At 29.9% G+C, this 139,395-nt stretch overlaps 17 protein-coding genes, 1 long non-coding RNA gene and 1 pseudogene across 24 annotated transcripts; 11 read left to right on the plus strand and 8 right to left on the minus strand.

The window, feature by feature from the left end:
- Window positions 1–5,135: 5,135 nt before the first annotated feature.
- On the minus strand, window positions 5,136–5,961 carry LOC126673264 (pathogenesis-related thaumatin-like protein 3.5). Its single transcript, XM_056104804.1, has one exon. The coding sequence runs from the start codon at window positions 5,667–5,669 to the stop codon at window positions 5,136–5,138; it is 534 nt and encodes a 177-aa protein (XP_055960779.1). The 5' UTR covers window positions 5,670–5,961.
- A 12,049-nt stretch (window positions 5,962–18,010) lies between these two features.
- On the minus strand, window positions 18,011–21,040 carry LOC126673274 (sulfated surface glycoprotein 185-like). Its single transcript, XM_050367359.1, has 2 exons — window positions 20,918–21,040; window positions 18,011–18,388 (listed from the first exon to the last, which is right to left on the minus strand). Exons 1-2 carry the CDS (start codon window positions 21,038–21,040, stop codon window positions 18,011–18,013), a joined length of 501 nt encoding a protein of 166 aa, XP_050223316.1.
- A 663-nt stretch (window positions 21,041–21,703) lies between these two features.
- Window positions 21,704–26,327, plus strand: LOC126677593 (auxin transporter-like protein 3). The gene is made up of 8 exons (XM_050372285.2): window positions 21,704–21,983; window positions 22,072–22,257; window positions 22,635–22,747; window positions 22,875–23,058; window positions 23,907–24,004; window positions 24,699–24,906; window positions 24,999–25,256; window positions 25,880–26,327. The coding sequence occupies exons 1-8, from the start codon at window positions 21,828–21,830 to the stop codon at window positions 26,072–26,074; spliced, it is 1,398 nt and encodes a 465-aa protein (XP_050228242.1). The 5' UTR covers window positions 21,704–21,827; the 3' UTR covers window positions 26,075–26,327.
- A 5,977-nt stretch (window positions 26,328–32,304) lies between these two features.
- On the minus strand, window positions 32,305–33,256 carry LOC126677609 (glycine-rich protein 2-like). Its single transcript, XM_050372309.2, has one exon. It carries the CDS (start codon window positions 33,017–33,019, stop codon window positions 32,438–32,440), a length of 582 nt encoding a protein of 193 aa, XP_050228266.1. The 5' UTR covers window positions 33,020–33,256; the 3' UTR covers window positions 32,305–32,437.
- A 7,344-nt stretch (window positions 33,257–40,600) lies between these two features.
- LOC126664763 (uncharacterized) lies at window positions 40,601–41,482 on the plus strand. The gene is made up of 2 exons (XR_007637463.2): window positions 40,601–41,065; window positions 41,169–41,482. It is a non-coding gene; the product is annotated as an uncharacterized LOC126664763 (long non-coding RNA).
- Window positions 41,483–41,760: 278 nt separating this feature from the next.
- On the plus strand, window positions 41,761–47,011 carry LOC126663566 (fluoride export protein 1-like). 2 transcript variants are annotated; one of them, XM_050356435.2, is made up of 7 exons: window positions 41,761–41,975; window positions 43,113–43,614; window positions 43,775–43,858; window positions 44,544–44,642; window positions 45,633–45,825; window positions 45,959–46,371; window positions 46,475–47,011. In XM_050356435.2, the coding sequence occupies exons 2-7, from the start codon at window positions 43,207–43,209 to the stop codon at window positions 46,691–46,693; spliced, it is 1,416 nt and encodes a 471-aa protein (XP_050212392.1). In that variant the 5' UTR covers window positions 41,761–41,975; window positions 43,113–43,206; the 3' UTR covers window positions 46,694–47,011. The 2 variants fall into 2 exon arrangements, with proteins under 2 accessions (XP_050212392.1, XP_050212391.1); XM_050356434.2 differs by having other exon boundaries at window positions 43,136–43,614.
- Window positions 47,012–47,164: 153 nt separating this feature from the next.
- On the minus strand, window positions 47,165–49,276 carry LOC126673283 (flavonol synthase/flavanone 3-hydroxylase-like; annotated as a pseudogene).
- Window positions 49,277–53,115: 3,839 nt separating this feature from the next.
- On the plus strand, window positions 53,116–56,631 carry LOC126665086 (uncharacterized). Its single transcript, XM_050357786.2, has 6 exons — window positions 53,116–53,430; window positions 53,603–53,695; window positions 54,582–54,680; window positions 54,806–54,998; window positions 55,840–56,243; window positions 56,332–56,631. Exons 1-6 carry the CDS (start codon window positions 53,218–53,220, stop codon window positions 56,539–56,541), a joined length of 1,212 nt encoding a protein of 403 aa, XP_050213743.1. The 5' UTR covers window positions 53,116–53,217; the 3' UTR covers window positions 56,542–56,631.
- On the minus strand, window positions 56,600–59,364 carry LOC126665087 (flavonol synthase/flavanone 3-hydroxylase-like). Its single transcript, XM_050357787.2, has 3 exons — window positions 58,740–59,364; window positions 58,086–58,413; window positions 56,600–56,916 (listed from the first exon to the last, which is right to left on the minus strand). The coding sequence occupies exons 1-3, from the start codon at window positions 59,192–59,194 to the stop codon at window positions 56,704–56,706; spliced, it is 996 nt and encodes a 331-aa protein (XP_050213744.1). The 5' UTR covers window positions 59,195–59,364; the 3' UTR covers window positions 56,600–56,703.
- Window positions 59,365–66,201: 6,837 nt separating this feature from the next.
- LOC126672799 (uncharacterized) lies at window positions 66,202–67,842 on the minus strand. Its single transcript, XM_050366753.2, has 4 exons — window positions 67,707–67,842; window positions 66,823–66,926; window positions 66,576–66,720; window positions 66,202–66,481 (listed from the first exon to the last, which is right to left on the minus strand). The coding sequence occupies exons 1-4, from the start codon at window positions 67,723–67,725 to the stop codon at window positions 66,447–66,449; spliced, it is 303 nt and encodes a 100-aa protein (XP_050222710.1). The 5' UTR covers window positions 67,726–67,842; the 3' UTR covers window positions 66,202–66,446.
- A 666-nt stretch (window positions 67,843–68,508) lies between these two features.
- On the plus strand, window positions 68,509–71,649 carry LOC126664801 (flavonol synthase 1-like). The gene is made up of 3 exons (XM_050357356.1): window positions 68,509–69,002; window positions 70,746–71,073; window positions 71,332–71,649. Exons 1-3 carry the CDS (start codon window positions 68,551–68,553, stop codon window positions 71,542–71,544), a joined length of 993 nt encoding a protein of 330 aa, XP_050213313.1. The 5' UTR covers window positions 68,509–68,550; the 3' UTR covers window positions 71,545–71,649.
- Window positions 71,650–71,844: 195 nt separating this feature from the next.
- LOC126673293 (G-type lectin S-receptor-like serine/threonine-protein kinase At5g35370) lies at window positions 71,845–72,747 on the minus strand. Its single transcript, XM_050367382.1, has one exon. It carries the CDS (start codon window positions 72,745–72,747, stop codon window positions 71,845–71,847), a length of 903 nt encoding a protein of 300 aa, XP_050223339.1.
- A 2,439-nt stretch (window positions 72,748–75,186) lies between these two features.
- Window positions 75,187–77,898, plus strand: LOC126661516 (uncharacterized). The gene is made up of 7 exons (XM_050355369.2): window positions 75,187–75,501; window positions 75,572–75,710; window positions 75,785–75,886; window positions 75,996–76,120; window positions 76,538–76,824; window positions 76,909–76,999; window positions 77,431–77,898. The coding sequence occupies exons 1-7, from the start codon at window positions 75,388–75,390 to the stop codon at window positions 77,860–77,862; spliced, it is 1,290 nt and encodes a 429-aa protein (XP_050211326.1). The 5' UTR covers window positions 75,187–75,387; the 3' UTR covers window positions 77,863–77,898.
- On the minus strand, window positions 77,887–79,491 carry LOC126661544 (uncharacterized). Of its 3 annotated transcripts, none has more exons than XM_050355407.2 (3): window positions 79,388–79,491; window positions 79,208–79,311; window positions 77,887–78,251 (listed from the first exon to the last, which is right to left on the minus strand). In XM_050355407.2, the coding sequence occupies exons 2-3, from the start codon at window positions 79,255–79,257 to the stop codon at window positions 78,026–78,028; spliced, it is 276 nt and encodes a 91-aa protein (XP_050211364.1). In that variant the 5' UTR covers window positions 79,258–79,311; window positions 79,388–79,491; the 3' UTR covers window positions 77,887–78,025. The 3 variants fall into 3 exon arrangements, with proteins under 3 accessions (XP_050211364.1, XP_050211356.1, XP_050211368.1); XM_050355399.2 differs by having other exon boundaries at window positions 79,208–79,304; window positions 79,388–79,483; XM_050355411.2 differs by having other exon boundaries at window positions 79,208–79,281; window positions 79,388–79,482.
- An 81-nt stretch (window positions 79,492–79,572) lies between these two features.
- LOC126661524 (uncharacterized) lies at window positions 79,573–81,333 on the plus strand. Of its 4 annotated transcripts, none has more exons than XM_056104034.1 (4): window positions 79,573–79,792; window positions 80,197–80,265; window positions 80,391–80,606; window positions 81,156–81,333. In XM_056104034.1, the coding sequence occupies exons 1-3, from the start codon at window positions 79,634–79,636 to the stop codon at window positions 80,583–80,585; spliced, it is 423 nt and encodes a 140-aa protein (XP_055960009.1). In that variant the 5' UTR covers window positions 79,573–79,633; the 3' UTR covers window positions 80,586–80,606; window positions 81,156–81,333. The 4 variants fall into 4 exon arrangements, with proteins under 4 accessions (XP_055960009.1, XP_050211345.1, XP_050211339.1 ...); XM_050355388.2 differs by lacking the exon at window positions 81,156–81,333 and adding an exon at window positions 80,749–81,043; XM_050355382.2 differs by having other exon boundaries at window positions 79,574–79,792; window positions 81,188–81,333.
- Window positions 81,334–99,647: 18,314 nt separating this feature from the next.
- On the plus strand, window positions 99,648–101,164 carry LOC126664930 (protein NODULATION SIGNALING PATHWAY 2). The gene has a single exon (XM_050357563.1). It carries the CDS (start codon window positions 99,659–99,661, stop codon window positions 101,147–101,149), a length of 1,491 nt encoding a protein of 496 aa, XP_050213520.1. The 5' UTR covers window positions 99,648–99,658; the 3' UTR covers window positions 101,150–101,164.
- Window positions 101,165–109,932: 8,768 nt separating this feature from the next.
- On the plus strand, window positions 109,933–113,506 carry LOC126664885 (uncharacterized). Its single transcript, XM_050357496.2, has 2 exons — window positions 109,933–110,273; window positions 111,976–113,506. Exons 1-2 carry the CDS (start codon window positions 110,034–110,036, stop codon window positions 113,125–113,127), a joined length of 1,392 nt encoding a protein of 463 aa, XP_050213453.1. The 5' UTR covers window positions 109,933–110,033; the 3' UTR covers window positions 113,128–113,506.
- A 925-nt stretch (window positions 113,507–114,431) lies between these two features.
- On the plus strand, window positions 114,432–115,859 carry LOC126665152 (probable inorganic phosphate transporter 1-5). The gene is given in 4 exon segments (XM_056104913.1): window positions 114,432–114,695; window positions 114,697–114,810; window positions 114,812–114,977; window positions 114,980–115,859. Coding segments are annotated over 4 exon segments (855 nt in total). The 5' UTR covers window positions 114,432–114,521; the 3' UTR covers window positions 115,381–115,859.
- A 13,758-nt stretch (window positions 115,860–129,617) lies between these two features.
- Window positions 129,618–132,153, plus strand: LOC126665341 (uncharacterized). The gene is made up of 3 exons (XM_050358110.2): window positions 129,618–130,767; window positions 131,476–131,704; window positions 131,794–132,153. The coding sequence occupies exons 1-3, from the start codon at window positions 129,842–129,844 to the stop codon at window positions 131,956–131,958; spliced, it is 1,320 nt and encodes a 439-aa protein (XP_050214067.1). The 5' UTR covers window positions 129,618–129,841; the 3' UTR covers window positions 131,959–132,153.
- The last annotated feature ends 7,242 nt before the right edge of the window (window positions 132,154–139,395 follow it).

Below are 139,395 nucleotides of genomic sequence, written 5' to 3' on the forward strand. Positions count from 1 at the left end.
ATTGCCTTTAATTCTTTCAATTTCATACATATTCTTCCTTTTAGTTGGGTTCTTGTTTAGCTCAATTATGGCATTGTAATTTTTTAACACATGTAGCTTTAGAAAAATTCTTGAAAAATTAAGCTCTATACAGATCTGTTTCCGTTGAGAACTGAGACAAACCGTTGTCTCTGTTGAGAGATCGAACCCAGATGGGTTCGTCTCACAAAGGAGACGATTCAACGGTTTTCGGAGGTGGTTGGTCGGTTTTGGGCAGTTGTTGATCGGTTTTGGATGGTGGACAGTGGAGGGGAAGGAAGAGGGACGGTGGTTGGTCGGTTCCGGCTGTTGAAGAGAAAGAAAAAAAAATTGAGATTTTTTTGAAAAAGCTTTAAAAAGATCCATGTAAATTTAATTAGAATTAATTAGTATTTAAATGTAATTAATTAAAGTTAATTATGATTTTTCTAAATCTCACTCTCCAATTAAGTGTCACGTCAGCACAAGGGGGGGTTTTTGAGCCGGTTTTGCCAAGTTCAGGGTAAAAGTGATCCGATTTTCTCAATTTGGACGTTTTTGATACTTTATGCCAAGTTCAGGGGGTAAAGTGATCCTCCGTTCAATTGTTTTTAACAAAGTTATTGCTTGATCACAAGAAATTTATCATTTTTTTGTTTTACATTATGCTTTTCCGACATAACTTAATGTTGCGAATATCTTGTTCGCCGGAAGGTTCACGACAAAAGTTAACTTTCTGTCAAGAAATAGATTTTCCGACTGAAAAATCCATTAAAAATTCATTTTAGTATTACTTATCTATATCTATATATCTATACCTACTATATATATATATATATATATATATTATATTATATTTTTTAGCTCTAAAAAAACTTTCACCACAAATTCACCAAGTGTCCATCCATATATCAACCAAATGTACTACTATCTGAAATCTATTTTGACTCTTATTTACATAATTTAATTAATTTTAAACACACTCAATAAATTTATGTAATTTATGTAATATAACTTATAAAATTTGAAGGGTTTTATTAATTTAATTTTTCTACAAATTATGACATAAAAATAAATTTATAAATTAGAAAATAAAACATTTTAAAGTGTACATAAAATATATTAATAAATTAGAAAATACAACATTATTTAAAATAAATTACAATGTAACTCTATTATGTGTAAATTGATAGGTTTTTTTTTATAAATTTGATTGTTATAAAATTTTAAGAGTTTTAGTATATCAACAATTTTTATAAGTTATTGAATGTAAGTCTTTTTATATTTAATAGTTAAATTTTACTTAGAAGTTGTAGAAATAATTTTAAGCTAATATAAGTTATCGAAAGACGTAATTTTTTAAGACAAACCAATATATTTGATTTGATTTTATATTTAGTTCAATTATATTAAATAAATAAATTCAATTGAAAAAATTCTTCTTTTATCATCTAATTCAATTATTATATTGTATAAGATTTCAAAGAACAAATTTAAAATAATATTACATAAATTAAAACTGTTAAATTAAAAAGATAATTATACAGATATTAATTTCACCAGCGGAACGCGTGGGCATTGACCCTATATATAGATATAGAATTAAAATAGCAAATCTTATCAATAAATATATAATTGATTTATAGCATTGTTAATAATTCAGTGATAAAAAATGACTAAAAACACTCATATAATATATTTTAAACAATTAAAATACTGATTTTAAAAATAAATATTCAAGTATTAAAATAGCATATTTTATCCCTCAACTCAAGAGTAAGTACATATATTGTCATTAGTCATAACATTAAAAAATGAGTTAAATTAAGAGGAAATTATATGACACACGTGATTTTGAAAAATATTCCCAAAATCACGTGGTCCTCTTATTTTTTGCATCTAAAATAAAATGCTTTGATAAACACGTAACAGTCATGTTTTATTTGCATCTAACACGTATTTTTGTTTCATTTAATTTTGCAAATAAATATGTCTACAGATCTTTAGTCTTTTCTGCCATCTCCTTGGCTTTGGTCGTCTTCTTCAATCTTTTCTCTTTTCCGCTATCACTGCCGGTTCAAGCAATAAATAATTTTTGCTCCTCTTCTCTTCTCCCGTTGTTATTGCTTGATGTAGTTATTGTCACCGCAAAGACGTATGCCCAACTGTTGCTTTTAGGCGGTACCGACGAAGAAGGAGGCGGCGAAAGTGGAGGAAACAGTGGTGCTTCGGGAAAGGATAAGGAGACGGAGAGAATAACAGATAGAAGAAGAAGAAGATAATGATATTGACTCTTGGATATAGATTTCAAATGTTCCTGAGAATGAAATAAATGGTTTTTTTTAAAAATAAATAAATGGGTTTATTTAGTTTTTTTTTTTGTAATATGCATGTCTCATTTTTAGTAGCTTTGGCACGTGGAGTATAAATGATGATCTATACAAATGAGGTGTCATTTTGGTTCATGGAGTTGAAGTATATACTAAATTTTAGAGATCACACACTAAATGTCCAACTTTATATAACAATAAATATACATAAAATATAAAGATGCTATACTAAAAATATACAAGATTGTATGAGAAGTGTAGTACTCTATATTAAAATATTAAAAAAATATAAAAAATATAAAAAATATAAAAAAATATAAAAAAAAATATATGTAAGTTCAGTCGCAAAATATAACATGCATAAAATATACATCTAATATACAAATATGAATTTTAAGAATGAGCATACTTAAATTTAGTATTTTTTATTAATTGCACTAATGAAATGAAATATTAGCTGAATGTTACTGATGTATGAATTATATATAGAAAGTATACATAATGTATACATAAAGTATACAGATATAATGAAACCAGGAACTATAAAACTAAAACGAATATGCAGAATAGACATAAAGTATACATAAGGTATATCAAACATTATGAGTAGTAATAATTATATTAATTTAACAATTAAAAGAATTCTGATAGTATGTCCAACGTTTTTTGATCGTTTATTGGATACATTTTTAACTTATGACATATTTTGGGTTTTGATTTGATAAAAACTGTTTAAATGATTTTTTTAGGTTTATTATATGTTATGTACTAACTGTATGAAATTTTTATTAACAATCATATCACATTATTTTATTACTGTTTTCTTTTTATATACATGTATATTTACCCCTTTTTTAAAAATTCGTACATTTTATGTGTTATATAATACACCTCTATTGTTCTTTGTGCTTATGTGTTTCTTTTATTATTTTTAAATAGTGATGGTGGAGTGTTTGCCATTGCTTTTGCTGAATTCTTGATGGTAAAAATTGTGATTCTATAGTCTCTTTCTATTAAAGATTACAGGCATCACATATCGTTTCAGCTTTACTCATATGGAATGATGAAAAATACTAAAAAGGTAGAAAGCAGAAAAAAATGATTAAAAGGTTAATTATAAGGAATATTTCAAAAGCGAAAAACTACTAAAGCTCGCAGTATCATTATGGTCACTATTTTTCTGAATATTTATTTATGTTTTGTTTTTAAAATGTTTAACTGTTCTTTTTATGTAAAACAAATTACTTTTATAATGAAATTTGTACTTTTGTTTTTAACATGTTTTAATTTTCTATATTAAATGTGTACATAAAATATATAGATGGTATACATAAATTATATGAAATGTATAAATTTAGAATTCATAAAATATACACTTGGTATACTAAAAAAAGACATGAATTATATATTTGTTATAGTAAAATTGTACAAAAATATGTATCTGTGTGTCTTATAAGTTCTAATTTTATTCTAAAAGTATAAAATTAGAATACATAAATTATTCAATTGGTACACATAAAATAGACATCTAGTATACTAAATATTAATTCTAAAAATGAGAATATTTTTATTTAATATTTTTCATTAATTACACAAGTAAAAGAAAATAGAAAAATAAAAGGTATAATAAAAACATACATAAAGTATATATATGACAATACCAAATATTGAAAAAATATACAAAAGGTAATGTCAAATACTAATAATAAATGATGTTGTCATTTTTGAAACATTAAAAAACAGTAAGTATATATATGTATAAAGTATACATAACTTGATTAGCATAAACATTGTAATTATTTAAAAAAATCAGTACATATAACAAATGTACAGTATATATAAAACATTCAAAAGGTATACCAAACCATTGTAATTTTTAAAAATAAACTAAACAATACATATAAAAAACTGAGGAACATACGAATAATATTGTCGATATAATATAAAAATTAATTAATTTGGATACACTTTATCATTTTAATCTTTAAATTGTGTTAACATATAAAAAGAAATAATTTACTAAAACTATGTGAGGGTATACTAAAAGTATACAAAAAGTACACTAAGAAAATAACAACATCAGCAGCTGTAGAAAACAACAACAGCAGTAAAAGAAAACAGATTGCAACAACAGTAGCAATATAAAATAAAAATAACAGCAGTAGCAACATGAAATAAAAACAAAAGCAGCATCACAATAAAACTAAAAAATTCTATAAAGCTAAAATAGATTGAAATCGATTTCTAGCTGAAATCGTTTGAAATCGGTTTCTAACTGATTTATCTACCCTCGATGCTTCTTAATTTTGCCTTTTCCGATCTGCTAATTCTTAGGCTTCCTTTTCTGATATGCTTGCTCCTCTCTATCAGAAAACTTCTGATGGAAAACCATTCGTCGAACTCCTCCAAGAAAACGGCGTAGTTCCCGACATCAAAATCGACAAAGGAACTGTCGAATTAGCCGGCACTGACGGAGAAACAACAACTCAAAGCTTTGGCTCGCTCGCCACTCGTGGCCAGCAGTATTACAAGGCCGACGCTCGATTCTCCAAGTATCATGCAATTATGAAGATTGGTGCGATGGAGCCGTCGGAGTTAGTGATTCAGTAGTGAAAAGAAGAAAAGAAAGAAGACGAAGGTTTTGGTTGTTTTTGGAAATCAAGTGCTATGTGCAAATGTTTAGAATAATCACGTGCTAAAGTAATTAATTAACATTAGAAAGTGCTAACCCTAATTAATTTGAAACTTCCGTAACTTTCTAATTATTTTCTTTTATTTCTATATTTTTCAACTTTTCCCTTAAATTAATTAGCACCAAAAGGTGACAACATAATGAGGAGCAGAGCAAGTAAAAATGCGAGAAGGATCATCATATGGATAACTATAAGCAGTAGGGCATGCCTTCTTAAATTTCTTTGAATAATACGTAGGTTGGCATACTATAGGATTACCATAGACTCCTCTACAACAATATTCATCGGTATTGAACACGTCACAAGCACTCCGGCAACCGATAACCTTCCCCTTTGACTTGACGGCCAGATCCGATGGACAGCTACGCCTCATGTCAGAAACACAACCAGCGACGCTACAATTTCCGTTACCGTTGATTGGTGTAACAACTACCGGCAAATTGAACCCGTCAACGAGGCTGACGTCATAGAAATCCAGTTCGGCAAGGGTGAATTCAGCTATTGATACTGGGGTTTGACCGGAATCGGAACACTTTAAGGATGAACCGCAGGCTCCGGTTTGGCATGTTCCGTTGCCTTTTTTTTCGAAGTTGCAACCGCTTCGAGCCCATATACGGCCACTCCATCCGACAGGGGCAGTGAACGCCATGGATTGGCCTGGTTTTAGTGCAAATCCACCTCCGTTGAAATTCTCACCTGGAGTAATTGCAGGCCATATCGTCTCTTTGCAATAGTTTCATAAGGTAAAATTTCTTACACATTCTGTTACTTTTATCCCTGTCAATTCAGCCATTATCAAAAATCAAAGTCTAAAAAATACATCGATTATTTAAATTAGTAATCGAGTCGATTTTAGAATTATGGGGTTTCAAATGAATGTCAATTAAATCGGGTTTTTTCCAAATAATTCCTACAGAAAAAACTTATTCCCAAATGGTGCCTGCTGCTTGAATCCGCAAGTCATACTTGCGGATTCAAGCAGCAATCCCCTTAATTAATATTAAGGGGATAATTAACTGATTCCCCATGTGGGAATTAGTTTGACCCCTGACGAGTCAGGGGTCAAACTGATTCCCACATGGGAATCAGTTATGATTCCCGCATGGGAATCAGACATGTCTGATTCCCATGCGAGAATCAATTCTGATTCCCATGCGGGAATCAGACATGTCTGATTCCCACATGGGAATCAGACTAAATGTATCTGCAAGTATGACTTGCGGATACATTTAGATATATTTAGCACCCGGGTGTGCATTTTCAGCACACCCGGATGCCACACTCTTCTTTAAAAAAAAAAAAACCCTTTCAATTCATTTTTTTTTTGAAAATCCTTTCAATTTTTCGATTTAAATTTACAATCCTATAATTTACAAATATCGGAGCTAGGCGTTAACGACGGACAGCGTATCGGAGCTAGGCGTTAACAACGGATAGTGTATTATTGCTTGTGGACTACAAGAGGTTAGTAAATATTTTATTTATTTTAATTTATTTTAATTTAAATATAAATTGTTAATTAGATGTTAATAATTAATTTTGGTTTGATATTTTTAGAGTATTTATTATAACTGTGAATATTTAATTTAGAAATTAGTCAAATAAAAAAAAATTAAATTTTTTAGTATGTTAGTTTAATGTTTAAAAAATTAGAAAATACTAATTGTGAAAATTATTGATTTATTATATAGAATTTGTAATGTAAAATGGTAAGTATTATCATTATTAAATAAAATTCTAGAATCAAGTATAATTTAAAAAAATGGTATGATTTAAAGAAATTAGTATAATGGATAATAATAAAAATTAATTACATTTTAGTAAAATGTTAGGGATTAGTAATTTTTAGAAAAATATTTGTATTTTATTTAACTTTTAAAAATATTAAAAAATTATAATTGTTAAAAGTGAAATTATTTTTATATTGTTAGTAAAGTATTAGAAATAATTGTTATAATTATTTAGTGCTAGTAAAATGTGATTAAAAGATGCTTTGTATTTGAAATGGTTATCATAATTTATGGACAAATATTAATTATAGATAATTAATTTTTTGTTAAAAAATGTGTAGTAATGTCGACACTCAATGTATCCTTTCTAATATGGTTCGATGGGCAAATTGTAAACTCCCCCCGTGGAGTAGAATATCACGGTGGTTGTCGAGTGGAGATGCCACTCAGTGAACGAATGAATTTCGATGAATTGGTTAACATTTGTAAAAGAGCAGTTTGTAGCGGACCGAACTCTACTAACTCAGAAGTGGAGATTACACAAATTTTATTCAGACTGCCTAAATTTGTAAGGGGTGAAGTAGATTCGTACGCACTCTTTTTAGTGCAGGACAATAACCATTTATTTGGAATACTAACCGAATCTATGAGATGTCCGAATCTACGAATTATGGAGTTCTACGTTGAGTACCGGATTTTGGGTGGAACTGAAATTTCGCTGGATAATTTGGAGTTAAGCGATTCGAGCGAGTCAGAGTGGGACAGTGAGTCAGTAAGGAGCAGTGACGAAGATGAAGACGAACACTTTTATGAGAGCGACGAAGATGATGCAGGAGACATCGACGAAGATGATGCATTCACCCATGAATCCGCAAGTCTGACTTGCGGATTCAAGCCACAGGCACCATTTGGGAATAAGTTTTTTCTGTAGGAATTATTTGGGAAAAAACCCCAATTAAATCCCACTAACAGAAAAAAAAAAATAAAAAGATAATGCAATTAAATTCATGAATTGTCATATATTTTGTAACCTTAATATGATTTTTTGACTTTTATAATTTAAAATCTTAGCTTTCATATTTTTACTATTTCTATCACCGATTAGAAATTCATTAAATCATTATGGATGCTTAGAGCATCTCCAGTGCAATGCTAAAATGAAGTGCTAATGCTATAATTTAGCATTTAATTTTAAAATGCATCTCCAATGCAGTGCTATAATTTGTGCTAAATTTAGTATATGCTATATCACATGCTAAATTTAGCACAGACTATAGCATATGCTAAAATTCAACAACCAATAGCAATTCACTATTAATTACAATTTTACCACGGTTATTTTTTGCATTTATTATTTTAACCTACTTTTTTTATTTTTTTTACTTTTTTCATTTTAATTTTTGTGCTTCTATTTAATTTTACAACATCGATTTGATTTTTTAATAGTAGACCAAACATCAATATAATAAAAAAAATAAATAATTTATTTTTATATAATTCATCGATTCTTTTAATTATATCTTTTGAAAAGTTCATTATAAATTAAAAAAATATTACATAAATTTTAGTTTAAAATATTTAATTAAAAAAATTATTAAAAAATTAGCAATTAATAAAATTAAGAGATAATTATCTTAATAAATAATTATAACATTTCTTTTTAACTTTGTGCATTGGAGTAAAATTTGAAATGCTATGCTATCTATAGCATTTTATCACTTTTTCATGCTAAATTTAGCATAAAAAGTAGCATCCCATTGGAGATGCTCTTACATTGAGTATTTTTGTTTTGTTTTGTTTTTGATTTAGTTTTCTACATCGGCAAAAATTAATCAAATGTTAAATCGGTAATTCTAATTACGAAAAATTAAAAAATTACGATTTAAAGATAAAAAGTTTATTTAAATAACAAACATACTAGAGTTTATAATTTTACTTATTTAAGTCAAAGAACGAAAACAAAGGAACAGTAAGGAAACGTAGTGCGTTATTTAGAAAAGACCCTAAGGAATTACCTGATGAAATTATGAGTATAATGAGCAGAAGTGGAAAATGAAAGTTGAAACTCGCCATCTGTGATAATATTTGTCTCACTAATTTGAAAGAAAAATGGAGCTAATGTGTAAAGCAAGGTGAAGAAAAAGAATACGTGTGAAGGGAGAGAGTATAAATTAATACTTAACCATCAACAATGATTCCTTCCTTAATCCTTTCATCCAAGTTTATTCAGGTTCTATCATTCTCTTCTTTTCCTTTTTCTACAGGTTTTAATAGACGAATCCCAAATAAGCTTAGGAGATTTCAGACCTTTAGTGGCGGAATAATAACTTTTTTTTCACCTCGGGTTTAATTTCTACTTTACCTATAACTTTTTGGCAATTTGAGCTTAACCTTTATTAATTATGAATTTACTCTTATTTTTTCCAAAAAATTTGGTCACAGCCGAAGTTGGAGCATATCCTAACCTTAGGATAGTTACACCCATGGGCGGAATCAGGGCAATTTGCTCCCTCAATTTGTAAGGTAATGGTCTTCTAAATTGGTAATTTGTCCCTTTAATTTATAAATTAATTTGTCAAAATGAGCTAATTGCTCATAATTACCAAGTTCGTGTATTTTTTTTTATAATTACCAAGCTCGTTTTTGATAATAGTTTAAATCTCACCTAGGGGTGAACACGGTTCGGGAAAATTTGGGGATTGACAAATCTCCGGAACCAAACCAAAAATTGGGGATATAAAAAATTGGATCTCCGGATCCGTACCAATAATCGGTCGGTTTGGTTCGAAAATTTTATTTTTCGGTACGGTTTGGTACGGGGATTCGGTCCTAATGGTTCGGTACGGTTCGGTACGGGTATCACTAGAACCACGAATAGTGTTTATTTAAAATATGATCTCTACTATATTATAACATTTTATTTTGACTTTTAAAATTAATTAGCTACGCATTCATTCATTTTTTTATATTTTGAACTATCACAAATAAATAAGCATCAATAAAATAAAAAGGCGCAATATATATATTATCGTTCGATTTAATATTAAATTTTATTTGATAAGGGTACTTTTTATCTATTTTTAAGTTTAAAATTATATCATTTTTGTTTTGTTTTTCTGAGAGAAAAAATGATTATATTAAATCAAATCATAAGCAATTACATTTGTGAGAAACTCAGGGAAGTGACAAGACCACTCCTGATGGCCTGAATTGGATCTGGCATTCTGCGCAAGAACAGGCACTCACGAACAAAAAAATTAATATCATTAAACTGCTTCGCTAAATTAGCACAATCTTCAACTAACATGTCAGGATCCGGAGAGTCCGGAGTCCGAATATCCAAAATTACGTCCATAGCATCCGACTCAATAACGAGCTTGTTTTTACACTTCAACCAATTAAGGGCCTCTCTACTTCCCATAATTTCCGCCATCCTAGCCGAGTAAGAACCAAACCAACTACACTGTCAAGTTAGAACCAAAGAACCTAAAAAATTCCTCACCACTATCCCTATACTGATCCCCTGCATGCCAGAAAAAACAGCAGCATTGGTATTAACTTTCAGCCGACCTGCCGAAGGAGCTTGCCAAGAAACGCTTCCATCTGCTTTGAAGACTGCTGCATGACGAAGGTGAATGTCGAGCTAGAAATTCTTTTAATGATTATTAAAAATTTGACAAATTCATATAATTTTCATTGAAATATATAAATATTTTTGTTTTTATATAAATTGATAATTTATATATATATATATATACATATATACTAATTTTTTAATATATATTATTTAATTTAATAAAGCAATTTTCATGTTTAGTAATTCAAAGCTAATACGAATATAATAATCAAATTAAAATTAGAATAATATATAATATATATAATTTCGGTTCTTCGGGTATAAGTTCTGTAGTTTGGTTCGGTACGGTTCGGTTTTCGGTACAGTTATTTATAAAAGATCCAAAACCGTACCAATAAAATTTTTGGTACGGTTCGGTTCGGGGAAAGTCAATGGTCAACGGATATTTTTCGGTTCTGGATATTTTCGGTCCGATTTTCGGTTCTGTTTTGAAAATATCCAGGATCCGTGCACACACTTAATCTCAGCCATGATGTCTTACTACTGCCCCATAAAAACCGCTTTAAAATAATTTATATCTTTATTTATAATGTACCCAAGAATAATGCATTTTAAAGATCTAAACACTTGCAGGTACAACCATTAACAATTTGGAAAAGAATCTGATTTAAATATCAAAACATCATTAGGCATATTAAATTTAAAATATTTAAACTTACTATTTTACTTATTTTTTAAAAAAAAACCTTACTATTTTACCTGTGCATAAGTTCACCTACTAGACACGTCGAGTTTTTAACTTATATGGAATTTCATACATATTACTCAATTAGTTGGGTTCTTTTTTTTTGAATCTAATTTGTTGGGTTCTTGTTTACCTCAATTATGGTATTAACTATTAACACATGCAACTCTAGAAGGTTTCTTCAAAAGTTGAGCTTTATACAAATTCCTTAATCTATTAGTTCGATTTTTATATCCATAAATCTTTGATCAGAATTAACAGACAATAGGTTTTTTTTTTTTTTAATCAAAGACAATATGGAGGTTCGCTCTTACTTTTAGTTATTTTTTACATTTTCCGATATAATAATTTTTAAGATAGTTTTTCAAAACTATCCTAATCTTAAAAAATAATAATAAAAATATGTTTCATGATTTTCTAATTACATTTAGTATCTGCTTTGGAAAGTAATTTTAAAAATAATTTTTTTCATTAAGAGCTTCATTCACACAAATAATACAAATTTCTATTTTTTTATCAACAGTTGCCGCCTCTTTTTTCCTGTCAAATCTCTTCTTTCCTCCCAAATCTCAAGTCTCTATTTTTTTTTCAATTCATAGCGTCTACAAACACACGGAAGCCTAACGTTTACATCGCAAAAAAAAAAACTAACATCGATCGCATCAGAGAACAAAACGGCGTCGATTGTATTAGAGAACGAAAATTTCATCGTCTTCGTCTTTGTTCCGGTGGTGTTTGTTAAAGATTTTTTTTTTCATGATCGTTTAGATTTTTCCGTAAGATTGTATTCTAATTATTTATATCTCATGTTAATATGTTTAATTGTTCTCTTATTCACATAAATCTACAATTTTATATTCCAATTCATTTTGATGCTACTTGTCTTTTACTTAACGAATTGATTTATCAGTTTTTTAAGAAAAATGTAGCGTACATAGCTGGTGTATTTACACTAATAATATAAAAATACATCATAAAAACACTAAAAATACATCATAGAAACACTATTAAAAATAATGTTGGTCATTTACCGCAAGTGCACGGTATCGCAACGCGTAATAGAGTAGACTATAAATCAGGGTATCGAATCCTAGGAGAATGAGAGATTTGACGAGAATGAAAATCGACTTTGAAATACAATCGTTTAGCACGCAAGCATTCAAATGTGATTAAACAACTATCAGAACTAAACTAAGCAAATTAACAATTTAAATACTAAGCAAACAATTATCGAAGTAAAGTAATCAACTATTAAACGGGTTTAAATAAATAGGTAAAGAGATCTTGAAATTGCTAAAATGAATCCTAGATAATTAAGCCTCAAACCGCTCTCGCATGATTAAGCCCCAAGGTTGTGTTTAACTAGGTCCGTTTAATTAAATAACTCTCGTTCAATTAATTAAACACAAAACATAGATTAAAAGATCACTTTAATCTAAGCACTAAGTCCAATAAACACAACAAACTCTAATTACTTAATCAACAAGCATGATAATCATTAACAACCCCTAAACAAGAGGATTTAGCTAATCATAACTAACCTAACATCATTAACTAAACAAAAATGAAGAGAGAACATACTGTAGAGATTAGTTACCTTGAAATAATAAATGGAACCCACAAACATTAAATAAGTAGAGAGATAATAGGATGACAAAAGAAATAGTAATCTTCAATAATAATAAAAAAAATTCAACTAATAATCATAATCCACAATAAAAACTATAAATGTCATTAAGATCAAAAAGAATAAAATCAGAAAATAAAAATTATGGTGACTACAAATTTTTTAAAGTGAGTGTCAACCCTAAAATGGGAACAAAATGATCCTTATATAAGTTAAGGACATAAAAGGAGTAAAAATACATCCTAGTACAAGTCTAAATCGAGCCACCACTGAGAATGGACAAAAGAGTTGTCCACATGTGCCATTTCAGCTTTTTATCACGTATCTTCATTAATGAGGTGTTTCCTTTAAAATGGGGAGTTTCTTTTAAAAAGGCTCAACAAAAACTGCTTCTGCTTGCCGAGACCTTGTCTCGATTGAGACTAGCCATTTCTGGGTGTGTCTCGATCGGGACACGCCCTGTCTCGGACGAGACAGGCTTCTTGCCAACTGCCACTGCTTTCAGCACTGCTTTTTTTCTGTTTTTCTTCGATTTGCACTTAAAACACTTTGATATGAAACTAAGTAACATGTGACTCAAAATACAACCAAAATCGCTATAAAACGCTACAAATAGACTCGTGAAATAGGGGTAATTCTACACCTATCGAATACCATAAAATACACCATACAAACACCACAAAAAAATACAAAAATAAAAAAAATGATGAAAGAAAGACGTTAAACATAGAAAGTAAAAAAGGTATTTTTGTAATTAAAAAATTAAAAAATGTTATTTTGGTAAATAAAAAAATTATGAGATGTAAAAATGAGTTACCGCTGTAGTTAGATTACAAAATAAGGTATCCTAGGGAATCATTTTTTAATTGTTTCAACTTTATTTATTTTAAATATACAGAAATGGATAGGGATGGCAATGGGAATTTGTCTTTCCCCATGCTTGAGATAACCCCATCATTTATCCCCTGGGACACGGGGATGGGCAGAGGACGAGAAATATAGTCTCCACTCAATGAGAATCCCTATCCCTCTCTCCATGGTAACCCGATTTATATTTATATATATTTTATAATTTTTATTATATTATTGATTTTAAATAATTTAACTTATTTTTTTATTAATATATATTTAATTATAAATATAAAATATCACTACAAGAAATATAATAATGGCGATAATAATTTTGCAGCTATTTTTTTTTTCTAAAAGACATTTGACAACAATAATTTTAAAAATTACTGCCATTGGTTAGTGATAAACAGCATTTTACAGCAAATTTTATTGTCAATTATTTAAGACAATATTTTATTAGCAGCAACATGACACAATTTTTTTTCTATATGTTAATAGTAACAATTTTAGCACTATATATATTAAAATTCTAGTATTCCTTGTATTGTATCATAAAGATAATAGTATTTTCTATAATTAATTTTTTAAAAATATTTTGTAAAAATAATAAAATTATTCATAACTCTATATTAAATTATACGAGGAAATAAGGAATTTCATGGGGATAAGAAATCCATGAAAATAGAGACGGATAATTTTATCACATTAATTAATTTAATGGGAGCAGAGATGAGAATTCTCCATTGATACGGAGATGGATAGACCCATCCCCATCTCCATCCCCACCCTACCTCATTGCCATGGATCATATTTGGGCTTCTGTAATTGGGACAAGGAACCTAACCTAGCCCAATAAATGGTATGGGTTCAGCTTAGCAATCAAATCACCACAAAGCGAGTAATGATCAGAAAATCTAAAATGAACCTACCAGGAATTTGGAGTTGGTTTGCACCCCGGCTGATAAATCGGTCATAGTTTTTAAAAGGAAAAAAGAAAAACGTTTATCTCTATCATTCACCATAATCGAATGGAACATTCTAAATTTAAAGAAACAAGGCTTTCTCATATGAAGATAGAAATGACATCATTTTCATATCTTTCATATTTACATGATATTATTAAATCTAATTCAATACCAATATTTTCTAGAAAAAATTATTATTATGTAAATTATTAGATAATTAATCATTTGGGTAATGAGTAAATCATAACTCATTATAGGGGAAAAGGAAAACAAGAACAAGATTTTAGACTCATATCTTATAAGTAAACCACATTATGATACAAGTCTTCCACCATGCAAATAAAAACCCTTAAAAACAAACGGAACCTTGAGATCACATGCAATCTTGATGTCCAAATAAGGTGGCGTTTGATAAAATTAAAAATTAAGTACTGAAAATTAAATGCTGAATTTTAAGTGCTGAAAATAATAATTGCTAAATTTTGTAAGTCCTGAACTAAATAAGTCTATTTGATAACTGCAAGTCTGCAATTACTGAATATTAGTATTACATTTTAACCTTTAAAGATTAACTATTTTAAAAATAAAATTATTAAATATAAATTATATGTTATTTAAATTTTTAAAATATAAATAAATAATATTTAGAAAAACATTATAAATATTACATATATCATAAATAAAAATTATACATTTTAGTCGCGTATGCTGATAATTAATCCTTAAAGATTATAATGATGCCCCCTTTAATTTGAAAGTAATCCTTAAAATAAAATATTAATTTTTAAACCTCTTTAAAAACCGTTTAAATCTAATATTTAATATTGTGTGTTACAAACGAAAATTCAAATAATGTTTAAGAGCGGAAATATTAAATAAATGACATATAAACTATAAAAAGAAAAGTAAAGATAAAAAATAAAATATTTATAGTGAAAATATAGTAATTTGCAAGTTTAAGTGTTGATCTTTGTAATATTAAAATAAAATATGAGATAAAATATTTTTATTCATGAGTAATAAATGCAAATAATAAGGATATAAAGTTTATTTAATGAGAAAACTAATATTTAATAATTTCATGTTTTCAGTAAAAAAAAATAAGTCAAAATTTTTGACTTATTATTTTAAGTGGTTTTTGACTAGACTGAATAAGTTAAGTTGAACTTTTTTGAATTATCAAACCAACTTAAAACAATTAAGTGCTTAATACATTAATTTAAGTAATAAATTGTGTTATCAAACACCCCCTAAGTTGTTTATAGGGCTATGCAAATCGTATCGAAACTACTAACCGGACTAAAACTCGAAAATTTAATTCAATTCAATTGGAACATATATATATGCATATATATTAAGTTTGATTTGTTTTATTGGTAAAAAGGTTCATGTTCGATTGTTTCAAATTTGGGATAATGTCATAAAAATTCACAAACTTTATACGTTTTTTCAATTTAAGCAAGCCTTCTAAAACTTGTCATAAAGATACACCAATTTTTTTCAAATTCATACACGGTGCTGGATTCGTTGGTGTATTTTGTTGAGGTGGAAGTTATTTAACCAATGAATGAGTGTTACGTCGACACTGTGTATGAATTTAGAAAAAAAATAAAAGTTTGTGTATTTTTATGACAAGTTTTAAAAGACATGATTAAATTGAAAAAACGTATAAAGTTGGTGAATTTTTATAACATTAATCTTTCAATTAATTTTTTTATAAAATCAATTCGGTTTGATTTTAAAAAATAAAAATTTCAAACGATTAGATTTGAATTGAATGTAAACGTCCTATAATAGTAATCGGAGTCAAAGTGGGGCTTTTGATTATTTCTTTTCATCTTGAGATAGCTCCATGGTCCCGTTTCTTGTACTCACACACACTAAGTAGAGAAAAGAAAAGGTTTTATTAATGTTCATTCATTCACATGTAGGGTGGGTCAAAAACACACACATATAGATAGGTAAGTATCAGTATGCATGCATCTTATCAATTGCAAATCTGATGATATTGGCCTACTAACGAAAAATAAAAGGTGACAGTAACGATCTGATTCATGATTAATTACAATTTGAGTGTCAAATATATGCCCATCATTGAATTGTAGATATCAAGAATCTTAAAGATTGCTACTGTGTTTTAGTCAGTGTCCTAGAAAAAGAGAACAATAATTTGTAATTTGTATAGGTTAAACCAGCTCAATCATGGGGTCACTTATGGAACATCATACACAACAGTATTAACAAATCCACAATCTGATGTTAAAATGACATGCTAATTTTATAATATCTCGTTGAGTTTTAAAATCAAATCTAATACTATTTAGTGCTAAAATTAGCATATATTATATCCTTTGTTAAATTTAGGCATTAACTATAGCATATGCTAAATTTTTACATCCAATTAAAATTTATTAGTACTAATTATAATTTTCCCACTATTTATTTCATTATTTATGTTGTATATTCTTTTTCATTCTAAATTTTATGCTCCTTTTTTTTTTTTTACAATCTCATTTGTTTAATCTTTTTTATTAACAGACAACATCCTAACATATTAAAATAAATTATTTTAAATATAATCCATTGATTCTTCTAACAATTTTTGTTAAAAAGAGCTCATAACTATATCAAATAAAAAATAAAATTTATATCAAAAGATTATAATTCACATGATTGAACAAAATGAAATAAGATAATAAAAAATTTAATATATATTTATCACAGTAAGTAATTATAACACTTCAATCTAACATTTTGCACTGAAAATAAAATTACAATTCTATTAAATATAATATTTTATTACTTTTTTCATACTAAATTTTGCATAAAAAATAATGCTATATTATATGCAGGCTCTTAGTTGTTCATTTGTGAGTTAAAATTTGAATTATATTGTGATTTACTATTAGACTTTATTTGGTTGGGAGTAAGTAAAATAAAATAATAAAACTTCAAGAAAAATAGAAATCTTAATTTGCTTGGTTAATAATTCTAATAATTAATAAATTTTTAATTCACCATATATATTAATTATTAGAGGATCGACTGTATTGGACATATATTTATCCATTGATTTTTTTTGATAATAATAAAAAGAACTACTTATGAGAAGAATTGAATTATAGTTTAATAAATTTATATCCAACATTTGTACCATTTAAACCATAATTTGTTGGTATTTATTTATCCTTTTAACTAGGGATATTGTAATTCAGGAAATGAGCCAAACTTACAACCTAAAAACTCGTTGGTATTTGTTCATTGAATTAGAGGAAATTAGATCAGCCACCAGCAAATCCATATTTAATCTCAGTAATACAGACGCGCTTATCCTCTTGCCAAAATACACCAGTCTTCTTCCTCCCTTCTTCTTTACGTTTTTTCTTGATTTTTTTACGCTCAAAATATTGAAAAGTACAGAAATCTCATAACCAACAATAACAAAGGTATTTTATATCGTAAAGCTGCCGCTAAAACGGTGACGAGTTGTGGATCTATGGGTTTGCTGGCGATGGCGGCGACGATGGGTTGTCGATTGATGGGTTCGACGGCGGCAACGATGGGTTGTCGATTGATGGGTTCGACGGCGGCGGCGATGGGTTGTCGATTGATGGGTTCGACGGCGGCGGCGATGGGTTGTCGATTGATGGGTTCGACGGCGGCGGCGATGGGTTGTCGATTGATGGGTTCGACGGTGGTGGCGATGGGTTCAACGACGGCAGCGATGGGTTGTCGATTGCTGGGCCGGCAATGGGTTGCCGATTGTTGGATTTTCTGGTGGAGGTGCTGAGAGCGGTGAGAAATCTGGCAACAAGAGGAGCGACAACCACAATAATGAGGTTGGATCCGGCTGAGATTATGATTAAAGCTAGCTGGAACAGAATTGTTAATTAAAAATCTTAAGACAAAATGACTTTCTGTTTATTATGTACTTAATTTTTTACATTATTTTCTATTTATAAATGTAGGAGTCTGATTTATTTTTTAGTAAAACGTTAGGAAACTGTTAGTAAACAATTAGTAAATTAACTTACCCTTTAGTAAACTATTAGTAAACGGTTAGTAAACTGCTAGTTAAAACAATATTTAGTGAACCGTTAGTAAACTGTTAGAAACCGAAATCGTATTATTGCAAATAAAAAAAGTACTTTTATAAAAAAAATTGGTCAAACTGTAAATTTCAACTAGTTGTGGTCAAAAGGTATTTTTGAGAATAAGTATGTGTTTGGTAGGTATTTGTCTAAAAATCCCAATATCATGCTACTAACATGAGAGAAAAAATAGTAGTAGTAAAATTAAGAGAAATTATTATAACACTCCTCACATTTGATATAATTTACAGTTCAGTCTCTCTTGTTTAAAAATTAAATTATATAGCCTTTCATTCTTTTTATCAACAATTTAGTTTTTTTGTCCATTTTAGATGTTAGTCAACAAAGTCAACAAAATTATATGATCCCCCATTTTTATTTTCTCAATGATTTCACCCCTCACTTTTGTTTTTGTCAACGATTTCTTCCCTCGGACTTGATAATTAATTTACCCATAAGTTCTTTGACTTCGTTGACTAACACTAAAAATGAATGTAGGCACTAAAATATTAACAGAAGTAAAAGTGAGAGTCCACATAATTTAGTTTTCAAATAGGAGAAAATAAAGTGTGAGTTATATCAAATGTTGTTATACTAATTTGCTCCGAAATTAAAGATAAGTGGCTAATATTCCATTATAGTTGGGCTTACAAATTGGAACCAAATTGAGGAAATTAGACTCAGCACTTGATTATCAAAAATAATTCCAAAAATACTTGAGCATCTTTTTTTTTCATGTCAACACTTGATTCCACCTTTTTATTTCATCTAGCACTTGATTCCACCTTTTTATTTCATCCAGCACTTGATTTCACCTTTTTATTTCATCTAACACTTAACCCAACCTTTTTATTTCGTCCAACATTTAACTTCATTTTTTTATCTATCCAACATTTAACTCCATTTTTTTAAGATTTAGAATTTAGATTTTAAGATTTTAGGGGTTTAGGGTTTATGATTTTAGGGTTAGGGTTTAGCATGATTTAGGGTTTAGGGTTTAAGATTTAGGATATAGGATTTAGCATGATTTAGGGTTTAGGGTTTAGCATGATTTAGGATTTAGGGTTTAAGATTTAAAATTTAGGGTTTATGGTTTAGTATGTTTTAGGGTTTAGAGTTTGGAGTTTAGGGTTTAGGGTTTAGGCTTTAGCATGATTTAGGATTTAGGGTTTAGAGAAATAAGATTTTAAGTGTTAGGTTTAATGTTTTTATTAAATCAAGTGCTAGGTGCAATTTATTTTCTTTTGTAAGTATTGTCCGCAAATAAAAACGAATATAAGTATTTTTGAGATTATTTTAACAAAATCAAGTATTTTTCAATTTTTCCCAAGCAAATTTCTTTTTTTTTTGCCAAAGCAAGCAAATTTCATTGAGATGGTCCAAATGAACAACGTAAATTGATAAGATATGGCCCATTTTAGCTTTGACATAACCTCCAAATGGCCCAAATGTTTGACGAACGATGGATACACTTGTAAATATTTTTTTATTCTGATAGTATATGATGTAATTTTATCATTTTAATTAGAATTATATTTGAAATCAATGCTATTATCTATACCGCAATAAATATGCTAATGATACTTTAAATTTTTTATATAATTTTTATTAATAATGTAATATTTGATAGAAAGCTTACACATATTAGATAATTATATTGTCATCCTGATATAAGAATTTGAGGTAGTTTTTTCAATTGAAAAATTGAGCCTGCCCTTTAGTGACTTCTTGGAGACATTTATTCAGTTTCATGATTGGGTTGCCTAATGAAGTACCCAAAAGAAGAGAAATATAAAATAAAGTTTTTCTTCTTTCCTTTCAGTCTCAAGAACCGAAAAAGATAAAGAAATAAAAAGTGCTAAAATATTTTGGAAATCCAGTTGGCACACGTGTGATACTAATCATGTTTAGCACTAAAGCTCCATCCCTAAGTAATCATTCTCCCCCATCTCAATACTACTCTCATCATCCCCTAAACACACTTTTCCAATCTTCTTTCTTTCAAAAAGAGAAAACTTCTCTTAAAAATACATTATTTATTTCAAGATTTTAATCAAAAAGAATTACTATATTTATATTAAACTAATAAATACAAAGTTCGAATTTCTTATTCTATGTTTTAATAATAATAAAAACATATAACTATGCCAGTAAATTATAACTCAAATGAATATTATATTATATCCTGATTTTAATTATTTTCACAAATAATTTCCTCCCAGATGATAAAAGATGTATATATCAACGTACAAGTGCAATCAGTATACATGGGCTGTTTATAAATTTTGTGGCTTATGGTGGGCCAGCCACTCGTGCGATGCATGAGAGCTTTGGGTCCACTATTCTCCTTTTTAGCCCATGGGATGGAGGAGATAAAAGCACATTCAACTGAGTTTGTGACATGTAGGTGACATTGCCAAGTTCACCCGCCATCGAACTATGGGTATATTTAATAGAAAAAAAAAACTATGGGTAATATTTTTTAACATTAAAATTGAAAAAGATATTCTTGGATTTAAATATAATATTTTTATTAATTCAATGAAATTTAAATAACTCTATTTACTGTTAATAATAATAATAATAATTTATAAATTTATCTAAATAATTTTTAAGGAATGATTTTAGACACTCATTTTAATATCTATTTTTTCATCCTTAATTTAATCATTTATTGTTTTCCCCTTCATCCCTTCACTGGTTTTTTACCTAACCATGAACCTTTACGGTAGCCGGTTTACAATTCAACCAGTTAAATAAAAATATTCATATAATCCACATAATATATAAAATTTATACAATTCATTTTAAAAATAAATCTACATATATCAAATTTAAATACTTATAGAAAATTATAATTAATAAATTAAATAAATCAGTAAATTGATCACACTTAAACCAATAAAAAAGAGTCAGTCAATTTTACAATTTGACGGATTTAATGATTTTTAGTTTTTATAATTATTTCGGTTCAAATTAAACTGAAAAATGATGTTTAGAAAAGAATTGAATCGATCCGACCTCTTATTCGCGGTCTAGTTCGGCTCAAAGGTGGCTCAAATTTACTTTATAAAAGATGAGAGGAAGAATAGGAAATAAAGAAGGCTAACTTGTACAAAGCAAAGCAAAGTAAAAAAAAAAAGACATCAACACTTTATTTTATCTATTTAAATACACTCTAAATAAGTCCTTTCCCATTAATTCTTAGTCAAGTGTCAACATGGCTTCAGAGAAAGTTGAAACTGTTGTAGCAGGGAATTATGTAGAAATGGAGAGAGAAGAGGGCAACTCAAGTTCTACTAAGTCCAAATTTTCACAGTTTCTTTGGAATGGTGGCTCAGTTTATGATGCTTGGTTTAGTTGTTCTTCTAACCAGGTAATTCATACTTATTAATTACCACTAATTAAGTGTTACTATAACATATGTATTAAAGCTTAATTATGTTTTGATGTGAAATTTGCAGGTTGCGCAAGTTCTTCTGACATTGCCATACTCATTTTCACAACTTGGAATGTTATCTGGAATTCTTTTTCAACTTTTCTATGGTTTGATGGGAAGTTGGACTGCTTATCTTATTAGTGTTCTGTACGTTGAGTATAGGACTAGAAAAGAAAGAGAAAAAGTTGATTTCAGGAATCATGTTATTCAGGTATCTATCCTTTTTATTTCATACAAACTTTCAATCTATATAGCACCGAAACGCCGGAACGATAAACATGCTGAGACAGAAAACAAAGAAACAATATTATTTCATATGAACCAAAGAGCTATAGAACAAGTGCTGGATTTCAATATGCTAGATCGTGGGTTCAATTCCTCCCACAAGCGCTTTCCCTCCCTAATTATCAAAAAATAAATTATTCCATGTGAATAAATTGTAAATTTCAAATTTCAATTTTTTTGAGGAGATAAACAAGACATTGAAACGTATGATTCGACAAATTTTCATGCAATTCAACTTCTAATTAAATTGAAAAATATATATAATTCTCTTATTCGGATTGTTTATAAATAAACATTTTGTAGTGGTTCGAAGTTCTTGATGGATTGCTGGGTAAACATTGGAGAAATGCAGGCCTCTTTTTCAATTGCACCTTTCTTTTATTTGGATCTGTAATTCAGTTGATTGCTTGCGCAAGGTATATAGTTCCTGACAAATGAATCCTTAAATCATTATAGAAAAAATGCTTAATACACAAACTATTGTTTAATTATATTATTTGATTCTAATAACTATATTCATTATTAAAATTTATTTGTTTGCAGCAACATCTATTATATAAATGACAATCTAGACAAAAGAACATGGACCTACATCTTTGGAGCATGTTGTGCTACCACAGTCTTTATTCCTTCATTCCATAATTACAGGATTTGGTCATTTTTAGGTCTAATTATGACTACTTATACTGCATGGTATCTTACAACTGCATCCCTAATTCATGGACAGGTAAATCTACCTACTTTATCTGTTAATTTGAAGCAAACGATTATCTCGGCTTTTAAATTTATAGGACGAATTTATGTAAATTAAACTTGATCAATTTTAATATTTTAGTTTACAACTCTCTAAAATAAAGCCAATTACGCTCATCTTTGTATTAATATCTTTATGATTGTTTTTTTACTGGTTTTAAAATATATATAGTATTTATTTTGAAGAATTGTGAGGTAAATTGTCAAAGGCTTAATCGCCAAAAACCCTCCGACCTTTTAGCCCCTTTTCACTTGCACCTTGACGTTGCAATTTTGTCTATATCACCCTAATTCGCACCTTTCGTTTCCAATTACACCCTAAAAAACTAAATTAACCTTTTTTTCACTAGAAAAATTGTCAATTTGATCCTTCATTTTTAATTTATTTTCTGAAAAGTATTTAATATAGTAAAATTGAAGGATCAAATTGACATTTTATACAAAAAGTGAAGGATCAAATTGGCTTTTTTCTAGTGAAAAATGGTCAATTCAATTTTTAAGGTGCAATTGGAAACGAAAGGTGTGAATTAGGGTGATATAGACAAAATTGCAACGTCAGAGTGCAAGTGAGAAGGGGTAAAAAGGTAGAGGTCTTTTTGGTGATTAAACCATTATGAAAATAAACAAAGTTTGACTTATATGAGTGTAGTTTATAAGTTCTTTAATCTAATTCTTCTGAATCTGATAATTTGTTTGAATTTTTAATGTAGCATTGTAAAGCTTAAAAGTCTAATTTTGGCATTATTTTCTTTCCATAATCCATGTATTATGGAGTTATTAATTTATTGATTTATCTTAAACTTTTTTGTGTTTGGTTTGAAGGTTGAAGGAGTAAAACATTCTGGTCCAACCAAAATGGTTCTCTACTTTACTGGGGCTACCAACATTCTTTACACCTTTGGTGGGCATGCTGTCACAGTGTGAGCGCTCTCTATATATAATTATCATAAATTAATTATATGAAAATGATATTATGAATTGTGACAATTTGCACATGCAATGTGTTTTATTATAAAGAAACGTCTTTTAATAATATAGTTCTATAATATTATTATTGTTTCATTTCAAACTTGATAATATAAAAATTTGCACCACGTTCAGGTTCATTTATCAATAGCATAATTAATGGAAAGAGTTACCAACTAAGGGAACAGCTTTTCATTAGAAGCTGGCAATCAACTTTCTATTTATTTATTCTCTCCACTTCGATTGCCTAGATTAGAGGTTTACACTATGTTTCATATCCAAGCGAGCCAAATTAAATAATTTTTAAAACTAACAAAATAATTTTGTAATTGTGAGAATTATATCCAGAATGTGTCTTGTCCAACGTGAATTTACTAGATTAGTCTTGTTAGAAAAGAGAATTCTTTTAATAATTTTAATTAAACTGAAATTTGGATATTTTTATTTCAACTCGCCAAATTAAATTGTCCAACTTTTAAGTATATATGTATCAAAAGAGTCAAAGTTATGGATATATAAAATTATTTTATCTTCTAAATCAAACCGAATGAATTTTCTTTATGCTTCAATCCGAACCAAATTAATCGGATTTGGTTGTTTGTTTAGTTAGATTTGTAGTAATCATTAAAAATCCTTCACTAATTGCAGGGAAATAATGCATGCGATGTGGAAGCCACAGAAATTCAAGCTAATATACTTGTTGGCAACATTATATGTGTTAACCCTAACACTACCATCAGCTTCTGCTGTTTATTGGGCATTTGGTGACTTGTTACTCACTCATTCAAATGCTTTCTCTTTGCTTCCAAAGACCAGATATAGAGATGTCGCTGTCATACTTATGCTCATTCACCAGGTTAATTAATTAACTAGTACTAATTAATTAATATTAATTTTCACAAAAGGGTAATTATTAATTATTTTACTCTTCTATGTATGTGGGTGCAGTTTATTACCTTTGGATTTGCATGCACACCTTTATACTTTGTTTGGGAGAAATTCATTAGGGTTCATGAGACTAAGAGTTTGTTCAAAAGGGCATTGGTTAGACTGCCTGTGGTGATACCAATATGGTTTTTGGCTATTATTTTCCCATTCTTTGGCCCTATCAATTCAACGGTTGGATCTCTTCTTGTCAGCTTCACTGTCTACATAATTCCTTCATTAGCTCACATGATTACTTTTTCTTCTGCATCAGCAAGAGAGGTTAGTCATCTTATATTTGTTCATTATTTATGTTTTTTGTTTTTGAGAGAATTCATTAATTGTATTTAGAAGCTTAAAATCACCTATGTAGCACGAAAACGAATTTTTTTAATAGGAAATGCGGAAACATGATACAAACAAAACGATATTTATTAGGATTAATTGAAAAAAAGAAATCATAAAGTGTGTTTTATAATCTTAATACGAACTTACAACTTGGCCAATTTAAAACACAAACTACTAATATTTTGCAATTTAAAGCATCAAACAATTTTCTGATACCTTTTCAATTTGTACACTATAATATTTACTGTTTATGGCCAACAAGTCATTATTTTTCATCAAATAGTGTTCTGAATTTTAAAAATCTGACAGTTCGTGCTTTAAATTGTCAATTTTCAAAGTTTGTGTTAAAATTGTAAAGTGCAATAAAATTTACAGTTTGGTCTGCGTTTTTAAGAATAAATTATAAATATTGAATTTCCACAATTCAGAGTTATTTCCGAATTTAAAAAGAAAAAAGAAATCTGAGATATGGATGCAAAAAAATTTCCGTACAACATAAAAAATCAATATTTAAAATACTAATTTGATTTGATTTTTTCATATTTGGATTTGAACAGAATGCAGTAGAGAGGCCACCATCAATTTTAGGAGGATGGGTTGGAATATTTTGTGTGAACATATTTGTAGTAGTATGGGTATTTATTGTAGGATTTGGGTTTGGAGGATGGGCAAGTATGCTCAATTTCATACATCAAATTGCTTCATTTGGTGTATTCACTAAATGCTATCAATGTCCTCCTCACAAGGCTTGACCAACTTACTGATCAAAGGACAACAAGTTTTAATAATTTTATGATACTTAAGAACAAAGTGTGTAAAGAGATTGGCATTTGTAACTTTTTTTTTCTTTCTTGCAAGAGTTTTATTGTTGAGGGTTGTCAAAAAGGTGTGATGGCAATCTTGGCCACCCCCCATTATACAGACCTATAGTTGTAAACTTGTAACTTTGTGTGTTGATTAATCTTTTTAATTGAGAAGGCATTCCTTGTTTTCTTTTTTGTGGAATATACTCTTTTTATTACGACGGAATACTGTTAAGTTAAATTTGATTCATCGTAATAAAATATAAGATAATGTTATCACATATATGACTATAATATAAATGAATAAATTTTATTACGATAAACTAAATATGGTTTTAATTTTTACATACATCGGCAAAAAATAATAATTATATCTATCGCTGCATATAATTGAGATTTTTCCGGGGTCTCGAAGGTATTATTATTAATTAACAAGTATAAATTAAACATACAACAAGAAGCGTTATCATAATCAGAATATGTTAGGTAAAAGTATTGCTTATATCAGTCATGTTCAAGTCAAGATCAAGATGAGATGGTCATGAAGATTTGGATAGTTGAGAAAGGTCCACACTCCACAAGGAATTAAAGGGACTTTAGAATAGCTTTTACACACATTGTGTTAGGTTGGCTTTCACTTGTTCTGCTTCTTATTGAGTGTCAAAAAGCTGCACGTACCACCAATGGGAGTTGGTCCAAGTGGTAAGCGGCTTGGTATCGCTTAAGCAAGGTCTCGGGTTCGAGTCCTTGTGAATGCAGAAAATTCCCACTGGAAGACTCCCCCACCATGCCAGGTGCGCGACACGGGTCGGATCCGGATTAGTCAGGGCGAAGCCTTGAAAACCGGATGGGCTTACCAAAAAAAAAAAAAGCTGCACGTACCACTGTAAGGGCAAGGCTGCTGCTAGTAGGAGTGAAAATCAAATTAAATCAACAAACTCAGTTTGATACAATAAAAATATATAAAAAAAATTGGTACAGTTGTATACATAAAAGAATTACATAAGTTTAATTTATTATAGGCCAAACAAAATGGTTTGATTTAATTTTTTTTATAAATTTAGTTGGGTTAAATTTTTAAAATATAAAACTGTAATTCAATTGAGTTAGAAACAAATTTACATCCCTAGCAATAAGGAGAAAAGGACCAAATTGACAACTATTAAGGAGTTATGGTAGCCATTGTCAAGTGCCCAATTTGCATTTGGTGTTCTTCATCTATCACTTGAATATGGTAGATATTTTTCACTTTTGCTAAGGGTCCTTTTGACCTATCTAATTGGAAGTATGCAAAATTTGGTGTCATCTATTTGTACACAATTGTTAAAAACAAATGCAAAATTGTCTGTAAAACTTGTCAATTAATTTAGTGATTGTTTGAACTTTGAAGCAGTCAAATTTTATCCCATAATAATTAATAATTAAGGTAATATGTTTGTTCCGTAGCTCAATTGCAAAAAGTAACACTCTTTCTTAAGAAGGTTTGAAGCATAAAATACATACTAAAATATATGATTTTTTCCCCTTTAATGTGATCTTTTTCAAAATAATGATAAAATTATTTTAATCAAAATTTCCAGCTCTGTTTTATTGAGCAAGAAAAGTATTGGACTTTTTACAAAAATAATTTTTTGTCGAATTGTTTGCAAAAGTACATTTCTTTTCTTTTTATTTTTACAAAAATATGCAAATTTTTTTATTTACTTATAAAAATTCACTTTTGCTAGTTATTGGTAGATTTTTACTAGACCATTGATATTGTAATCAATACTTTTAGAAAAAATATTATTTTTCCAAACAAAAAATTTAAAAGCATATAGAGTATAATTTCATGAATGGATTTTAACTTGGGGAAAATCATTTGACTTATAAGGAAATGGTGAAGGCATAAAGTGGGGATAGTACACATGATGAGTTCCTATAAGCGGGACCTTTAACAATTTTCTAACAACTTTCCAAGACAAAGACTGTCTCGTCATTTTCATGGAATGTTTCAATCATTTTTCTTTCTTCTTCATTGGAAAATGAAGTAAAATATTAGTAACATTTTTATTTTTGGTCGACCAATAAAAGAAATTAGTTTTATGATTCTCACAATTTCTTTGTTCATTTTATGATTCCATCACTAGTTGTGAAAGTTATACGATAACGTTAAAAATTTTACTATCTTTCTACTCGCTCAGTTTTGATGTTCAAAAATTTGCACATAAACAAAAAATTATATTGTTAGTGATATTTGTGCAAGCGATCTTTTCTTAGAGATTTGCCTCAATCCAATATGGAAATCCCATTATAAATGAATAATTAAACTTTTATTTTTATATCAATGAGAAATTATTATAGTAATTTTATTCATCAAAACAATAATTTCTGGATAACTTTGTTGATATAAAAATGAAAATTCTAAACTAAAATGTAATAAATTGAATGATAATTAATAACTATTATGTAAAAATGTATAGCTTAGTAATGTTTTCGCCTTAGAAACATAAGTTTAATTAATATATTTATCAGTCAGCTATAATTTAAACAACAAATTTACCGAATTCTCCCTAATTAGACTTGAAAATGTAATGGTAGCAAACAAAGAGAAGTAAGATGCATTTTTGTTGTAAAGAATAGACATTTGGCAGCTTCGACATATAATTCGGATGTTTGAACAAAATAGAGAAGCAAACAATCAACAATGAGGCAAAACACCAGAACCTAGAGACAAGCACTGTGTGTTGTATTCATCTTCTTGTAATTGTATGGAAACAGAGCATCAAATCTTGATCAGAGCCGTCCAAAACCAAGTCAATAATATGCGGATAATATTGTAGACGTGTGTGGGTCCTGAATTCTGATCCCCATTTCTTAGCAATCCAGTGCAATGTCATCTGACACTGACACAGACACACATGGTGGAATTCTTCTGCTACCATAATTTGCTTTTCGACTGACAGGTTTAGGAAACAATTAAATGGTTTCTAGCTGGACATATTTTACAACTTAAATGGTGAGCCTAGCAATTTTTTGTAAGAACCTCCAACTTGCCAAAGTCTTGCCACTTTCTGGCTTCTGTCTGAAAAGGATAATAACAGAAAAAGAATGGATGGGGTTGATGCTCAACACTGATTAGACTCCAGTTGGAGATTTCTGTAAGAATATTTTTAGGTAGCCACTAAGTTCACCCCTACACTACCCACTAAGCTCAATGAGTCATGAGTTCCAGTTGTTAGGGGAATAAACGAACGAGCATGAGCCGATCTCAAATTATGCTAATAGAAGCTTCAGTTCAATTGATTTTCAATTACACGAACTAGATCCCAATTAGTCAGAGTTCATTAAAAAACTAATCATTAGAAAATTATCATAAGTGATATATTTTCCATCTTAAGATATGATATACAATCTATTAAGATGATGTCAATCTAAATTTAAAGTTATAAAGGTTTAATAATATAATTGTGGTTAAGAAACTCGTTTGGATTCATGAGTTTTTTCATGTGTTATTCGAGCTTGGCTCGAGATTAAATTTGAATAGCTCGAGTTCAATTTGAATTTTTCAAGTCGGCTTTAAATTTTTAAATTCGATCTCGATTATCGAGTAACTTATCTACCGTCCTGCTACTCACTAACATGTAAACTTAGGATGAGGTTGTAGCCAATCCAACTTCTACTCCTTAGCCTTGCACAATACGGAAGGTCCAGTGGGCTACTCAGCTAATAGTCCTGTTATCTCTTCTTCTATTGTAAAGCAATAATTCCAGCTTAAGAAAATGGCAACATTACACTTTCTCTTAAAAGCTATTCTAAACACAGCACTGACAGGAGAATAGGAAAAAACAAATCATTTTTATATCTTCTCAGGTACTGCATAAACTGCGGTGCCTGCTTTGCATTGGAATCCTGAGATTCTTAATTTGTGACATTGTAAAGTTTGCGTAACTGCTCGTGTAGTTTTAAAATTGTTCCTCGCCAACGATATAAGGTTGGAGCATGTTGACGTTAAATCTAAAGGATCTATTGTTGGATACAACCAATGACTATTCGTGATTTCATAATTGAATCAATTATGTACTAGACTAGTTTAAAACTCAAAGATTGTACTGATCCACATTAACTTAAGTGAACTCAATAGACTATAGCAGCCATGCATGTTTTATTCTATCTACTGAAAAGTACAGACTAATTCTAGAAAATGCATGCTGGAACATTATAAATGCGCTAAAATTTATTAAATCTTACGTTTTGATATTTTGGTTATGTTTCTAAAGACGATTCTAGAACTCCAATACTCTAATTTATAACCTATTTTAATAAAACATATAATTTCTCAATTTTTCGTTTCAGCATTTTAACTCGATCGGTTAGCCTTCTCATCTCCGACTAATAACTTTGCGAATGATCACAACCCCTTCTTTTAGAGATAATCACAATCCATTCATTTCCTATCATGAGTAGCCAGAAATTGATCAAATAAGGGAAGAAAAGAAGAATGTGGACCATAAAAGAGTGATTAGATGATGTAGCCCGAAAAGGACCGGATAAGGGGCTTGAGGGAATGGATGATCAAGCCTAAGTGGTAGAGGTGGCAAATAGATGCCTAACCCAAGCACCCAACCCAACCCGCCCAAAGAAATACAACCCATTTGCACCCAAAAAAAGTTTGGGTAATTTTTGACCCAACCCATTTTAGCTCAAAATTTTTTGGGCTAAAATGGGTTTATAAGAATGACCCAATGGGTGAAATTAAGTCCAAACAAATTTTAATATGAAGAGTATTTGAGTTTTTAAAATAATATTTATAAGTTGTATAATTTATTTTTCAAAATAATTTTTTCCAGAAATTTCTTTTTCCGGAATTGTTTTTTTCCAGAAAATTTTTTTTTTTCAGAAATTTATTTTTTTCCAGAAATTTATTTTTTTTTTGGAAAATTTATTTTTTTCCAGAAAATTATTTTTTTAGAAAAATTTATTTTTTTCAGAAATTTATTTGTTTTCCAGAAAATTATTTTTTTTTCAGAAATTTATTTTTTTCCAGAAATTTATTTTTTTTTCGGAAAATTTATTTTTTTCCAGAAAATTATTTTTTTAGAAAAATTTATTTTTTTTCAGAAATTTATTTTTTTTCCAGAAAATTATTTTTTTTTCGAAAAATTTATTTTTTTTCAGAAATTTATTTTTTTCCAGAAATTTATTTTTTTTCGGAAAATTTATTTTTTTCGAAAAATTTATTTTTTTCCCGGAAAATTAATTTTTTCCAGAAAATTATTTTTTCGGGAGAATTATTTTTTTCCCGGAAAATATTTGTTTCTGAAAATTAATATTTTGAAAAGTAATTTCTTTGAAAAAAATTTAATTTGGTATTTTTTATTTTGAACTTTTTATCTCAAATATAGATTTCAAGTATTTCACTTTATATTTTGGGTAATTTTGGGTTTTCATGACCCAACCCAACCCAAAATTACCCAACCCAAAACTGCCCAAAAATATTGTGACCCAAAATTACCCAACCCAAAAATGCCCAAACCCAAAGAAACCCACCCAAACCCGCCCAAGAACACCCATTTGCCACCTCTACTAAGTGGTGACTTCAATCCCATCCAATTTCTGACCTTTCGTAGACTTGGATAAGATTTATCAAAACAGCACTAGCCACCCCACTTGATTCATATTTTTCCATTCAAAAACAGATATACTTTATTTATGTAAACGTTTATTGCCATTCCACAACTAATTATACCAACACTGCAAAAGATAAACAGGATTAAAATTTACTACTATTATTTTCATGAAATCATGCAAAGCTTTGCTATTATTTTCAATTTGTAATAATATTACTTTTTAACTTTTATTTAGTTCCGTTTCTCTCTAAAAAAAATAATGTAAGTCATTTAATAATTCATGAAATAAAATAATTCAATGAAACTTAAAACACATAATTATATTTATTAATTAACAAATTTTATACTAGAATTTATTTGAAACTAGACGCTCAAGTAATGTGCCTATATTCTGACAATTACCAATGCAATTTATAATTTTGCAAATACCAAGCAGCTCTATATACACTAATTAAAGCATATTATTTTATTGACAAACACATCAATTTTTCACATAGAACATGTAAAGTGGGATTAATATGTTCAAACAAAAATAACCCGAGGAAATAAAATTATAATTACCCAAAATAAAATAAAAAAAGGAAGAAACAGGCAGTAAATCTGTTACTTCCATCTCTTGTAAAAGAAAAACATTCACAAACCTTGAAAAATGCATCAAATCGATAAAGAATATTAATTAATTGATGAAAATCACCCAGTTATCTCAGTTTTGATCAGTATTACTGCAATCTCTTGCGAAATGCCCTTCCTCTCCACAGTTATAACACGCCCCGCCACCTCTCCCGGTGCCACCGCCTCCACCACGACCATATCTTCTACCTCCATCCCCTCGGCCGCCTCCACCTTGATAACAATCTCTCGCTAAATGACCGAATCTTCCACAATTGTAACACGCGCCACCACCACTTCCTCCGGATGTTTCACCATCACGAACCCCGTCACCTCCTGATCGGCCTCCCCTTCCTCCTCCTCCTCTACCATAACCACCACCGTCACCACGACCACTACTATATCCTCTTCCACTCCCCCTACCACGGGCCCCGCCTCGACGGCCACCCCGGAGATATCTAGGGATGACGTCTACGGCCTTAAAGCGGCCGTCGTCTGCGAAATCAACGGAGAACTCAACGCGCTGGCCTTCGGATAGTGTTCTGAAGCCTTCGGATTGAATGGATGTTTGGTGAACAAACAAATCCTCCTCGCCGTCTTCCGGCGATATGAAACCGAAACCTTTCTGCGCACTGAACCATTTCACGGTACCCATGGATCTCTTTCCTTCTGCCATGGGGGAAGCTTCTAGAAGAATCTAGAAGATGTTGAGTGACAGCAGCAGCAGTGAGGTTTCGTTGAGGAGTTCAGTCAGTATTTGGATGTTCAGAGTTTTTAGTTTATGATGAGTTAGTTAGCGTGGGGACCAAACAAGCGGAGATCTGACGATTATTATGGGTTTTGATCTTTAATCGCACGGCTCATATGTGGTTGAAGGTTTATCCAGATGAATGTTTGACTGATCTCTGCCAAATATGGTTTTAGTCTTTATTCTGACATGCATAAAGATTAAAAAAATAACGGTATTTTCCTCTTTCTATTTTAGGTGAAACAGTCTTACTATTTGAGCTGCCCCGTCTAGTCTTAAATTTGTTTATTTATGGATATGAAAGTGGAAATAAACTGTTTCTTTTCTGAATAAATAATTTTGTTATTACCATTATCATTCAAATTTATAGTTAATGCTAAAAAATGTTAGGACTTTGTTATATCCACCTACTTTTATTTATTTTTCAATAATTAAAAAAAAAACTTTTGAAAAGTTAAAAGACATAATTGACATATGTTCAACAGATCTATATGAATGTTTACTATTTTAACAAAAACATATTTTTTTTAATTTTATAGTTGCAATTTTTACAGAAATTTTTAATGGTTAAAGTTAACTTATTAACAAGAAACATATAAAAAATATTTTAAAATATTTACCATATAAAATAAATTGTTACATATTAATTATTCAAATATATCACTAATATATTATTTATATATATATATATATATATATATATATATATATATATATAAACAGCTAAGTTATTTTTGTTTTTAAATTGTCATATAAAATATAGAAAAAAAGATCATTTATGTCCTTAAAATTTGACTCCAGTATTAAATAAGCTTCAACATCTGAAAAGGTTTAAATATGCCTCTAAAATTATAAAAAATGAACAATCAGACCCCCTTCCCCCCCCCCCCCCCCCCCTCCCTCCTCCCAAAAAAAAAATTGGCAACTAAAGCTTCAATGTCTCATATATGCGTCAAAATTGGGGCCTATTTTTTCATTTTTTAAAACGTTAGGTGCATTAACTAAAACTTTTCAGACGTTGAACGCTTATTTAATCCTGAGCCAAGTCTTAGAGGCATAAATGACCCTTTTCTTAAAAATAAATGGAATTGCTAAGTTTTTTTTTAGGAAGAAACTGATCAGTTAATAATTGAATTGCGGGTGTGCCAGAAAGCAGATCCAATCGTGTGTGTGTGATTTTGACTTCGAACAAGCGTTTTGTGAGATTGGTTAACCTTATAATAAGTATTCAAATTTATGCCAAAGAAGTTGAAATTAAATGCTAAGAGTAAGTTGAATTCAAACTCGTAAATTGTTTACAAGTGTAAAAATAAAAAGATATAAGTGTCTTGCGCGTTTTATACTATTGGAGCTGTTTTTTCAATTTTCTTTAGGGCTCTCTATTGTGATTGTTAATATGATCTTCTATTTATAATAACTATAAAGGCGGTTAAAACTTCACAAAATGTCTGATGGTTGCCTCACAAACATTAGGATAAAGTTTACAGCCACTAAAATCTTAATCTCACACGTTTTGCTGCATTTTCAGAGAGATTGTAATTCCTCGACTCATGAAAACACATGTTGATCTAGTTGCCTAAACTGATGAACTTGACCCAATAGATTTATAAGAAGCAACAGAGTAACAAGTGAAAGCAGGTCCAATTAATGGAAAAGTGTAATCATCATCAGTGGAAGCAGATCTAGTGCTAGCAGATCGAGGAATTAAAATGTCCAAATTCATATTAAAAGTCATATAAATGTGGTCGAGCGGAAAAACCCCAAGGGCTCTCCGCGTGGGGACCACCTACACAGGCATACAGCTGCGCACCAGGCGGGTTAATAAAAAAAGAGCGCATATACACAACATAACAAAGCTTAACCTTCGTCTATTGAGACGGAACTAAGGCAGTTCAACGTTGCATGAGTTCATTTGTAATTGTGTCAAAACGGGTTATTATACGATTCATCTAACCCATAAATTTTGCGAATCCGAGTTGAGACTTAGTGGGTTCGTGTTGAAAACGTATCAACCAATTTATGACACGAAATAAATGTGTTGTGTCACAGGTTGACTCGCCAACCCATCTAATCTCTTTACAATTATAAATAAAATAGTTTTAATTTTATAAAATTTAAAATGAAATTATCAATAAATTAAAGGCGTAACCTTTTTTTAAATCCGAACATGTGTGTTTTTTTATCAATTCAGTGACGGACGCAGACTATTTTTTCAGGGGGGGTCCAAATTAGGCATATAATATAGGTAATAAATATCATAACCCTTCTTTTTTTTTAAATCGTTTTTAAATCTAAAAATCATATAAATAAATATAAGAAAAAATATTTATTACTCTAGTTTAATATTCTTCTTTCAATTTCAAATGAAATAAAATGTATATTTAATTGTAAAAACTAAATAAATAATACTAATTAAAATAATAGAGAATACATAGTTTTGTTGCTTCTGATGATATTTTTTGGACTTAGTAAAAAATATGAAAAGTGAAAAAAGTAATAAAACCAAATAAAACTTAAAATAAATAAATTAGAAGCAAATGATAAAGGTGAGAACTGAAAAATAATTAATTTTTAAGTCACAACAATTAAAATTAATTTAGATATACTAAATATGGATGAATTACATGACTCTTATTATTGTAATATATTATAAATAAATTTATTTGCCGCCAGCTAATAATTTGTTGAAAATTATACAAGTTAGATCTATATATATTATATACTAATTATTTTGAAGAAATATTATTGCATTGGTTTTTACAAGAGAAAATTATACCATATCACCCAAATTTTAAAATCTTTATATTAGTGACTCATAAATTATTTTTTTGCAAAAATCTCTCATTTTTTGAAAAGTGTTTGCATGGCCTACCTCAATATAATTTTAGACCCAATTTACCCCCAACTACCCACCCACTTCATACCAAGCTGTTCAACTTACTAGTGAATGACGCAGAATTGTTCTTTTCTTCTTCAAAAGATCTCTTGCTCAAATAATTTATTTTTTTGAAATTGCCACTGAGATCTTTAACTTTTATAGATAATTTCAGAGATTGACGGAGCCGTGGATGGCAAAGTCGATGCTGCTACTATGGAAGAAAGACACGGCGAAGAAGAAACGGAGGTGCTGAGGTGTTTTTTATGACAGATCTGTTGCCGTTGAAAACAATATTCAGCCGGACAGCCCCCGGACTTTTCTTGAACTGAACAACCGTATTTGTTATAAAAGCCAAAATAAAAGTTTTACAAGGTAAATTATTTAATTTTTTTGGGTGATTATGAAGTTTAGGTATCAATCTGAGACAATATTACTGTTAGCACTTAGAATTGAGGAGGAATTGGGAAAATTGTTAAAAAGCGTGCAAAATTCTAGCGGAGGAGTTTTGCCCAATATTAATCTAATTCTTTTGCCAAAGAAAGGTCCTACATCTACTGCTAGTGAATCTAAATCTTCTAAGAAGGTTTAGATAATTATTATGATGATATTAGGTTCAATAATGGAATTTTTTTAGAATTTCAGTAGTTAGGTCTTTGTTTCTTGTTTTTAAATTAAAAATATTAAGCTACTTTGACTATTTAATGGAAGTTTATTTGTTTTTGGTATTTGAATTTTGTCTTAATCTTATTGGCATTTTCATTTTGTATTAATAAATAATAAAAGTGAAAGTATGCATAATTTATAATTTTCGCAACAAATTTTTATGTTTATGTATTTTATAGTGAATTCAACAAAACATGTTACAAATATTTCAGTTTAAGTGAAATGTATTTGACGGTTTATAAAACCAAAAATCAACCTGATGTTAACCGGATGTGATTTATATCAATTGAACTATTTTAATTTAATTTTTAATAAAATTTGTCTTGCTGTTTTTTACTATCTTAAATGATATTTTATATATAGAGAATTTTAAGATTTAGTGCAATATACAAATTGAATATCTCTTTTAAGTGAAATGTATTTGACAATCTATAAAACCGAAAATCAACCTGATGTGAACCTAATTAATTGAACTACTTTAATTCAATTTTTAATAAAATGTGTATTACTGCCTTTACAATTTTAAATGACATTTTATATAGAAAATTTTGAGTATTTATGTAATCACAAATTGAATATCTCTTTTAAGTGAAATATATTTGACAGTCTATAAAACCAAAAATCAACCTGATGTGAACCAGATGTGAACCTATATCAATTGAACTATATTTATTCAATTTTTAATAAAATTTGTCTTTCTGCTCTTTACAATTTTAAATGACATTTTATATAGAGAGAATTTTGAAATTTAGTGTAATCACAAATTGAATATGTCTTTTAAGAGAAATATATTTGACAGTCTATAAAACTGAAAATCAACCTGATGTGAACCGGATGTGAACCTTTATCAACTAAACTAACTTAATTCAATTTTTAATAAAATTTATCTGACTATTATTTACAATTTTAAATGACATTTTATATAGAGAGAATTCTGAGATTTAGTGAGATATACAAATTGAATATCTTTTTTAAGTGAAATATATTTGAGTATTTATAAAACCAAAAAACAACCTGATGTAAATCGGATATGAACCTAATTTATTTACAATTTACACTATCAAAAATCAACCTAATTTATTTAATATCTACACTATCAAAAATAAATTTATAGAGTGACAAATAAACTATAGTAATTTTGAAAGTAATTTTCATTATGTTGATTAAATATATTTTTTTAAACTATAAAATAAAGAGATAGCAAATTAAATTGAGAATATCACAAAAATGGCTTAACATTTCATACATTGTCACCTAACTCCATTATTTATCATTCCTACCACAAAAGCACAAAAGTTTACAACAAACACCATTCCATTAAAAAGGTGACACATGGCAAACATGACATTATCTTAATAAAAAGGAATAAAAACAGCTAGCCCATGTGATTGGCGTGTCAGAGGGTGTCAGCGCGCGTCATAGCGCGTCAGCGCGTCAGAGCGTCAGCCAATAGCACGCAAGCATCAACTAATTATAGACACAGTTTTGTAATATCATCTGATACATCTCCGATACATCTCTGATACATCTCCGAGATATCATTGATACATTCTCCAAAAAAATAAAATTGACAGTTTTTTATTTATCTTTTAAAAATATATTATGATTATATATCGTATTTTATTATTCCTGTATATTTATAAATATAAAAAAATCCACAAAATTATTTAAAGTAATATTTACAAAAATTAGAAAGTTTAATTAACTATAATAAATAATTATGTATCAATGATGTATCAAACAAATATATGTAAAAAATATATAGTGTGTAAATTTAATAAAAATGTATAAATTTAGTAAAAATGTATCTATCATGTATCTATTTAAATACATTTAAAAATATATCTATCGTGTATAAATTATGTATCAGCGATGTATCTATTAAATACATTTAAAAAAATGTGTCTATCATGTTTATATATATATTTTTTTATAGAATTTGATGATGATTTATTTGAATATATCAGATATGTATCCACGCTATAAATAATACTCCAACGATGGCAATCCTTAAAACTATAGAACTTGACAAATCAGAAATGTATCAGTAATGTATTAAATATGTATCATATATGTATCGGCGATATATTAAATTATATGTTTGATAATTTTTCAATTTTCAACGTAATTTGACAATAGTCTTTTTAAATACGTATAAATTATGTATCAGATATGTATCCGAGATGTACCAAATATTTATCAAATATTTTGTATTTCTATTCATTTTTTTCCTTTCTTCCACCTTAAGCTTCCGGTCAAACCATGAAATCAAACCGATCGAATATAAACAAAACAATAAATATAAATTATTTCATTTTAATTAGTATTATTACATATATGTTTATAAGCTTTTTAAAACCTAAAAACGAACCAATCAAATTATGTATCATGTTTAATATTTTTTTATAAATATCACGTATAAATTATGTATCGAAAATGTATCACGTATGTATCCGAGATGCATTAAATATATATCGGAGATGTATCAAATATTTATCGAATATTTTGCTCTTATACTCTTTTTTTCCTTTCTTCCACCTTGGGCTTCTAGTCAAACCATGAAAACAAACCGATCAAATATATATAAAAAACAATAAATATAATAATACTAATTATAAGTTTTTTTATATATAAAAACGAACCAATCGAATTAGTCAGTTAATTCAATTAATGTGTCAAATATGTATCTATCATGTATAAATTGTGTATTAAAGATGTATTGAAAATATATTCAAATTAAAATTAAATATAGTCGATTAGAAATCAATAAGCACTAGAAAAATTCATTTTAATTAGTATTATTATATATATGTTTATAAGCTTTTCTCAATATAAAAACGAAGCAATCGAATTAGTCAGTTAATATAATTAATGTAATAAAACTAAAAAAGGAAATATATAAAAAAAATGAGTTGTATCAAATATGTATCTATCATGTATAAACTGTGTATCAAAAATGTATCAAAAATATTGAAATTCTAATAAATTTGAGTTGTGTGTATAATTTAATAATAAGCTAACCAATAAACATTACATAATTTACTAATTATTTATATAAGTATAATTTTAAAATTAATTGATTACAAAATTAAAACATATAAAAATAAATATGCACGAATATATTTTTCTTAGTCATTGTCATTGTAGTCTTCACCTGCAAATCCCACCCAACAAAAGAATCCCATTAAAAATAAAGACAAACTCTTCAATTCAAACCGTATAATTAAACTAAATATGACTTAAAAGTAAGCTTACCGAACAAGTGGTGTCGGGCGTGCGTTCTGACTGGTGAGGAGCCATAACGGATACAATTTTCTTGAAAATTGATTTCTTGCATTTGGGTACTGAAGAAAACGACAATGAAGATGAAGAATAAGTAGAGAGAGACAGATCCTTATGTGCACAAACAAATTGAATAAAAGTCCAATCTTTATTACAAATAAGCAAAGTCCATAAAATAATTCAATCCTCCTATAGCTTAAAACGGATAATAGAAAAAGAAACAAGATAAGAACAATTTTTAAATTACATTTTTAGTGATAAAAGATGAAGAAGGAGAAATAACAGTGGAGGAAGCCATGATTAAGGTATATGAAAAAAATAGTTGTGTTTATTTATAGCTTTGTAACAGTAATGGACGCTTATTAGGTTAGAAAGACAAACAAATTTATTGGACACATGTAAGCTTGAAACAAAGTGGTGGTGGTTGAAAAGAAATAAGAAAAAGTGGTATTTAAGAAAGAAAATTGGTAACAAAGTAAACAATTTTATTAAAATTGCATTGTGTGAAATGTGAAGCCTTTTTTCTTGCTTTCTTGTTATTTTCTCAATTAAATTTATTAAAAATAAATTAAGCGTAAAATTATGATGACCAAATATAAACGAGTGTAAACTAAATATAAACCGAACTAATGATCTTTATTGATAATACAATTTAATTACAAATTATAGGTCTTTTTATAAAATTGTTAATCAAAATAAGATTACATTTTTGTCAATTTTCTTAATTGATTAAATTCATTATATTTAAAGATATAATAATAATTTAACTAAACAATTACAGCATGGAAAGTTCTTTAAATCACAAGAAACTAAACCTACCACCTACCACTTACCACTGCTACTCAATTTTGATTCACGCGCAACACAGCAACCACATGCTTTTCAAACCATTTTCTCTCCCACTCCTACACAAACTTCAAAACCAAAACCCCAACAAATCGTCACTAGAAAGAAAAATGATGGCTGTCCTCTCAAATTCACTAACTGGTCCTTCGCCACCGTATATTATGCATCGTACTTTTCAAGTTTTCGCCGATCATGCCTGCACTCGTCGAAACTCAGTCTCTTCCTCACTTATTCCTCCGCCATTTCAATTCTCAACTCCGCATCTCTTCTCGCAAGCTTTCTAGACACGTTTGTTGCTATGGCCGGTACCGGAAAGATGCGTTCTAAATATCTTTAGCAGTTGTTTCTTCAAATTGAATTAACAGTTTCTTTTCTAAATTTTATTGTTTCTGTTTGCTTTGTTTGCAGTTCTTTGTTGGAAAAAATTGAAAGTGGTTAAGTAACTGTCGCCGTACAAGCGGTGGTCGGTGGCCGGAGACAATGTGGCAATAGTTGGTAGTCGGGGCAAAGCGAAGTAATAGATTGAGAGTAGAAATTTGTAGATCTAATGTTGACATGTGTAAGGGTATAGTGGTCTTATTTCTTATAAATTTATCTTGATTTGGGATATTGGGGGATTTGTGAAAATTGTTCTTTTTTTTTGAGTGATTTCCGCACATTTTTATTTTATGAGGTAAAAATAATAGAAAGAGACTATTTTAGAGGATTTGTGTAGATTACCCTTTTTACAAGTTTAATGGCCCACCTATACTAAAATCATGCTAATTCCTTAGAGAATTACTAATGTAGTGCTAAGTCAGTAACACTTAGTATCAATTTTTCTTTTGATTTCAGGGGGTCCACTGACCCCCTTGTACCCAATACAGATCCGTCACTGTATCAATTACTGCATTCTTATTCATCTCAATTTATTTAGAGAATGAAAGTTCTTTTGATAAAAATTTAGATTATTTTCAATTACATTTATATAAAAGAAAAACAACAATAATTAACAGAAGACAATAAAAAGTCAGACCCGAGCACCACCACATGAAGTGAACCCCGTGATTATCCGCTTGAAGATACAATACATCCGCCATTACTGTCGTGTTCACACATCTGTTGATTTATTTCCCTCTTAAAATCAGAGCCTTGGAATTATTGAAATATCGTTTCATTTCTTTTGGTTTTCATTCTAAATCACTTAAATCAGCAAACCCAATTCACAATCTCACGGTATTTCCCTCGCTTGTTTTTGCTTTTGTATGTGTTATTTGTAATGGAGTTTACGGTTTTGTTGTTTTTTGATTCATTATTGCGTAAAGTCTTTAGCTTTGGCACAATGACCATTATTTATTATGAGTTTTTGGTTCAAGATTGGATTTTGAATGTTGGGTTATGTTTGTTTTAGTTTGCTATGTAAACTCAATAGGGATTTATGATTTTATGTTTGTGAGTGAGGGGTTTAGTTTAGTGATTTTTTCTGCTTATGCAATACTGTGATTTAAGACCATGCCTTGTTGGAGATGCTATGTGTATGAGTTGGTTCAGTTTAAAAGTTTCCTCAAGTACCCTTTTTAGCTGCTTTTTTGTTTGTTTAATCATTAGAAACTATAAAATGAAAAAGTTTGCTGTTTTTATATGATTTATGTTCGGAGTAATTTTTTTAAGCACCCATTTACATGACATGTAATCCAATTAAATTGAAAAAGTGAGGTTTTATTTTCTCTGTCTTGTTCCCTTGTTTTTGCATTGATGGTGGAGCACACATCTTTGGAACTGTAGAAAACTAAACTTCAACATAAATACAATTAAATATGCCTTAATTTTTTCTGTTTGAGCTTTTGCTTTTAGAATTTATACTTTTTAGTTACTTCTGATTCCTGGGATCCACTTGGTTTGTGTTGAAATACTGTTCAATAACTATAGGACAATGGTTGTTGTGTTATCATTTTTTAGTGCGTTTAAGATTTGATGCTTACTTAACCTAATAAATTTATTAGCGCAAAATTTCTATATACTAATTTTTATTTGTAGGTGACCTTTAGTTGAGACAAAACTTGTGATACTCAAATCTAGTGTAGCTGTATGTCTATTTAGAAGTTAGTAATGAAGGAGGAATTCAATTATTTATTTAATCAGTCATGATATATTAGTTTAGGCACCATTGACCTCATGATTTTGGCTCTTGGTCTTTTGCTTTCCACAATTTAAAATTTGCATCATTGTGATTGTTTCATCAACTAATTCTCATACTTTGTGAACAAAGAGCCCTTAATGAACTTCAATCTATGTCAGGAAACCAAAAGGCAATTACAATTTACAACAAAGATTTTCTTTTACTTCCCATAGAAACTAACATATTATAAACAGCTTGTTATGTCTTCTTGTTTCAGAATGCATTGATGTCACTTCTGCTTCTGAGGATATATCATAATAAACGAAATCTTGTAATCTGGCTCAAGGTATGGAGCATGGGATCGTTAATACTGTTACACATCAGACTGAATCATTTGATAGAACAAGCAGTGCGGATTCTTCTCTTAGGAGGCGTTCTTTAAGTTTGTCACATACCCTTCCCTTTCACATAGTTGATGATATTGAAAGTGAAAATGTTTCGGAGGCAGGTGATATTGGGGATAGGGCACTTAGTAGCAAAAGACATAGTGAGAGTGGCAGCATCCGAGTGTCTATTGATAGTGCTCTAGAGAAAGGAGCGGTGTTTCCCATTCATGACGACAATTTATTAGAATCACATGTATTCAAGTTTCATGATTCCACTGCTTCGAATACATTCCCAGGACCACCATTGCCAGAAGAAATCATAAATCCTCTTTCCACGGATGCAGTAGTGTCCTCTATGGACGAACAGCAAGTGAGCTTTCTATTAACGGTTCATTTTGATTTCTTTCTTGGTTATTAGGATTTTTTTTGTTATGGCCTTAACTCTATGAGCTTTACTTCATTATGTTTGCTTATGGCATCATGTCAATCAAACAAATACGACTTTAATTTTTGTTTACTTCTCTATGCAGGATAAAAAGGTTGCAATAGTATTGCCACCTACATTGGAGTATATATCATGTCTCCTTTATCTATCTGTTTTTGGAATTTTTGGGGTAATATTATAGCATTTTACATTTTACATTTTGTAACATGTTTATTTCCATAGCGAATAGTTTAACCAAGAACTATGTTGGACTATTTAAAACTTATTTAATTATGAATTATTTTCCAGTAGGCTATGAGTAACTACAGGGGTAGATGCCATGAAAATGAGCATAGTGAATGAAACTTAACTAATAATGAGAGGGCTCTGATGAGTTTACTGAATAAGTTTGTTTAATTTTTTCAAAATTATAAGTGTTTTATTGAGTTTATATTAGTCATTGTCTATTTCGGCTACAATTTTTTCTTTTTCTTACAAGTATTCTTTTGTCGTCTCTCTCTGACGAGGTTTGATTTTCACTCTAATTTGGTTTCTGGACAAGACATAGTGTTATTTTCTAGTAGGCAAGCTGACTTTAAATTCACGTTTTAGTACTGAAACAGAAAATAATTTATTGATGGTGCATAATATAAAATATAAAATCTCTTGTTTAGTCTCTGATTAGTTTCTACAGCTCAATGCTTAAATACTTGATAATTAATCATAATCTTTTTCATTCTAAATGTAGAGAGTGAATGCCCTTAATTACGGGTTTGTTTGTTGTTCTACATGAATTTTTAATTTGGGGAATAAATGCCCTTGATTTAGCTACAGCCTGATCTATTAAATACTTACCTCAGGTGTTCATGATGCAGGTTTTAACAAGATATGTACTACAGAAACTTTTTGGGCCTAGTGTTGCTGGTGTGACGAGTGACCATTACCCTTTATACCTTGACCTTCCCTCTAACATGGTCGGTCAGTCTCTCTCTCTCTTTCCTTCTATCGCATGCTGCCATGTGAATACCCTCAAACATTTCCTTGTCTTCATTTCTTACATTTTTAATGTGTTCCGATCCCTATCTAAATTTATTTCACCAGATTAGCCAATTTTTTTCTTTTTTAGAACAGATGTCTTGGTGACTTTTGATAACAAATATCCTTGTTGGCCTAACTGCTTATGCTTGTAGCCTTGTAATGCACATTCATGCTTATTTAGGACGCGCGGGTGAAGTTTTGATTGGTTGAATGTTGAACAGTCTGAAAACTGTTTGCTGATGAAATTTATTGGAATGTGCAATTGGGCATCCATACATGGATAGTTGGATGTACTTAGTTGTAAAAAAGTTTCCATTTTAATAATTGTACTGAGGAGTTATTCCTCACATTGAATTTAACTGGTTTTAAGTAGGAAAAATATAGTTACAGTGTTATTTGATTTCGATCAGTAGCAATTGCATAAGGATCAAATTTTTTAAGATTCAATTAACAATTTCTGAATTTGTTATGAAGTTAGCAATTGGAGTTTCTTCAGACGCCCATCCCTAAATACATCTAGCTGCTGCCACCAACATAACAAAAACAAAAATCAAATGAATAAATAAATAAATGGTGCTTTAACTTTCTTCAGATCTTTGAAATTTTAGATATGGTTGAATGCAATTGCTACGGTAGTCATAAGATGGACCATAAGATTGTGTAATAACTGTAACTAACTGCAGTTCCAATGGGGTGGAACTTGGAAGTATATTAAAGGGTCAAACACAAGAATTTCAATTGCTATATCCCATGGTGTCTGTGTTCTTTACATATAACCTCATTTGGAACTTGGAATTTACATAAATGTGTGTATGAATGGTGCTCCATGATGAAATTCTTCTTGCCACCTCATGTAGGAATTTTTTTTCAAGTACCAGTATTTAGAAATGTATCTCTTACATGTATTTTCAATATTTATTCTTTAGGTTGGGTCTTTCTTGATGGGATGGTGTGGTGTTGTCTTCAAAAACAATATAGCCAGAATGTCCGATCATCTAGCCATTGGAATAACGACTGGTTACTTGGGAAGTCTGACAACTTTCAGCGGATGGAATCAAAAAATGCTTGATCTTCTAGTCGATGGCCACTGGGTGTTTGCGGTGGTTGGTTTTCTTGTAGGTAAAACGGCCCTTCATAAAATTCACTTGACATTTGTTGATTGCCATTTGAAAACCTGGTTTTCTGCTATTCTGTGTTCCTTTTGCGCTGTGCCTATCGAATTTTAACCAGATTTTGCGCTGCATATATGTAGGCTTATTCCTCGCAGCATATTCCATCAAATTTGGCATTGGGACTGCCAAGTGTTTTAAGTCACTGCTCAAAATATCAAATAAAAGTGAAACTAATACTAGCAGCAACTGGAGGGTGGACAGCTGCAGGCGTCATTTGACAGTTATAGGAGCTTTGGTGCTTATGCTAGGCGTTTTATGGAGTGTGAGTGGAACAATGCTGAAGGAGGAGTTCAACAGCGGAAGCAGTGAGGCCCAGTTATGGCTGGCTTGCTTAGTTGCAGCCCCTGGAGTGTGGATCAGGTGGTTCTTGGCACGGCTCAACGGACGCGGATTAGGAAAATCAGTGTATGTAAAATGGGTCCCTTTCGGGACTCTAATTGCCAATGTCTCTGCAGCTTGTATCATGGCAGCACTTGCTACATTGAAGAAAGCGGTAAGTTCTAAATCCGGTGAATCAAGCTCGTTATATGTAAAATTTAGATATAAGAGATAAGAAACTTTGTAATGATTAGTTACACTGTCCGCATCATATGCAGGTGAACACCAAGACATGCAATACCATATCAACGGGCATACAGTTAGGGTTTTTGGGCTGCCTGAGTACTGTTTCGACTTTCATTGCCGAGTATAATGCCATGGAAGAAAGCAACAAAATGTGGAGAGCTTATGCATACGCTCTTGCAACGATACTAATGTCATTTGGCTTGGGAATCCTGATTTACGCTGTACCTGTTTGGACTAGGGGATATGAATAGCATGCTAAGGTGAGTTAACGATTCTCTCTTGTTGGTTACTACTTACAAGTGCTAGACATTAGTATGTAGATGCTGAAGGAAACTGTAATTGTGCTGCCTTGTAGCTCTATTGTAGATTACTATACAACGCCTGATAGCTACATTTGTCCAAATATGATAGTTTCTCAACTACATGTAACATGTGTATAGAGTTTCTACTTGCATTACATACATTCAGTTGTTTCTCCATAAGTAGAAAATTGGAGTTGGTACACTTTCATTTATGTTGAATTGTAAAAAATATATGGTACAGTATGCTATAGTTTTGAAATGTGAACAGTCTCTGATGGTTTTGTGCCTTCAAAAATGCAAATTTACCCAGTAAAATCAGAGCTTTGCTCATGCCTCTGGTTTTACTGGGGAATCTTCTTATATTTACAGTAACAATAATCACCAAACTTTTTGGTCTTATACTTTGCTGGATTTTCTGCATTAACTAGCCTGGGGTGAGGCCTGATTTCCAACTCTTCTGGAGGCTCGAGAAACACCAGCCATGACATTCTTGTTCACTGTGGCTCTATGCAGCACACGTGTGTACAACCCGTTGATTAAAACCTGTCAAACCAAACTACACATTACCATAAAATGTTTGGCCGACGGCAGAGCGAATGCTCATATAGGCACATCTAAGTGTGTGCATTCGGTTCAAATCGAATTAAATTAAATTTCTATTTTCTAAAAAATCTAACTAAATTGATATGGATTTAAAATGTTTCAAACCAAACCAGTGCTCCGCGTACTCCTTGTTTGCCTCCCTACCGTAAGAATAACACTACTTTGTGCAAAAGGATTTTTGAAAGAATAGATTCATAAATTTTTCTAATTAGTATTTGTTTTTGACAATCAAAATAATCTTCCAGTAATATCAAGTAGTTACAAGTGCAAGAATTTAGAAAGGGTATAACCGTTTTGAATAACCTGACATAGAATAAGAAACGACGTCTTGTTCACAGATCGCCTTACAAAATCAAAATCAGAACTACATAACTGCTCTATTATTATAAGAATTTCAGTTTTCGCTATCTAATAAAAAAACTCACCAAAATTTCATAAAAAAACAAACAAACAAAAAGGAATAGTGTTTTGACTTTTAAGATTGTATCAAAGAAGTGTTTTTCTCTCAAATAAAAACCCTAACCGTCAAGCGTTTCTTCTTTTGTTTTTCGCTTCGGCTGCCGTCAATGTTTTATTTTTGCCGTTGGCGGTAGCCATTTCTTTTTTATTACTTTAGAATAAAATAAATGACCGATTTCTTTTCATCTTTTTCATTTTGGTTGGTAAATCTTTCGACAAGACACATCAATTTCAATATATATACAAATAAATAATCAGAGATGGATCAACACCTTTCAAGATTGAAGATGAAATCGTTATAGGTTATATTAGTTTTTGTTTTTTGATAACTATTTTATAGCGATTGTCTTTCTTTTTTGAAAGTTTTGCTGTTCTTTCTATATGAAGGATTTGTTGTTTTTTTTTTATGAAGAGTTTGTGAGTCTTCTATTAGACAGAAAAGGATTGGATCTTATTGTATTAGAGCAGTTATGTAATTTTGATTTTATTTTGTAAGGCGATCTGCGAATCAAGGTTTATATCTTGTTCCATGTCAGGTCATTAGAAACGGTTATACCCTTTCTGAATTTTTAAACCTGTAACTGCTCTTTATTATTAATGAAAAATTATTCGATTGTCAAAAAAAAATCCTGAAATTGAACAATTAAACAAATAAGGTAAATTTTATTCAAAAAAAATTGCTCTAAAATGATAGAAATTTAAAAAAATAGGTTGGATTAAAAGAAGCAAAATTTGAACTTTTAACCTATTATGTCACTTTTAAGGAGTAATCGTGAAATAATTCATGAACTCTAGTGTAACTTTAGACACCGGAACAACGTCAACATCAATATTTTTTATCGAAAAATTGTTCGGTGTTCTGAAATATATAAAAACTAAATCATAACTAATTCATGTTTTAAATTATCAAGTTAAATGTTCATAGTAAATTACAAAACACGCTAAAATTTATAATTTGTTTTGCAATTATCTTTTTTTTTTTAAACATTGTTTCAAAGCGATAGTTATACCAATAATAAAGATAATGATTCAAACCTGTAAGAAGGGATTTTAGGCCAAAACAGGTAATTAATGACAGGAGGAGGCCAAATTTTATGAAAGAAATGATCAACCCAAGCCTTTCAAGAAATGTTCCAAGGCCTTACCACCAGCTTTCTTAGCATATTTTTCTTTCTCTTCCTGTGGAAGCTCAAAAAACTCCTGGCCAACACTTTCAAACTTGTTAATAATTTCACTATCTATCCCATGGTTAATAATTTGAAACATGCCTCATTCCTTACTAGCCTCTATTATCAAACCATCCACCTTTTCTTGGTCCGGTTCGCTAACGTCAATAGCCGGTAGGCCAATGTCGAACCCATAGATGGTTGTTAGTGCAGGCTGTTCATGCTCCGATCTAATGGAAGCTTCAGGAATTGTATCTCCAGTTCCAAAAGCAATGCCTTGAACTGTTTCTTGCTCGACTGACATGCTTTTGTTTTTAGATATTTTATGTTATTTTTTCTATATATTATGTTGTCTATACTTGTTCAAACATTAGTGTCCCCTCAAAAGTTGTTGTTTTTTTATGTAATTAGATTAGACTACTATTATTTCAAAAAAAGATTAGACTATAATTAGTAGTATTACTGAGTTTAAACGGATCTTCCGGAATAAAATTACAATCAATCAGTTGATCTCATTGACTGTTTTTATTTTATGGCAAACCTATTAGAGTAAGCAATTATAAACCAACAAGATGTAACTTAAATGGTGCTGGACATCAAACTGTCAAGGTCGTGGGTTCATTTCCTCACACAAGCGCTCTTCCCTCCCCAATTATCAAAAAACAAAAGAAATTATGTTTAGACATGGTTTCTTGATTAGCAAAAATGAAGTAGTCATCGTTTACATACTTAAATTTTTGGTACAACAGAATATTAGTAGCCACTGCTTCTGCCAGTAATGAAATGATCAATTACGATTGATCATTTCATTACTGGTAGAAGCAGTGGCTACTATCTCACTACAAATTAAATAATGGTGGATGTTTACAACAGACAGCGTAATCTGCCATAAATTGGTGGCATGTCGATCAACTAATTTTTTTATTTTTTTTACCTTACACATGGTTTAATTTTAAATGAAATAGTGATTTTGCTTTTTTTTTTTTAAAAAAAAAAAACTTATCGTGTCGTATTTTTACGATTAATTCCGTTAAATTGGAAATTTATAGGATGATTTTATTTTGATTTTAAAAGCTCCAAAGATTTAAAAGTTTTTTTTTATAATATTTAGAGAGTAAATAATATAAACTCTTTCTTTTAAAAAAAGATAAAAAAAACAACTTTTGCCCCTTCTCCACTAATGGATGGTCGAAATTTCTGACTAGGGTGGTCTATGTACATCATATCTTTCCGGGAAGAAGTTAATTAATGTCACTACAAGAAATTTTATTTTGGCAACAAATATTTTTGCGGCTAATATTGTTTTGCTGCTAAAAAATATTTTGCAGCATTAATTTTGAAAGTTGCTGCCATTAGTGAAGTTATATCAGCATTTTACAGCAAATTTTGTTACCAATTACTTAAGGCAACGTTTTATTAAAAGTAACATGCCACAATTTTTTTTTCCTATATGTTAATAGTAACAATTTTAGCTCTATTATCAGCAAAAATGTTTGCTGCTAATTCTAGTATTTCTTGTAGTGTGTAATGTCCCGTTTTTATAAAAACGAACATATAATTTTTTTTAATAAAATATATTAAAATTTAATGGAAGGAGAAAAAAGGGTTTTACATAAAAATGTGCATGGTGCATGCAAAAGAGAAAAAATAAATTTATTTACTATTCTCCATATATATGATTTCAAATTTGTGTCATGAATGACGACGATGGTTGTGGTCCATAAACCAGGTTGCCGCTTTCAAATCAAGTTGAGGCCAATGGGGGTCATCTTTGCCATTGGATTGTTGACGTTGTGCTAAATTATGAGTAATTTAATCAAGGCTTAATCACCAAAAAAAACTTCACCTTTTAGCCCATTTTCAATTGCACCCTGACGTTGTAATTTTGTCAGTTACACCTTAATTCGCACCTTTAAATTTCAATTCCACCCTCAAAATTAAATTGGACTCTTTTTCACTCGGAAAAAATTCATAAAAACCTTATAAAGTACTCGTTTGAACTCTTTTTCACATAAAAAGTTAAAAATAGATGACTTAGTTTAACTTTTTCAAATGAAAAAGAGATCAATTTAGTACTTGAGGGTGGAATTTAAAATCAAATGTGCAAATTAGAATGCAATTGACAAAATTACAACGTCAAGGTGCATTTAAAACGGGGTTAAAAGGTGGGTTTTTTTTTGATGATTAAGCCTTTAATCAGCTGGAGCACAAGGTGATAGAGTTTTTAGATCATAATAACTGGATCCTCACCTAACTGCTTAATATTTTGAGTGAAACGATTATTAATTAATATAACATCAGAGTCAAGATTACTATTACAGGAAGTAAATCGTGATGTACATTAAATATTGACGGCTATTTTACTAAATTATAGGGGTCATTTCATAAAATTATACTGATTTTTTATACGATCTAATATTTATAGAAGTTGGAAGGGGTCAAGACTCTTTTATGCACCCCCGTACTTCCATCATTGATTAGATTGTTTAGAATTTTATTCTTAGTGAATTTTATTAAATATTATTTGATCAATTTAAATATTGGGTTAATTGCAAATGCATACACGAAATTTACCCAAATTTGCAATTACAACATAAACTTTAAAACTTGACAATGTCAGTAACCAACTTTTATTTTTTGGCAAATTGTTACACCGACCAATCACGCAACGACACATGGCGGTATATTACAATGTCTACGTTAGTGTTTTTCGTGTTTGGTGTATCGATTTGCCAAAAGTGTAAAGTTGGTTACTAATATTGCTAAGTTTCAAAGTTTATGTTGTAATTGCAAATTAGGGTAAAATTTGTGTATAAATTTGCATTAACCCTTAAATATTTGAGTAAGAGGTGAAATGAATTTGGATATTTATTTGTTCATGCTTCAAATATTTGTGTGTAAAAAGTGTTAAAGTAATAAAATTATTATTGAAATGTCTCTGACTCTCTCGTCTAACTTAAACTTTTGGGTCAATTAATTTATAGCTCATGGGGACTTGCTTAGCCTAGGTAGGTAAAATTGATGGGGCATCTTTAAAGAAAAAACTATGATAATGACTTTGACAGAAACAAGCTGAGGAAGGCAAATCCCTTTTGCTGCATCACCTTCATTATTATAAATAAAATTGCTAATTGCACCACCTACTATTGTCCAGCTTCTTGAGTCACATCTTGATTTTTTTTTGTTTAATTTAATTTATTAATTTAGTGTTTGTTGTTTAATTTAATATTAACTTGATCCGTCAATTTTGTGATTTGTGATATATATCTCTCCTTGAATTAAATTTATTTTTATGATATAGTGGATGATTTATTATTAATTCATAGTGTGATTGTCTTACACTATTGAATTGTTTTAATAAAATAGTGTGGATTTATCATAAAATACGTTTAAATTAAGCGTTGTATATATTTGTCAAAAATCGTAAAATTAACAAATTAAATTGTCATAAATTTATTTCAAAATATATTTATCATTTTTAGTTAGAGACTGGATCTATAAAATTATATATTTTTTTTTGATAATTAGAGAGCGAAGTGTTCATGAAGCATTTGGAGTTTATTGTTCAATTCCTATACCGTTTGAGTTATGATTTATTGGTATCTATAAAATTATATTGCTTTTTGTTTTTTCTATTCGAAGATGGTCGGGTGACTCGATGATTGATGAATTTGGGCTTCTTCTGGGAGTGGAGTTCTTATGTTATCAACGATTGAGTGGCGAGAGGCTGCTTTAGAGACCAAATTTTTACAACTGCAGGCCAAGATGAAAGTGGTGGCGTAAATAGCCGGTGGCGGTGTAGCGGCGGTACCTAATTGAAAATGCCTATAGAAAAGATTGAAGGGCCAATATTGGAACCAAATCTGGCGACAGTACAAAGTGTTAGATGAGACAAAAGTTTATGTTTCTATCTATCAACTGTGTCATAATTTGACTTTATTTTGTCCCAAAACGAAACATAAGTTATACTGATGAAGAATTGTACATCATGTTTAATTTGACTCGTATTTTTATTTTAAATTAATGCAAATGGAAGTGCTTGTTGTTGTTGTTGATGATGAAACATTTGTTTGTTGTAGTGTAATGTGTAATACAAAAAAACAATTAATTAATGAGTGATTAAAAAGTCTAAATATTGATAGAACATTGATGAATATTTTTATCAGCTGCTAGCTGCATGTCATTAAGTTTGCCATGTATAATTAGCTGTGGTAGTGAAGATATTTTCTTAATTAGCTTCGAGATATGGCTATGACAAGTCACGAGTCTCTGAGTTTATCTCACAGTAACAATGGAAGCCAACATGATCTAGAGGCAAGTGTAGATGATAACTCAATGCAATCAAATAAATTCTGGTCCCGTTATTTCACAATCTTCAATACATCAAAATCTGCTGTTTCACCAATCCAACAACAATTCTTACATCCTCTTCCAATTGATGCGATTGACATCAAACAAGTACATATCATAACTCTCCTTTTCATTATTAATTATTACATATAATTTTTTATATATATAATAAATAATTTTAGTTACGTATATAGAAAATTTCAGTTTCTTGATTTTGTTTGTTCAGAGATTTGATTAAGTAATTAATATTGAATCTTTGAATTGCTTGTTGTGGATGCAGGAGAAGGACTCGACGGACTCAGCAGTGATGTTGCCACAAATATTGGATCATATATCATGTTTTGTACATCTATCAGTTTTTGGGATTCTTGGGGTAATAATATAATATGCAAGAGTTGATCATCTGCAATATAACTTCTATTTGTCTCCATCGGATGATTAACTAGTAATTTTTTGAGCTGAATTAAGACTGAAAATTGTTGAAAAGTAGTGAAAAAATGAGAAAAAATAGTAAATGCTAAAGCAAGTCCAAATTTACGAGAAAAAGTCCTAAAATTTTGATAATATGTTTTATAAACCAAATTTATCTTACATGTAAGATTATAAACCATTCATTTATAGCATAAATCATGATTAGAAACGATGGTAAATAGGGCAGCTGCCCTCCTACTCCGTCACAAGTACCTTTTTTTTCCTCTTTTGTTGCTATTTTTTTTCCAGTGATATTGTTTGTTAATTATACAACTTCTACAAAATACTGATATATTTCGAAGATGCGTATACTGAAGGCACTTTAGGATTTTCCTGGGAGATTTTGTAAAAACGGGTTGAAATACGATAAAATTAGAGCCACATTTTAATTATTAAAAAAACGAGGACACATAAACGTACTAAGAGAAACTATAAGAAATATTTTTAAAACATTTGTGGATCTCTTTTTAAAAAAAAAAACATACTCCTCTCTTTTATTTTATTTTTCTTTTAAGCATCATCAGAATCTCCTCCTTAAAAAAAAAAAAAACTGCACCACTTTATTCATTCTTATTTTTCTGTTATTTTTTCCTGCTAATTTCTTATTTCTTCAATTGAAACAAAAAGAATACCATTTACTATGACACATCATTGATGTTATGTGACAAATTGACAAGTTGTCCACTTCTTTAAGATTATGTAGCTAGATAGTGTCTTAATACGACAGTTAAATATGAACCGTTAAATAAAAAATTATATATTAATGTTTTAATTGTAATATTGTGCAGGTTTTATCAAGATACTTGCTACGCAAACTTTTTGGGCCTAGCCTTACTGGTGTAACAAGTGATAGCTATCCTTTATATCTTGACCTTCCTTGCAATATGGTTTTTTCTCTAATCCTGATCATTTGTGCGGTTTAAATAATTATTTCATAATATTAATGGAAATTATGGATTAATATTTATGAAGTATATAAACTAACATATTGAGTTGATAAATACAAAAATAGGTTGGACCTTTCTTGATGGGATGGTTGGGTGTGGTATTCAGAAGAGAGATTGGGAATGTGTCTGATGATTTGGGCGTGGGATTAACAATTGGATACCTGGGAAGTCTCTCATCTTTCAGTGGTTGGAATCAGAAAATGCTTATTCTCATTGTTAATGATCATTTGGTGTTTGCCGCAGTTGGCTATCTCATAGGTAAGTTTCCTTCCACTAGTCAATTTTAAACATGAATGGATAGTATAGGGTATAAAGTTAAGCGAATTTGAATTTGATGTAAATATTTTTGTACTATAAACGAGTCAATTTGTTTATGATACAATAAAATTTGTGTTTGTTTATGCATAAATTGTTCAAAATGGTTAAATACGATTAAATCTTTAATTATATTTATATTTTTATATTATGTATAACTATAATGTAATTTATTTTAATAGATGTTAATAACTCTATTTGTATTATGCTAAACATATCTTTTCTTTTTTTGATAATTGGAGAGGGAGAGCGTTTGCGGGAGGATTTTAACCACGACCTAACAGTTTACTGTCTAGCGCTTATATCATTTGAGCTATACTAAACATATCTATATATTATCCATATAATTATTATGAGTTTAGACATGTCATTTTAAACAGTTTTATCCAATAATACGTTTAGTTAAACATACTTATACAGATTTTAATCGTTTGACATGTATAATTGATATTCAGATTCAACTTTCCTTCCCCGGTTTGAATCAAAAAGTATCAATTGTCTTTAAACTTGCACACACTGATTAATTGATATTAGAGTTAACTTTTTTTTATTAGCTAGGTCTTTCTACTTGTAAATTTATCAATTACACTAAATCAGTTTATGAAACACTATAAGTGACTAAAACTGAAATTAATTTATTAAAATTTGGGATAATTGATAAAAAAAAAACAACAAGGTTAGAGGAATAATTAACAAAGAAATGATTTTTATGTGAATTGCCTATCTTGTACAAGTTCGCAAATTGTTACTTAAGCCATTATACTTGGGTGTAGTACTACTGCAGGTTTCTTTCTATCGGCATATTCTATAAAATTTGGGATTGGGACTGCTAAATGTTTCAAGTCACTTCTCAAACTATCAAATGAAACTGAAACTGAAACCAACAACAAGAGCAGAGTGGTCAGCTCCAAGCGTCAATTGGCAGCTATGGTTCTATTTCTAGCCATTTTATGGTGTGCAAGTGGAATTATGCTCAACAAGGGGTTAAGCAGCGGCAGCAGTGAGTCCCAATTATGGGTGGCTTGCTTGGTTGCAGCTCCAGGTGTGTGGATCAGGTGGGCCTTGGCTCGATTTAACGGACGGGGTTTCGGAAAAACAAAGTCTCTCAATTGGCTCCCTTATGGTACTCTAATTGCCAATCTTTCTTCTGTTTGTGTCATGGCAGCGCTTGCCGTCTTAAAAAAACAGGTAAACCCCGATTCTATTTAATGTTCTAATTTAAAATTTTGAAACAAATTAGTATTTTATAATTGAGACTCGGATACGGGCGATGCAGGTACAAGGGAAGACATGCGATGACATAATAACAGGCATTCAATTGGGATTTTTAGGATGTCTGAGTAGTGTTTCGGCATTAATCGCAGAGTACAATGAAATGGAAGAAAGTAATAAAATTTGGAGAGCTTATGCTTATGCTCTAACTACACTGCTCCTCTCTTTTGCCTTGGGAATTCTCATATACTGCATTCCCATTTGGACAATGTAGTCTAGTTTGCAATTATCATTTTTGGTCTAAATTTAGACAATTTGTTTTTGGAATAATATTTATATAATCTACTTTATTATTTTATTTGAATATTAGCTCATAGTTTTTCAGAAATAGTTACTATTACAATACCAAATTCTAGTACTTCCAACTGAGAAGAAATTATTGAGGAATCTTGTTTAACTTGCAATAACAATAATCGCCGTATTTCTTGGTCTTATATTTCGCTGGATTGTCTTCATTGACAAGCTTGGGATGAGGTCCGACCACAAAATCTGAGGGTGGTTCCAAGAACACTGGCCATGACATTCTTGTCTTCTCTTTGTTCACCGTTGTTCTATGTAGCACACTCGTGTACTTTCCATTGCTCAAAATCTACAACCAAAAATTAAATCCACACTTACATTGTTGCAACTACATTTTCACACCAAATTTGACAATTCTGTTAAAATAGTTATCGAATCAGTTTTAATTCGGTTTGATGGCTCCTTACCTTTAGGGGTATAATTGGGTCAAAATTGAATTCGGTTTGGCTTATAATTCAAACCTTGAAACTCAATTGAATTTGATTGAATTTTACTTTGGAAATTCAAATTCAACTTGAGGTCGATTTGGTGACCCAGTTATATCTAAAAAAATTAATATAATACAATTATAAAATATGAAAAAATAAATAATTAAAATACAACTAGGCTTGTAAGTCTTTCAAATTGAGTATTTTGATATTTAAACTCAACTTGATAGTTAGCTCGAGTTGATTTTAAATATATTTTTAAATTAATGTACTCACTAAATTGGTGCTCAATATAAATCCTAACAAACAAACCCTATTTATGCCATAAAAAAATTATATGTTAAAATAGTTTGGCATGATTATGACTTGTTTGCTTAATTAGTTAAACATTCATTCATGCATCCGTAAAAAAGGACCAGAAATTGTGTTCATGCCAAAGATGGTAAATTAAAATTAGTTACAACAAGTTCTGCCCAAAACCTGATGCCAATCGTCGATTAAGAAAGAATTCTTATTCTTTACTATAACATATTGTAAAAACTTTATCAAAAAAGATAAGTTAAAATCGGACGGGCCGGTTCTATCATGAACCGGAAATCCATTTTACTCCCTCCGTCCCGTTTAAGAAGGGACAAATGAGTTTTGCACAAATATTAATAAAATAAGACAATATTTTATTTTGTCATGTCTACCTCTATTAATTAGTATGGTTTTTCCTAATAATAGAATAAATGTATTGTAAATTGAGTTGCATTTAATGCATATTAAAATAACTAAAGGGATAAAAGTGGAAGTTCAATGTAAATTGGCACAGAAAACACGATATGACCTTCTTAAATGGGACAAATAAAAATGGGAAATGTCCCTTCTTAAACGGGACGGAGGGAGTAGTTTTTTTTTATCTAAAAATCAAATTCTTCAATTAAACCTTTTTTGAACCGAAAAAAAATTGTACCGACCAATGAACAATTAAATTATAATGCATTTATTAAAACGCATTTATTTTTCTTTTTAAAAGTATGAAATTTACCTCAAGCTGGTCGCCAATGTGGATGACTAGGGCATTGGGGATGTAATTGACATCGTACCATTTGCCATCTCTAGAAGCTTGAAGACCTTGTACATCATTAGGCACAAGAATGGTGATGCTGCTCATGTCTGTATGAGCCACCACTCCTAATGCCAAATCCGGCCGCGGGCACGGCGGATAGTAGTTTATTTTCAGAAGATAAATCAAATCATCGCCACCTACAGCTTCCTTTATTTCATTCTCTTCAAGCCCTAATCCTAACGACAAGGTCTTAAAGAGTTTGTCTACCACCTCATGTAGCTCTTTTACATACTTCTCATTCGTCTCCCTGCCACAGGAAAAATAACAATTAGTATAATTTACTTTTTAGATTCAAATTTTTAATCTCCTACAATTATCTCCACATATACACACACCCTCAAATAGATATTTTAGAGGTTAAACTTTTCCGGAGCTAGTTAAGATACTTTATGAAATAGTTTCATTTGCTATATTTTTGTAACTTAAGTTCTATTTTTATTCGAACGGGGGACTATTTGTCCTAAAGTGCCTATCAATTTGGGACGGAAGGAGTAATAATTGAGTAAATTATTGCAATAGATCTAAGCTAAGCGAACCAATTCGAATTTCAACATAAAGAAAAGAAATAAAAACCTGTAAGAAGGAGGAGTTTTAGGCCAAAAATTGTAGTTAATAGCAGAAGGAGGCCAAATGTTATGAAACAAATGATCCACCCAGCCTTTTTTTCCTTCCATTTCTTTCTGAAGAAGTGTTCCATATCCTTCTTTACCACCAGCTTTCTTTGCATATTTTTCTTTTTCTTCCTGTGGAAGCTCAAAAAACTCCTTACCAACTCTCTGTAACTCGCTTATACTTTCACTAGCAATCCCATGGTTAATAATTTGAAACATTCCCCATTTCTCGCTAGCCTCAATAATTGAATTCTTCACCTTTTCTTGATCTGGGTCGGCCATATCAATCACCGGAACCTCAAGTTTGACGCCGTGAACGGTTGTGATTGCCGGCTGTTCATTCTCTGATCTGATAAAAGCTTCTGGTATTGCGTCTTTGAATGAAGAAGCTATGTCTTGAACTCTTTGTATCTCCATTGCTATCAAAGTGAGTGAGAGAAAACAAAGAAGATGAAAGAAAAGTTTCAAGATTCTATGTATGTATGCATTGAAACAGAGTTATTTATTTATAAAGAAACAACGTCCGTGTTGATAATAAATGAGCGACTCTGCATCTTTATGTTTTCCTTAAATGGAGAAGTTAAGTAAGTGTTAAGAACTACCGCTAAAAATTAGTGTAAGGTAAGACAATTAATTAGGGGATAGTTAGCTGTCTTGACTACCTACTTCTTCCGGTAACATTTGTTGTGTTAGCTTTGATGCATGCATTTTTAAGAAACATTATCTAAATTTATAAATATTTTTAGTTCTAAATTCACTCTATTTTTACAATTGTTGACATTTATAACTGACTCTTTTTTGCAGTAAGTTGGGGTAAAGTTGAAAATAGTAATGATAAATATGGTATTTTTTTTTATAAATTAACACTCATTCACTAAGGGCAAATATGGGATTTTTTTTATAAATTAAAACATTTTATCTAGATAAATTAAATTTCTTAAAAACCGCGTTTGTCCTAAAATGCTTATCAATTTGAGATGGAGGGAGTATTATAATAGACCAAACAATTCATTAATGAGACGCGTAAATATAACACATTTATAGATTTTTGAGTGAAGGGTCGTTTTGGTATTTGAACTTATAGACCGAACTTATATAAATAAATTTTATCTATTTTGATTATTTAGTGTATGACTCTTAAAAATAGAGTCACTTATATGCTTTTTATTTAATATTTTATTTTAATTCCAGTATAGCTGTGTTTAATATTTTTAGGCTTGCTTTTCACATGCTCTTAAAACAAATGAGTGGATGTGGATGTAATTGGACTTACTTAAAAAAGTAATGCACTAAATTTTCAAAATGGACCAAGTTTAATTATGTGAGCCTATCTTACAAATTTCAAGACCAAAATGGCTCTTTGCTTTTTAATGAAGTTTAGGTTTTGGCTACTATTTCTAACAACATTGATTAAAGGTAGAAGGTACAAAAAAGTTCTCAAGTTTTTTTTAAAAGTACAAATCAGCCCTTTTACTTTATCTGGGCACAATTAAGCGTCTGTGTTTTTAAAATTGAACAATTAAACCCTTATTATTTTAAAATCGAACAAATAAACCCTTTTATTTTATTTTAAAATCGGTAACTTTAGTTTCTAATTGACTAATTCAAATCGCCACTCTAAATTATTTTAATTTGTTTTTCGACGTACTATACTGTAAATAAATGAAGAAAGATCTAGAAGATTTGTGCTAAAATTTACTATGCATGTTATTCTTAACCTGATATCCAAAAAAAACTACCCATCTTTTCGCCCTTTTCAATTTTACCATGTACGTTATAATTTCGTTAATTGCACCTAAATTGGATCAATTCCACCCTCGAAACTAAATTGAACTCGTTTCCACTCGAGAAAAATTCATAAAGCCCTACAAAATACTTATTTGAACTATTTTCCATTCAAAAAGTTAAAGATAAATGACCTATTTGAATTTTTTTTCGAATGAAGATATAAATTTAGTATTTGAGGGTGCAATTAAAGCACAAAGATGTGAATTTGAATGCAATTGACGAAATTGCAACGTTAGAATGAAATTGGATAAGGGCTAAAATGTGAGTAGTTTTTTTGGACCATAAACTTAATTTGTTTGAATTCAAATCGAATATTTAAGTAATAAAATATTTCTATTAAATTTTAAAATAGGTACATATTCATAAATTTAAATCCAATGTTTTTATTTAAATTTGAATAACTCATTATACAAGCAGTTGTAACTGCAAGTGTAACAAGACTGTGCAACCTATATGATTGGAGAGGTAGAGAAGTAGGTACGGAGATAGCGGGGAGGAAAGGCTGAGGATCAGGTTACGTGGCTTCATTCTAGTCACAAATGGCACCAGTTTTCTCCAGCTATCCACTGGATCATTGACACGTCAACTACAAGAAATTCAATTACTGTCGCATTTAAGTACAATTTGCTCCCTTTAATTTGTAACCCATTATAAATTAATACTCCTTCCGTACCAAATGGCACCAGTTTTTTTCACACAGTTTAAAAAATACAACTATTTGTGATAAAAAAAAAAAAAGTGGACCATTATTTTAAAATGGAGTATATTTTCTTATTTTTTTCAATTAATTTCCTTTTTAAATTTGCTAATTTTTATTCAATTATGTCAAACTAGTTTTATAGGAGCTCAATTGATAAAAATAAAACTTAATTCAACATATCAACTTATTTTATACATAAATAAATTTAAAATAAAATTATAAAATTAAAATAATTATTTGTAATAAATTTAAAAAAATATAAATAAATAATTATTAAATTAGCGTAATATTTTTAAAATAATTTAATTTTAATTATTTATCAAATAAATTTTGGTTATAATATAATCAATAAATACTCAGTTAATAAGTAATGTCTTAAAGATAATTTTTTTTTATGTATAAACTAGTCCAATATCGATTAAAAAATTTAAATGAATTGATTATAGTTTTTGAATAATTTATTAAATAAAAAATAATTTATTAAATAAAAAATAATTTAAATAAATAAAGATTTATTGAAACTAATATAACAAATCTAAATAAAAAAACATTTTTAAATAAAATGATATATTGGTCTAATTTGATACATTTTAAATGTAAACTAAGCACTATTAATATGATTACACTAAACTATTATTTTGTTTTTAAGAAATATATGAGCAGATATACTATGCTTGGGAATTCATTCTGGATAATTTTTCAACCTACGTTACTAAATGTTGTTATAAACTCACAAGGTAATACTATTATCATCTTACTCCTAATAATGGTATGTGTTTTTTAATATTGTCAATATATTTTATTGTTTTACCGTTTGTTTAACAAATTAATTAAACTTTGGTTTATCTTAATTTGTTAAATGGATGTGAATTTGGATGGCTCATATATTAGCTACAAAGTCCACTTATTATTTATTGTTTAAAGAATGGCTCATTTTCTTCATGTGATGGTCATTCTTCTGTACATTTATATATTGTTATCTTTGGCAAAAAAACAGAAATATTAACTTGCCGAAGTTCCGAAATAGACATTCGGCGACCACACATCACCGCTCTCCCGCTGTGTTGATTACACGCAGCCATTGTTAATAAAAAAAATTGGCATGTACCAAGTATGCGCTGTTGATAATAATAGTAGTGTAAGCATAAGAGTTGACCGATGTTTAAAAATCGCGACTGGACCGGCTTGTCAAACCGGTCAAACCGGAATCCGTCTAGTGGCACGGTTCAAAATCTGTAAAAACTCGGAATTATTATTGAATCAGATTGGACAAGATCAAATCAGTAATTGAACCGGTTGGACCGCTGTTACACCGGACTAAGAGAATTATCAATGAAAAAATTTATCATTAAAAACCTAATATCCATTGCCAGTTTTAAATTTTTTTACTTTTAAAAAATATCACTAAATCGGTTGAATCTTTTGAACCAAAAACTGTTAGTTTCACCGGTTCAGTCACCTGTTTAGTTTTAAAACATTGGGTTGACGCTTTTCCAGCAAAGTGTTGAGCTTGTGCTGATTGCTTCCTATATGTAAATATTTTTAATTGACAAACTAATAACAATATTTACTTTTTAAATATTATATTTTTATAAGGTAAGTCCAAGAATTTATTAATTAAACAAAATAGTTGATTATTTTATATCAATTAATAGAATTTTTGGGATCTACAAAAACATTCTAAGAGAGAGCTCTTAATGATCTTCTTAAAAAATGCTGAAGTGGCGGGATAAAAAGGAAACTATAGGTTTCTATGAAAGAGATGCTCTTTTTAATTATTTTAATTTGATAACTATATTTTAATCAGTCAAACTTTATATATTAATTATAATAAACTTTTGTATTTAAATTATCTTTATATTATTAAATTATTAAAAATTAATTTATTATTAATTATTAAAGTTTATTTGTTTTATTTATTTTTGGACTAATTTATACTAAAAAAATATCATGGGACTCAACTAAGCATTATTTCTATAAATAAATCTCTGATGACATTAATTTGATTTAATTGATAAAATTTAATAAATGTAAAAGAAAATTAATTCTTAATAATAAAACAATTAAAATTAGTGTTAATTATTCATCATCTACGACTTAAAAAGGCAAAATTATACTTAGATCGCATGTATATTATAGAAACTCTCTTCTAATTCTAGTGTTTCTATCGGTAATTAACTCTTTCTAAATTTTATATTTTAAAAAGCTTAACATTGTCATCGATCCACACCAGAAAATGAATTGACATTGAAATTGTACAATTGTAATATTTTTATCATTATTTTATACCTATTAATATAATGCTAAGTTACTAAATTGTAAGTTACATTCACATTTAATCTTATTTTAGGTATTCAATAAAATTTGTTGCATTCTTATTATTAATACATTTATATTATTATATAATAATATTAAATCCTTTAATTGAAGTAGTTAATCAGACTTTTAAAAATTAGAAATATTATGCAAAAAGATATTATATTAGCACCTAATTTTAAATTTTATGTTGTTTTGCGGGTAGAAATAATTGAAGAGGAAATGATATAGGGTTGATGAACACATTGAACAGTGATAATATTTTTGACATGTTACTATTTTATTATTATGCCAGTTGGAGATGTTTTAAAAGATTAATCAAATCATATTTTCACTCTTGTTTTGAACAAAGGTTTATGCTACGATGAACTTATGTTACAACAAACATAGTAGAAAAGATAAAAGAAAAAAATGGATAAGAGAAGCTCTCTCCCTCTAAAAATTATCCTTTCCCTTCTATCTAAAAACAAAGTTTATTTTTTTCATTTTCTTAAGGGTTGGAAAAGATGATTTTTCCGATTAACCGGAAAATCATCTTTTCCCCGCCCATAGTATTAACTATTGTAGATCTACTTTTTTATTTGAATATGTCTTTTTTAACATTGTCTTTTCAATTTGAACTTTTATGTTACTGAATATATTTTTGCAGCTTTTTTCCACCTCTTTGATCCAATGTTTTAGATCGTTTAAGCAATTTTAGTGTTCGTACAAACTTTAAATCCAAGTTCTCGATCTAAAAATTGGAGAGGTGTGTAGATCTATCTTTATAGAATTCGTCGGATAGAACGATTTTATTGTCAAAATCGAAATATCTAAATACCCCGCTCAACGGGAACATTGTTCTATGTTGTGTTGAATTTACGGGATCCATATCATGAATTTTTTTTATTTTTCACTTATTTTTTACTTATCTTGCATTGTTTAGTATCTAGTTATTCAAATTTAAAAAGATCATATTGAACTCTTTGTAAATGACTTTCATTATTTATACTTACATCTTCATCAAATTATACTAGCTTTGGAAGAAAAAAATAGTAGAAAAGATCAATTAATTCTTAATTTTTCAAAAGAAAACACACACACGTTGAATGTGGAATTCATTTTACCACTTTAGTTTTAGATTGCTAATAATAGTTTGCCACCTCAACTTCAATCTATAAATAATACTCCGATTATTTTTTAACGCTTCATATGAAGGAATAAAATAAGGCAACATACAAAGTTTTAAAGGCGTTCAAGGCCACGAATTTATTAGAACTTTTGTGCTAAATTTCGAAGGTAAAATGAACCTTCGTTGCTCTTCATTTCATACCAAGGACAAAAGAATCTATATCATTACACTAAAAGTTATGTTTTACACATTAAACTTGTAACCTATTAGTCTATTACTATTAAATAAAACATTTCTTTTTTGGAAATCAATGAAATTTAAATTGGGTTCATTCCATAAAAAATCACGAACTTTACATGAAGTTTCATTTTAATCACGACTTTTAAAAGTTGCCATATAAAACCATGACCTTTCGTTTTTTTTCAAATTTATCACCGATCATTTTCCGTTGTATTTTTACCTTTAATTTTTTTTCAAATCAGCCGGATTTCGGTTGCCACATCAGTAAAAATACACTGAAAATTGATTTAGTGATAGATTTGAAAAAAAATGAAAGTACGTGGTTTTATATGGCAATTTTTAAAAGTCGTGATTAAAATGAAATTTCGTATAAAAGTCATAATTTTTTATGAAATTAACCCATTTAAATATTATTGTTATGGTTATTATTCGCATATGATGTAGTTGAATTTAAATTGCATGGGTGCTGAATTTTTGCAGGCATAAAACAACCCATGAACACAGTTACTAGATCCTACAAAAGTAGGAGTTAAACTTTTAAATCAATTTCTAAATAAATCAAATATAAACTCTATAAAATTCATTTAACCAAACACATTGATTCTCTTCTGAACTTAGTCAAAATGAATTCCGCAAAAATTTATATAATTCATTTATAAATGAATATAATTATGTTTGATTTAACATAATCAAAATGTCTATAGCACATCATGCATGCTAAATAGAACAATATTCTTTCATCTTCGATCTACTAACTTAATTATCTTCTAGTTTAGGCAATTTTATGGTGCATAACTAACTTTTTAACATAAATAACTGCTAAGATTTAGAATCCTCAGACTCGAACTAACAATGCATAAAACCATTCAATTATGAGAAAATTCCTTGTTTGTGCCCCTATTAAAAAATATTTCTCTATTTGTCTCCTATTTTCGAAGAATTCTTAGTTTGTGCCCGATTGAAAGCTGGTCACAGAAGTATTCTGCGAGCAGTCTATTTTTCCATGCTGTTCGCATAACACTTCTGCGAACAGCATGAGGATCTTCCAAGCAGGCAAGCCATCATGGAAGACCCGTGTTGTTCACGGAACACTTCTGCGAAGAGTATGGAAAAATGGGTCGTCAGGCACAAATTCGGTTTCATCAAAAATCGGGAATCTAGGGAAATAATTTTTGAAGGGGGCACAAACAAGGGTTTTCCCTTCAATTATACCAACCACCACCATCGACGGGTAGAAAGATGATAGTACAGTTAAAGGAGACCAGCAAATTCCACATATGATAATCATTTCACACTCAGGAAAATCATTTGATCTATGTTTACAGAATTAAGACTCAACTATACTATATACAATTCAAGAAAATAAATTCGGAGCACAGACAACAGCCTTCTTGACAAATTGGCACATATTATTTAACGCTAAGGCATTGGTTTCACTAATAAACGAGAATCTATTCATACAAATTAGATCATTTTCAACAGAAATCTTTTTTAAAAAACCTGGAGACATTCAATTAGCCGCAGCAGGATCCACAAGCAGGTAATGAACCTATTAGGACAGCAGAATAGTTAAGAAGGCTTAAAACCCAACAATTTGAACAAGAAAATGTAATAAAGATATATATACTTATTAACAAACTTACTATGGTCAATTCCTCGAACATTATCTAAACCTCGAGGAGGACCCCGTGGACCACCACCATACGGTCCGCTTCCAGGCCCTCCTGGTCCACCGTCCCATTTCTTGCCAGAACCAGATCCCTTCCTGTAAGCATCCGACTTTTCCATCTATTACATGAAGCCAAAAGAAAAAAATGATTTTCCAGAGCTTATAGTTATGAGATAATAAATAATAACATCAAAGCAGCAAAAGGAAGATTATGCTATTACCGAGAACATCGTAGAAAAGAACACGCCTATGAAATTAATAATCGCCCAGAAGAAATCAGTAATAGTTCTCAATCGCCATATAGATCGCTTTGATTTCACAACACCTGAGCAATAAGACAGCTTGTTACTAACCGGTCATTACAAATTACAACAAACAGTAACCAAAACAGCCAGAACAACTGTGTTAAAAATTGTCACTCTGCCTCATATGCAATATATACCCACAAAAACAGAGCCAATAATATAATTATCAGAAAGACCTCAAAGGCCAAGCAAGTAGCTATAGTCTAACTTGATACAAATCAATCACTCAATGTAGCAGTATCAAATTCCTTCTATAGATCATTGCACTATCAAAAAATTAAAGTACGAACCATCTAATAAAAATACCTAGAGGAACGTCAAAATAAATTTAAAGTAAATGTAGCCCCATTTTCTAAAAATTACGAAGAATAGCATCCTAATCTGCATCAACAATTAATTTAGGAATTAAGAATTTACATATTTTGTGACCAAACATTGAGCAAACATTTAGGATTATAATTTTTCTCTTTGAGTTCTATTCAATTAAATCATTTACGCCTTAATCTGTCTCACTCATGGTTAATCTCGTTTCTTCAATTTCATCTAATATTAATAATAAAACATACCAATTCTGTACAGAGTCAAGGTCTCGTTGTCGTTGACTCTAGCATATAAATCGCAAGAGAAACCCTAATTTACCTAAATTAATTGAAACAAAACACAAAATAATGATATGCATCTTCCGCATAGCAGAACAGAACACAAATTGGACCAACAAAACCCTAAAATTTGAGAGATTTCCAGCAAAGAATACAGAAATGATAGTATTCAATTAAAAGCTGCCGAAATAAAAAACTGACCTCGCTCAACGTAAGCCATGGGACCTAAATTTCTTCTCGATTTTTCTTGGGAAATTCAGATAAAATATTTTAAACTTTGTTCCTTTTAAGCGAGAGAATTTAAAGATCTGTTTGGGGTCGCTCTTTTTATATGATAGCGTCGGAAATTTCTAGCTAGCGTATTTGCGACGGTGATTACGTGTTTTCTAAATTTTGATTGGCTACGTCTAGAATTAATTTCTCATCTAATGTGCACGTGTCAATTCATTATTGGTAGCCGTGTTGGGGTACCGGTGCAGCCTTGTTTTGTAAGTCCGTAACGGTTATCATTTGTTTTTTTTGTCGGACGGTTATCATTTGTTGGCAAGCCCATGAGCGGGAAAGGCCCAGTATACTCAGTAAGTGAGCATGAGCCAAGGTTGGCCAGAAATATATTTATGGAATAATTTCATAAATATCTTAAAAACAAACATATTTGCATATAATAACCAGTTGATAAAAGAAAATTAATTTTTATTCCAAAAGCAAAAGAAATTAAATTACTCTGTAGAATTCAGTAAAATTTTAATAAAGTATCAAAACTATTTACACTAAATACGTTTTACAATAATTATAATAATGTTACCTCTATTTTCAATTAAAAAAAAACATTGTATTTAGCAGGGTCTATTATAAGAACAAGTTTAAAACATATATTTGCCACCGGAGCTTTAATGTTATTTTAATGTTACTTTAATTTAAAGATATTTATATTACAAGTAACAGAAGTATGCATATTAAATTTGATAAATGCACACAATATGCACAATTCTTTTTACACATCAAATTCAACTATAGCAAACAATACTAGCCAACATTTTCTCTAATGGAAGTAAAAAGAGTGCAAGCATTAGCCAATGTCGGACTTGAAGAACTTCCACCGCAATTTGTCCGATCTGCCGATGAACGGCCGGAGAATACTAAAGCTATAGAAGGGCTCCCAGTGCCTGTGATCTCCATGTCCATGCCACATGATGATCTTGTCAATGAACTGTATAATGCATGTAGCCGTTGGGGTTTCTGTCTCGTAACGGATCACGGTGTACCGATACCGTTGATTCAAAAATTGAAAGAAGTTGGTCAGCAATTTTTTGCATTGCCACAAGAGGAAAAGGAGGCATATGCTAATGATCCTATTAATGGAAAATTTGAAGGTTATGGTACAAAGATGACTAGGAATGATGATGAGAAAATTGAATGGATTGATTATTTTTTTCATGTTATTGCTCCTCTTTCCAGAGTTAATTATGATATGTGGCCTAAAAGTCCTTCTTATCGGTATGTTTCATTTTTGTTCTTTTTTTAATTAATTAACTTTTGATTTCATTAAGTGTGACTAACAGAGTATTTTTGTTTTTTTTTATGCTTATTAATGAAACAATATGTATGATCCGTTTCAATAAATTAAGGGATTAATTAGTACAATGAAATGTTACTTGATTCTGACATTAATTTTGTTTATAAATTTGATGACTGTACTATTCGTTCTTAAGTATTAGTATGGACGGTTATCAGTATCACACTTCTTTTTTTATATTAAATGATGAATACTTCTTTAAATGGATAATTTATGGGCATATTGGATTTTCAAGTTCAAACTTTTTAAATTTTTATAAATCTATTTAAAATGTTTAGTTTTAGGGGGTGTTTGATAACCCAACTCATTATTTAAATTAATGTATTAAGCACTTAATTGTTTTAAGTTGGTTTGATAATTCAAAAAAGTTCAACTTAACTTATTCAGTTAAGTCAAAAACCACTTAAAATAATAAATCAAAAATTTTGACTTATTTTTTTTACTGAAAACATTAAGTTATTAAATATTAGTTTTATCATTCAATAAACTTTATATTTTTATTATTTTCAATTATTAGTCACGAATAAAAATATTTTATCTCATATTTTTTTAATATCACTAATTATACTTAAATTAGCACTTAAAATTGCAAATTACTATATTTTTCATCATGGCTATTTTATTCTCCATCTTTATTTTGTTTTTATAGTCTATATGTCATTATTTAATATATCCGCTCTTAAATATTATTTGGACTTCCGTTTGTAACACACAACAATGATTATCAGATTTATAATGTTTTTCGGAGCTTTTAAAAGTATTTTATTTTAAGGACCGATTTTCAAGTTAAAGGGGAGAATCGTTATATCTTTAAAAACTAATTATCAATATAAGCAACTAAAATTTATGATTTTTATTTGTAATATGTGTACTATTCATAATATTTTTTAAATATTTTTTATTTCTATTTTAAAAATTGTTTATATTTAATAATTTATTTTTAAAATAGTTAATCTTTAAAGATTTAATATATAAATATAATAATTTCAATAATATTCAGTAATTATAGACTTGCAGTTATCAAACAGACTTATTTAATTCAGCACTTAAAAAAATAAGCAATTATTATTTTTAGCACTTAAAATTCAGCACTTAATTTTCAGTACTTAATTTTCAGTTTTATCAAACGCCATCTTAGTAAAATTTAGCTCAATTTTAAGGACTGGCATCAATTTTAGTCCACTTTTCATAAATTGTTTAATTAATATGCGACTTGGTGCATTAAGAATATTAATTTTTAGAATTCACATGCGTAAAAGTAAAAAAATAAAATAAAACTTCGAGTATATATATTTTCTTAATTTATCATTGAAAATACTATAAACACATTTCAAATTGAACAATTACTGAAATCGTACTAAAACCATGTATAATTTTTTAAATTGGGTTAAAAATTGCTGAATCAAATATTTTGATTAAATTTGTAAAAAAATGAAAAAATAAACCATTAGGTCTAAGAGTTATATGACTAGATCACGCCCCTAATAAATTTTTAATGGTGAATTATTAATAAGAATTACTATAAGATTTAAATTATCAAAAATTGAGGTCTAGTGTCAAATAAAGACATACAAGCACAGTAATTAATTGAAATTACTTCAACTTAAGCATATAGTAGTTAAATTCATTTGTTTGGGTATTAATTGTCTAACTGTATAACACAGGGAAGTGACAGAAGAATACAAGAAGGAGATAGAGCGAATAACAGATGAAATACTGAAGCTGCTATCCAAAGGACTAGGTTTGGAAGAAAATGTTCTGAAATCCCGTTTGGGAGGTGAGAAAATAGAGATGGAAATGAAAATAAATATGTATCCGCCATGCCCGCAACCTCAACTAGCTCTTGGAGTTGAACCTCATACAGACATGTCTGCTCTTACCATTCTTGTTCCAAACCATGTTCCAGGCCTTCACCTTTGGAATGATGGCCACTGGGTTGCTGTTAATTACTTGCCTAATGCACTCTTCATCCATGTTGGAGACCAGCTTCAGGTAAACAACATAGCATTGTTAATGGTTGAGCATTCGGTTAATCAAACCAAATCTTAAAACTTTAAACCGAAAAGCTTTTAGCATGATTACCAATTCAGTCTTTTAAATCAAAACAAACCAATCAATTCAGTTTGTTTTATGATTCATTTTGAATTTTCGGTTTGGTTCGTTTTTACGCAGGCCTTAAGTTTAAAGCAAGAACAGTAAGTTATTTAACTATTTTTCTGCACATGATTTGTTCTTTTCATTGACAATTAGATACTGAGTAATGGAAAATACAAGAGTGTTCTTCACAGGAGTGTGGTGAATAAGGAAAGGATGCGTATGTCATGGGCAGTGTTTATCGCACCTCCACACGAGGCATCGATCGGACCTATTCCAGAACTCGTGGATGATCGGGATCCACCGAAATATTCAACCAAAACTTTTGCAGAGTTCCGATACAGGAAGTTCAATAAGCTCCCTCAGTAAAAAAAATCATTTGAATGTTCTTTTTGTCTCAGTTGATAGAATAAATATTTGTACTCGTATGAGGAAAATTCAAATTTACATAGAACTCATGTTTTATGAGGAAAAAAAAAAGAACAACACGACTAAATACAGTTTAAAAGAATAACATAAATACTTTAACCTTTGATATGACGACTCATCTCGAACCGGAAACGAGTGTGCATATGTTGATTTCAATCCACAGACAATGTCACAACAATTAAAATTTCACATTACAGCGGTTTTACTATACGTAAGCGGCTTGAATTCAACCATCAAACACTATCTGTGGCCGGAGACCTCCTGCGAAGAGATATAGGAGAAACAAGGATGGTAGTCACTTGTGCTTGAGGCAGAATTGCTTGCTCCTGGAAAAACCACAATGTTGCTATGCCCATTATCATCCTCTATCATGGAAGCCTCGGTAAATCTACGCCCATAAAATCGCAAGAAATTCAGCAACTCTACTTTCGGTTGAACGAAAGCTATACCGCCTTCTAACATCCCAACAACACTAACCATATTGGGTCTCAATGATGGCTCCTCGTGCACACAACACAGAGAAATGCACACTAATTTCTCAACCTCTTCACTTGTTACCCTTCCCTCTAGCCTTGGATCAGCAAGCTCTAGGTACTTCCCTTGCTCATGCATCTCTAATGCAAATAATGGGAAATAAGTCAGTTTTGATACTGATGATGATGTTGATTGGCCACCACCACTGTTACTGTTGTCTTTGCTATGGCTTTGAGATCGGGTTGAGCAATTTTTCCTTCCACTGACAAGTTCAAGAAGCACCATTCTGTAGCTGTAAACATCGGTTTTTTCTGAAATCGCCGAGTTTGTTAGCCATTCCGGGGCAAGATAGCCACGAGTGCCCCTCATAGTTGTGAATAAGCTCGACTGTTCGGGGCTTAGAAGCTTTGAGAGACCGAAATCAGATAACTTGGCCTGAAAGTGGTCGTGCAAAAGAATGTTATCTGGTTTGACATCACAGTGGATAATCTTATGGTCACACCCAGAATGCAAGTATGCCAGCCCGCGTGCAGTTCCGAGTGCTATATCAAACCTCTCTTGCCATTTTATAACAGGCCCACTGCCAAAGAGGGTCCTATCCAATGAGCCACGATTCATATACTCGTAAACCAAAAGGCGTTGTCTATCCTGGGCACAAAATCCTTTCATCTTTACTAGATTGACATGGTGAATACTTCCAATTATAGCAATTTCAGTGCAAAAATATTTGCTAGGTCTGTTGAGATTTAAAATATAATAGCAAACAATTGTCATCACTCTTATACCTAAGACAACAGCAAAACAAAAGAGAAATATTACCCACTAATCCAAATCTATCTATATACTTATATAATTGAGAGGACCAAATTAGCATTTTCATGAGTTCCCAACTTAAACAAAATACTCTATTAATTACAAAATACTATATTAATTATTTTTTAACTGAAATCATAAAAGTAATTTTTTAGCCTAATTCTCTAAGATAAAACGAACTATACACAATAAATGCACATGTAAATTACTTTTACTCCATAAAAACAAACTATACACAGTAAATGCACATGTAAACAAACTATACGTTTCTATCAAGTTTATATAAGAGGAACTAGTATGCGGTCCGAAGAAACTAACCACCTATTGGGTGTCATTAGACTGTGTGATCACCAGTATCGAGTCAGTCCAGTGTATTTGCATTTGAGAAGCGATTTGATATTTACGCGTATGATATGATATAATATGAATACGAATAAGGAATTCGATACGAGCGAGAACTCGGTTACCGTGTAACCTGAGCCCCGTATCTAGTGAGTGGGACTCACACTTTAGGATTAAGAGATAGGTCGCGATCGACGAGGTAGAGTGTGAACACTCCCGGGTTGGACCATTTGGATCAGTATGATGTGATTATTCGAAAGTAGTGTCGCATGCTAGGATATTAGTTTCGAACAGATCAAATACCTGTTTATATGTATTACTTTTATATTATTATTTCTTGAAATGCGATGCTATGTTTTTATAATAATACCGGTAGTAAATGCCAACTCACTCAGAATTTTCCCAAATACTGAGCCCTCACCTTTGATGTCTTTCAGGTACTTAGCGTCTGGGCCTAGATAGAAGTCAGTTTTGGAATCTGGAAGTCAACTACGTATGTATAGCTCTTTGACTTCCGTAATGCTGCAGTAGTGGTCCTGCGTCGACAGAGTCATAGCCTAGACAGCAATACATTTTGATTATATATATTACTTGCTGTCTTGTGTATATCTTTTTGTAGGCTACGTACGATATATGTTTTGTTCACGGCACCAGATGTCGGTGATATGTGTGAAACACTAACTAATGTATATAGTACCGTGAGGGCAGTTCGTACAGGGTACGGTAACTAGAGCCCACGAGTTTAACATAGCAGTTAGTGTAAATATTTGGTTATATGTTATATATGTGTATTTGCTTCTGTTGTTTAATATTAATTGTTTATTATTTGCGAAAACTTGATAGTGGTTTAGGCTTGCTACGGGTTCCGGAGTTACCACTCTCATTCTCTAGCGCCGGTTGCGGCTCAATATTTTGGGTCGTGACACCTTTTGACAAAACTCAACAAACTATTCACATAATCCTTAAAAAGTTTTTTGCATTCTTCAAATCAAAACAACAGAAGAACGATCCTCCGCCGATGAAGCAAAACCTTGAACCAGAAGTAGCGTTCAAACTGAACATTGTGCAAAACCAAGCTCTTAACCAAGGACAAATATTTTTTGAAGCCGATGGCCTGTGCCATAAGAGACTCTTTCAACCCCTGCAACGAACGAGCTCTGGCCCAAGGCAGCGACCATCATGATCCCGGACCACACAAGCGATACCAATATGGTGATTTTCTCGAAATATAGTTGCATCCAAGTTATATGTAACATAACCAACATATGGTAATTGCCGAAAGTATGGGTGTACATGGTTTGCGTTGATTGGTTTATCATTGATATTTTAGTCCAAAACAATTATATGTGTTTGGTAAATTTTTAAACCAAAATAAAACCAAACAGATTATAGACCAGCAAATTTGGTTTGGTTTGCTTTGATTTTTTTTAAAACCAGTTCAAACAATTATTTATTTATCATGTAAGATTTAAAAAAAAAATTATTTATTCATCATAAAAATAAATATTATATTTTTATTTCAAATTATAACAATTGCTAACAAATAAAAAAATTTAAATTACAAATTTTTATACTTTACTAATATGATATCTTAATATTATAGAAATATAACATTTATTGGTCGACAATAAATATACAAATATTAAAATTATAAATTATTATAGCTATTTCATCAGACATAGTATTTAAATATATTATTTTATCAAGTACACTTTTAAAAATAGTGATAGAAATTGTATACGTACGGTTTGGTTTATGTTATTTTATAATTTTTAAAACCGCAAATCAGACCAATAATTAATCTTTTTCTATTTTTTAAACCAAAATCAAATTAACAATTTTTTTTTAAGGAAAACTAACTAACAACTTTAATTGGTTTGACTTGATTGGTTTGATTTGATTGGTTTGATTTGATTGGTTTGATTTGATTGGTTTGACTTGATTGGTTTGAGGTTTCTTCTCTACTACCCTAGCCAGAAGATGGCATAGGAACAATTGCGTTATCACCATCGCTTATGCCAAGTTGAGCTGATTTTTAAGAATGAAAAAACCTCAATGCGCTATAAATCAAGATTTTTTTTTTATCAAAGGTAGATTTATAATAGGTTAGGTGTTACTCAACTGAATTCGAGCGCCAAAAAAGTTGTGGAGAAGATGACATCAGCTATAGGATGGTACGGACCATTAATCGATCTTTCTAAAGCATCTGCTCACATCGGCGACTTAGTACAGCTTCTCGTTTTCATTCACCGCTGCACTCCTCTTCAGGTTCTCTCTCGTCTCTATCTTTTTTGTTCTTATTTGTTGTCATTTAATCCTAAGTTTTGCTATTTTACAGTATAAATTATCAAAAAGAGGTGAAGTATTAAGGACAGACATTCAGGTTGGCGATGATACGCTGCCGTATTTCTCAGTCTCCTTATGGCAAAAGCAAATGTCATCTTTGGCTGTTACCGGTGATGTCGTTTTGCTGCAGAGTAAGCTCCGTTTTGTGATTGCAGTCGCTGTTAATTAGTAGATTTATGCAATATAATTTAGTTTCCATATTCAGATGTGAAGATCACTAAATTTGGGGGTATTGTTGATGGCACAACTGTCCAGTTTTCTTCTTTACAATGTTTGATACATCCTTATGAATCACTTCTTTCAAAAGGTAAATTTCATCTTAAATCTGGATAATAATGGGATGATGTCTAACAATCTAACATTTTAGATGTTATTGATTCCAAATTGTGATTATATTGTTATATTTATATATGTAGGTGTAGATGACTTAACTCGGGAATGTCGGGTAGGAAATACTGCAATGGAGAAGCTTGTCAAAGTAGTTAAATGGGTTCAGCGCATTGGTTCTTCTTTTTACAACATTGGCTCTAATAGTTTTCAGGTATTCTTTGCAATATTAACATAGCTAAAATACTGCGGTGTGAAGCACATGGATGACTTTCTACTGATGTAGTTGAATGTAGAATCAGTTTCAAAATCCCCATTTTTCGTACTTTGTTTCTGGTTGTCCTGCCTCCTGCGTGCTTAATGGTTGTGCTATCTGGTTCAACACCTTTCTGTATCTTCTGCTTGTTGCTTAATTAATCTAAGTATATAATAGTTTCGTAATTCCTATGTATTTGAAGACATTTTTGCATATGATATTTGACCTTAGCTTTAGTACAGATAAATTGAACTAAGCTGCCTACTCGGTAATGGAGTTTATGTACTTACTGTTGTATAATTTGCTAGTGTTTAATGCATATCGCTTATGCACCATGGCATAATTGGTAATAACTGGGAACTACTTGGAAAGCAGAAAAACATACATCTTCCAAGGAACTGGAAAGTACAAGAACAGACAGAAGCACAAGAACTTTTCCTGCTTTCAGAAGTATTGCGCCTAAGGAACTCATGTAAGGTTGTATTCAATGCATCTGTTGGCGAAATTTTCTTACCAATTACATGGAGAGTACTGGGTGATTCTGAGAAGGAAAACATGTTTGTTAGCAGGATAATAACCAAGGTTGGAAAGAGTAATTTGGTTGAAGATATTACTTGTGTTGGGTGTCAGTTATGTGGTTCTCCTTTGGATTTGGAGAACAGGTGGGAAGATTAAATCTCCTTTATTTCAATCATTTGTGAAATTGGCAAATTTGTTTACTGAATAGCTTGTTGCTTTTCTTACAGGTCTGAGTTGAAGAAAAACTCGATTCCACTCTTTTGCTCGAAAAGCTCAGATCATTTTCATGCAGTAGGCTTGATATACAGGCCTTTTATGGTATATAATGTTTTTGAGCTCTTGCCTTTTCTTTACTTGACCTTACTGAAAAATAAGAGCACTAGACTGTTGAATTTATAAAAATATTATTCTTTTGATCTTGGGTATCCGGTTTATTGTCATTTTTCTTCATTTTCACACCGTAGTTAAATTGTGTTTTGTTTTATTTGTTGATATTATTGTCTTTCTGTTTCTGATGGTTTCAAGAAAGATTTGTAAAACAACTGTACATCACTTTTTTCTGGATGATATAAACTGGATGTCACTGGACATATTCTTCAGAAAATTCAATAAAGATTCAGGAACAGAGATGATAATTCTGTAATTTCTTTTTATATTATCTTATCACTGTCATCCTAATTATGATCGTGTTCTGTTTATGCTGTTTTACAGCTTTAAATTAACAAGCAAGTTTATCCTTCAAACTGCAGTTATATGTGTGGGATGAATCAGAATACCTACCACTACTTGTAAGAAACAAGGCTGCCGAGCTGCTATTCGGGAACATCAAAGCCGAAAAAATCTACTCTTGCTACATAGGGCAAAACCAGAACCAAAACTGTCAGCAAGACCATAATTGTAAAGTAATTATTTCTAAAGCTTCTGGGAAAGCAGCTACCGTTTCTTGCTCATCAGGTCTAGATGACAGACAAGTCAAGCAGGGAGTTGAAGATGATAAAAACATCAACTTCCACTTGGTTTGGTTAATTCTTGTGAAGTTGCTATTGCAGCAAGGGAAGAATAGTCCACTGAAATTTGAAGTAAATGTGAATACGAGTCTAGAGGGTGAAAATGAGAAGTTTGAGATGGTTTCTGTTTCAATTCCATGTATCAAAACCAATGGTTCCTTGTGTTATCCATAGATCCGTTAATTCAGAGATTTCATCTGTTAGAACAAATTGTTCCGTGAAATTAACTGTTGGCAAAATTCATTGTGTACGTCGAATAACATGTTTCAGAAACAAAGTCATAGCCAAAAGACAACAAAAGGAAATAAATATATGGCGGGAAGCAAGCAATTTGGGGTCAAGAGGTTTCTGAAGATGATGCATTAGCTGGTGAATTTTGGGCTTCTAATAGCTGTGCTTGGCGTTCTGCATGCTCTCTTTCACATTGACTGATACCCATGATAATATCAAGCATCGTCCCTGTTGTGCCGAAGAATACAAGTGGTGCCAGTGATTTCTTCTTTATGCCTACTGGAATCGCTATCAATGCGCCCGCTACTGAGAAAAACCATGTCCCTAATGCGCTGCAACAAACAACAAATACTTATATTAAAAAACAGCGGATAGTATTATGTATTCCAACATGCAGCTTTCTGAAATGAAGATAGTCCTTTTTTTTGGTTCAATTGTACTGTAGTATTCATTTTATTTACAAATGAATTCATTTGATATAAACAATTATCAATTCTACAAAATTTTAAAAATAGAATGACTAAATGAAATTTAAAGTAAACCAAACACAACTATATTTATCAACAAATAGATTCCACAAAATTTTACGTCTAAAGGCTTTAGGTGAAGTTAAGAGATGTATATCTATAAATCTACTCATATGTGGTATATATAATCATGGAAATTTCTTGTTTAGATCGAGTCTTTCGCGGAGACTCCTCTGATAAGAACTCCACTACTACTCTTAAACTGCAGAGTTCGCTAATATGAGTGTGATCCGCCATAACCAAGTCTAGATAAGAGTTTCCCTAAAATCACATAGCATGACGATAAAGGGGTTCAATGAAATCTTTATTATTAATTTCTCTTTTATGATTTGCCATTGTCATTGTTGACAAAGCAAGCTTCTAACTGAAGCAGGTTCATGTAATTCCATACATCACATTCAAGTACCCGAGAGACCTTGCAGCAACAATTCCATGATAAGAAAACAAGTAGAGCAAACTATTCTATCAATATGACCGAATACTGGGAGCATAAATGGAATAATCTGATCAAAGGTTAACCAACAATCTATACGGAAAACTAAAATGGATAACCAATTCTAAATGACAATGTCATCTTATCCAAACTGCAGATCAAGATCAACTACGAAAGCTAGAAAAAATAGTATAAGGAATTCTTGATAAAAAACGTAATCGGCAGTAACTAATATTTGCTATGGCCACTGTGTTACTGATTTTATCATTTTTATACTATGGTTGTAAGATTATTTGGCGTTTGACATGAAAAGGTAAAGAAAACTGACTTGGCAACTGAACAGTCTTCAAGATGCTTAACATTCTCCTGCGCTGCCATTACCGTCTCTCCTCCTCTCTATATCTGCACACACAAAAGGAAAAACCCTAAAAACTAGAGAGAAACAAATTAATAGAGATTCGTAAGAACAATAACAATTAAAAAAACAAAACAAGAGTTTGAAGGTCACCTGATCGAATTAGAAAGCCTCCAGAAGAAGAACAATTCAATCAGAAAATCTGATAAATTATAGTAGCTTGTTTTTCTCTGCAGTACGGAGCAACCGGTTCAGCAGGCTAACACGTTGGCCCGGTTTATTCCTTTCTGAATGTTTTTATTTTGGGGAAAATAAAACGGTGTGCCGTTTACTCGTAATCAGGGCATAACGTAATAAACGAAGGAAAAAGGTTAAGGAAAGAAAAGAAAAAAGAAAAGGATGAAGGGGGTAGCAGGAGGGCCGTTGCTGTGCATAGGAGATTTACTAAGTGATCTTGATGAGAAACACCATCAACAACAAGAATCACTTGAAAAAGATTCAGTTTCTTCTTCTTCTTTAAACATTGATTCCAATTTGGATCTCACCAAGCTTTTCCAGGTAACTTTCATAATTTTATATTTTTCTGTTTTAATTATTTCTTTCTTTATCATTGTTCGTCTCTATCACCGATAGCCTGATGATATGATTCAACAAATTTTGTTTTAAAGAGCTGATAATGGTTAATAGTAATAATTTTTTGTTGGATTAGCTAGCTAGTTTCACTCGTAGCATAGTGATCCATCTTCAATTGACAATTCATTGATGGTGCAATTGGCTGTAAACTTTTAATATCTACAACTGCTGATTTCAGCTAGAAATTGGATATATCAGCATCTATGTTGAGGCCTCGGTGTTTCGGTTTCCAGAAACATTTCTGAAACTTGGAAATTTTATAATTTAATCTATTCATCTGCTCATTCCTGATGAAAGCCGGTGACTAATTCTTTTCTATGTTATTCCAGGAACACTACACCCACTTGAATAGTGCACTTTCCGGAACGGATCATTCCTGGACAGCTCTCACTCTGAAGGTAGCAACTTCACTAATTTCAGTTTCAATTTTTTTTAAATGAACCTCCTTATGTCAATGCTTAATGTGAATGGAGAAATATTGTTTACTCGAGTATATGTGCTACTTCAATTTTGGATGTTTTAGTTATGTACCTCTCTGGAAACTGCAAACGAGTTGATCCAGTCTACCAATTCAAATGTCATGTTGCTATCTGAAAGAGTTCAAGAGCTTGAGAAAGTTGTCAAGCGTGGAGACTCTGCTGTTGCAGCTGCGAAGGCTATTCATGTTTCTCTAAACCAAAAGGGAGGTTCGTTTAGTCGCAGTCAAAATTCCCAGTAGTTCCAATCTTCTTTGGTCCTGGTAAAGTCACTATCCATCTGGTTCAAGTCTTAGTCGTCATGTATATTTCTTTTATTGAAATATCACCTTCTTAGTGACAATTAGTCGCTGCAATTTAGTACTTTTAGTACGAACATTAACTAATTAGTTGCTGCAATTTGAGTCTGGCGTGTTAAACAAGCCTGTCGAGATCAACAATACACGGCCATTAGGATTTTTTTTTTATCAAAACATGAGTCATATTGCTATTTAAGACGAATACTGGACATGCCTATGAATTGAACTTTACTGAACTTACTAGTTGATACAGTTCCAAGATGCTATTATCTACGTTGCACGGAAATTTCTCGAGTCATACGTTTTGCCCCTTTGTTTCTGTTTCTGTAAATGCCTATGAAACTCTGAAACTAAATATATATAACCTATTTTTATAGAAATACAGCATTTTTGTTTCGGTATTGAATACTTACAGTTTCTTGCATTCAATGAATCTACTTATTCCATTTAAAGATCCCATTCCAGTTTCATTTTATTTCAACAGTGTTAATGTTCTTTTAACTGTAATTTCAGGGATTATACTGAATATGAGAATTGATTTTCAGGTGGAATTAGAATCATCTAAACTGTCCAAAAAAATTTGATTTGTACTGCAAAGAATTGTCTCGGCGCATGAGGCTTTATACAGTTATACCTAGGGGTGTGAATTCGGTTCAAACCAAATCAAGCTTAAATTTCAACTTTTTTTCAACACCAGACTAAAGTTTCAAAATTTAATAGGCTTAATTTCTTAAAAAACCCCCACCTTGCATTTTTTTTTCGTTTATACCCTGACCTTGTAAAAACACCATTTGTACCCAATTTTGAGTTTTTATGTTTCATCTCTACCCAAAAGCATTAAATTGTACTCTTTTCATTTGAAAAAAAGTTTAAAACAATCCTTCTTTTTTAACTTATATACGAATTAGATATTAATGTTATTAATAGTACAAAAATACCATCTTTTTCAAAAAATTAAAAATAATAATAATTTTTTTTTAATTTTTTAAAAAAATATTTCGAATTTTTTTAATTTTTTCAACTTTTTAAAAAATATTTCCGACAAAAAAAATTAAAAATAATAATACTTTTTTATAATTTTTATTATTTTATCAAATTAAAAAAATTAATTAATTATTTGGATATATTTGATTATTTTTTAAGTTTAAGGATTTATTTGTATATTTTAAAATAGAAAAAAGTATGTTTTAAACTCTTTTCCAAATGAAAAAAGTACAATTTAATGCTTTTGGGTAGAGATGAAACATAAAAACCCAAAATTGGGTACAAATGGTGTTTTTACAAGATCAGGGTATAAACGAAAAAAAAGTACAAGGTGGGGGTTTTTTAAGGAATTAAGCCAATTTAATATATCTTAAGCACGGGTTGATTGAAGTTTTCAGTTTTTGTACCAAAATTTTATTGTACAGTAATTTTTATACTTCTAAAACCGTACTGAAAATAAAAATCATATTCTTTATAATGGCAAGACAACCCAAACCAAACTAATTATTGGTTCGTTTTGATTTTTGCGCACTCCTAGTTATACCAATGTGGAAGAAAGTTACAACCCCTCGTTTTCTAATTTCAAGTGACTAATTATGCCTCAGGGCATTTATCTATGGCTTGTCACATATGGCTTCTGCAAATTACGGTGATAACCCACATGTAATCAGATAACTTGAATAAATTGTAATAGCAATATATAAGCTCAAGGATAAAAAAAAGAAAAAGTAAATGTATTATGTTCTGAAACCGAGGGTGTGTATAAATGAACTTCGATAATTCAAAAGAATTATTTAGAAATTTTAAATATTTTTGTTTGATTGATTTTAGAGTATATTAGATTGTTTTTAAATTATACAGAATTGCTTATACTTGGTTTGAATTATAGTAAATTGACAAAACATTTGAATAAATTTTGGAGTGTGAGGAGCTATTTTACTATTTTAGTAATGGCAATATATGTTCTTGATATTTAAAGGAGATTAATGATGAATATAAAATCATAAAAGGATATATCTGCAAAATTAAAAAAATTAGTTCAATCAGAATTATTTTCAAATGAAATACATCTCTTATATTTAATTATTAGGATATAAAACAGACAATTATAAATGGATTTTACTTTAAAATTTGTTCAGAAGTAAAATAAATTTTAGAGTGGAATTCTAAAACACCATACTTTTTTTAACAAATCAAAAACCAACGTGATTGGTATTCTCATTTTTTGAAAATTGTGAAAGTTTTGAGTTTGAGTTTCTACATCGCCACATTCATTTGGTTAGATGAGCATTTATCACTGTTATGGTTAGATGAGCGTTTTTCTCATTCTTTGAAAGTTGTGGAAGTTTTAAGTTTGAATTTTTACATCGCCACATTCATTTGGTTAGATGAGCGTTTATCATTATGGTAAATATAAGCAATGAACAATTTTCATTATGTAGCTCATACAACTCTTTAAGCTCCAATTTAAAAAAAAATATTAAAAATTGGTTAGAAAAGGAAAAATATAGTTAAAATAAAGATGAACCAAATGAATTTGACATGGTGTTGCCTACTAGACTTTCAATAATTAGCTAGCTAGTTTAGTAATTAAAATTTGGTCTATACCATTCTATAGTGATCTATCTTGACTCATACAACAACTCTTTAGAATGTGAACAAAGAAACTAATTATTATTTCAATCACTTCCAAAAATAAAAGGCAAGAGGACAAGTATTCTCTTTAGGCTCCAATAAGCTTAACCCTTTTGCAATTTGCATCCTTTTTAACAATAATGTCACCATCTAATTAACCCATTAAAAGCTTCCCTAAAGATGCTTCTAATAATAAATATTAAAACATAAAATATTACTTGATTCTATTCTAATAATTAACAAGACAATTATAGATACATGTAACTATCATCACCTTTTTCAGTTTCGTCACTAATTAACTAATTACATAAATTATATGTCTCTCCTTGTTGAGTGATAGATCTGAAAGTAGTGACATCATTAGCCTTCAAATTTTAACTTATTAACACTAGCTTATTATTAATTATTATTGCTAATCCTACTTTAATTCAAACCCTAGTGACATACACAAAACTAGATTTAGTATGCTAAAAAAGGGACAGGATAGCTTGAAATTAACGATCCACGTGGAAGAATATCAGACATTGCTGTACTTGAAGAAACCTTTAGTGTTAGATGGAATTAAATTCACTAATCTAAGATCAATTTATTCTGGTGATTTATAATTGTACTTAGCAAATAAAACTAAAGGGTTATATGTACGTATGCATTGAAAGAACATAATTACACGAGTCGTTTAATTTTAATCTATCTATGGCCCTAAATTCCCAATGCTATAAGTGGGGTTTGGCTTATGTTTTAGTTATACATGACATGCTTGCTAACATTGGCATGGATACAAAATATTTTACAATTATATCTCACTTTTATTTAAGGTTTAAATGAATATAAAAATTCAAATCTTGACGAGTTTTTATATATCTAGTCTAACTTTAAATATCGTCAATTTTTAGCATATTATAAAAATTGATAGCAGTTGCAGCCCAATTTTAAAAATTATTCAGTTGGTACGACATTTATTCTCTTAGAATATATCTTGTGGGTATCCAAACTATCGTTTTTTTTGTGACTAAATTATATATTTTTTTGATTACTGAAGTTTAATATTTCAAATAATTTTTTTCCGGCCAAAGTACATGCTTACAGCCATATTTTTGACACATGCCAACCGAGGTTTGCTAGTTTTACCTTAATTGTCATATATGCATAATTTTATTTTGGATGATAGTTTTAGATCGAATTATACATATGTGACAGGTTTTTAAATAAATAAATATTGGCCGCCACATAAGTATTTTTGGTTGGAAAGATCTCTCGTTAAAATAAAATTTAAATTTAGTGACTAAAAAATAAAAATTGGAACATCAAATGAAAAAAAAACGATAGTCTGAATTCCTACAAGATCAATTAATTACCCCGGAAAAGGACGAGTACACAATTACTTGATGGAGAGGATGTGTGACATGCTATAATAAATAATTCAAACATAATTTCCTAATTCATAATTGAATATAGTAAAAATACGATATTACTGTTAACCTTTAAAATTAGGTTAAATTATTGATATTACAAGTTCTGGTTGAATTTGTAAAAGTCTAAAAGATAAGAAAATTATAAACTCTTAAGCCTTAGTTTTAATATGTGGTAAGATATTTATATGTTTATATGTTTAAAGTAACTTTTTGAGTTGGACGGCTATTACTGAAAAAATATCAAAAATAAAGGAAGAAATCAATGATGAGAAACACCGTTAAAACCTTCTTATATATGTCAAAACTGAATAACAAGTACCTAAACAAATTATAAATGAAACAGATGAAAAATGTCATAATCATAATGAACCAGTTGTTGTTGTTAGTGTTAGCATTTGATAAAATTAATTAAGCTTATTATTAGCTTAATCTGCTTTTTAATTATTTGGAAAATAGCTTTAGCTAGTGCTCCAAGTCTTCAACATTATATATTAACTTAATATACTTCCAAATAATCACTTTAATGAATGACAAACAGTGACAAAGACATTAAATTTTCTCGTTCGGGTCGGCCAAATAGGTGAAATTAGATATATAATTGTACTTGTCATCCAATTAATAAGAAACATAATAAATATTTTGCATATTGATAAATATATCAAAAGTCAATTTAGAAGTACTTGCAGGAACGAATAAATTATATTTCATTGTTATAGTTTTTATGATTATAAAAAATTTTGCTTGTCAATGTTCTACTGTATTGGTCAGATATATAAAACTACTTAATATGGTATTAATCGTTTTCATTCCTGCAAATTGAGAGTTCAGAGATAATTAATTATGGCAAAGAAAAATAATTAAAATAGAAAATAATTAATTATATAACAATACTGCTGTAGCAAGCATGCTCTGCAATTCTTAATTAAAAAACTGTTTCTGTTATATATAAAAAAAAGTCACATAGAGTACTGCCTTCCAAGAGAGATGGAACCCCACGAATAATTGTTAGGATTGCAATTCTCATTGATTTAATGTGATTATTTAATTGTGAAATCCGTTTATTTTTTCAATAATCGAGTTGAACTATTCAGATTGAAGCCGTCATAGCTACAAATTGTTGTTTTGGTAAAGTGCAATTTGAATCTAACGCTCAATTGACGATCAATGAGTCTATGTCAGTTGTTTGCAAAAGATATTGTGATACTTGATCAACAATTGGCAATTTTTCGATTTGAAATTGCTATCATTTGGAATTCTTATCTCATTCGTGCAAAGAGATGCAATAGTTGATTACTTATTTGCCTGTTAATGTATTCACATACAAGTCATATGTTTGAAATTGCAATGCAATTTTACTGCTGTAATAAAACGTTATATTTATTCTAAAAAGAAACTATAAAATCTGTTTGAAAAAATTAGCCGGATTCTTACTCCGGCCAACACCAAAATTGTGGTGTAAACATCAGTGGAGTACGAAATCAACATTCATTTTCTTGTGAAAATTTTATTATCTTTAAATATTCATGCTACGTGACTATTGGAACTAAGATGTTTAAACAGAATATTAGTATATTTTAATATTATTTGTATTTATTGTCTCGTCAAATTTCTAACTAATTTTGTTGTTTAAAATTTTGAACATTAGAACGAATTGTTATCATTTTTTTATTTTTTTTATGTTTATAATAGGCCTAATGTCTTAAAAAAAAAACCGACCTTTTAGCCCCTTTTCAATCATACCCTGACGTTGAAAATTTGTCAATTTTACGCTATTTTGCATTTTTGTGTTTCAATTGTACCCTGAAAAATTAAATTAACGTCTTTTGCGTTTGGAAATTTGTTTAAAACATTCTCCATGTCTCGCATATATTGATTGTATATTTCTAAAATTTATTTAAATTTAGTTAAATTAACTAAGAATTTAAATTAATGTTAATTGGATTATGATTTTTAGTTAGTTTTAAAAAATAAAGGACTTATTTGTACTTTTTTGAATAAAAAAAAAAATTAATTTCATGTTTTGACTTAATTAATTGAATGATTTCATCATTTAAGTAAAAAAATTAACAAAAATTAAAATATTGGGGTACAATTGAAAATGGAAAATTCAAAAGTGGGTAAAATTGACAAATTTTCAACGTCAGGGTGGAATTGAAAAAAAGTTTAAAGGTGAGGGGTTTTTGAGTGATTAGGCCTTTATAATAATATTTATTAAGTATAGGCTTATCCCCTTAAAATACCCCCACCTTTTATCTCCAATTCGTTTGCACCCTCACGTTGTAAAACCACCAAATATACCCAAATTACGACCTTTCACTGTCAATTGCACCCTCAAGCATTAAATTGACATCTTTTCACTTGAAAAATGTTCAAATCAATACTTTAAATTTTAGCATATATTTTAAAATAGGACTTAATATTTTATTTAAAATAAAAATAAACCTATTTTTTCAAGTGAAAAGAGATCAATTTAATGCTTGAGGGTGCAATTGAAAGTGAAAGGTCGTAATTTGGGTATATTTGGTGGTTTTGCAAGGTGAGGGTGCAAACGAATTGGGGGTAAAAGGTGAGGGGTTTTTAAGGGGATAAGCCTTAAGTATATGGCTAGAACTTTTAGTTTAATATCTTGTATACTATGATGTAGGAAGTATTTGGTATTGTGATTATTTTATTGTTAGAAGGCTTGGTCAATTAGAAGGTGTTTCTCAATGAGAAATAATACTCCTAGTTAAATTTTTCACCATATATACACATATTATGTGGCTATTATGATTAATATCGAGTGTGTGAAATGTGATACATCTATATTATTCTTAGCATTTTTTATGTAAGAAAATGAAAATTAATTACTATATTAAATAAAGTTATAATAGCAAAAATAGAGAATTTTTTTATAAACTTTTATAGTCGTGGGTAATAGCATAATTAAAATGACCTATTAATTAATCACCTTGAGAAAATTGTATGGAAGAAACAAATACCGAAGTACGAGTCAATAAAAGACAAGCAGAAAAACAAAGCAATATAGTAATGCATGCAATTAGTCCTAAAATGTATTATTTCAGAATTTTGCATATGCTACAGTCTGGTTTCACTGATTTGCCGGTTGGTGGATTGGCATTACCCCTTTCGATGAATCATTCTTCTTTGTCACTCCGAATCCAAAAACCGTGATTAATCCACATCTGAATCATGCTTATCACTTCATTAAACAACTCACTAATCTAATTATATGTCCAACAATTAATTATGAGCAGCTAAGTTACACACCAATAATGCATCTACATGATTGCTATTGGCATATATATATGTTTACCAATTTTGTTAATATAAGCACAATAAGAAAAATAGGTTATTCATTTGAATTTCATGGATAAATATTTTTGTATCAGTAAAACATTTAATTCGGTAGCAATCACATTTCATAAATCAACTCTTTATCCACCACTAAAGTTGCTTCAAAAAGGGATGATCTAATCCAGTGCTAAACTCTCCTCTAACCTAGAGCTCTCCTTTAATCATAATCTCCACATCCCTACACACTTTCATAAAAAATGGTATGTAGTATTTCTTTTTATGTCAAAAATTAATCACATTTTAAACTGTCAAATAGCTTTACATCTTGTAATTTCTAATCTAGTTTTTATGGCTAGTGTTCAGACTCTTGTAGTCGATTTTTCTATCTATAAATGAAATCATCTTTTTTCAAAAAAACTTAAGTGCTCAAACTAAAAAAATTAATATTACAATTATTGAATAACCAATCAACCCAAACAAATTAATTAGAAACAATAATTTTATTAATTTTATATTTTAAAAAATCAATTATTAGATAAAATTTAACCGTTATATTCTTCAATAAATTAATTAATTAACATTATGATGTACTATAATAGTACTTCACAATGCACTCTCAAAACATAATTCTAATTTTGATTTTCAAAGAACATATATTTTAATTGGAGAGGGAATCTTGTTGTCACTATGAATGACGGAGAATCTCATCCTTAACTAGGTATATACGGGTGAATATTTCTATTGGAACACATTGTTTAATATACATACAGAAGTCATTTCCAAAAAAAAGAAATATACATACAGAAGTTGACAATTTATATGATAAAGTATATTGGTATATTCGAGCCATTTAATGTTTTAAAAATATAATCTCATACAGGAGCCAATTATAGACTACTTTGACTTAGATTATTAATGTTTAATGCCAATGCTTTCATCACCATCCATTTGTCTAGCGATGACAAAGACTATTTTGGTATAAACATTGTTAATTTGTGAGAATTTTTTTTGAGAATTTTAGAAACAATATATAATTTACTTTATTTTTATTAAGAAAAAACAATATATAATTAAACAAGTTCTAATAGTAATCAATAAGTGACTATTTAGGACCACAAATTAAACTTAAGGTTGTTTATTTTTTAGAGTATAATTACGTTAGCCAAAAAGTGCATATAGTGTTCTTGAAATAGATGCAGATATTATGCATTTTGGTGCTATGACATGTTATGATATTGTTGAAAGGATACGGAAAGTGTTTAATTGATTAAATATAGAGATTAATACTACAATTCTTGACTTTACGCTATATTCATATATTTATTTATTAAATGATTTATTAAATATTTGAAAATTTTAATTATATATTTAATTTAGATGTACTCAATCCCCCATCTTATGTTTAAGTTTAAATTAATCTAAAATTAGAAAAAAAATATAAATCATATAGTTATAATTATCTTTTATCCAAGTGTTAATTGAAAGCGCGGCAATTATATAAACTGCAGTTCGCTTTAAATTTTGGCAACCATGGGGCTAATTAGTGGGAGTTGCCATCTAATTTTGCTAGAATATGCATTTTGTAGTGGTAAGTGGCAGACACAGAATGAAAAAGAATATGATTTTATCCTTAAAACTTAGTTAATTAAATGATTCCATCCTTAAAGTAAAAAATTAAAAATTGGGATATAATTAAAATGAAAAAATACGAAATAAAATAAGATTGACTACTTTTTAATATTAGAGTAGGATTGACAAGGAATTAAAAAGTCAGAGCTTTTTTTAAAGTATTAAGCGTTTTTAAAACTATAATATGAAGGATCAGTTTACAAATAGTACTCATGGACTGCTCATTCCTACTGCTATTTTTGCAACTTGCAAGCTGACTGTTCGATTGATAAACTACAATTGCAATTTAAATCAAGGGACAATAAGTAGCCACGTCTCATGTTACAGTTAGTTTGTTTGTTTTTTCAAACGATGGAGTCTATTATGAAGATTTAACTTACAAAAAATGAAAGTCATACAACAAAAGACTTATTTATGATCTTTTAAAATTAAAATATAAAATAACAGATAACAATAAAGATGCAAGTAAAAAATAATCGGAAAACAACAAGAAAATTTTAGACATAAATCCCCAAATTTTAACATAATAATTCCGTTGAGAAGGTGTTTTAATATTTTCCTTTTTCGATTTGCCATTTACACCGCTTGATCTGTTGAAACCTACAATTTTTCGATATTCGATCTTCATTTAAACTCTAAAGAGATAGATCCATCCCTTTTAATTTCTTAGATCTATAAAACTTTAAAATTAAAGCACAAACAAACACTAATTTTTTTTGTGAGATCTAAGAAATCTAAATAAAGGAGGTATAAAAGACCTTAAACTTTATTTCAACAAGAAAACCAACAAGATCCAAATCAAAAACTAGACTTTAAATTAAAGCTTATTGAACGAAAACAAGTAGATCTATAATAATTAGTAATATGGCTGGAGAGAAGATGATTTTTCGGCTAACCGGAAAAATTATTTTCTCCCACCCTGTAAAAGATGAAAAAAGACATTTTTTAGAGAGGAGTGAGCAAAAATTGCAGAAGGTGAGTGAGTTTGAGTTTTTTAAGGCATCTCCAATCACAAGCCATCACTTAATATTAATTAGGTGATTTATCACTAAATCTACTCCAACCACAATCACTTTTTTCTACACTAAAAAAAATATTCCTTTTCATTTTTAATATTTTAATCATTTTTTTACTATAATATTTATACACTTTTATCAATAACACCTATAAATTTATTTTTGTTACATATTAGTTCAAATAATATATATATAATAATTATATTTTATAAAATGAAAAATAATTAAATAATTTATATTATAAATATTTATATTTTAATTTTTATTAAAATGACTTAAAAAAAATTACATTAATTTATTGAAATTAACACAATCAAAAAACTATAAATAAGCGATTACATAATTCAATCATTACAATTACAATGTCGACTCCACAAATGCTCTATTAAGGCATTTCGAAGTTCGATATGAGCATTTTTATCTTTAATTTGTGTTTTTGTCTCGTTAAATTATTAATATAATAATATTTTTAAATTATTGTCCCGTTAAATTATTTATATAATAATTTTATGTTAATTTTAATAATTTATGAAAAGTAAATGATCATAATATTTAAATATTTTTATGTGTAAAATTATTTTATAATATTATAAATAAATAATATTTATATATATTCATATATATTTAAATCTTTAATTATAAATGTATTGAATTAAATAAAAAATAAATTAAAAGTATTGAATTGAATTTTTACTAAATAATAAAATAATGAATAGTAAATAGGTGACTTCAAATAGTAAATCATCTAATTTGATGAGAGGGGAGATTTTGGTGTCACTTGTATTTAAACAAGTGATACATTGGAGATGAAATGTCACTTGTTTTAAAACAAGTGACATGTATTGGAGATGGCCTTACAGTTAATTAACCCAACACTGTATATTCGATTTTTCAATGCAGTAGATTTTTGCTGTTTATTTACTTGTTTTAAAACAAGTGACATGTATTAGAGATGGCCTTACAGTTAATTAACCCAACACTGTATATTCGCATTTTTAAATGCAGTAGATTTTTGTTGTTTATTTATTCAGTATATATTTTTCTCAGCTAACTTTTTGAAAAACAAAAATGGTAGGTAATTAATTTTGATCCTTTCCTCTTGTAGAATTTCACTGTCTCTATCCGTACGATTTATGAATTGACATTGACTAAATCCCCACCTAAATGAATGATCTTGACCATCCATAGGGTCAATTTTTGATTCTACAAATATTGACTTATTCGAGCTCTCCCTGTATGAATTAGTAATTACTCTACAAAAAGTGGAGATTAAGATTTTTGGGGAAGAATGACTCTATTCTATAAGTATTCTTTTTTTTTTTTTGAGAATAATGAAAATTTTATTAATAGAGAAATAAAAATACAACTTGATCAAATATTCTATAAGAATGTCTCTTTTTTTTTTTTTTTTTTCCAGAAACCCTAGCCGCAACAAGAGGGAGGTGATTTTGGCCATTGTTTGGTTCAAAATCACCTCCCTACCTTCTCGTTTTCTCTTTAAATCTCGTATTTAGTTTATTTTACGTCAATAATCACAGATCTGAGATCTGTTGGTTTTTTCTTTCTTTCTTTATGGATGTTTTGTCTTCCTTAGTGGAGTTCTGGCTCTTACCCTTTATGGGTTTTGCTATTTCCTTGATGGAATTATCTACGGAACGTAGATCTGAAGTGCTATCAGTAGAAATTTTATTTCTAATATTCTCTCAATCGGACTCATTCAAAGACCAAAGAGTCGATTTGTGGTTTAAAATAACCTTCGAGTGGAGCGGACGGATCGCCGAGTTGCACATTCAAAGAGCTCCGTCAATGCGATTGAAGAAATTAGATATGATTTTTTGTTATTTTACTGATGTTCTATTATTGTACCTCTTGAATGTATTGATATATTCTATAAGTATTCTGATCATGTAATATCTACATTTTCTTATGTGAATATCACCATACGAGCATGTTTTTAACTATATTATTTTACTTTAGATCAGTCGTGGCATAGCGGGTTCAGATCTTGAATCGAACAAGTCGAAACAAACTGGAACCGATAAATTTTAGAATTCAATTTGAGCCGAACGAGAATCATTCTTCTTTTAGAATTGTAATAAAGTGATTTCGATTTTGAATCAACGGTTCTAATTTTTAGAAATTTTTATCGATGATATCTGAATTTTTTCCTTTTCAATACGATAATATATATTTCAATTCATAATTAAAAAATATTTGATTTTCAAGTGAGTAAGAATAAAGTATCCTATATTTAGCAAAAATTTACTTTTACAAAAATATTGACGTAGCAGTCACATAAAATATTCTGATATTTTTTTAATTCGAACAATATTTCTTTCTTTTTTCTCTATCATTTTCAGATAAATGTCATTAAATTTTATCGGAAATCAATTGTTTCTTTAATTTTCTAATGCACATATATCTATTTGACCGTTATGGTTAGTTGTTTTATATGAAAATATAGTTTAATTTATTAACGGTATATACTTATTTTACTGTAATAAAAAAATAGATATAAATATAATACTCCCTCCGTCTCAAATTGATAGACAGTTTAGGACAAATACAAGTATTAAAAAATCTAGTAAATCTATGCAAAATGATTAATTGTATAAAAACATACCACTTGGGACGGAGGGAGTAGTAATTACTTTAAAACCCTTCACATTTGTTATAATTTACACTTTGATCTCTCTTTTTTAAAAATTAAACGATTTGATCCCTCACTTTTGATTCTGTCGACAATTTAATCATTTATCTGTTTTTGGTATTAGTCAACCAAGGCAAAGGATTTAGGGATAAATTAATTTTAAATTTGAGGGACGAAATCGTAGACAAAATTAAAAATGGTGGACCACATCGTTTTTCTAAAACTAATATTTTTTTGATTCAATCCTTTGATTCGGTTGACTAACACCAAAAATGGACGGAATGATTAAATCGTAGACGAAAACAAGAATGAGGGATTAAATCGTTTGATTTAAAAAAAAATTATGAATTATAATAGGCTTAAGGTCTGAAAAACTACCGACCTTTCAAATTCTTTTCAATAGCACCCTCACCTTGTAATTTTTTCAATAGCACCCTATTTTGTATTTTTGACTTTCAATAGCACTCTAAATTAAAAAAATTAGATGATTTGGCTACTATAAGGATGAAATTTTTCAAAAAAAACTAAATTTAAAGGTGAAATCATATTTTTTTTTTACTTGGACACTTTTAAACAAGTTCTTTAACTTAAAAAAAATTCAAATAAGTCCTCGATAGATGAGTTTAATTTGATGATTTATGGTGCTATTGAAAGTTAAAAATACAAAATAGGGTAAAATTGATTGTTTTACAAGGTCAGGCTGCTATTGAAAGCCAAAATTACGAAATAGGGTGCTATTAAAGAAATTACAAGGTGAGGGTACAATTGAAAAAAATTTAAAAGGTCGGTAGTTTTTTAGACCTTAAGCCATTATAATATATATGGAGAGTTTTAGAGTAATTTGGTCTAAATATAACCTAGTTAAGCATTGAAGTAAAGGTAGTAGAAGAAAGAAAATGTTGGTAATATTTTGGAGGCTTAATTACTTTTTTTTTTTTTTTTTTTTGCCAGAGATAACAATATATAAATATATAAAAAGAAAGGTCATCTCATGAAGATGATAACCAGTCTTAGGCGAAGAAAATAAAAATGGACTTAGCGGCTACTCATTGAGCCATCCAAATACACATTCGTTTAACAAATTAAAGTATCCATATGTGGATAATTTGTCAAACGAACGGTAGCAATATAGAATGATAAAACATAAAAATAAAAATTGCTTACTGTTAGTAACGACAAAAATAATATAAATATTACCTTAATTTTGTGGAACGCATAATTGAAATGTCGGAATCATTTAGAACAAGACACACCAGCTGATACCTGATCATTTAAATTAATAAATAATATAACAAATTCGAATTTAAACTTACCTGATAGTAGAGAAGTTCCACCAATTAACGACAGAGAGTAAGGAGTGCTTGGGAGGCCCCTCTTTTAGAAGTATATGTCCAAAAAAAACAAAAAACACAAACAAAAAAAAATATTAACATTTGCAGTTTATAAATTTATAGTCTTTGTAGCATTTAGACTGATTTGATACACCCATAAAGGGGAATTGCGGATGAAAGATTTTATAGACAACGTTTTCAAGTTTATTTTTATGATTTTGAAATATTCATAAATCCAAAAATTTCATAAGATACTATAAAAAATATTTATGTAAAAGATACAAACCTTAAATTTTCAAATTCAATAGCAGACCCGAACTTTCCAAATTGCAGAGGTATTGCAAACGAAATTGTCATTTTTTTTTCAGACCAAACTAAAAAATACAAATCAATAAATGGGTTTTGAGAAGTTGAAAGCCAAGAGTGATTAAGAATTTCTCTTCAATATTTGATAGTTGAAATCATACACAAATAGTATGGATTTAAAAGAAGAAAAATACTGCCGCAATCATCATCATCAAATATACACCGTGGGAAGTTTTCTTCAAAATTGCAGGAATTTTTATATGAAACATTTCATTTAATAAAATAAAAAATTAAAAGCCCACAAATCTCAACTCACAATTAAAAAACAACAACCATATCTGACTGAGACTCTTTGACTTCGTGTCAATGAAGGAGCAATGCTAATATGGTAATAATAGATATAGAAGAGACAAATGCGCATGCGGTTATGGCAAAAACATGATCATAATGGAAAAAAAATAATAAGTTAGTAATTTAGAGTTGTTTAAAACCTTTTTAAAATCAAAAGTTGTCAATTGCCCATAAATTTATACTAACAAACAAACCAAACTGCATTAATAAGACATTTAAAAATGGTTTTTATGCAATTGAAAAAATAAAATAAAAATAGAACTAAATACATACCTTAACTGCCGGGTTTCGCCAATAATCATACCATAATGTGGCTGGAAACAATTATTAAAAAGAAAAAAACATTTGATTACCGTTCACTATGAAAAAACGGTTTAATAACCGTTGTCATTTTCAATTTGTTACATCTTGCATGTCCCATTTGATTTCTTGATTGATTCTGTGCTTTATGGTCGTTTCCATTGCTTATATTTGGTATCAAAACGGAATCAACTTTTAAGAGATGATGAAGATTTTGTCCAAAAAAGTTGACGACTGTCACTTCTTTTTAAGAATCACATGTGTTTCTAAAACTGGGAAAATTGATGGAGATGTAAGGGAGTGCATAAACAGGTTGGAAATCATAGTAAGACCGCCAACGGAAGGCAGAGAAGAGGAGAGGAGGGCAGCAAAATCGGCGGCAGTTAGTGGCCTGTTAGGTTCCCAGAAAAAAATTAATTGCTCCTTGGGAACGGCAATTAGAGGCTTAATTACTTAAAAACCACCCATTTTGAACCTTTTTTTTTGTTTATACCATGACCTAAGAAAAAGTTCATTTATACCCTGACATATGTGTTTATGTTTCACCTCTACCCCGAAGCACTAAATTAACCTCTTTTCATTTAAAAAAAAAATTAAAATACTCCTTCATTTAGAGAAAAATTCATTTCTAATTAATCTCTAATTAGTTTAGGTTAAAAATGAAGAATTATTTTAAACTTTTTTTTAATGAAAATAGGTTAATTTAGTGCCTCGGGCAGAGGTGAAACATAAATACATACATCATGGTATAAATGAATTTTTCCTAAGTCAGGGTATAAACGAAAAAAAAAATTCAAGGTGGGTAGTTTTTAAGTAACTAACTCTATTTGGAAATGTAGACCCATAAGCAAACATTCTGGAGGCAATTGAAAGCGAACTCAGTGAAGGAAAGGGGAGATGCTGGACGGTGGAGCCGGCAGCTTCTGACGTGGCTTTCATTACTGACGTGGTTTTAAAAAGGTAATCTGGTCAAAGAAGAAGATGATTCTGTTATTTAACATTTGTAATTATTATAGTTAATCACTAACTGAATCACAACTGCCATTAACTAAGGTTTTGGGGTTAATGTTATGGTTGAGGTTAAAGTTTTGGCCATCTCCAAAACTTAGCTTTCCCTTTGATGAATTCTTCACATACAACCATTGGTCACTCTCTCTGCCGTTTTGATGACACTGTCAGTTTGCTCTATTTTTGCTATCACACCCCTCCATTTTGCATATTTACAATGTGTGCCTATTTCCTAGCATAAATTAAAAAAACATATATTCTTGGGTGATTATATATTTTTATAAAAATATTTTGTAAACATAGATATGAATATGATTTTAAAGTAAATGAGTTTAGAAATGACTACTATATAATTTGGAATAATTTCAATGACTCCCTCAATTTTCATTTATCTCTCGTTATAATCCTTAAAATTTAATTTGTAATTATATTCTTTCTAAATTTTAATTTCGTATCGGGTAACAATACATTTTAGAAACAACTGTAAAACTCGTATAGTAGCATGTATGCAACAGTCAAATAATACAAGTTTCAAAAGGACCGAGATATAACTAACTCGACAAAATATTAGTTCAATAATTGACTAGAAGATTAACATGAAATTAAAATCCAACTCAGATGAATATAAGACCAAGATCAAAGCTAAATATAGCTTGATTATAAATGAACAAGAACCCAAGCTATCAAACATACGAAAATGAGATCATCACAAAGATTTTTTGAGAAAAAATATCTTCCATGTCACTGAAATCTAACACATCACCAAAAAAATAATATAAAAGTACAACTCAAGACCAATTTGAAGATTGGTGAGAAGAATTTTATAGGTCATACAACCTCTTATATGTACTTCTTCAAAGATAAAATTTTAGATATACTCTTCTTCACATTTTTTTTACCTATAATGATTTGAACTTCACAAATGATTGTAATATCTTTTTGGTGTTCTTTTAATATATGTTCTTCTGTTTTAGGATCTAAACCGGCTTACCGGAGGTCATATGACAAACGATCAACCGGAATCCTATTTGACTATCAATAAATAGTCATACACAATTATACATTTTATAATGATACAAATATTACTCTAGCTAGCCACTGGATTATTAAATTTTGATGGAAACATATTTGGAATTACTTTAGGGAGAATATGATAAAAAAATAAAAAAATTTAGAGATAATTTAACTATGAATTAAAATCTAAAGATTATAATAGGAGATGGATGAAAGACGTGGGATTGCCTAGTAAAGTTATCCAAATCTTTTCTGCAGTACCATACCCTGCCTTTGCTAAGCACCACCTATAAACTAAATTAAGAGGGCCCTAGATAAAGCTAAACTTAGTATTCTCCAAATAATATTCTTTTAAGTTATTTTAAAAAGGCTTAATTCCTTAAAAAAAACCCACCTTGCATTTTTTTTTCGTTTATACCCTGACCTTGTAAAAACACCATTTGTACCCAATTTTGAGTTTTTATGTTTCATCTCTACCCAAAAGCATTGAATTGTACTCTTTTCATTTGAAAAAAAGTTTAAAACAATCCTTCATTTTTAACTTATATACTAATTAGATATTAATATTATTAATAATACAAAAACACCATCTTTTTCAAAAAATTAAAAAATAATAATAATTTTTTTAATTTTTTTAAAAAATATTTCGAGTTTTTTTTTAATTTTTTTAAAAATATTTCCGACAAAAAATTAAAAATAATAATAATTTTTTTTAATTTTTTATTATTTTATCAAATTAAAAAAATTAATTAATTATTTGGATGTATTTGATTATTTTTTAAGTTTAAGGATTTATTTGTATATTTTAAAATAAAAAAAAGTATGTTTTTAAACTCTTTTCCAAATAGAAAAAGTACAATTTAATGCTTTTGGGTAGAGATGAAACATAAAAATCCAAAATTGGGTATAAATGGTGTTTTTACAAAGTCAGGGTATAAACGAAGAAAAAGTGCAAGGTGGGGGTATTTTAAGGAATTAAACCTTTTAAAAATGATATTCATAAACATTGTCATCAGTTACAGGTGTAGCAATTGTAATGTAGGCGACTTTCTTTCATTAGTCATTTTCCTTTTCTGGAAAAGTTATATTACATTAAAATAATTATCAAATTACACGGTAAATCACCTGATAAAAACATAAAATAAAATAAAAATTAAACCGAACAATTAATCGACTTAAAAAGAAAGAAACAGAAAAGCAAAAATTTAAAGACAAAACTTTTAACAGAAATTTAAAGATTTTAAGTAGTGAAAACTTCCGGATATCGTTTGTAGCTTTACAACTTTCATTTTTAATAGGCGTTTTAAATCTGAAGTTTAAACAACATAAATAATTTTATTTTGATTCACTGAGCCCGGAAAACAAACATCAAAAAATTACACCAAAATAGAAAGATTATGAACATACGAGCAAAAATTAGTGATTTGCCACCCAAAGGCCGAAAAACCACTGATATACCCATTAGAAAGGTTGAAATTAAGAAGCAAAGAAGATTTTGGCTAAAAACTGGAGTTTCTCTGACTACCATTTCCCCATTAAAATGCAGTTAAAAAATGTTGTATAATATTTATCAATAATTATTAGTGAGTTATTAAAAAAATTCCTCAATCCAGTTACATAACAATAAAAACAATAAAAATCTATGAAAAAAAATTATTTTTTATTATCTTTCTATTATACCTTTTTAATTAATTATAAAAATTTATGAATTGTGTGTAAAATAAAAATAAAGATTTTTTTAAAATGGGAGGGATGAATGGGTAAGATTGCAATATCCTTATAATAGAAGGGCATGAGAGCAAAAGCTTGACCCTGATGATTGATAAACTATGATTAAGACCCTTAATTAGTAGTGATTTGTATCTATAAAACCAAAACAAACTCAATGATCAACTTCCCATCTTAGTCCTTTAATCCCTTAATTAAACCCCTAAAACCCATCAGTTGGCATCCTTCACTGTCTCTTGTTTTAGCTTCTTCCCTCTCTTCAAATTTCCCAATTTTCTTAATATAAATATACACTTTAATAGTTCACCAAACTTAACCCCTTTTTTTTCAAAGCTATAGCTATAGTGAGCTCACCATGGCCATGGCTTTTGATTGCTCTTATGAGCTTGATTTTTCCGATTATAGTACCACCACTACCACCACCACCACTTCCACTGAGAATGACATATATGCCTGTAATTGGAATGATTGGTCTCCGGTCGTCGACTGGGAAGCCTTATCAGCTAACCACGACGACTTTCAAGATCTTATCGAGTCCATGATGCAAGATGGCTCCGCAATGAATCAGAATCCTGATCAAGAAACCTGCAATTACTCTAACTCGAACTCGCCATCTAACGATACGACGATGGCTGACGATCAAGAAAGCTGCGGCGAAGATTCCAAGGGATTAAGATTAGTTCATCTATTAATGGCAGCAGCTGAAGCACTTACCGGCGTAAACAAAAGCCGCGAACTGGCTCGAGTGATATTGGCTCGGCTCAAAGAATTAGTTTCGCCGAATGACGGGACCAATATGGAAAGATTAGCAGCTTATTTCACAGACGCCTTGCAAAATTTACTAGAAGGACATGGTACCAATAATAACACCAAACATTTTATAAATCAGCACCGCGAAAATCAGCACCATCAAGCGGACATTCTTGCAGCTTTTCAGCTTCTGCAAGACATGTCCCCGTACGTAAAATTCGGGCATTTCACGGCGAACCAAGCAATTCTTGAATCTGTATCACAAGATAAAAGAATTCATATCGTTGATTATGATATCATGGAAGGAATTCAATGGGCGTCGTTAATGCAATCTCTTGTTTCGAGAAAAGAGGGCCCCCCAACTCCCCATCTCAGGATCACTGCTTTAACCAGAGGCGGAAATAGCAGCAAGAGATCAATCGGTACAGTTCAAGAAACTGGCAGACGACTTGTCGCTTTTGCCGCTTCTATTGGTCAGCCGTTTTCTTTTCATCAGTGTAGGTTAGACTCCGACGAGTCGTTTAGACCTTCTAGTTTAAAGTTAGTAAGAGGAGAGGCATTGGTCATGAATTGTATGTTACACCTTCCTCATTTTAGTTACCGGGCTCCCGATTCGGTTGGTTCGTTTTTATCCGGATCCAAGACATTAAACCCGAGGTTAGTTACTTTAGTTGAAGAGGAAGTTGGACCCATTGGAGAGGGTGGGTTTGTGAGTCGGTTTATGGACTCATTGCATCATTACTCAGCTTTGTATGACTCGCTTGAAGCTGGATTTCCAATGCAGAGTCGGGCGCGGGCATTGGTAGAGAGAGTGTTCCTGGGCCCCCGAATATCCGGGTCAGTGGGTCGGATTTATAGGGGAGGCGGATACGAGGAGGGAAGTTGCTGGGGTGAATGGTTGGGTACGGCAGGGTTTACGCCAGTGAATATAACGTTTGCTAATCATTGCCAATCAAAGTTACTGTTAGGATTGTTTAATGATGGGTATAGGGTGGAGGAGCTGAGTTGCAATAGATTAGTTTTGGGTTGGAAATCTAGAAGATTATTATCCGCTTCTATTTGGACTTCTCCTCCTTCTCATGATTGTGATTTATAAAATTTATTTTTTTAATTATCTTTCTAGTTTTTACGGATACTCAAATTCAAGTATTTAGATGATGCTAAACTTCCTTCTCTGTTAGACTAATTAATATAGGGGTGAGGATTTTCGCACTCCTTCTATTCATATTCGCACTCCACTTTGTTATGAACAGACTATATTACCCTCTCTTTTAATATTTGTAACTTTTTGTATTCCCAGCTCATCCCTCACACACCAACTTTCATGAATTCATCACCAGCTCTGTTAACACATTTTTTATCCTACTTTTTAATCATTTCAACAATAAATTCTTACACTTTAATTCATAAAAATTAAATTTTTATATTCTTATTAAAATTCAGTTACGATGATTAAAAATCATTTTTTTTCTTATTTCAAATCATATATGTTTACTTTTATTTATAAGGCTTAATTCCTTAAAAAACCCTCACCTTACACTTTTTTTTCGTTTATACCCTGACCTTGTAAAAACACCATTTGTACCCAATTTTGGATTTTTATGTTTCATCCCTATCCAAAAGTGTTAAATTGTACTCTTTTTATTTGGAAAAGAGTTTAAAACATACTTTTTTCTATTTTAAAATATACAAATAAATCCTTAAACTTAAAAAATAATCAAATACATCCAAATAATTAATTAATTTTTTTAATTTCATAAAATAATAAAAAAATTAAAAAAAATTATTATTATTTTAAATCTTTTTATCGGAAATATTTTTTAAAAAAATTTAAAAAAAGTAAAAAAAAAATCGGAAATATTTTTTAAAAAATAAAAAAAAATTATTATTATTTTAATTTTTTTTGAAGAAGATGGTATTTTTGTACTATTAATAACATTAATATCTAATTAGTATATAAGTTAAAAATGAAGGATTGTTTTAAACTCTTTTTCAAATGAAAAAAGTACAATTTAATGCTTTTGTGTAGAGATGAAACATAAAAACTCAAAATTGGATACAAATGGTGTTTTTACAAGGTCAGGGTATAAACGAAAATAAAATGCAAGGTGAGATTTTTTTAAGGAATTAAACCTATTTATAAAGATAAATTATTACACTTTAATTTGTTCAAAACAAGATTTTAAGTTTTTATTAAAATGAGATTCTTAAAAATAGTTATTTTCATTTGTAATATTTTTTAATCAATGGTGATTAAATTAAATTATTTTCAATGATGTTTAAATTAATATTTATTACTTAAAATTTAACTAATAACACAAATATGATAAGTCTATTTTAACTGAAAAAAATTAATATTACATGTTTTTATAAATTAAATTACTATCAAGTTTATTGAAAAAATCATATGCAATTGCAAAATAAGAGTACAACATCGTAGTAGTAGTTGAAGAAAAGTACTTAAAAATATTAGAGTATGGTGTCAATTTAACTATTTAATATTAAATTTATTAAAATATTCAATATCTTATTAACATAATTATTTAATGTTAAATATTTTAAAAATAAAGAATTAAACTCACCTTTTACTTATATTTGCTTCATTCCTGTAATGTTAAGACATAAATAAGTCATACTCAAATATATAAAGAAAGAATTCAAATCTAAAATAGTTTCTATTTTATAATAAAACTGATTTTTTAAATAATTTTTTTTATATAAAATTTGGAGACGAAAAATCAGGAAACGCACCCGAAAAATCTCAACTAGGTTGACACACTCTTAGCATATGCATCTTCTTCAATAAATTTGATAGTAAATTAATTTAAAAAAAATATGTAATGTTAATTATTTAGTTAAATAAACTTATCATAATTGTATTATTAGTTTAATTTTAAATATAATATATTAATTTAACATCACTGAAAATAATTTCGTTTGATCACCACCGTACATTTTTGAATAAATAATTTATATACTTCTAAAAAATATTTCAAATGAAAATAACTATTTTTAAAAATCTCATTTTTGTAAAACTGCAAGATCTTGTTTTTGACAAATTGAAGTGTAGTAGTTTGTCTTTATAAATAAAAATAATCAGATTTAATTTAGAATTGAAAAAAAAAATGATTTTCATTCATTCTAAATGAATTTTAATTAGAATATAAGAATTTTATTTTTATGAATAAAAACGCAAAAATTTAATGGTAAAAGGATTAAACAAATAAGACAACGAATGCATTAATAGGGCTGGTGATAAATTCATCAAACAAAGAAAAAATTGAAAATTGGTGGGTGAGGGATGAGCCGGAAAAACAAAAGGTTCCATAAATTAATAGAAAGGGTAAATAGTCCGTTCATAACATAGTGGAGTGCGAATATAAATGAAAGGAGTGCAAAAATCCTCACCCTTAATATAGCTATAAGTTTGTTTTTGAAAGTTTTCACCTAACTTTTATCAACACTATATTAAAAAATATTCATTTTGGTTAAAATAAACTGATATAACAGTCACATTAATGCCTCTCTAATGATTTTTTTTTTCTTCATTCTAAACGGAGTATACTTTTGTGTTTAGGGGATGTATCATGTGGCAACCACATGACTATCATATCATATGTTACTGCGTCATGTAGTGGCAAAATTATAAATTTTATTTAAATAGAACTGTCACGACCCAATCTCAGGGTCGAGACCGGCGCTAGGGAATGGGAGTGGTTGCTCCGAAACCCGTAGCAAGCCTAAAAACGTAAAATAATTTTTCGCGAAATATAAACGTCATGCATGACATACATAAGCACGTGTCATGCAGAAGCACACATGCCAGGTACACATACCCTCTGGCAGTCACAATATATATAACGCAGCAAGCGTAAAACGTTTAGAACTTTAAAACGTTAAAGTAATATTTACAGAAAACTATACATACACGCTGACTGGCAAAATACTTATCTACTACAGCTCTAAGAGTAAAGTACTGTTTCTTTACATACTCAAAAATACAGACTTCTGGGAGTAGGATAGAAGTCTGTTGCTTCAAAGCGTCTTTATCCTGAAAGGAAATCTGTGAGGGGTCAGTATATTGGGATATACTGAGTGAGTTCATACATTTACTGATAAGTATTCAAATAAAACATAAAGTCGTAATCAATCATATGCAGCCAAGTACAAGATCCGATTGAAACCTTAATCCTCAAACATACTAATAATCAATCTATCAACCCAATCATAATTATCAATTGCGAGTCCAACTCGCTGGTGGCCCAGCCACTAGATACGGGGACTTCCAGGCTACACCGTAGCCGAGTTCACTCTGCGTATCTAAATCATAACCCAATCGTAAATTTCATATTCATCATCAGCTCCCAGCTGAGTTATATCAAAACTGGTGATCACACAGTCCTATTGTCGCCCAATAGGTAGCACGTTCCATCGGATCAATACTGGTTTCAAATCAGACATATGCAATTCATAAAAAGAATTCGCAAACTAAACATGAAATTCAAATACAAAGCAATATAAAATAATTGCTTAAATACTTTAAAAGCAAATCGTATAAACTCACAGAAAACGCTTATCCAAAAATACGTCGGGGCTTTAGAACGTCAAGCTTCCCGAACTACTGGTCCAGCTGCTTCTTGCCTCGCCGGATCTAAAACAGATTTTAAAACATTTGACTTGTATTAGAATCCTATTCTAAGATTGACTCTAGACTTGAGACTCGACACACTTAACTTTTATTAACCGTCGTGCTTCTCACATGATTATTCCAATAACGGTATCAGACTCGTTTATGGATAAAATATCATTTCTAGTTCAATTCTCGTTTAATCTCGTTAGGTTAACGTTTCAAATTAATCGATAATTAATCGAATATTAATAAATCTCAAGTCTCGATATGCGCGTACATCAAATTTCTCGAAACTAGGTCGATCTGCGAGTTTACGGTGCGGGCGAGTCGCCGACTCACGCGGGCTGCGGACGCACGCCCCGTATATGCGGGCGCGTCGCCCGCCTATGCGGACGCACGCCTCGCGTATGCGGGCGCGTCGCCCGTCTATGCGGGCGCATCGCCCGCCTATGCGGGCGCATCGCCCGCATAGTATGCGGGCGCACGCCCCGCATATGCGGGCGCACGCCCCGCCTATGCGGGCGCATTGCCCGCCTATGCGGGCGTGCCGCACACCTCGCCCCGGAAACCAATTTTTCGGCTTTTCCGACGTGCTTTCGATCCAAAAACGCTCAAACACACCCCAAACGCTTAATCTAACTCCAAAACACTATAATTCAATCCTAATATCGATTAAAACGATATATTCGTTTCGTGGCCTAAAACTTTAAATCGATATAACTCAAAATATAATCAACGAAACGGTAAAACGTCAAGCTTACCGCGATTACCCGTCGAAATACGATCGTTTGGAGTTATAGAACGTCGGAAACGGACGAGAAACGGAATCGAGCGACGGAACCGTAAGAAACGGAGCGAGAGAAATGAGAAAGAGATGAAGAATGAAGACTCTGGATTCTTCATTCCTTCATCTGAAGGTTATAATATATAACCTGACTAATTTGCACTTTGGTCCTTGAAACTTTTCAAAAGTTTCAATTTAGTCCATAAACTATCCGCGTCCAAATTTTAAACGATCTCCGATCGACTCGAAACTTTTACCACAAATACTATAAATTATTTCGCGGACTTTGGCGAAATAAAATCCATTACGAGATTTATAATTTATTTTATATTAATTTTCGAAGTTATATCCTTAAATCACGTAAATCCACTTAATAAAAATTATTCTAAATTCCCGATATAATTAAATTAAATTCTCCTTAATTTAATTTATCGGAAATCCCGACACGTGGCACGACTTAATTACCTTAAAATATTTTGGGGTATTACAAGAACCAACTTTATTTTTATAGAATGGTATGTTATTCGATTGGTTTTTTTAGACCAAACAATATGTTGACTGATACTTTTTAGACTAGATGGTTTATTTTTAGACCAAACGACATTTGTTTGATTTTGTTTTATTTTTTTAGATCAAACATGTCCTTTGATTCAAATTTTTTAAAAATAATTATTTGATTTTCTTTTAAATAATTTCCGGTACTCATTTATCTCTAATATTTTGAAAGGCCGCCCCATAGTTCCGCCTTTGGAACCATGTGAAACACCAATGTAATGCGTGTTTAGTAGGATTGAATGTTTGTTATAAGCTAAATATTTATGTGTCTGTTTCATTAGTTTATAATAATAAAATTATATATTTGTAAGGAAAGATAATTTATTGGTATAAAGTTATAATTTAAACATACATTTTAGTTGTAAATTAAAATTTAATTTTAAATTAGGGGAGAAACAAAATTAGGAGACCATAATTAAAAATGGGACTTTATTTTACTAAATTGAAGGATCAAATAAGAATAAAAAATAGTTTAAAGACCGGATGAAAAAAACAGATATAGTTTAGAAGTCAGAAAATGGATTATTCCTATTATTATTCCTGGTTCATATTGACATGAAAAAAATATAAAAATAAAATAAAGTTATAGTGAATTAAGAATTAGATAGAGGATAGATATGAGCCGCCGAAAAATTAAAAGTAGATTAAAAATTAAATTTGAGCTGAAATAAAATCTCTGTTCTGCTGCTAGCTATATAGCCCAAAATTAGCAAGTCTTTGCCTTGGTTGAAAAAAGATATAAAACCATCTTTTTTAGGAATATAAAAACCATTTAAATGTTATGTTCAGTGAAAATGACCAAAACATAGTAATTATTCTCCCAAAATTATAATTTGAATGAGTAGATAATCACAGACAGAATTAAATAGTAATGTAACTTAGCCCAATGTCTCCCATAAAATGAATCAAGAAATATTTTGATTAAGCATGTAGGCTGTAGTCCCATAGTGCCCATTGCATACTGTACATTATTCAAAAGAGAGATTGAATTTTAGGTTAATTACATTCACAAATCTAAGTATGTATTACTGTCTTCCACACAAAATTTTAAAAATAAATATTTTTTTCAATATTTTATTTTTTAACTAAAATTTCCATTTATAAAGAGTTTTGTTATATAAAACACATAATTTAGAAGAAATTTTGATTTTTTAAAATTAAGAAAAAAACAACAACAATTTATACCTAAATTCATAAAAATAATAAGATGTATTACTAGTAAGATATTTTTACCTTTTCTTATTAAAAAAAATCTCTTATTTCTAACTTGAGTGTTAAAATGAATTCTCAAAAAACTTTTCTAATATTCATCTGACATTTTTTTCTTTTTAGAACCTCACATTATTTTATATTACTTGGTGATTTATCAAATAAGATATGTAACATTAAATTTTGTTTGACATTGCATTTTAATTCTTTTATATTGATGTGGTGGTTGGGGTACCCCTCTCTTATGATTGTATACTACATACCTTTATGAAGGGAGTATTGCCATAATAGTCGAAGATTCCTAGGAACGTACCCAATTACAGGCTACAGCACGTCCAATTTGGAATTCCAGCTTAAAAATCCTTTATTTTATTCATTACATGTATTTGGTTGGTAAGTATCAAACATGTTAGACTACATCATCCAAATTTAAAAAATATTAACATAACCATACCTCTAAACAAAGAATAAGATCATCAATGGAAGCACCATTCTGATCCACATCACCTGCTCTTCTTATTCGAATAATTATTACATTTGAAAATAATATTGATTGAATAAGAATTGATTAAACAATTTCCAAAATTTAGTTTCAAACTTTATTAATTTCCTAGTTTAAGTACTGATTTACATTTTATCACTGTCCATCTTTTAATGACGTTATTGGTGGTGTAAGTTGCAATAAACTTGGGATGCCGAAGACTAGCCTTTTCGAGGGTTTATTTTGGTGTTTGAATTTCGCTCAAAAGGTGGTGGGGCTTCGGTGGAGGTTTCTTTGTAAAAAAAATGCAATAAACTGCAAATTAGTATTTTTGTAAGAAAAATTATAAGCATAAAGAATGAAAAGATTTTTATTTTTTAAATAAAGACTAAGTTTTTAGATTAAGATATATTTTAAAAATTAAGTGTTCTTTTTTATGGTTTTGTAGTTTTTCCATTATTATTGCTTGATGAGTGATATTAGATGGATTGTTGCCTTGATCCAGCATTTGGATCAATGGGCTGCAACAACTTTATTACGCATCTGGCCTGTTAAAACTGTTGAGCCTTTTTCATTTGATATTGCTTAATAATTTTTAAAACAAATTACTCTAAAATCTCTCATATTTGTCATAATTTATAATTTAGTACTTTTTGTTTGAAAATCAAACGATTTGTTATTTCAATTTTAATTTTGCAAATCTTACAACCTTCACATACAATCATTAGATTCCGTCAAGTTAGCCCTTAACGTTTAACCTATGGGTCAAGCAGACCCTCAACGTTTGGAAAAGATCAAATAAGCTCTTGACGTTTTTAAATTTTATCATTTAAGTCCTTTTTAGGGGTCGCCGAGGACCCTAACATTTGTTAAATCATATCAGCGAGGACCCCTGAGGAGGGCTTAGATAATACAATTTAAAAACGTTAGGATCCTCGATGCATCTTTATGAATGTTGATGGTTTATTTAATCTATAGGCTTAACATTAAGGCCATGCTTGGTTCCTGAAATAGCTGTGGAATGAAATAGTTATTCTATATAGAATCAATTATTTACTTTAATTTATGGAATAGGTATTCCATGGAATTACTATTTCATGAGTTTGTGGAATAAGAACTCTTCTTAAAAACTAAAGAATTACATTTTTTGTGGAATAGTTATTCTATCCCATGCTATTCCATTTTATAATACCAAAAATTATGCCATAATAATATATTATGAGTATTTTTTTATGGAAGTTACACAATGAGTGATTAGAACAATTGGAATAAAAAAAATATTACAAAAGCAGAAAATTAAATGATCAAATTGTATAAAATAATAAATATAAAAATTTATTTTTTGAATTGAAATATTAAATTAGTTGTGACTAGTAGATGTATAATTTCAAGTAATCAGCCGAAATAATTAGCTGTAAAGCTCTAAACCGAAACTTCGTAAATGCACTTGAAGAATCTAGTCATCCGAACAAAGTCTTATTGTCAAAAAAATTAAATATTATGTGGCATAAAATTTTAAAAATATTTAACTAAATTTTAAATTTCGCTAAATTTGAGTATTTGCAGTTATTAAATTTATTTAAAATAAAAAATTTAGGCAAAATATATATTTAGATTTATGCAGTATTATATTTTCTTTAACTTGGGTCCATGCACTGAAAAACGTTTAAATTTTATCTTATACTATCAAAAACATCTATTTTAAGCTCATGTTGCGCGAGTTAATGGAATATAGAAGACGTTAACAATAATTGAGACAAAATGTATATTTGGATCCTTGCACTATATTGTTTTTTCAAATTAAGTCTCTGTATTAAAAAAGGTCCAAATTGAGTTCCTGCACTATTAGAAACATCTATTTTAAATCCTTCTGCCACATAATTCAAATAATATTAATAATTGTTGCATTTAATTTTATTTTTAATGCTATTAATTTTTTTAGCGTTTCCTATACTATAACCGTCTATGAGTATTAATAAATTTGTAAAAAATCTAACTTAAAATCTTAATTATTCAAACTTAATTAATTTAATTAAATCAAGATAAATTTTATAATATTACTATTTAAATGTGTAAATATATAATAAATAAATTTACAAGATTGCCATCATTTTAATAGCGTGTTATTATATGATATGTTTAGTTCATGGATGACGTGGTAGACCGAATTTGTCAAAAAGAGTTTCTCGTTTGGTAGACAAGCTTAAGCCATGGTTGAAACTCCGAAATTAAACTAAACCCTAGTCTAATACTTTGCAGTTTTTTTTTTCCAAAATACTTTGCAGTTCAGTGTCCGTCAATGTACCTGGACACATACTAGAATGTCTTCACCATTATTCTTTAATACCAAATCTCTACCTTTCTTCACAATTTCACTTTCGAAGCATTTCCACACGAAAAACACCAATATTTTCAGCCCTTCTAATTGTAGTACAAGGGGAAGAATCTCACACTACCCTTCTCTAATGGCTGCTGCTAATTCATCCACCGCTTCCATGACACGTTCAGATGTCGTTTCTGATCAGAACGACTCGACCCAGAAGATCCAGCACCCATTACAAGTAAGCCCGGATTCTGTTTTCTTCATCTGTTTTTAGTTTTCTGAGCTACTTTTCGCAATTAAGCTTTTATATGGGTAGTGGTATTGATTGTATTAAAATTGACCTTTTTAAATATTTTTTCCTGTTTGAATTATCAGAATTTTGTGAACTAATTTGATAAATTAAGGTCAAGTAGATCCAAAATAGTCTAAAATCATATCGATTGGATCCACATAGAGACAGAATAATAAGAAAATTTGGATAATTAATCCTAGCACACAAGTTTTTGTACGAAATGGTCCTTCTTCCATTGTATGAGTGTCGGGTCGTAACCAGTGATCGTTAACGAATTATTGGGAAAAAATTAAACGACTTGCAAAAAACTGGATTGTGATCTGAAATTTTGTTAGCCAGGGATGATTTCTTGGTATTGGACAGTCTTGAGTAGGAAAAGTATTAACATCTGCAATATGATAAAGGAACGATAATTTCACTTAGGCCATGTTTGGTTCATGGAATAGGTGCGGAATGGAATAGCTATTCCGTATGGAATAACAATTCTTTGCTTTGGTTCATGGAATAGGTATTCCATGATTTTGTGGAATAAGGACTCCTCTCAAAAACTAAAGAATGGCTATTCCATTCATTATGGAATAGCTATTATATTCCATGCTATTCCATTCCATGAACCAAACATGGCCTTATTTGCATTGAACTTTAAGAATAAGTTTGACGGTAATGATGTTACATTGCTGTCTGTGGTAATGTGTTCTACCCCTGTTTTAGCAGCTTTAATTGATTCAGTTTAGAGTTTCAGCTGAATAGGAAGCAGGGAAAAAAGTTTTTTTGGAAGATGCTCTTTCGTGCTATGCTTGTGTTTGTGGCCCCATTATCAAAATCATATGACCCGCGTTTCGAATTTTACTATTCGGTAGGATTCATTACTATTAGGATTTGTATCCTTTCAGAAATCGGATAATTAATCAGAATCGAGGCCGAGTCTATGGAATCGATAGTGAATTGTAACGAGTCCATGAATCGCATGATTCATCAGATTCATAAAATTAAATTTAAAATCAAGAATTAAGAAAAAAGAAATAAGCAACCAAATATGTTGTTTCATATATCATAAATCAAAGGAGGAAAAAAAATATCAAAAAGAGATAGTTACGTTTATTAGTACCTAGAATGGTATTTTAGATTTTTTAATTTATCAACTTTTTTAAGAATGTTATAAGCTAAACAATGTTTAGTTGGTTAAGCAACTTTGCTAAACGTGCTCTAATTTATTTGTTAAGACTTAATTTTTTGCGTTTAATAATTATATAGTTCAAAATTTCAAATTTTAGGAATATTTGAAATTTCATATATGATTTATGCAAACATATGTTTTCCTTAACTAATACTAAAATTATAAATTGAATCTTACAATTCGATTCTCGATTCACTAATGAAGCATTTCGATTCTCAATTTAAATATTGTTTTGACAACTATGGTTTGTGGTGATTCGCCTTCTTTAAATTGCCTTATCTTAGCTCATAGGTCAAATCACGAGAATTCAGTCGAAGGACCATGTATGTTTAATTTTGGTCAATATATGAATCCATGGTGTCTTGGTGTCTTTCTCAATGTCTCGAGTATCTTTCTTGATTGAAATGACTGAATCACATATTTCTTTCTCGTGTATCCATTACCCTAATGGTTTTAGCCTTATTTTTTCAGGTGGCAAAGCGCTTGGAGAAATTCAAAACCACAATCTTCACGCAAATGAGTTCTCTTGCTTTCAAACATGGTGCAATAAATCTCGGTCAAGGCTTTCCTAACTTCGATGGTCCAGACTTTGTTAAAGAGGCAGCCATTCAAGCCATTAGGGATGGAAATAATCAATATGCTCGAGGATATGGGATTTCAGAGTTTAACTCTGCGATTGTTGACAGATTCAAGAAAGACACTGGGCTAGTGGTGGACCCTGAGAAAGAAGTTACTGTCACCTCTGGGTGTACAGAAGCCATTGCTGCGACTATCTTAGGCTTGATAAATCCCGGTGATGAAGTGATCGTGTTTGCTCCTTTCTATGATTCTTATGAAGCCACACTATCGATGGCTGGTGCCAAAATCAAAGGCGTTACTCTCCGACCCCCGGATTTTGCAGTTCCTATTGACGAGCTCAAGTCCATTATCTCAAAGAATACCCGTGCAATTCTTATCAACACGCCACATAATCCCACCGGAAAGATGTTTACTAGGGAGGAACTCACTACCATTGCATCGCTTTGCATTGAAAACGACGTTCTGGTTTTCACTGATGAAGTTTATGACAAGTTAGCTTTTGAAATGGATCACATATCTATGGCCTCTCTTCCTGGAATGTATGAGCGGACTGTGACTATGAATTCCTTGGGAAAGACCTTCTCTTTAACAGGGTGGAAGATTGGGTGGGCAATAGCTCCTCCGCACCTGACCTGGGGAGTACGGCAGGCACACGCGTATCTCACATTTTCCACATCCACTCCCATGCAGCGGGCAGCTACAGTAGCGCTAAGAGCTCCGGATTCGTACTTCGAAGAGCTAAAGAGGGATTATATGGCAAAGAAGGCAATTTTAGTTGAGGGATTAAAGGATGTTGGTTTCAAAATATTCCCGTCCAGCGGAACTTACTTTGTCGTTGTTGACCATACCCCTTTTGGCTTCGAAAATGATATAGCGTTTTGTGAGCATCTGATAAAGGAAGTTGGGGTGGTAGCCATCCCGACCAGTGTATTTTATCTGAACCCAGAAGAAGGGAAGAAATTGGTCAGATTTACATTCTGCAAAGATGAAGACACTCTGAGGAATGCCATTGAGAGGATGAGGAATAAACTGAAGAAAAAATGATACTTTTTAATGCGGAGAAAACCATGTTTCTGAAAAAACCCAAGCTGGTATTCCATATTTTCCATTAGCATATTGATATGGACTGAATCGGATTCAAGTCCGAGTCCGGTGGGGAATTTATTTTAGTAAATCTTAATGTTGTTGCATACTCAAATTAATATCCATAAACAATTGAGCTTTGGAGATGAAATGTGAGCTTTGGAGATGAGATGTGAATAATGTTGTCGCAAAAATGTAGATCTTTTTGTAAAGAATGGAAATCCAACTTGGGTTTGGACAATGTTTTCTTTACTTTGTCTTAGGCTTTGTATTGAAGCGATTTCATATTGCTTTCAAATTCTGAGAGAGAGACGTTAAATTATAGAAGAAGTTGGGGATATGTGGCGATTCCTTGGTGTCTTTCTATGGAATTAACGGACTTTTTGTGCATAACTTTCGCTTTTGGTAGGCAAGTGTGAGACTGTAACATGAAGCTGAGTATCATAGTATCTAGTTTCCTCGTAAAGATGAAACTTAATTTGGTTTCAAATTCAATTTCAATGTGATCTACCGGTTTTTTTTACAATAGTATTTTATTATTTCTCTAATAATAATCGTACAGTCTCTAATAAAGTTGTTTCATTAACATTGGTTTTAAAATAAGTTTTTACAATATTTCATAATCATTTTGTTCAATCATAGTATATAATTAGTGTCCCTAATTAAAATTATGCAAATACTCTCTATAGAATGGATAGTTTCATGTGGAGGTTCTGCATAGACAGTGCACATACAAGCAAGGGTTCGATTTGAAAACAATTCGATATTTTTTTTGCGAATGGTGTAGATTCGTGAACATGACCCATCATGTTCAAGTGAACATGACGGAATCCCAATCCTAATATTAATGTGAAGAAAATATCATTATGACTATAGTAAATAAATAGTTTCAATAAAAATATCACTTCCATTGTTATAATTCTCGCAATCCACATATTTCTTTAATATTGTATGAGCTATAAAAATGCTGTACATATTAAAAAGATCAAAGTTTTAATAAAATTCTGTATATGTTAACCTTTAAGTGACATTAATTTTTAATTCCAATTTCAATCTTTTTCATAAAATTCTTAAAATGATGGCAATATGATAACTTTGTTTGTTACTTTTTATACATTTAAATAGTAATATTACAATATTACTATCATTTGAATGAGGTGTCATAATAGGTTCAGTCTACGGAGGAGTCTACCTACCTAAGAATTTCTCAAAAAGAGACTATCCTTTTCTCCTTGAGATAAAAAAAAAAAAACACAAGTCTTCTCATAATGGCAGATTCGCAGGCTCAAATTCTGTGAAGCCTCAATAATGCGAAGCCTCAGTCGTATCATATCAAAGCGGTGATTATTTCAGGAATGGGATTTTTTACCGATGCCTACGATTTGTTTTGTATATCACTGGTCACTAAATTGCTGGGCCGCATCTACTACCATGTAGATGGGTCTTCGAAGCCAGGTAGTCTGCCTCCTAATATTGCTTCTGCTGGTAATGGTGTAGCCCTCTGCGGAACTCTTGCAGGTCAGCTCTTCTTTCGGATGGCTCAGCGACAAATTAGGACGCAAGCGTGTCTATGGAATTACTCTCATGCTTATGGTGCTTTGCTCTATCTGCTCCGGCCTGTCTTTTGGGAGTTCTCCTTAGCTGAGGCTGTATGGGTACTTTGTGTTTCTTCAGGTTTTGGTTAGGGTTTGGTATCGGAGGAGACTACCCACTCTCTGAAACTATCATGGCGGAATACTCTAACAAGAAGACTCGCTGAACGTTTATTGCTGCTGTTTTTCCAATGCAAAGGTTTGGAATTCTTTCGGGTGGTATAAGGCGCCTGCTTATTCTGTTGATCCTGCCGGGTTTACTGTGCTGCAAGCTGATTATGTTTGGAGGATAATTCTGATGCTTGGTGCATTGCCTGCTGCTTTGACATACTACTGGCGCCTGAAGATGCCTGAAACGCCTCATTACACCGCTTTAGTCGCCAACAACGCAGCGATGGCTCGTCAGGACATGGCGAAAGTGATGGACATTGAAATGCAATCTGACAAGGAAACAACATCATCAGAACAGGCTAATACAAAAGCAACAGTTTTGGGCTATTCTCTAAGCAATTTCTCGCCCGGCATGGATTACACCTACTCGGAACAGCAAGCACTTGGCTGTTTGTTGACATTGCATAATATATTCAGAATTTATTTCAGAAGGATATTTTCAGTGCGGTAGGTTGGCTTCCGCCGGCCAAATCAATGAATGCGCTTGATGAGCTTTTCAAGATTGCTAAAGCACAATTCCTCATTGCACTTTGCGGTACAGTTCCGAGCTACTGGGTAACCTTCGCCTTAATCTCGGATTCTTATATGCTTCTCAGAATCAGGACCAGTCCAAGGCTGATACAGGGTACCCTGCCGGTATTGGGATGAAAAATTCACTAATAGTTCTTGGTATTAATGTGTTAGGTTTCTTTTTTACATTCTTGGTTCCAGAGCCTAAAGGAAGATCATTAGAGGAGATTTCTGGAGAAGATGACCATTCAAATCAAGTTGAAGCTACCTGCTGAGTAGTTGTGATTTTTTCTTTTCTTTGGTTTAGATAGAATTCGCTTTTCGATAGAATATTTCTTTATACTAGTTTAGTTAGCATATGAGTTTGCAGTACTTCAAACTTAAAGAATCAATGTTACTAATTTTTAGCTTGATTATCAATTTCCGTGTCGTAAAAACAGAACATTCTGTAGGATTTTATATTGCTTTACAATTTAACAGAGTACAAATAAATTTATACAAATTAGTCCAAATCAAGTTGAAGCTATCCAATAAATACTAGTGATTTTTGTTTTCTTTCATTTAGGTTATTTTTTTTTATTTATATAAATTATTTCAGTTCATCAATGAGTTTGCAATGATGAAAACTTTCAATGTCAAATTTAAACTCTCCGCGCGTCTTATTACGACTTCGATAAAAAGTTTATTCATTTACTACATTAACTTTTTTGAATTGAGTTTTTGCACTTTTATTTTTATTGAAAATAAGTCCTTCAATCAGTTTTTTTGGATTAACTTGACACCGTTAATACATTTTGTGACACAGGGATATAATGTCTGCAGAATTAAAAGAGTAAGGACTTAATATATATAAACTGTAGTGGAGGGACATAATTCAGAAAAGAATGATAGTATAGGGACCTAAATACATATTTTGCCTTGATTATATTCAAAACATGAAGATTTATTTCTGGGAAATGACAGACACCATAAACGGGGATGGTACTATGTGGTCCGAAGTAGGTGGTAGGAAGCTATAAATTGATTAAAAATACTGTAAAAAGAAAAAAAGATTATTATTCTGGGAAATGACAGACACCATAAATTGTTGGTAATGATTGTGCACAACATAATGATCGATGTGGGTGTGGAGATAAATAATTTGAACTCACACAAAGATAAATTGCAATTTCATGAAGATCTAGCATAATACTGTGTGTGTTCTGAGAAAATGTTTGCATTTCAAGTGATTAAGGGAACTATAATGAAAGAAAATTAAACAGCCCAATATTCAATATAAAAAAAAATCTATTTTATCTCTATCAATACATGTGATGTGATTTAGTTGCTGCATGCCGGTTTCATTTCTCGATTTCCGAAACGTTACCGTGTCCGAAACTCATATGAAATATTTCAGGAATGTTTCGGCAAATAAAAAAAAAATCAGACACCCTTTTTCTAATAGAAAATCTGTTTCTTAAAATATAATTTTAAAAGTTATCCACACAAAAAAATTTCTTCTTATTTTATTGGATTATATTATATTTTTATTATAATTGCAGAGGTTTTAATATATTAATTCTAAGTAGGGTTCTGAAATTCGTAGATGGTTGTTATTTGTTTTAAATTTAAATTAAATTCCAACAATTTATTTTATTCATTATCATAATTGCATAGTAATTTTTTTGATAATTTGTATAGTAATTTATTTACATAAAAGTATTTTTTTTTTAAAATTTGATATATATGAAATTAATAATTTTTAATATTTAGAGTTACATTCCTATAATTATATTATTTACACGTTTCTCTCGTATTTTTATTTCTTATATTTGAAAAATATAATTATTTTTCGGTATCTCTTTCCGTTTTAATTTCCGTTCCCGTGCAACATACAAGCACTGGTATCAAAAGCAAGGGAAACATTACTGCTTGTTGCTGAGGAACAGGTGAGCCCAAGCATGATGCCAAGCAATAGGATAAGTTTGCCGCTTTCTGAGTATATATACTGAACCAAAGGTCATGGTCCCCGTTAAGTATGATCTGCTTCCATATTATATGTATTACTTCTCTCATCTACTATTTTTCTTTCAACAAAAGGTGCATAATTGCCTGCATAATTACAACCACACCCTTTTTATATTTTTAAGATAGAAATGTTTAATATTTTTTTTTGCATATCTATATCTATACTATATATAAAAGTACGGAGGGGGGACAAGCAAATTTACTGAATAGTCTTTTTTAGTTTATTACTAAATAAAGGTTTTATAATTATTAACTAATTAGTTATTTAATTAATCACTATTATAATTAAAGTCTTAATTAGAGTATGTAGCTAAATTATCTCGAATTTAGTTTTTAGTATGTAAAAAATAACTAAATTTTCTCCAAATTAGTAAGAATAACTATATTTTAGTTTCATTGAAATACAAAATTAAAACACTGTATTTGGTCAATATAATATTATTTAAATTTTAATCTTATTATTTTTAAAGATATTATTAATAAAATAAAGTTAATGTTTTAATTATGGTTATTATAAAACCAAAATAAGAATAAATTCAGTATGAAAAACAATTATTACTAAATAAAAATTTTATAATTATTAACTAATTAGTTATTTAATTAATCACTATTATAATTAAAGTTCTAATTAGAATAGGTAGTTAAATTATCTCCAATTTAGTTTTTAGTATGTAAAAAATAACTAAATTGTCTCCAAATTAGTAGGAATAACTATATTTTAGTTTGATTGAAATACAAAATTAAAAAACTGTATTTGGTCAATATAATATTATTTAAATTTCAATCTTATTATTTTTAAAGATATTATTAATAAAATTAAGTTAACGTTTTAATTATGGTTATTATAAAACCAAAAGAAGAATAAATTCATTATGAAAAAAAATTAATAATCAAATATATTATATTTACTTTTACAAAAATTCTTAACTAATTTAATATTAATTATAAATAAAAAATTGATATAATTATAATAAATTTACTAATATATATATTGACGAGTTACGTTACGAGCCACGTGCATAGCACGTAATGCGAAACTAGTATCTATAAAAGAACATATAGATTGTGATGGATTTGTAAAGAAACATCCCGCTACAAATTAATTTATAATGGATTAAAGAGACGATATACACCATTTATAAGGGTGGAGATTTTCGCACTCCTTCCATTGATAATAGCACTCCAATTTCATTTCTTTTAGTTGTTAATGACTTTATAACCCTTGATTTAATTTTCTTTTTCTTTTTAATGCATTATAATTGTTTTCTTTTTAACACAATGTAAAATTTATATTAACTTTTTAATTTACATAATTTTATTTAAGGTTAATTACATATAAAATCATGATATTTGCACCAAGTTTCAAAAATAACATTATCTTTAAAACGTGTCAATTATAGGCACCACATTTCTTTTCTTTTTTCCAATTTCATCATGGGCACATTTTTTAGTGAAATTTTACTGACTTGAACAGCCGGTGGGTCTGCCACGTGTCATGCCACGTCAGCAAAAATGCCACTAAAAATCGCCGGTGTAATTTTTGAAAAAAAAATGAAAGGTGGTGTCTATAATTGACACCTTTCAAAGGTTATGTTATTTTTGAAATTTGGCGTAAAGGTCAAATTTTATATGTAATTAACCCTTTTATTTAATGACCGACTTTTAATTTCAAATGATTTTTTTTATTCTCTTATTTTAATCTTATTAATCCATTTGTTTTAAATTATCAATTTTATTTTATATAAATAAATTAATAATTCCATATTAATATTTTCTTAATAAAAAGACTCATTTTTCAGATTATATACATATCATCATATGATTATTTTTTAAAAATTTATTACTTTTAAAAAATTAATGGATTTTTTTTCTCTTATATGTATGCATAATTGAAGCAAATTATAACTTTAAAAACTGCCAAAAAAACCACAAATAATTATGAAATATTTAAAAGCTAAAAAAAGAATAAAAAAATCATTTTTAATTTTATAAAAAAATATAAATTAATCATAAAAAAATTAGAGTTTCATAATTTTTGTAATAGTAATTATTTTAAGTATATATAAAATGTGATATATATATATATATATATATATATATATATATATATCCAAAAAATTAAATAAAATCAAAGAGTTGAAAAATATAGGACTGTGTTAGAAGAAGATACTTGCGGAATATAGAAAAAAATAGTTGAGGGTAATAAAGTCATTAATGGCTAAAATAGGAAGAATTGGAGTGCTATTATAATTAGGTGGAGTGCGAAAATCTCCACCCCATTTATAATGGTATATTTCGTCATAAATCTACTATAAAATTGTGATGGATTTAATATTATGTTGTAAAATATTTGTGGTTGTAACTTTCATGACGGCCTAAATTCCATCACAAATATATCGCAAATGTAGATTTGTGAGGGATTTTATTTTTTGTGTATATAACAAATTTCAGGTATAATTTGTTGCTGATTTTCTGTGGTGAAAACTACAAGACTTGCTTCTGTTGATCATCTACACCCTTCCAAAGATCCGTTGATCATTCCAATGCTTGTAAAAATGTCACATGTCAATTTTCATGTATACAAATTCATTTAAAATATGTTAATCTATAAAGCATGAAAATATTATTGTTTTAGCATAGCTTAGCTTGGATGGCTAAGGCGTCTCTAAGTGCATTAAGAGGTTGTGGTTCGAACCACGCCTCGGTAACTAACAAACTAACAATTGAGACTCTAAAGAGTCGTTTATCATCTTTGACAAAAAAAAAAAAGCATATTCGCAGTTTAAACAAAAATTTATTTATTAAAATTACCATTTAATTGAATTTATTGGCAAAAATATATTCCAGTCCTTGTACAAGCACACCTTTTTTGAATTGAGTCCCTATACTACAATTTATGTATATTGAGTCCTTACACTTCTAAATTAGTAGACATTAGGTCCATTTTTTACACAAAGTGCCAACGGTGTCTAGTCCGGAAACGAAAAACTGATTGAGGGGCTTATTTTCAACAAAAATAAAAACTGCAGAAACCAAATTCTAAAAATATTAATATAAAAAAATGAATAAATTTTATATTTTAGTCGCACTAACAGCGTGTGGAGTATGTGAACTTCATTTTCGTAACGAAATGACCTAATGTCGATAAAATTAAATGTGTAAGGACTCAATTTTAACAAATAAACGGGATTCAATTCAAAATAATTATAATAGTAAGTGAATTCAAATATGCGTTTTACCGAATCTATTTCCATTTTTCAATTTTTCCATTTCTTGTAAATCTACATTTTAGCATATTCTGAAAGTGAAAGAAAAAAAAGAGTTAGATAAATTATACTATATGATCACTCTAGAATCCAGACAGTGATTCAAAAGAGTGATGGAGATAGCAATGGGTTAGAGATAGGCATTACATTATCAAATGTTGAGATTGAAGAAAGCAAAAACAAAAGAAAAAAACTTTAGGTTTAGAAAGGAAAAAGAAGCAACCAAAAACATATCATTCATTCCCTTAATGTTTATGCTAAACTCCAACAACATACGTATTGGTTATATTGTAGTCCACTTGTACCACTTTTTAGTCTATCAAAACTTTATATTTCAAAATTAATCTTACTTAAAATTGATACAAAACTATCTTTTCAATTTAGATTTAGATAGAAGAATTAGTACATATCTTTCATATTTGTATAAGAATGACATCATTAATTAGAATTAACTTTTTTTTTATTTAATTCTCTAGTATCTGATTATTATATTAGTGCCGATTAATTTGGATTCGAGCTTCTCACAGCTATATAGACATTAATTTTTCTTTTATATAACCACAGTTTAACATTTCTGCTTACTCATTAATTGGAATTCAAAATCTCTGATTAATCTAAGATGTGCTTGTTGAGGTAATTTTTTGTGTGCCTATAGTTTAGTTTATTAGATTAGATTATTCTCAAGTTAATCTGTATTGTTTTTATTGGTGCCTACAAATGTTGACAATCCTATTGTCCCCCACAGAGATAAAGATTGAAATTTATTTAACTACTATTATGTTTAACTTTTTGAATGTTCAATGTACCTTTAGAAATTGGTTGTTAGATTATTATAGTTGATAAACATCATTTTAAACCTACCTTTGAATCAAGAACTTATCATAGTGCTTAATTTCATAGGTCCTTTTGTATTTTTCCTTGCCTTTTGATATCGTAATCATGTGTTTCATATTATTAATATTTATATGAAAAGGAGGGGACAATTTTCCTAATCGTTTTCTCCAAAGAATACTCTCTTTGGAAATCTGAAATTTCTGTTTAGAGTATACACGTATACGATTAGTATATTAGAGAGCAAATCGTACTATACGTCGTATATGGAGAGATAAATTTTTAAAGTTGAAAGAACTAAATTGAAAGATGCCTTAATTTACTATACTAAATTAGACATTTTTTTTTTAAAAGCAAAGTGTTTTCCAAAGTCATCTTTTCTCGAAACATCTTTGAGTTCGAATCCTAGTTTTGTGTGGCGGAGTATTTTTGAAGCTCAAAAAGTGATGATTGAAGGAGTTAGAATTAAGATTGGTAATGGGCGTAAAACGAGAGTGTGGGGCAGTCCTTGGCTTGGTGATGTAGGTAATGGGTGTGTTTCTATTTCTATGCTGGTCAATCTTGCAAATTCCACTGTCAACAATCTCATGGATGTGGAGGATAGAACTTGGGATGAAGGCTTACTCAGGGATGTGTTTGGTGCTACTGATGTGATTAATATTCTGAACATTCCTATAAGCAGCCGTGACTTAGAGGATGGGTGGCATTGGCGGTTCGACTTGAAGGGGAAGTTTACTGTGAAGAGCTGTTATCGAACCATTTGTGGGGAATATTCTGGTCATACCAATGATATTTGGAGAGAGATTTGGGAGCTGCGCATTACCCCTACATGTCCGTAATTTTCTGTGGCGCGTTTGCAAGAATTTCCTTCCGACGACAGTGGCGTTTGCTAGAAGAAAGGTGTTTATTTTTTTTATCAGTGTTCAGTTTGTTCTGCTAGAGTTGATAATGCTGATTATTTGCCGGTATCTTGCTCAGTTGCAGGGATTTTTGATGAATTAGTGCCTATAAAAATTAGAAAATTCTGTTTTCGTGCCGGTGAAAAAAATTAATTTTCATTTAGTGCCTGGGTCCACCCAATCCGCTATGAAGATGCAATCCGCAAAATATGTTTGCGGATTGTTTCTAAATTGTTTGGCTAATTTACCGTTTTAATATCTAATTTAAACCAATGAATCATTAATTCCTTCTTATTTTTGTTTTTATAATCAATATGAAATATGGTTAATGATCTCTTCAATCCTTTATTTCTTTAACTTATACAATATTTCTTTTTAACTTTTTAAAAAACATAACGATCAAATATTTGCTTAAACTCAATTACGTACGTATTATTTAACTGTAAATTTATTTACAAGTGTCAGAGGAAGTAGGTCGTAATTATAAAAATTTAATATTTAAATTTGAAAATTTAAATTTTAATAATCGGTTTTGAACGGAACAAATAAAGTTTAGAAGGTAAATATATTAGAAATTAATATATCAATATACATATCTAAATGTAGAGTAAAAAATTTCGGATAAAATCTCAAAATTAAAATGTCGAAATTTGGAAGTTTCGACGTAATACAAAAGTATATAAGTTAAAATACATATATATAAAATATATTTATATATATAATAAATAAATAAAAAAGGAAAGAAAAAATTCAATTTAATCCCTAAATTCTATTCATCTCCACCCATACTCCACGCCCCTTTCATTTTTATTTTTTCTTTTTTTTAATTTATTTTATATATATATATATATATATATATATATATATATATATATATATATATATATATATATATATATCTTAAGATTCTTAACTTATATATTTTTATATTTTGTTGAAACTTCCAAATTTCGACATTTTAATTTTGGGGTTTTATCCGAAACTTTTAACTCTACATTTAGAGATGTACATTGATATATTAATTTTTAGTCTATTTACCTTCTAAACTTTATTTGTTCCATTCAAAACCGATTATTAAAATTTAAATTCTCAAATTTAAATTTTAAATTTTTATAATTACGACCTACTTCCTCTGATACTTATAAATAAATTTACACTTAAATAATACGTAAATAATTAAGTTTAAACAAGTATTTAATCGTTATGTTTTTTAAAAAGTTAAAAAGAAACATTGTATAAGTTAAACAAATGAAGGATTAAAGAGATTATTAACCATATTTTATATTGATAATAAAAACAAAAATAAGAAGGAGATAATAATTTATTGGTTTATATTAGGTATTAAAAAGGTAAATTGGCCAAACAATTTAGAAACAATCCGCAAACATATATTGCGGATTGCATCTTCATAGCGGATTGCCCCACAATCCGCGATTTTAAATCGCGGATTGGGTGGACCCAGGCACTAAATGAGAATTAATTTTTTTACAGGCACAAAAACAGAATTTTCTAATTTTTATAGGCACTAATTCATCAAAAACCCCAGTTGCAGCGGAGTGTTGGAGGACAGTTAAGGTTCCGCATGGCAGCGGGTTCGACAGTTCAAGATTGGATTGAGAGTTGGCTTTCTGTCATGGAAATTGATGAAAAATCGTTGATTGATATGGTGTGTTCGAACTTATGGCTTAATAGGAACTCCATTATTTGGTAGAAGAAGGCGGGCACAGCTGGTTCAGTTCTTGCAGTTGTTGCGTCTCAGTTGGCAGCATGGTCTACGGCTCGGGTTCCTGGGGCCAGATTCAGATCGGTGGAAATGGTAGAAGGTGATGGCTGCATCAGTTAGCTGCCTCCAAAGCAAGGATGGCTAAAAGCAAACATTGATGCAGCTATTTTTTCCAATAATCAAGGCATGGGTTTGGGTATTGTGGTTCGAGATTCTACTGGCAGTATAGTGCAAGCAAGACAAGTGAGATTTAATGGTAATGTATCGCCGATAGTGGGAATAGCTATGGGAGTTCGAGAAACTTTGAGTTGGTTAAAGGGCTGTCAGAATTTAATTATAGAGTTCGACGCGATGGAAGTGATTCTTGATATTAGGAATCCTGATGGTTCTGAGGATTTTATAATTGGTGATTGTGCGTATTTAGTGAAGCAGTTTAGTAATGTTATTTTTATTTTCGTGAGGCGATTTGCGAATCAGGCAGCGCATGTTTCCGTTCCATTCCAGGTCATCAGGAATGGTTTTGTCATTTTCCTGAGTTCCTCATAAATGTAATTACTTTGGAATTTTAATAAAGTTTGATTGATTCTAAAAAAAAGAAGACAATTTTTAAAAGTTGGGGCGGGATGGGAAAAAGCCCTCCAATGAGACCCTTGCTCCGACATTGCACGTAGTATGAATAGCACATCATATCGTTGGTATGACATATTTTTTGTATCAAATTAGAAAAAAATCAAAACAAAAAAAATAGTATTTATTATAGTTCTATCAAGATAATTAAAATAAAAAAATAAAAATTATTAAATTTATATTAATAATTTTATTTAAATTATAAATTTATAAGATGGTTAGTTATTTATTATATATTTTACATAGATACGCTTGGCATATTGATAGAACACTAATAAAATCTCATATCGTCTAAGACAAAGGCATCTTGCTGAAAAATTTATAAATAAGTAATAATATCACTTTTCACAGGTTACACTTTATTATTTATTTATTTCAAATTAATCGCTCAACTTTTTTTACTAACTTAAGCATGAACGTGTATTTTAAGCCTAATAACCAAAATCTATCTCCTGTACTATCACCAACGAGCAATAGCTCAAATGGTATAAGCGCTGGCAGCAAACTGCTAGGTCGTGGGTTAGATTCCTTCCACAAACGCTCCCCCCTCTCCAATTATCAAAAAAATAAAAATTCCTGTACTATCACAAGATCCATCACATATTTTATCAATAAAATAATACAAATGAATTTAATGACATTAGTTAATAAATATGTCAAGATATTCTTATTAAGTTTTTTCCGAATGGCTCTATGGATAATAATTAAATCCTTTGCTATCTATTCATCTCTTTATATTTTTGTTTGCTCTTTAAAAATAGTTTAATTAACTAATTTACATAAATGTAGGAATAAGTGCATTAGTTAAGTCTTAATCAATAGGAATCAAACTCTAGTTCAACATTAAGAAAATCAAAATAAATACTTGCTTTGTTTTGTAATTGCAATGAGGAAAAGAGGAATATATGATCTTTAATAAACTTTGAATTTTTGCTAAGAATTCATTTGAGAAAAAAACGAATATGTATTCTAATGGCTAAAAGTTTTATGTATGAGTAGAAAAAGTTGGATCGGACAGGACTTTCTTCTTCTTCTTTGCCCACTTCACTGAACTTGCCCCTTTCCATTTTTACCCTTTTTTTTCTAAATATGATCATGTTATGAAAGTTGTTAGTCATTTACCCTTTGGACTTTTTGTTCAGAAATTTAAATTGTTGTCTAAAATAGGAAAAGGCAAAATATTTGCACTGTCATTTTTAACCCATTATAGATAATCTATCTTAGCGATCAAGTTATTTATGATTCTTCTTTTCCAAAGTAAAATAATAAGCCTAATTATCTATCGATATTTTATTTAGGCCAAACTTTTTATAAAAATTTCACAAAAGTTCTGACCTTTTAATTTTGTCGATTTTGGCCAAAAACAGATTATTTAGTTTCAATTGTGGCCAACTCTGAATTTGATTTCAATTTGCCTATATGGCGCCTATGTGACATGCACATATATTGAGAGGTCAGGACTTTTGTGAAACCAAATAATCCATTTTTGGCCAAAATCGACAAAATTAAAAGGTCGGGACTTTTGTGAAACCAAATAATCAATTTTTCGCCAAAATCGACAAAATTGAAAGGTCATGACTTTTGTAAAACTTTTGGTCTTTTTACGACATTTGGCCTTTTATTTATGAATGATAAAAACTTTTAAAAAGTTAATTTTGGCTAATTTTTTAAATATTAATGTTAGAGGTAGCTATTTTTATAAATCAGAGTGAAAAAAATTTAAATATATTCGTCATACTATTTTACATTATTATAATTTGTCTTTTCATCATAATTTTTTTTAAATATGAAGTTGTATTTGATTTTTTTTTTCAATTCAATTTAAACAAAAGACTACAATTGTAACTAAAATTTAAAAAGATTAAAATTGATGATTTTAAAAATTAGACGAACAATAAATAAAAATAAGGATGTAGAATAATTTTCAACGATTAAGTCAAAATAATACTTGAGATGTTTGGAAAAAGCAAATTTAGAGCTAGCTGGGAAATAGATAAAGTAATTCTCTCTCTAAAAAATTGCTCCCATTTTTTTCTAAAAAAGCTTTCTTTATCTTTATTTTATTGAGGTTGAGAGAAGGTGATTTTTCCGGTTATAGTCGGAAAATCATCTTCTCTATGCCCATATTACTTCTTTTAGAGTCTTTATTTTGATTTAAATAAATCTTCTTTAGGATGGTTATTTTGAATTGGTCTTTTCTTTTACGTCTAATAAATTTTAAAAGGTCTTATGCTACTCTTTGTTTCAATTTTTAGATCCACCAACAATCCTTAGTGTTTGTTCGATCTTCAAAATCAAGTTCTTGTAAATCTAAAGATCGGAAGGTGTATGGATCTTAACTTTATAGATCTGGATGAAGATATTGGTTGGAAAATATTACGTTTCAACGAATCGAGCGGATCTTCCGTCCTATCGGAAGAAGAGGATCGAAATCCCCGTCCAACGGAACTTGGTTTATCATTGTGTTAAGTTTACGGAATTCATGACTATATTTTTTTTGATCTTTATTTGTATGTTGTCTCATTTTTAGAATGTGAATCGGATGCTGTGAGTTTGCGGGTGTTTGGAGAAGTTTAAACGAAGAGTGATTGAATACTGCACTTAATTCGCGAAACAGTTAGTAATTTATTTTTATTTTCGTAAGTAAGGTCTGCGAATCAGGCAGCATGTTGTCTATTCCATGTCAGGTCATCGGGTTTAGTTTTCAAATTATCCCGAATTTCTTACAAATGTAACCGTTTCTTCAATTTAATGAAATCCGATGAATTCAAAAAAATATATGGAGTAACGTTATAAAATATCAATTAATAATAAATGTATGAGGTGACAATAAATTATTAAATATTTAGAGTTAAAAGGGTAAAACGAGATAAAATATCTATTTTGATGATGTTTTTATCCAAAACAATTATTTTAAAAGTGTTTTTCATAACTATGAAATTGACCTTCTTTGACCTTTCGTTTCAAATTTAAAGGATAAAATAACTTTTTGTTGTATACATGTCTCAAAATTTCATTTCATCTTTCTAAAAAAATTAACTCCAAACCTAATCGTAGATTCATATATGTATTTAAAAATAGAATTAAATTTAGAGGTAATATTATAAAAATCACCAAATTTATATATTTTTTTATTTAATTACGGCTTTTAAAAAGAGTCATAAAAATACACTAATTTTTATTTTTTCTAAATTCACATATAGAGTTATAATTTGCTGAGGCGGCGGCTAAAAAATGACCTACACCTCAACAAATTACACGGGTGAATGAGTGCCAACTCAATACCTATATAGATTCGGAAAAACCTGAATGTTGGTGTATTGTTATGACAAATTTTAAAAGGCGTGATTAAATTGAGAAAACGTATAAATTTGGTGAATTTTCTATAACATTAACCCGTAAATTTATTGTAGTTACTTCCTCTATTTATAAATATAGCAGTCACTTTTGATTATTTTTTTATAAGTTGAAAAGTTTATCCTTTTTGTAAAATAAAAAGATATTTAGTAATTTTTCTAAATTGTATTCATATACTTAATGTTTAAATAATATTTTTAAGTCTAAATAAAAGAATTGTAATAAAATAATATTTAACTATAGTATTAAAATCATTTTTAATTGCATGTGCTAAAATTTTAAAAGACTTACATTCCAAAACGAAAAAGGCATTATAAAAGAATACAGTTTCTAAATTGAAACAAGTACTTCAAAAGTTAAATTACATAAGCAATTTTATTGATGTCATTTTCATTTTATTTTTGAACTAAAAAGTACATATGATACATAATTTTTTTTTAATATTTTAACTGAATTCACCCTAACTTTTAAAAAAGTTAATTGATATGTAGATTTTTTTATACTTTTACATTAAAAATATCATATAATCACATGCATTATTAATTTTATGTGTTAACCTGTTTAGCAAACTCAAAGTAGAAAAAGTATTTATGACTCATTTCGTCCCGTTTAAAAAAACCATATATCATTTTTGTATATCCAATTTAAGAAGTTTATAACATAATTTTTGCACCATTTTATATAAAAAAAAATTCTTTTGTTTTTTTTCTTTTTAAAATTAATGGTTATTTCTCTATACATAATTTTAAGATCATTATTAATAGGGATAAAATAAAAAAATTATAATAATAGTAATTACTCCCTTTCTTAACTGAACATAAAAATAAAAAGTGTATAAAAGCAACATTGTTTTTAAAGCACCAATAAAAATGACAAATAAAATGAAAATGAAAGATAATGAGTAATTTTATCAAAATAATTTTTTGATAATTGCTGTGGAATTAACTTCACTCATTAATTTCTTCTTCTTTTTTAGGAAACTTCACTCATTAATAAAAGCAGAGTATTAACCCTTTTTTTTTTTGACGAGGAGTATTAACTTCATCATAGTAGTTCTGTCAAGTTTTTTTAATTCAATTTTGATACTGCAATCACAAATACAAATAACCATCATAAAAAATATCGAGAAACATGATCCAACGGTGATAAGACCAGGAACTCAGAAAAAAGCTCCACATACGCACTCATGCAAAACATTCCCCCCATTATTATTGTTTTAATTTTTATTACTAATAACTTTTTAAAAATATAAAGTGGCACGTGCCGGCCTGCCACAGTAAAGTGCAGAAAGGGCCGAATCTAGATCCGACGACCGCATCGTATTTCCCCTTCAAGACCGGGACTATTTTAGATCAAATCCAACGGCTATAAACTCATTAATCCTTTTTCATCGTCTGATCTTGATCAGACGTACCAGATTAAATCTTGCTCCCTCCTCCTTACACCATAAAAACAAATCAAAACCCGGTTCAAATACTCTCTCTCTTTCATCTGTCTCTTAAAAAAACTTCCGCTCTCTCTCTCTCTAAAAGCTTTGCGTGTTTGTTTGTTTTGCTAACCTGCGCACTCCGCCACTGTTTAACGTGCGCCGCCTGAGATATGTTGCCGGAGGGAACAGTTACAGCTTCAGTTATCAGAATCTCGAGGTATAGGAAAGCTCATTAGCTGACTAATTTCAGTTATTTTAAAGAAATGGATGGTCCAAAGCTAACCAGAAATCAATCATCATCGTCACTTGTGCGTTCATTTCCAACCGTCCGATCATCCATCCAAAGCTTGACGTCCATAGCTGAGGAGGAGCTTATGAAACCTCAACAAAAGAAAGAAGAAATAATAGTAGTAGAAGAGAGAAGGAAGCCGAACCGGTGTGGTTCAACACCGAGAAGAACCGGTTCGGCTCGGTTCATGCCAGTTGTAACAATGGTTTCACTTACCTTTTTTACTCTCTTCACTCTCTCCTTCTTTTTCTTCTTCTATTTGAGAAGAGAAGAAGTGCCCACATCAGAGAATCTTTTATTAGCTTTGATTTTTATTGCCATAACCCTTTTTTTCGCTAGCAAAAACAAGAATTTAATCAATCAAAATTTGTCACTAATGAAGCAAGTTTGGGAAGATAATTGTAAAAGACTCAATCTTTTCCCTTCATCGAGACCACCCAAATCAAAGCCTGTAACTTGGTTTATTGGTGAGTCAAATACTGATCAAAGCAACGACTTTAATTACAAAATTAAGAAAGAAAAGAAGATTATAAGAGAAGGAGTGGAGTTTTACAGCAATGGGGATTTTTACGAAGGTGAATTTCATAAAGGGAAATGTAACGGGAGTGGGGTTTATAATTACTTTGTTAACGGGAGATATGAGGGTGATTGGATTGATGGGAGGTACGATGGTTACGGGATTGAGAGCTGGGCGAGAGGGAGTAGATATAGAGGGCAATATAGACAAGGTCTAAGGCATGGATTTGGGGCTTATAAGTTTTTTACAGGTGATTCTTATGCTGGTGAGTGGTGTAATGGCCAGAGTCACGGTGTTGGTGTGCAAACTTGCTCTGATGGTAGTTGTTATGTTGGTGGATTCAAGTGCGGTGTTAAGCATGGCCTTGGTGTTTATCATTTCAGGTTATTTTTCTTTCTTATAAATTCTTTGCCTTTTTTTGTTCATCTTTTTTAATAGTTTGAATTTTCTTGTAGTTGATGATTTGTTATTGGTTGATTGTGGGGTTCTGGTTTACCATTTAATGGTTCTGTTTGCTGACCTGAAGCTCAGCTGTTTTTTAAGCTTTTCCTTTTTTAGCTGACTCTTGTTGGCATATACTGTTTCAACTGTTAATCATTAGTCAACTAGCAGCCGGAAGTTACTGTTGTGAATTACTTTCATTAATTTCTTGAATTTGCGGTGGTATCTGGGAATAAAATTTGGAGACTTTTTGTTCATGTGATGACATCTTTGAACATCTGGAGTTTTTTTTTCTTATGGTGTGTTTTCAAGTGTGTAATCATATAGTATTAGTATCTGTTGTTCTGGGTTACTCTGGAATTCAGTTCATGAATATTTTGAGGTTTGGGGTTTCAATTTTCTGAGTTGATCCGCATCACCAACAGTAGTAGACCGGGTTTTGATTGTCATTGTTTGGTCAACTCGGTATCAGTTTATGCAAGATAAGAATATAATTGATTGCTCATAATTATTTGTTTGTTGAATGTCATACATATTGTCAGCCTACATTTCAATGCGCTTACATTCTGACCTAGTGGTGGACCAATGATTTTGTGCATTTTTTCCATTTAATGGAATCAATACTAATCAGAAAATTGATTGCATTGCAGAAATGGGGATAGATATGCCGGTGAGTATTTTGGAGACAAGATCCACGGGTTCGGTGTCTATCACTTTGCCAATGGGCATTGTTACGAAGGGTCGTGGCACGAAGGCAAGAAACAGGGTTATGGCATGTATACTTTTAGAAATAGTGAGGCGAAATGCGGTGAATGGGATGGGGGTGTCCTTAAGACTCCACTGCCTTCGCTAACTGATGCAGTCCTTCGAGCTGTTCAGGTAATTGACTCGCACTCATCATATACTCATGTAATAGACCGCACAATTTTCACAACTGTCAATGATTATATTGTGTTTCGAAATTTTAGGCTGCTAGAAGAACGGCGGAAAATGCTGTCCGCCTTTACCGGGTGGATGATCAAGTGAACAAAGCAGTTCAGGGTGCGAATAGGGCTGCTACTGCCGCGAGAGTTGCTGCTGTTAAAGCTGTTCAAAACAGAATGGATGGAAAATTTTGTGATACACATATTTAGTTTTTGCTTGAAAATGTAAATTCTTTTTACTAATTTCACGTACTCGATCCGAAGATGTAGCCACCGCCCTGGCGACCAAATTCCCGCCAGAGGTTGAGTGTTTGAGGCGTCTTTAATTACCACACTGTAACTTGTAAATAGAAGCTTGTACGTATATCAATGGAAGATGAATCTCCAAAGAGGTTTTTGGTTTGAGTTTCTAATCTATTATTGTGCGTAGGACTGCAAATATGAGATCATAGGCTTATCCAAACTTGTCTTGTAGCATAATGTCAGCATCATCATCTATCATCAATAACTAATAAGAAAGGTTGTTTTCGAACTTGGATAGGTTCAGAGTTGGAAAGATTGTGACAATGAAGATTAAATTATGAAATCGAAGCCGCATCAAATCAGTCGTCTGTAGATAATTCGTAAACTTGGCAGATATTTGTTGGCAATTATGATGTCAGTCTAATGGGTCATTTACATCTCCAGCCGAATAAATCATGATAGTTGCGTCGGATATCAGACGATATCCATATCAATAAAATAGCAATATATATAGTTATTTGAGTTTGAATTCTAACGTAAACAATTATTTGAGTTCGAATTCTGATATAAAACTCTCTTGAGTTCGAGAATTAGAATACTCATGTAAATTGTCGTTCGAAATCGAATTTTGACACATATAGTTGTTTGAGTTCGAATTTTTATATAACGGTTGCCTGAATTTGAGTTTTAACATAAATAGTTGTTTGATGGAATTTTTATATATAAAAGCAATAAATCACAAAAATGTAGTAAAGAAAATGCAAGTGATTAGTAGGCCAATTGATGTTGTCACAAACAACATATGCCAAAACAAGTACGAAAAAGAATGGACTGAAATTAGGATGAAGATCAAGTAGGGTTAGAGATTGAATTATGCTAATAATATTTGATTAAATTAAATGCATGTGCCTCCCTCTTTCATTTAGGATATATATAATGTTAAGTTGTTTATATATCCTAATTATTTTTTATGCAAGCACATGATATGATGGGAGTGGGGTTCCTTGTCTTAGCCAAAAATCTATAGCTTTTCATGCATGCTGGATCCACAATCTCTGTTTCTATGTATTTTTTAAAAGGCAACTCAAAACTTTTTTTTTTTTAATTTAAATTTTAAATTTATGCATCTTTTTTATTCTTCTTCTCTTTTGTCTTTTGAATTGGATTGATATCTTAGATTCAAATCTTACCCTTATTATAAAACATTTAGCTAAGTTCTAACCACTCCACATGCAATTTTTATCAAATCAATGAAAAGTTACTGTTAACTGAAATTAATTTTTAGTATTTTTTATAATTTCAGTTATATGTGGTTTAGTTCTTTAATTGAAATGATTCTTGCCTATGTGTGCAATGTCTTGTAGCATGTCTTGCCATTTCTAATAATAAAAAAATCAATTATTTTTGGAGCAAATTACTATAAGGTACCTCACATTTGTCATAATTCACAGTTTGATACCCCTTGTTTGAAAATCAAACGATTTGATACTTTAGTTTTGATTTTGTAAACTGTAAGGCCCTTCTATTAAATATAGGTACTCAATCGTTAACGGAATAAAATGTGAGGTACCAAATAGTTTACAAATGAGGTAGCTAATCGTTTACATAATTAAAAATGAGGTATCAAATCGTTTATATAATTAAAACTGAGGTATCAAATCGTTTGGAAATAAATTTTAAATTATTGACGGAACTAACAGAAGGGCCTAATAGTTTATAAAATTAAAACTTAGGTACTAGATCGTTTGATTTTCAAACAAGAGGTACTAAACTGTGAATTATGACAAATGTGAGGTACCTTAGAGTAATTTGCTCTTATTTTTGCTATCATTATTGTAAAGTTTAAGTTAATTGCTTATAAAATTGCATTTCTTTTGCAGTTTGTTGCCTTGGGAGGGTTCAATTTTGACCATTATTTGCAAAGTTTGAATTAAATACTTTGAAAAATTATTACACACATTATCTATATTAATAAATTAATATGATGTGTGGATGTTAAAATTTTGAATGATTGTATATTTATTGTAAAAACAAATTTTCAATAATATATTTTTATTGATTTATTATATAAATAACGTGACACAAAAATTGAATCGGATAATATTCTATTTTTTTATTATTAGTCTTTGATGTTTAGTATAACTAATCTAATTATCGTGAATTCTATTTTATACATTATTTAATTCCGAAAGTTTTAATGCTTCATAGGATTTACTACTAGCCAAATTAGTAAATTTCTAACTATAAATTAATACTATAATTTTATAATTTCACAAGTTCAATTAAATTTCAGTTTAATATTTGAATTATTGAATAAAGCAATAAAGTTAGTGATTGCTTTACTAAAATATTCTAAAATGATTTTTTTTTGAAAAATGCTATTTAACCAAACATTTTATACCTCCTTTAATATCACTCCTTACGTGATAAGTTTTAATTTGCTCAATTCCTATTTAAAAGTGTATTCTTCAATTTCTCTCTTTAAATTGCTCCATTCTTTTATTGTCACGTCAGGTGGTACAATAAAAAGAGATAAAAGTGTTGGGTTAAATAGCACCACTCCCTATTTTAACCCACCTTATTATACCTCCTTATGTGGCATATTTTTATTTGCTCAATTCCTATCAAAAATGTATGCATTAATTTTCCTCTTTAAATTGATCTACTCGTTTGTTGCTACATCCGGCGGTATAATAAAGTTAAAATTGGTGAGTTAAATAGCATTACTTATTTTTAATGAATAGATATCAGAATATTAAAAATGACAATCCTTACTATAATTATATTTAATCCTTGTTAAGTAGTCATAAATGCTATATTTGCTTTGGGTTAATGAAAGATGCTTCTAAGCATGGTGAAATTTGAATCTTTGAAATGTTCAAGAAACTTAAATTAACTACTTATTGTAATTCTCAATTCATTTTGAAATAATAATATTCTATGCAAAACATGCATGGGGCATGTTTGGTTTGTGCATTTAATGTTCACCATCTCCTGCCTTATCCTCCTTTCTTTTAACTTACCAATAAAAAAATCAAATATTATTGATACCATTTTTTAATATCTTAAGTTTCTTGTTAATCATTTTTGCAATATTGTCCTCTTATTTTAAATACTCCATTCACAACTATTTTATTATGGCTATTATGAGTAGTTCTAAATCATCACTAGTAAACCCTAGAATGATGAATATAATATCTATGTGGGAGAGGAAATTTGAAATAGTAAGAGCTAATAATGGACAAAACTTGAGTTGAGTTGCCTATAATTATTATGAGCTATTAGAACCGTTACCAATAGTTTATAGATTCGGCTCTTTAACAATTTTATTTTGTATAAAAAAAATTGTAAGTAAAAATTCATTATCTTTATAAAAATATAATTATATCACATTATTTTAATGTTGACAATCATTCATCACTATGTAGTTTGACAGCAGATCTATCACTGACAAAAAAAAAACAATAATTTTTAGAGGTGTCTACTAAATAAATCTCAACGTTTCACTTTCATAGTAATTTAATCCCAACGTTTAAAACGTAATAAAACAAATATCAACTTTTATTTTGCAATTTGTAGTCGAACCATTTTCTGGCAACTTTTTGCATACATGGCAGCCATATTAGATACATGTATTGAAATATTAAATCCCAACGTTTTAAAAAAAATTCAAATAAAATTCTAATTTTTCATATTTTTACACTTTGTAGTCTAAAAAAAGAGATAAGACTGTCGGAAAATTGATTGGGTCTACAAATTGCAAAAATAAGAAAGGTTGGGATTTATTTCGTAACATTTTAAACGTTAAATCGCTATAAAAGTGAAACGTTAGAATTTGTTTTGCCAATACCCCTAATTTTTAACCAACAAACTACCATAAATGTTGTCCTTTTATTGTGTTTAACGATAGCCATATCAGTTGAAAATTACAGAATTTTAAAACCGTGATAATGTTTTTTTTTTTAAAGTTGGTAAATGAAATTGACATTTTTAAAGGAATGAATAGCATTGCAATTTCATATAAAATTTGTAATTTTATTACCAATTAACTGTAGAAAAATTACTTCATCTGTCCCGAATTGACAGACCAATTTTTTTTCGACATCATAAATTATAGACTACTTTTTTATATTTGGTAGACCATTTAAAGGTTAAAAATTATATTTATCCCTAATATAATGTATATTAATCATTAAATGGATTAATTACATCATATTCCAATAACAAATGCACCAATAATAAAATTTGTTATTAATATTATATTATATTATATTAATATATCAAAAAAATTATAAAAGGATAAAAATTTAAAAGATAAATAAAAAAATAATTTTAATCAACATAATTATATTCTTTTTAATTTGTGTGTTTATCCAAACGGCCTATCATTTCGGGACGGATGGAGTATTTGAAACTTTCCATTTACATCACCTCTATAAACTAAGATATTTTTAATCACGTATTCATGATTTCAGTATTTTTGGCAACAATAATTTTTATTTTTATATATAATTAAATCATGACTAATTAAACAAAATAGAGTTGTTACCAAAAAGAAGAAAACCTACCTGAGTTAGAATGTTAGCTAGTAGGCATTACCTTGCTATAAATTATAATGTGATGCAAAAGAAAATAAAAAAGGCACAAACCGCCCTTCCCCAATATAATTTGAGCCATTCGGTATATTATATACTAAAATATATGTTATTATTGCAGGGAAGATGACTGTCCAATACCCAATACTATATTTACCTGATACACACATAAATCATTAACTTTGCTTGCAATTCAAGCCAACAATAATAAACATTTCTCTGAAAAATCTTTCATAATAATGATAGAGGCCAGCTATGCAATTTGGTCCCATTTTTACCTAAATTAGGACATAGAATCAAACCTCAAATAATAATACTCCTCAGATTATGTTTTGGAGGAATTCTTCGTTGAAATAAAATAAAGTATATAAATAAGATTAGTAATCAAACTGTAAAATATATGTAGTTGAATGACTTAAGGAGCTTTTGTTTATCTTTGGGTATGAAGAAAGCATTTATGAGAAAAATTGAATCCGCTTCTTTAATAAAATATAATAAGCGCTTGAACTATTTGATCCGTAATTCATTTGGTTAAAAAGTTTGATATTCATATATTTCCCTTTAGAGAAATTTAACACTTGATGGAACTTTTTGCAATAAAAGATTTTTGATTTGAAGGTATAATTTGCTTTACCCAAAATAATAATTATATTTTTAATTAAACCTCATACTTTCAAATTTGAATTATGTATCAATATCATCACTAGACTCTAGAGGACAAAATAAGATTATTCTATTTTATACATTTCAAGATTTTCAACCACTAAGTAAACCAATTATTAACAACTTTAGGTTACTGTTTTTCTAACTCTATGATGTCTAAATGCTTCAAAATGAAGCTAATGTGAAAAATACAAAAGTGCTTAATCAATCTCCTTCTACATTTGGAAATATTAAAGAAGGTGTTTCATCATTTAAGGTATAGCTATTTTTCTTGATCTATTTTCATCTCTTATTTTACATATGGTAACTTTATACTTTTTTTAGATTAATTAAATATTAAAATAAGTTGAGGATTTAGGTTTCAACTAATTCATTTAATGGTCTTATAACAATTTTGATTGTGATTTTACATACAAAATATGGCCAAACTTCATTATCTTCAAAATTGAATGTGTACAATAATATAGCAAGCCTTGTAGATGAAGGTTGGTTGATTCTTCACATTCATAAAAATAAAATAAAAAATTGTACAAATTAATTTCATGAAAACTACTAAAATATAAAGATTTGCTTATAACTAAAAATTAATCAGATTTTATGCTTATTTAATTGTAACCATTTCTTTTTTGCCGGAAAGATTAAAATCTTCATTGATAATTCTACTATAAAAGTCTTGAGTCTAACCACTCCAAATGCGCTAGATATTACACCAACATTCTAAGAGCTTTTGAGCTAGTAAGAGCCATCCAACAAACACAATAAGCATTAAATTTAAAAATAGATCTAGATAAATGAATGTAAAATTACAAATAATCTAAAAACTAAATTTAGTTGCAACATTTAAAGCTGTAAATATAATTTTTCAACTCGACGTGAAATATTGTATGTGTCGAGGAGTCTGCCGGAGCCGCCGGAAAGATGTCGAGCCACCGGACATACTTGTAAAAACAGTGTTCGAACAAGAAAAATCTGTATAAAGTGGATAAAATACATTTAGAAGGTAGATTAAACCAACAAAACAGAAAAACAAATATATAAAAAGTCATTTATTTAGTTTAAGATATAAAATTTCGGAGAAATTTGGAAGTTAGGGAGGTGACATTAACAAAAAAATGACCAAAACCACTTTCCTAAGGTGTGTGGCGGTGAGGGTTTGCTGATTGTTGGAGCTGTAAGGTTTTGACAAGCAGCATTATTTACAGTAGATGAAATTGTGAAAGAGTGTTCTTAATTGTAACCATCCACAAGGAAGAAATTAGGTGGAAAAAAGGCAAAATATATATTTGATTTCTTGTATTATTTGTTTTTGTGGCATTAAATCCTAATATTTTTATTTATTAAAATTGAATTTTTGTATTTTCAATTTTATATTAGATCCCTCTGTCACGAAATTAAATGTGCAAACTTTACACTCTATTAGTATGAGCAAGACAAGTCTTTTATTTGTTTTCATATTTTAATTTAATTAAAATTTAGTCTCCGTGTTTTTAAATTTATTGACTTTAAGTCCCTGAAATAGTTTTATTTTTCGATTTGAATTGATACTATAATGTAAGGACCCAATATCTATAAAATTGAAAGTGTAAGAATTTAATATTGATAAATAGAAGTGCAAGAATCCAATTGAAAAAAAAAAAAAACTAGTGCATAAACCCAAATATAAGCTATGCCAAAAAGAAAACGTCAATAACTTATGCCCTTTTGAAGAGTTGCCTTAGAACACAAGAGTTTCTAACCTTAAGAAATTGAAATTTTCAAGTTGTCTCCAAAAGTCACAATCCAATGCCAAAAATTGACTTTCAAATAAAAATATTTTTCCACTTTTTCTTTTATTTGTTGTTGAGAGCTAAGAAAATTTCCCAATATAGTGGAAATTAAATTGAAGATGATGAATCCAAAGAAAGTGTAGAGTAGGTTATGCTATTTAAAGCTATGGTGGTACATTTGTGTGATTAGAAACCCTAGTTCAAGTCATTTTCTTCTTTTATGACTAGATTATTAAGTCACCTAATGCAGTTTCTTTGTTGACTTGAATACAAATATGTGCCACTAAATTATTAAATTGCCTTCCTACCTACTTCCCTCCAAATTCACTTCTTTCTGTAAACATTCAACCATTTCAAAAGGTTTACATCTTACATCATCA

The sequence above is a fragment of the Mercurialis annua genome, linkage group LG1-X, assembly GCF_937616625.2.
Source record: "Mercurialis annua linkage group LG1-X, ddMerAnnu1.2, whole genome shotgun sequence".
NCBI classification, from domain to species: Eukaryota; Viridiplantae; Streptophyta; class Magnoliopsida; order Malpighiales; family Euphorbiaceae; genus Mercurialis; species Mercurialis annua.

Coding starts and splice junctions, on each gene's coding strand:
- LOC126661524 (XM_056104034.1), top strand. CDS start 79,634: ATGAAGGGGGTAGCAGGAGGGCCGTTGCTGTGCATAGGAGATTTACTA. Junction 79,793..80,196: donor ATCTCACCAAGCTTTTCCAG/GTAACTTTCATA, acceptor ATGTTATTCCAG/GAACACTACACCCACTTGAA. Junction 80,266..80,390: donor GGACAGCTCTCACTCTGAAG/GTAGCAACTTCA, acceptor TGGATGTTTTAG/TTATGTACCTCTCTGGAAAC.
- LOC126673293 (XM_050367382.1), bottom strand. CDS start 72,747: ATGAAAGGATTTTGTGCCCAGGATAGACAACGCCTTTTGGTTTACGAG.
- LOC126664885 (XM_050357496.2), top strand. CDS start 110,034: ATGTCTTCACCATTATTCTTTAATACCAAATCTCTACCTTTCTTCACA. Junction 110,274..111,975: donor AGATCCAGCACCCATTACAA/GTAAGCCCGGAT, acceptor TTATTTTTTCAG/GTGGCAAAGCGCTTGGAGAA.
- LOC126665087 (XM_050357787.2), bottom strand. CDS start 59,194: ATGGAGATACAAAGAGTTCAAGACATAGCTTCTTCATTCAAAGACGCA. Junction 58,414..58,739: donor AAAACTCCTCCTTCTTACAG/GTTTTTATTTCT, acceptor TTCCTGTGGCAG/GGAGACGAATGAGAAGTATG. Junction 56,917..58,085: donor ACATTGGCGACCAGCTTGAG/GTAAATTTCATA, acceptor TTTTGGTTGTAG/ATTTTGAGCAATGGAAAGTA.
- LOC126672799 (XM_050366753.2), bottom strand. Junction 66,721..66,822: donor TCTTTTCTACGATGTTCTCG/GTAATAGCATAA, acceptor TTCATGTAATAG/ATGGAAAAGTCGGATGCTTA. Junction 66,482..66,575: donor TGTTCGAGGAATTGACCATA/GTAAGTTTGTTA, acceptor CTGTCCTAATAG/GTTCATTACCTGCTTGTGGA.
- LOC126677609 (XM_050372309.2), bottom strand. CDS start 33,019: ATGGCAGAAGGAAAGAGATCCATGGGTACCGTGAAATGGTTCAGTGCG.
- LOC126664930 (XM_050357563.1), top strand. CDS start 99,659: ATGGCCATGGCTTTTGATTGCTCTTATGAGCTTGATTTTTCCGATTAT.
- LOC126665341 (XM_050358110.2), top strand. CDS start 129,842: ATGGATGGTCCAAAGCTAACCAGAAATCAATCATCATCGTCACTTGTG. Junction 130,768..131,475: donor CTTGGTGTTTATCATTTCAG/GTTATTTTTCTT, acceptor ATTGCATTGCAG/AAATGGGGATAGATATGCCG. Junction 131,705..131,793: donor CAGTCCTTCGAGCTGTTCAG/GTAATTGACTCG, acceptor TCGAAATTTTAG/GCTGCTAGAAGAACGGCGGA.
- LOC126664801 (XM_050357356.1), top strand. CDS start 68,551: ATGGAAGTAAAAAGAGTGCAAGCATTAGCCAATGTCGGACTTGAAGAA. Junction 69,003..70,745: donor CCTAAAAGTCCTTCTTATCG/GTATGTTTCATT, acceptor TGTATAACACAG/GGAAGTGACAGAAGAATACA. Junction 71,074..71,331: donor ATGTTGGAGACCAGCTTCAG/GTAAACAACATA, acceptor ATTGACAATTAG/ATACTGAGTAATGGAAAATA.
- LOC126665086 (XM_050357786.2), top strand. CDS start 53,218: ATGGCTATGACAAGTCACGAGTCTCTGAGTTTATCTCACAGTAACAAT. Junction 53,431..53,602: donor ATGCGATTGACATCAAACAA/GTACATATCATA, acceptor TTGTGGATGCAG/GAGAAGGACTCGACGGACTC. Junction 54,681..54,805: donor TTGACCTTCCTTGCAATATG/GTTTTTTCTCTA, acceptor ATACAAAAATAG/GTTGGACCTTTCTTGATGGG.
- LOC126673274 (XM_050367359.1), bottom strand. CDS start 21,040: ATGGCGGGTGAACTTGGCAATGTCACCTACATGTCACAAACTCAGTTG. Junction 18,389..20,917: donor AGCTCTCATGCATCGCACGA/GTGGCTGGCCCA, acceptor ATTCTGTTCCAG/CTAGCTTTAATCATAATCTC.
- LOC126677593 (XM_050372285.2), top strand. CDS start 21,828: ATGGCTTCAGAGAAAGTTGAAACTGTTGTAGCAGGGAATTATGTAGAA. Junction 24,907..24,998: donor TACTTATGCTCATTCACCAG/GTTAATTAATTA, acceptor ATGTGGGTGCAG/TTTATTACCTTTGGATTTGC. Junction 25,257..25,879: donor CTTCTGCATCAGCAAGAGAG/GTTAGTCATCTT, acceptor GGATTTGAACAG/AATGCAGTAGAGAGGCCACC.
- LOC126661516 (XM_050355369.2), top strand. CDS start 75,388: ATGACATCAGCTATAGGATGGTACGGACCATTAATCGATCTTTCTAAA. Junction 75,502..75,571: donor ACCGCTGCACTCCTCTTCAG/GTTCTCTCTCGT, acceptor GCTATTTTACAG/TATAAATTATCAAAAAGAGG. Junction 75,711..75,784: donor TGATGTCGTTTTGCTGCAGA/GTAAGCTCCGTT, acceptor TTCCATATTCAG/ATGTGAAGATCACTAAATTT.
- LOC126663566 (XM_050356435.2), top strand. CDS start 43,207: ATGGAGCATGGGATCGTTAATACTGTTACACATCAGACTGAATCATTT. Junction 44,643..45,632: donor TTGACCTTCCCTCTAACATG/GTCGGTCAGTCT, acceptor TTTATTCTTTAG/GTTGGGTCTTTCTTGATGGG. Junction 45,826..45,958: donor GGTGGTTGGTTTTCTTGTAG/GTAAAACGGCCC, acceptor GCATATATGTAG/GCTTATTCCTCGCAGCATAT.
- LOC126661544 (XM_050355407.2), bottom strand. CDS start 79,257: ATGGCAGCGCAGGAGAATGTTAAGCATCTTGAAGACTGTTCAGTTGCC. Junction 78,252..79,207: donor GAAGACTGTTCAGTTGCCAA/GTCAGTTTTCTT, acceptor TGTTTGTTGCAG/CGCATTAGGGACATGGTTTT.
- LOC126673264 (XM_056104804.1), bottom strand. CDS start 5,669: ATGGCGTTCACTGCCCCTGTCGGATGGAGTGGCCGTATATGGGCTCGA.